This window comes from Manacus vitellinus, unplaced genomic scaffold, assembly GCF_001715985.3.
Source record: "Manacus vitellinus isolate BGI_N305 unplaced genomic scaffold, ASM171598v3 scaffold_9_pilon, whole genome shotgun sequence".
In the NCBI taxonomy this organism is placed as follows: Eukaryota; Metazoa; Chordata; class Aves; order Passeriformes; family Pipridae; genus Manacus; species Manacus vitellinus.
The window spans coordinates 9,610,021-9,754,199 of NW_021940917.1; the positions used below are offsets into that span (position 1 = coordinate 9,610,021).

Here is a 144,179-nt window from a genome sequence, read left to right on the forward strand (position 1 = left end):
CAAGATAGGTGAAAAATAGCAGAGTAAGTTCCTGGTGAAAATGGAAAATGGCTGCAAGTCTGTGTACACATGAAAAATGAATATCTTCCTTTTTTCCTTCTCTGCCTCTTGCCTGAGGCCAAAATAACGCAATGATCCAACTGACAGGTGGATCCCTGCTCTGTCTTACAGTGGCAAAAAACAGATATCATTATCCAGATGGTCTGACTAAAATGATAAGACAACCAGGGACAGTTTTTGAAGACTGTGTTACAAAATAATCAAATTAATGTGTTAAACACCCTGAGAAAATTCAGAACTGGCCAACTTCACACAGGAACTTAGCACATGTTCTTCAGTGCAAAAAAAAAAAGAAAAAAAAAATAGAAAGAAATACACATACATACCCATGAAAGCCAGCACCTTTATTGCCATGTGTCTACATTGCCCCAAGTCATTATGGGAACGAGTCACAGCCACTGTTCTGCTCCTTCAGCTTTGCACTGGGCTTTCTCCTGCACAATGCAAGAATGAAACAAGAGAGGGAAAGAAAAATCCAGAGATAAAAGCAAAGAGAGGTGAGATATGGAAAATTAATGAAGCAAAAGATGCTGAAAGGCCAAATAGCAGGACTGTGCTATTCCACTGGGCAAATGGCTCAGGATCTCCATTATGTTATTACAAGCAGATCACATGCAAAGGTGGGATCATCCATCCTGGGCAGCCCACTGCTGCATACTCTTTGGCATTTTGTGTAAAGGGTTTTTTTTTACTCCTCATTAGGTTTCCTCCTTTTGCTGGCGTAGATCAGTTTCTGACTGCAAGAGGAAACATGCTAGTACAAGGCATTAACCATGGTGCGAGCTAGATCTCTGCCCAAAAGATTTAGAAAGTGGCTCGTTGGCAAAGTCCCAGCTTTCACAAGATGCAGGTCACACCAGGCAACAGGCTGAACCATTTGCCTGCTGATGCAGATACATTTGAATGGAGCAGCATATATTGGGAAAGAGGAGAGAGGAGAGAAGGCACTATTCCAAGTTCTCCAAGCCCTGAAAACCTATACTAAGAAAAATCTAACTGGCAAAAAAACTCCCCAAAAAAACCAAAAATAAAACCAAACCAAACCAATCCAAACCAAAATACAGCAAAACCCAACATGAAAGCTAATGGTCTCGTATATCCCATGATTTCCAGGTGCTGGTCCATTAAAAGCCCGTGGACTGAAGGGTGATGTGATCACTTGGGGCTGCAGGAATTGGACAGGGACAATGTGAAGCCAACATGTCAGAGGCTCAATTTTCAAGGTTGGGATGCACAAACTGCCCAGTTGTGGATCATGAGTGACACATAGTGGAGGGATTCATGAGCAGAGAGGGGATGAAAAGTAGGGTGCAGCTGAAAAAAACCAAAACAGTGCCATGCTGTATGCAGAACTTGAGAAAAGCCATGGTGTGCAGCTGTGGGACCACTCCACAGCAATGCCCCCACCCAGTGCTCCTGGGCTTTTATGAAAGGGACTATAAACAAAGCGGAAGTAAACAGAAGGAAAGAAAACTCAACACCTTTCTCAAGAGAAATTTAACTAAGAAAAAGCAATATGGCAAAACAGGAACTCCTCTCTTCAGCCTACAGCTGATCACAAGTTGGGGGAAAAGCCCTTCTTTTTCATGCTCCCCAAAAAGCAAGAACACTCCTCCCCCCAGTTTTCAACCCTCATACCAACATTTGCTGTTAACCCCTCCCTTGTCACAGTGAGTCTCTGAAGGTCATCCCTGTCCAGCTGCATCCTTGGTACTTTGCTGTGGTAGTTCAGGATGGTTAGTCCTTAAAAAATTGTAGTGCACCCAACTGTGTGGAGAAAAATTTGGAAACTAGTTTACTCCGAAACACCTCTTCATGAGGTTTCCACAGAGTGTTTTCTAATAATCTGAACTGATGTGCAGAAAATCTGACTTTCTAATTGTGTGATGGGGTTTTTCCTAACTTTGTGAGCCAAGTTATTAAAACTACCTTGTTGCCTTCTTTTATGTTCTTTCCTTCTGTAACAGCGAACAGGCTGCTTTTACTTTACTGCAGATCAGTAAGGGCAAGGCAGGGTAGGTTTAATGAGTTAGTCAGATGCATTTTCCAAGGTCAAGACAGGTGTTTTTGCCATCTGGAGGAGTGTATATCTGTTGCTGCCTATGTGCCTGGCAGGCACAGTGCCTCACCCATCCTGGCTCTGACTTCTGCATTGCAACTGTCTGAAAACGTCTCATACTTGCTATCTCCCCATGAATCTGCAGCCAATTTTCCCCTTCTTTATGAAAAAAATAATCCTTTTTTAAAGTAACAGGGGTTGTGAGATAGATTTTGCCTTCTTTCATCAGTGTAAGTTTTATTTTACTTGGAGAACAGCTCCTTTGAAATCAGTGAATCACACCATGAGCTCCAGATAAGTAGGGACAGCAACTATTTGTTGCAAAATCAGGTCTTTTGCAGATTAAGAAGGCTTAGAAATTAAATATTTGTCACAGTTTTCATGGAGGCTTTTACACAAATAACTGAAAAAAGTTTATTAATTGGTGCTTAAAGATTGCCTTAGTGACAGCTAACCAATTTTTAAGGAGCCCAAAGGGCAATCAGTTGTCTCTGGCCATAATTTATTTCTGAGTTACTTGAAATCCTACACACATTAAGCATGAAACATTTGAAATCTTGCATTAACCTGTAATGAATCTTTTCCAGCATAACTTCCATGCGAGTTATGAGTGAAATTGTTCTGCAGTGTATGGTGCCCTTCCTGTCTGGTTAGATATTTAGAGAGACCTGTAGAATGGATCTAACGCTATTAGGACAACATAGGATAAGGTGACTTGTCTTTCCAGTGGTCTTCTCCAGGATAGAACCTTGGGTTTCAGAAACTGAAGAGTGACTTTGATGGGGCTGTGCTGATTAATACTAATTGTGGTTGTAGCTCTGCAGCAGTTTTTCATTAAAAGTAATAGGGGTTATTACCAAACCTGCTAATGATTTCCTATAGTTTTAATTTCAAGGCATGTGAGTGTAAGGAGTGATTTGGTATGAGGTAATTTTACTCTTTCCCTTATTTAGAGTCACTTTGGGAAAGATTTTTCATCTTTGCATATGTTTGTACCACTGCAACGTGATAAAATTCCCATACCAGTTCTTTGCTCAGAAGATTTATTTCTGACTAAAGGGACTCTGTGACTAGCCAAAAATTCATCCCAGAACAGTTTCATGGAAAACAGTTACTAGCTCAAAGCATTTTGATTCATTAACCAGGCTGCTGATAGGAAGTGGGCTGGGAACAGTCTTGAATGAATTTTATGAAGTAATCCTCAGACTTTCCCTATTATTTGAACAGTCACTGTGTGCACACAGCCACTCTTCTGCCTTTGACTACAGGAGTGACTCCACCCCTACAACATGGACAAGCTGAGACTCCTTGCCCAGGTCACAGTTAGTTGTTCTTTCAGTTCCACTAAAACCAGTACAACTGGCTGTCACAGACAGTCAAATGAATCTGATAAATGGGGGATGTTTATATTACCATTTATGCAGCTATTTCTTCTGAGGCTGTAGCATCTTTGCTAGTAGCATGCAGCTACAGAAGAGGAAAGCTTAAGCAATACAAAAGGGAGAAATTCTAATGTGCAACAACAAAATGAACAGACTACTGTGGGGAAAAAATGGCCAGGAATTACACATCTATCATCTATCTTCCCAAACTCACATTACCTGCTCCCCACAGTCCTGACTTAGTTTTTCCAGCAAGAATATTTCAAGTTGTGGAATCCAGAGAACAGCAGAAAACATCTTGCCTTATTCATATATTCACTGTTCCAAAAGACAGTTTTATAATTGAATCAGAGTCCTTGGAGGAGTAACTGTCTATTTGTTCAAAAGCATTTTAAAGAGCTTAGCAACCTCACATGTGACACTCCAAACCACTGAGTACATAGCTCATGAGTTTAGCGTGCCATTTCTCTGACAGCAGGATTTTTGTCTCACTTTAACATGCAAGGACAGGCATACAAGAGGCTCCCAGATACTTCTTTCTGTGAGGTGAGCTTATTTAGGACAAAAAATAGCATAATTTTGCTATGATCATTACACATGTGCAAAACTCCAACCTTTTTTTCTTCCTGCTAGAACAAATCCTCAAAACATATCCTTTTACCCTAACTTAAGAGATACAAATTTGCTGCAAAAATCTCAGTGGTATTCAAGGGCTCTCTGTAAAGTTAGGACTTCATGGTACTAGATGTTGCAGAAGCATTCAGGAAACAGGATATTTTTGCCCTGTATCTATGACAACATGCAACAGATGGGGGAAACAGGAGGCCAGGGAGAGAGAGAAGAGAGTAAGATAGCAATATAAGCATGTTTTCAGATAGACAAGAGCAGCTAATTTGTTGAGAGCTGTCATGGGAAGTCAACCTTCTGCAGCTGTGTTTCTTCCTAGATGGTGTAAACTGCTTCTGCTCTTCTCACAACACTTGGACACAAAGAAATGCTGAGGTTGAATGTTCCTGAAGAACTGTGCTTGGAACATCCAGAGCTACAGCTGATTTTTTTTTTTTTTCACAAGACTAAGAGTTGAACTCAAAATGGAGAAATGTGTCCCTTAAGTGAAAGTTCTGAAAGCCAGAAATATTGAGTATTGCTTCATCTTCAGGTCCTGCTCTTGCAGATGGTATGACCCAGAAATAGAAGAAATTTGCTAGTGGAAAGTAACCTGAAGGAGCACTGGTCAAAGCAAGTAATGTAACAGGGAGTAGAACTGACAGACAGAGCAGAGTCAGGAAGCATCTGGAAAATGGGGAGTATGGTCAAAGAAAGATGAGGGGAAGGAGTGGTGGAGAGGGAAGAGCCCTGTTTTGTGGCAACAGAGCTGAAGCAATCAGCATCTCTAGCTGGTGGAAAATGAGGAATTCTCTGTTTTTAAGGAAGACAACTCTGCACCCTGGAGTTTTTCCACGCAGTTAGATTTTTCCAGATCACCTCTAGACTTTTATGAGAGAAAGGTCGCTTAATAACACTCCTTCTTGCAAGAATCCATCCCACAAGAATTTCCAATAATCCCTTGGCCATCACATTGCTGAAATATGTATTTTCCAGCTGCAGGAAGAGACTTGTTAATGTGAGAAGCCCCAAATACTAGGATAGTTTTTTACAGCACAGCTCACATGCCTATAATGCTTTGTGCAGTTTCCTCAGGAGCACATGTTTTGATTCACTTTAAGATAGTTTAGAAGATAGACTAGATGATTAATCTGCCTGTTCCGGACACAGAGCTAAGGTATGCAATGTCAGTGGATTTCCATATTCCTATTTCACCAGAGAGACAACAGCTGTGGATCCTCCTACACACAAGGCTTGGTCTGTTTCTCCAAGATCTGCAGTCATTACCATCCTGGGGGGTTGGCACTGAGGCAGATGGTTTTTAAGTGGTTTAGGGTCCTCTGGGGTCCAAAGATTTCTCAGTAGAAGATGATGACATTTTCTAGTTGCTGCATTGTTGTTTCTTTTTATCTCTCAGGTGCCTCAGGACAGATGCCTGCCTGCCTTTCCCCCTCTTAGGTCTGCTGGAAGCTCAGATTTCAGTTGGGTTCACAAGCATTTCCTGACCACTAGTGTTTGGGTTTTGTCAGCATAGGACTTAAAAGCTATTTCCATCCTAAAGCAGTGATGAATGATACTGTAAACAAACACACACAAATTCTTTTTGCTGGTTTTGCTGTTTTTCCTCTCTTGTAGTGGAATTTTAGCACCTATTTCAGAGACAAGGTAGTGCCAAGTCCTGTGGAGAAAGACACCTGTGAAATCATGGGAAGTTGTTTTAAACAACTGTATGAGAGAGATATTTGCCTGGGTGCAAACAGTGTGTGCACTGGATTGGAATATCCAAAGCAATAGTTCTCAAAACACTTTGTAGAGACACCATTGCCTGTATTAGAGAGAAAAATCCTCCATCTATGTGGGCTCTGCTTTCAGTTTCCATTTCTTCCTTACAGGCTCCTGCACTTCTTTTTCCCAAGAATTTCCCCTTCCTGCCGTTAACACCTCTCCATACTCCGAATGTTGTAATGACACACCTTGCCCACAGTCATCATTCAGTTCATTTCTACTCTTACCACATCAACTACTAGTGCTTATGCACGAAATAATAGAAAATGCAGTCAGCTCTCCTGATGCGTCTGCACTAATGTATGATGGATCATTTCTGAAAAGACCTCCAGCAGCCCACCCTCGTTCAACTGTGTTATTTCTGTTTAGTCTGTCAGAGTTTGCTGTTTTTTTGCTTCAGTTTGCTGCGGGCAAGTCATCACAGAGTAGGTTCATCTCCTCAGCCCTCCTGCTGCAGCTGGAGATGGGAGAGACACTTTCTGGGATTTTTAAGGGCTGGTGATATACTGGGACTTTCCTTCTAACTCCCCGAAATAATTCTTGGAGGTCAGAAATTCTAGGTATTTTCTGAAGACAGCTCATCTTCATGCCCTGAGCTGTGAGCATTCTTCATCTGATTAAGATCATCCCTTTGGCCAAAAGAGCACATGCCAAAAGCATCTTTCAGCCAGTCTCCTGTACATTCCCTAAGCTTTCCTCTCTCTGCACCATCCCATGACCTCTGTTTATAACAAACATCACAACCCGGTGAGGATTTTTGCACAAGGGAGTGAGTTGCCCTTCAGCAGATGTACAAACTTTGGAAACTCCTCCTGAGAACAACTCACCACATAGTCAAACTGGAGGTGAAGAAGGAACTCACATGCCAAACACTGCACTTGTATTTCTGGTAGTCCTTCTTTTCCCCTTACTTTTGAACACCAACTTATTTACTGAAAAATAAATACTCTAAAGAAAACCACTGTATACCAGCATAAAATTTATTGTAGCTGGATACCTGACCATGTAGCATGTGAAAAGGGTGAATATCAAACTAAATGTAAATTAGTGTTGTCCTCAGCTATTCTTTTGGTTTCTAGAAGAATAATGGATAGTGAAACACCTTTTAAAAATTGAAAAGTAAATGCATTTCAGTAGTTAGCTTCCAGGAACATGGATTTTTAAATGTCTGACGCTATTTAAAAACAATTGCAGCAAAAGCAGGTTGATCCACTCACTCTGAAACCTACCTTTGATAATATCAACAATATCTCTGTCTCTTGCCAAGGGTGCTACCATACTACTGGGTCTCCAAACATGCACGTTTGCTTTCTCAGACAGGATAATGTACCAGGGAACAGGCATTATCCCCACTGAATGTAGATCACTACCTGATTTCAGAGCTCTAATTTTTTGACAACCAGAACATTTGCTTACTTACTTACTTACTTACTTACTTACTTACTTACTTACTTTCTCCTGACTCTGAAAGTCTCATAAACATGTATGCTATGAATGGCCCACAATTTGCAGTGGCAGTTTTGTAGCAAATTGTGAAGTAGGGTGGGAATGTTTCTCTGAAACACATTTTCAGTGTTGGTTTAGGATTCTGACTGGTTGGGAACAAGTTAAATTTTTCCCCGTCATTAACACTAATTCTATCTAAAATAATGTGGAAAGCTTTTCTTTGGAAATCTCCGTCACTGTATCAGTATGATTTCAAACTACAGACTTCGTCTTTATGTTAAAAAAAAAAAAAAAGCAGATGTATTATGAGGCTAATGATTAGGACAGTAGGAAATTCAGGTTCCAGGCCAACACTCACCCAACTATTATCAGTGACCCACAGCCATGCTTGTAGCCTTCCATACCCTGATCACTAGCTCAGAGACTTAATACCAGTCCTTGGCACAGGAGACCTTTGCTGAATATTAGTATGGACTTTAGTCTTCATTTCTATTTTTATGAGTTTTCAGAGATTACATCAAAGACAGGTTTAACTCCCAGTTGAAAAAGAGTAGAAGCAGTGTCCAGGCTTTGATCTTGGTCTTACAGACACACATCTGGAGTTGGTTTTCTGATTGCAGTAGGATTGTCTGGCTTTTACAGAGAAATGAGACAAGATTGTAATTGTATGGAAGATACCAACACCACTTTCTGTATTTCATCTAGTATGGTTCTGTAAACAGTTTAGAGGATCTATTTTAGTAAGAATTTAAACCTGTGACAATTCATTTTTCCAGAGTATGCCATCTGCAAAACCGCACAAACAAGTAAATGATCCTATTACAGAAGTAGTTCCCACCAGTGCACCGAACATTGCAGCAAACCTGATGGAGACTTCATGAAAGAGAAATACTGCTTCCTTCCTAAGAATGGCCACTGGCCCCTCTGAAAAGCATTTGTTTGCTCTAATGGACAACTGCTCTTATAAAGTGGACAAAAATGGCTGGCATTGTGCATTCCAGTTAAACACCTGGTGTGGCACCTTGTTTTCTGCCTCCAAGGAGATGTCCAAGGACTGAGTGGGTATTGACATCCTGAACATCCTGAATGTCCCATCTGGAGGTATGGTGTTGGGCACTGTGGGAAACTCTGTACTGGCTTCAGCCCCTGGGACCATTGGTGAGACTCATGCTTCCCTCTACGGCAGGGATGCTCCCACCCAAAAGTCTCTGAAGTCAGCAGGACTTCCTTTCCATCACCTTTACTGGCCTGGGAAAAGGCAGCAGGCCCCTGAACTCAGTGATCCTGCAAAACAAATGAGAAGGCTTTCATGTGTCCTGAGACCATTAGAACTCCATAACTTCAGTTTTGCTGGAAGGCAACCCCTTCCAAAGGTACTAACCTTGTCTCTCTTGGATGCCCCATTCCCATTTCAGTTGTGTGCACTTTCAGGGGAAAATCCATTCTGTCTCAGAGACATGAGCACTCTTCTGTGAGGTCGATTTTGAGCAACTATACTACCTTCTTTCTGAACTTGACTGTTACAATAAAATTTGGCAGGAGAGTGTCAGGTTGAATGTTTCAGCAAAACATAGCTGTGGCCATGGCCTTGACTATGGTGAGGAAAGCAAGGAACACATTTCTATCTGTCACAAAGGGGAGGAAAGAAGTAAGTCCAGCTGAACTCAACACAACAGGAAACAGAGGGGCTGGCAGCTGGATGGCTTGGGCTCTACCCTGCACACAGTGTGATGGAAATCAGCCCCAGTGAGCTTGCAGCTGGCCCACAGAGGGTCAGTTCAACATGCTCACCAGAGCTCTTCTCTTCCTTGGATTAGACATTTCACCTTCATATTTTTGAATGAAAATTCTTAGTTGGCCCTGGAGAATTACTGTGCCTGAAAGGACCATAAACCCAGGAGAGAAAACCAGGGAAAATTCAGGTCCTGTTTTTCCACAGAGTGTTGCAGATTCATGCTGCCATCCAACAGCCATCTCACCCACTAGTGAGTTTGATGCTGTAGGTTCCAGCCAAGATCCTCCATAATGGATTGCTTGTTAACTAAGCCTGCTCCAACAAATGCTGATCTGTGTTTTAGTTATATTTGAAGCTGAATGGCTCTGCTCCCTGTTTTTCTGGCAAAGCCCATTCCCTCCTCTCTCCTCCAGAGCACCACAGGCTTCCCTTTAACAGCACTCCACATGACCACATGGTCCCACTGATTTTCCATAACCCTCCTCAGCAGCTGTAGGGGTCTGGATTTGTTTAAGTGATAAACCTGCTGACTAACTTAAGCCTTCCAGGTTTTCAGGAAACATAGCTGTTTCCTGATGGACGCTACTTCAGCATCCTACTTTTCAGCAGGTCCTTTGATCACTTCCTCATCTCCAGTCCTGCAGAGTTTTTCACCTTTACATCTAATCCTTTACTTTTACCTTTTTTTCTCAAATTCTCCTCTTAGTTTATAATCATTGAACATATATTTTGCTTTCTTCCTTCATTACTAGATTTTGTTCTCCAACTGCATTCCTATGTAATTCCCTCTTCCCTGTTTAAACTCTTCTAGAAGAATGAGGTAAATAGATTACTAACCAGTTCACGCCTGAGTTGACACCCACTCAGCTGGGTGACCGAGTTGTTTAACTGAGGGACTCTTAAGTCCTGATCCAGAAATGGTCTCATTTGCTGGTGTAAATGCTTTCCCATGAACATGTTCATTTATTGCTCTGGGTTCTGCAAAAACACATAACAAAGAGGTATTTCCCGTATCATGGTGGAAAGGAAGCAGAGGGCACAAACCCTTTACTGTAATGGAATCCTTAGATACCGAAGGCTAATTGCCTAGTTGTATACAACCTGCGGTAGAGCCAGACATAATTTCTCTCTCTGGAGTCTTTGCACAATATTTTATTCAGCTGGCTGTATTTCCTCTTTTTTTTCTTTTTCTTTGTATCATCATTCCTTGCGTTTGTTGACTGCATCCAGCGTCTCTGGGTTAGAAACAGGACCAGAAAGGAAGGCACAGGATGGTACGGTGACTGCACTGTATGATGTGATGGCCTTGTGCCCCCAGGAGAGGGGCACGCACCAGGACCACAACCACAGCCCTTCTCAGCACAGTGCTCCACTGCTGACTCTGGGGGCAAATCCAACTGTGAATCGGCTGGGCATGGTTAGGGAAGAAGGGGGAGGCAGAAGACCACCCAGACTGGCAGTGTGATTGCAAAGGTTCATGTAGATTTATTGATGAACAATTCTTTGATGAATGACTGTATCTGCTTTGTTTTTCATTGTATGCCTGACTTACACACAGTGTTAACTAATGAAATCATGGTTTTCTTTATTTAAATCACACGTATGTCACTGTTAGTTCATAGGAAACAACATGGCTTCATAGTAAATTTATATGCTGTGTAATTTTTTTCTACTTTTAATGGAAAACACACTGTTTTGTTTGGACCGTCTCCAGACTTTTCAGTTATGGAGTTACTCACTGAAGGTGAAGCACGTGGGAGGTTGCATTAAGGAACATTACTAGCAAAGCCACTTACTCCAAACATTGGCTGCTCTTTTACTTTATTTGGATGAAGAACAATATTTTCAAAAGTGTCTGAGCTACTTAGGAGTCCACGGCCTACATCAGAAAAATTTCACTGGTGCATGCTGGACTGGATGTGATGTTTTTCCTTCAATGGTTGCACCTTCATACAGTAATACAAGATACTGCAACAAAGGTGCCTTTTACTAGTGCAGTTTCTTTTAGTTCCTGAACCAGGTTTACCTGGACTAGCACAAGCAATGGTAGACTAGCACAGATATCTTGACACAAGCTGAGTTGTGTCTCTTACATCAGACTTAGCAAAATGAAAGCAGACACATTTGTCAGTGATTTAAGGCACTTGTGAAAAAAAGTCTTATTGACTTTCAGCCAAATTATTCTAACAAAACTTCATGCTTCTTCAGCTATGCAAGTGTTTTGGGGAAATGCTAGCCTTGCAAGTAAAGGAACAGAGCACTAACATCAAGAGAAAAAAATTCAACCACGTTACAAAGACTTCCTTTTATACCACTGTTCTCACTGGAACATGAGTAGAAAAAGCAAGAACTTGAATTTTGCACAGATGACTTAGATTTTTTTTTTAAACCACTGCCTGGTGTCTGCTCACTAATAAAACATCTAGCTTGGCTATAGCTGTGCTGCAAGAAACTTTCAAAATGCTATTCAAATGCTAGAGAGAAAGAAAATCCCACACTCTGCTTCTATGTGCAGGATACACACATCCTGATGCACAGCACCTGCTGTGGAATGGATTCTGCTGCCAGTCAACCTTCTGGCCAGGCAATGCAATCCAGACATGTCCACTGTTTGGGAGCTACTGGAGAGGCAACGGGGCCATCACGGTGCCATTTTTTCCACACTCTTGGGAAGACCCTCTCAATACTGTCAGAGCCATGTATGTTAATTGACACATCCTTTTTAGCTGAGTTATAATCACGGAGCATAATTTAAGGACAGTGCAGGGGAGCGCATCCTGAGTTCATTATGGAGCACCATGATGCCTCCTGACAAGAAGCCTCATTCCAGACAAAATTTATATCCTTGCTCTCTGGACCAGGTCTGCAATTCTTATAAACCTCTTTATGGGTCCATTATAGCCATATAATTCCTTCAACCACAATTTAGTGGTGTTCTGCTGTATCCCCACAGAGATTTCACCTCTTTGCAAAGTGCTAGAGGCAGGAAACAGTGTAGTCCAGCCTGGCTCTATTTCACAGAACTACTTGCAAACATTTTTTTGTCATGTTCCTCTTGCAACAAGGCCCTGTGGCTCACCTGTGGCTGCTCCTCCTGGTAAAGCTCCCTGGCACAGCTGCCCACCTGGGCTGACATCACATTCCAGAAAGACGAGAGCTCCTCTTCCCTTCTGTAGTCCCTTTGGTCCTTGCTGCCCTCTACACTGCCATAGCCATGGCAAGGCAGAGAATCGTGAGGGTGAACAAAACCTCCCTGATGTTCCCTTCCCTGAGCTCCCAGGGTGCAGGTCAGGTTCAGAAGCTGGCAGTTTTCAAGGACAGTAATCCTGTAGCAGCTAGGTTAACATGGTTGGTTCCAAAAAAGGAAGCTGTCATCTATGGATGGTGATAAAAAAAAATAAATTGTAATTTCTCCCTTTCTAGTTGCTTTTTGTGCTTTTTCAGGATTTTGGAACACTTACTTAGGTTCAGGGTATGTTCTACTTAGAAAAAAATAAAGTAATGCTGCCCAGTATTTCTCGGTATTATGCACAGAAATATAAAATAGAAACCAAAAATACCCCCTTTAAAGTGAAAGTCTTCTAATCCTGCAAGTTTTCATGGAGTTTGCCTAAGCAAAATCATTGCCTGTGTGGCAATCATGCTTTCTGTGTGCACTTAGAATAAGTCATTAAACATGTCTGATGTTCTCAGATCCAAAAACAGACATTGTAACACAGACTATGCATATGTCCAGCTGACAAGAAAGGAGGTCTAACAGTCAATGGCCCCAGTTCCTGCTTTACTTTCCTGTGCATTCCCTCTGGAAGACCAGGTGTGAATGGCTTGTGCTTTTAAGCATTTGGAATGAAAAACAGGTTTTCCACTGTACAGAAAACATGCAGGCTTTTTCTTTTTTCCCTACCCCCCATCTCCCACTCCCTAGCTATGTTTTTGAGAAATGAATCCACAAGAAAGACTTGTGCTTCTGAACCAGCAGCACCTGCCATTTCCAGCAAGCTCCCCCACTGCCATGGGTCTGTGCCAGCTTGATGTGGTCATGACCAGATGCCCCAGCCCTCCCCTGCCACAGGGCTGCCCTCCGTTCCTGAAGAGCTGTCAGCCCACCTGAAGCAGCCCTCTCACACTGCACCTGTGGTCTCAGAATGACTTTTCCTCCTCCAAAACATGAAAGATGTCTCTCTTTCTCTCCTGAACAAGGAAGGAAACAAGGCATGGGCATGCCACGTTGCTGTTTCCCAGACTGGCACCATCACCATCCCTGCTCATAAGCATAAGACGCTTTGACCAACAACATAAAAAATCTCAGTTTGCTGCTGGGCCCCTGTGTGCCAGGTACTTTTTATCCCTGGAGGGCTGTCCCCACCTGGACGTTTGAGGTAAAATAAGTGATGTAGGAAGAAAAAAAGAGTAACAAGTAAAAGTAATACCAAGAATCAGATGTCTGCAGCTGTCCACAGGAGCACAATTTCACCCTTCACTTCCTCAACCATGGGCTGGGAACTTCCTTCTCTTTCCCAGTGTGTTGGCCACCTCCAAAATGAGTGGTTGGCACTGTCGCACTTGGGGCTCAGGAGTCCAAAGGGCATTGCTGATAGCAGTAGGTTGGTACAAATCTTTGCTGGCCAGAGCTGGACCATAACTGAGCCTTTTGACAGACCTCTGCTCCTCCTGCCCCTGCATCTGTCCCATGCTGAGCACTTCTCATCCCAGCCCTGTTGCCACTGACAGTTCTGAGGGTATCAGGGTCACAGACGAGAAAGGATAGATGATCTAAAGACTGAACAACAGCTCACCCCTAAGCATGTTCATGTAAAGATGTAGAAATGATGTTTCAAAAACAAAACAAAGGTCAGTCACTTTTTCAAATCCTTAACCCAGTCCAGCTCAGGAAAATCTGTTTTTCTGATGTGTCTGTTGAAGAAACACTATAGAGGCAGCCAGCTTGCCTGCAGCATATTGAATTAGCTGTAGGGACAGATATACATTATTGACATTTCCCCTGAGATGAGAATTTCTAAACAAAATAATTGTCACTTGCTAGCATCTAGTTGTGGCTCAAAATCAGACCTCATTGTAAGCAAACAGGAGAGAGGTCTGGAAGGCTGCAGCAGCTGGACTAGCTCAAAACAGGCACATTTTTGAGTAACTCCCTAGAACTAAGGAGTGTTTACATATTTTGAAAAAGCATGATTGCAAAGAGACACTTGAGGACAAGAAGAATGTGCAGACTTCAAAATCTGTGGCAGAATAAGCTGTAAAATATCCAGACATCATGAACCTCGGAAAAACAGAGAAGTAAAAAAACCCCAACCTGTATAATTCCTTGAAGCACTCTTCAGTCTTTGAGTGGTAAAACACCATTTATATAAAAGCAGTTTTATTTTGTGCTGAGTGTGGGCGGTAAATGGGAAGGCTTTTCCTTGTTTCAACTGACCTTTTGATCTCTTAATAAATTAAATACACCTAAATCAACAATCAGACCAAAACAAACAAAAGTAATGCCGAGGAAGAGGCATTATTCTTTACTCTTGAAAAAAACACACAACCCAAAATTCTTTCCTGAACTTGCCAGAAAGCCTTTGAAAAGATTGTAAACCAAATTCTGCACAGAAGGTAGGGGAGTCTCTTCTCTGTGGTCCCTTCCTCTCACAATTATTCACTTCCTTGTTCTTCTCTATATATTGCATTTATTTATTTATTTCCCTTGCAATCGTCAAATTATTTGGGTTATAAAAGATCTTTAAGATCATCGAGTATAACCATTAACCTAGCACTAAGTCCACTAGTAATCTGTGTCCCTAAATGCCACATCTACACATCTTTTAAATATCTCCAAAGATAGTGACACCCAGACATTAAACTGAACTGGCTCCAACATCGTGCCCTTCGAACACCACTTGTGGCCAGCTGTCAACGGAATTTAACTCCATTCCTACCTCGTCCCCCAGAGGAGCTGTATCTGAGGTGTGAAGCACCTGGCATTTACCTTGCAGTTTGACACAAAGATGGCTTAGGATTCCTGGCGGAGGCATAGAGAAAGGCAAAAAACATGAGGAACTGGACAGACTCTTTGAGGGGTGACAAGAATTTTCAGCATGAGGTTGAGCACGCAAGGACTAGAGAAGGGAGAAGCAGATCCACAACTGTGTAAAGCCTAAGCAGCTAAGAGGAGAAAGGCTTTAGACTTGCATCTGCTTCTGCTGGGACCAGCTCACGTGCAGCAGGCCTGTCCATCCAGACACACCTGGCCTGAAGGGGCACAAAAAGGCACCAAGCAGAACGGGAGTGTTGGCCCATGCAATGCAGGGAACTGCACTGCTGGCTCTGAGCATTGTGATCTCAAACGTGCTGGCTCTCTGCTCTCAGAGCTCCTGCTCTGTGTGCTGCCTATTGCACGCTGAGGCTGCGGTTGTGTCGCTGCACGTGTTGTGTATTTAATGTTAACAGATTTGCCATATAAACAGTCTGACTTTCCCAGCAAATGGTGATCCAGGGCTTACACAGAAAATCCCAGAGGCACTGCAGTGCATTTTCATGAGGCATGATTTATTTAGCAATTGTGTATTTTGGCTTTCTGATCATTATGTCCAGCACTCAAGCTCTATGGGGCTGCTTTACATTGCACATGACATGCCATTGAAAGCCCAGCACCAGGGCATTAGTGATGAATCACCAGGATAGGGGAGATGAAAAAAATTGAACTCTCCTCTTTTTTTCATTTTTGTACTTAATAACGCCCCAAGTCATTAGGAACACCAATTTTATTTTCTTTCATTTTGCTGAAGCAGACATTTGGCTTCTATCAGTCCGTAAGTGATTGGCTTCTCTAACAAAAGGCAGGGGGTTAATGAACCCTTTATGTAACTCCTCTTGTCTTCAAAATGTGAAATAGGAGTTAGCATGTAAATAGTCTTAAATGAGCTATACTTTAGCAGCACTGAAATAATGCTTTTTATTTCATTTCTGCCTCCTTCCTTCCTATGGCTTTGCAGATCTGTGTGTGGACACATTCACTTCTATATATAAGCCAATCAGCTTTGGTTTAGACAATTAATGACCTCCTCTGGTTAAAACTGGGGACACATTGTAGGACAAACATGTCTATGCATAACAGAAAAGGAAAGTAAGGTAAAAGGTGAAAGGAAAAGGAAGAAAGCTAAAGGAGAAAAGAAAGAAGAGGAGGAGGGAAAAGAAGCAGCAGATTTGTTTTCTCTGTGCAGGAAAAATTTTCTATATAGCAACAAGAGGAGATCTGAGGTTAATTGGTGTAAATATGGTCTTGAAAGGAAGGTGGGGAGGTAAGAATCAGGAACAGAATGGATGATTAAGTGATTTACTGGAAATAACCTGTCCCTTCCTTGTCCCTGTGTTTCAGCCCTCTGCTGTCCCTGAAAGAGACCAGTCTGTATCTCAGTCATGTTTTTTTAATAACTCCCCTCCACATACCAGCTCTCCCGACAAAGGGTATTTCTTTCACACTCCATATTACACATGCCAGATACCTTATTGTACTAGATATAACCTCTAAACATTTACAGTAAGTGCACTTAATAATTTTTTTTGCCAAACGTTATTGGCTCTCCCTATGCTTTTGAGTTACAAACACATCTTTATTTAAGCAGGAAAACAAGTGAACAGATTCCTGAGTCTCCCACATACACTTCTGGTTTATCAGAAGTTATCAGAAGTTTATCACAGGCAAATGGGAACATTTTATGGAGGCTTTTGTTAAAATGTTGGCAGCTATCAGTGGGTTGGATTTCTATGTACCACAGGAGACAGCAGCATAGTTTAATATTGATGTATTCTGTGGTTTTTTGTTGTAGTTTTTAAAGTTTTTGTTTTGTAGGGTTTTTGTTTGTTGACACTTCTGTTTTATTTTGGTTTGGTTTGTTTTTTAGTATCAGCCCCCTTTTTTCTCCTTGATAAACTTAAGAAACAGAAGCTGGGTAAACAGCTTCTTGGAAAATCCTCTAAGACAGGAAAATGGGAGGAAAGACATGGGCACTTATTTCTTGAGGCACTGGACAAGTGTGGGAGTAAATACTCTTTAAGCTAAATGTCTTTTGGAAGTGGTCTTTCCAATCAAATGGCAAAACCCAAGCAATTTGTCTGAACATTAAGTTAAGTATGGTATCTGGTAGCATACTTCTAGGGAAACACAGATGTTCAGGAAAAGCTACAAAACCTGCTTTAAAAGCAGAGCCCACTTGAGTTCCCCCCAAAAAATTGCTCCTAGGATCCAGACTGGCCATGGCCAAACCCCTGACCATCACAGAGGAACAAACCAAAAACCATACTACATAAAGCGGCCTGGAAAGTTTAATTTCAGTGAAATCCCATACTGGGTGAAATTGATGCTGATATGGAAAAGTTACTCAGGAGGGGAAGCATAACCAACACGTTGGACATAAAAACATGTCCTTTCCTGTTTGACATCCAAGTTACCCAGACTTAATTTGCACCATGAAAATAGCATAGTTCCTTTTCACCAAGTAACCTACTATGAGCCTTTGTTGCCAGCTTGTTTAAACTGCCACAGCTGTGACTATTTAGGAAGGACAGAGTTAAGGAAACAATATTGGATCTTGTGGCAACTATTCAAAAAACCCCTGCTACTGGTGCACTATGGACAGACAGGTGTGCTTAGATTTAGGAACCACTGAAAAAGCCTTTATTTGGTCTGCCCTTTCCCCTATCTGCTGAGCTTTCAGTATCTCATTTAGGAGCCAGCCTGAACCTACCAGGATATCTCAGAACACACAGAACAAGAAAGGTGTTGACAAGAAAATCAATGTGTTGAACATACATAGAATATGCTTCCAAATTTTTATATAAAAGCTGTGCTTTTTTTGACCAATGAGTCACCCAGACTCTCTCTCTATAGCAACAGGGAATTAAAATTCTACTTAGTAATTCTCCATTCAAAGGCCATTTTTCAATTAGTTTTCAGACTTGTGCTGCCTCTAAAAAAACATGAAGTAGGAAAACACATTTTCCTTGACCTGCAAATGATTGCATCAACCATATTCTTTTTAAAACACAACTCCCCACCACTACAGTTGCTGACACAAACACCATTACATTTGAACTTCAAGAGGATTTACTTAGTCAAGAGGCAGCCAGCAACAGAAGAATTTTAATGACTGTGGGAGGATTGTTGGTATTTTAAGAAGTCTTCTAAAACCTTTTGAAGAATTTTAGATAAGTAAAAATAAGAGTTTCCCCTAAGTACTTTGTACCACGTTTTCACATAGCAGAAGTGAGTTCTATAACTGCACAATGAAGCTGGAAAGTCTGAACAGAGATGTAAAACTTAGAAAAATTCTGGGACGAAAACAAATGGCATGGGAACCATTCTAAAGAAGACAGCAAATGAATCCTTCTATTGCAGCTCTGGTTTTTATTCTCTTTGCTCACTGCAGCTTTAAGTTCACTAAGCTTGCAAAGAACCACTCAATTCATAGATCAGATTTCCCAAGGATATATAGACAACATGTCAACAACACAAAGCACTAACCAAATTTTTAAACAGCAGCCAAATGCTCAGTGAGTTCCTCTAGTGCAGTTGTACAATGTTTGCCTCCTGTAGCCTTTGATCTAAAGCATTGCACTTCACTGTTTAGAAGGAAACCACCTGCTGCCAGAAGTGCTCCTGGATTAATATACCTGACAAGTGAAATTTAGCTGCTGCTAAGGGTTCAAAGGGTCCAGCTTCTTGAATTGCCTAGTGCCTCCTTGGAGAGGGGCTGATCAATGTACCTGGACAGCAACTGCTGTTGCCATGACAATGACAACCGAAAAGCCTCCTTGGGCATTCATCCTCACAAGGGGCCTCTGCACCCACCCACACGTCTTGAACGATTGCACCCCTGGTTTGAAATTTTTCACCCATGGCTTCTCAAAACCCACTACACTTTGAGGAGGTCAACTAGGGTGAATGATTTGCTGCTATTTTGTAACACCATTCTCCCCATCAGTATAAAGGACACTTGGAAAGAGCAACAACGCCCACCAAAAAAAACCTCCACCCTAAAATAAAGTGTCTATGATCTATTTTTTTGTGGGGATGTTAGAGACAGGAAAAATTGCTCTCACTGGATCCAGGGAAGCAAGGAAGTTCAAGCACTCTTGAGAAAAAGAAATTGTTTTTCAGTCAGATGTCCCCTGTCTTTGGAGGCAGTCTTACCCTCTTCTTTCTTCTGCTTACCTGCACTAGTTCAACCATCAAGCAGGCACTAAGAAAAAATGATGAATGGATTAGCAAGCAGATGCTTTTTAAAGAAGAAATTCATACAGACTGTTCTTCACTTTCTCAGTATGGTTATGTGAATAAAACCAAATCAACCTGTTCATTCACTTGCTCTCAAATACAGTCAGAAAAATAAGAGCTGTTTTGCCAAAAGCAGGTGTTTATATTCAAAACCTTGGTCAACTGGCAGATAATGTTATGTTTATCCTCTCTGCCTACTCCACCTTGCACAGTGTCCACACAAAATTAGCTTGACAGTTCAGGTGAATTTCAGTTTTACTGAAAGCAATGTCAAAACTCTCACTTTATTCAGTGGAGGCAAGTTTTGCTCGCTTGTTTCTCTTCCCTCCCTCAGCAAGAAACTGCCTGTTCCAAGCAATTTTACTTGTCCTCAAAGCAAGAGATGCTAAAAACACTGGATTTTGCTGGGATGACTCTCTCCCCTCCATTTCTTCCCTGCCCAAATGGGAGAACATTGTTCCCTAAGTTACATTTCAGTAGGGTACACTGAAGGATATACATCTCTGATTTTATTTTGTGGGGTTTTTTTGGGGAGTGTTTATTTTTTTGTTTGGGTGTTGGGTTTTTTTTGGTATAGAGGCAAATGACGATGAGAAAAATGGCCCCAGGAATTTACTCTTGATATATTTTACATTGTTAGAAGATCATACAGTTTCACAGAGAAAGGTCCCAAGTTTTTTATCAGCAAGATCCCACCTTTGCTTACACTTAGCCCTGTTAAGGAGTCTTTTTTAATGTCAGTGATTCTGGGCAACCGATATTCACATGAGTGGCATTTCTCTTCCAAACAGTCTGGTATGAAAAAGTCCACCTGTTAGCTTAGCTGTTTATAACTATGTGCATGTGTGCCTATTATCTGTAGCATGGTCCAGTCATTTGCAATAGATGAATATGTAGTAAAGTCTTGACTTCACAAAATAAAATTGTACCTTGGTTCTTAATAGCTCACTGCTTTTGAAGTGAAGGGTATAGTAATTTAAAAGATACCCTACAAATATTTCTCAGTGCAAAAATGCAAAAGGTGTTTTGTTTTCAATTACAAGAAAAGTTCCATAAAAACTTACACTTTTTTCACATTAAAAATGTTTAAGTTTTTTGCCATGAGAAAAACATTTCAATGACATAAATACATTTTTTTTTAATTTACCAACTTGATTGTAGCCCTTTAAGAGCCCTAGGGATGTGGTCTATCTTAAGAACTTGTCCATAAAAAACTTGGTACCCCTCACATGTTACACATTTCATACTACACTTCAAAGAAGAACCTTATATACATTGTGACTAAAGTACTGTTTATTTCGTAATCTAAACAAACATTGGAATACAGTCTATGCTTTTCTACTTTCCTGCAGACTTTACAAAGAGCTTTTTTTTTTTTCATAATTAAAACAATCTGCATACACACAGAACATGCATTCTCTAACGCCAGTAATGAAGGTAAGAAGAGTCAGTTTCCATCATCTTCCTGTTGCCTGTGTTAGAAAAAAATACTTTTGTTTTTACTGTAGTTATGGCAATGTGGCTAAGAATACAAAGACTAGAGCACAGTTTTACTCCCTGCACAGAAAACGTTCATCACAAGCATGCTGATGGTGATACATATTACATGTCTATTAAATGATAGGCATACTTTTATCCCCTTTACTCCCTTTTTAAAAATACTAAGTGGCTACGTGTAAATGCAGTGAAGCAGTTATAAGCTTTATTAATCAGAGTTGACTCAGACTGGCACCAAGATGCAGTGAAGTCCAACAAAGTCTCAGCGAAGCTTTCCACGGGCTATCGACGACCTCCGCCTCAAGGCATCTACCTTCTACTTTTTTAAAGCAGAAATCAAAGGCCTTGCATCCTGGCCAGTCCTGTGGACGGGGTGGTCTGCACTGGTGTGCCAGGCTCCCTGGAAAAGAGGCACTTGTAGTCCATTAGTGTTTAAGAAAACGTTGTGAGTGGGTTACCTTCCCCAGGCCCATGCACCCACCCCGCTCTGTGGTGTAGCCTGCTGCTCTTTGTCGGTCACGTGGCTGGCTGTGGTTTTACACCACAGAGTGGTCGTTGCTGTGGACACCAGCCAAGATAGTGTGGTTGAGCGAGGACGCCGACCGATCTGAGCCTTCGGTGGGGCCATTGGCGCTCTCGCTGCGCTGGCAGCAGAGGATCTGCTTGAAGGTTGCGCTCATTTCCTTGTCCCGGTAGGAGTAGATGATGGGGTTCATGGCAGAGTTGAACTCTGCCAGGAGCAGGAAGAATTTTTCATAGGCCAGGACGTTGCACCGGGGACAGCAAACATCAAGGAGCAGCAAGACTAATCCTGGGGTCCAGCAGATTATGAAAGCACCTAGGAAGAGAAAGAGTGGACAAAACACAACAAACTCCACAAATATACTAATGCACCATTACTCATCAAAATACCACAAGAAGCACCCAGCTGGAAGTGGCAATGGTTAATTTTCTCTTTCAAGAGCATCGTTCCCACACTCTTTCTTCACTGACCTGATGAGCAGGATGCCTTTCAAAGATCTGTAAATGGTTATGGGAACACATCAAAAGAGCAAGGCAAACCCCCATGCCCCATCCCCGCCCTCCTCACCATCTGAAACTCTTCCTGGTGAATACATTTGCATTTAAATTTGATAATGAGGAACATTTTTTCCCTTCAGCTAGAGACCTCTGACGAATCAATCTCTTGATCAGGAGAAACAATGCTGCAATTTACTTCTCAAACTAATAACAACAAAGAAAACCTTTCTGTAAGTGCTGTGACTGAAGCATCATTAATAGAAAAAGAGCGCAGGCAGCAATTCTCAAGAAAAAGAAAGCCTGGGTCTTGTTAATCCATTTCAGCCTCATTATGTAATGGAAAGTCCTAAACACACATCCTTCTTGCACTGAAATGTAGTCCTTCAACAGATCTTTTCTTAGGGCTCTATTCAATCCAAATTCAGAGGCTCCTCAGGCTTCAATAGTGTCAAAGCCAAAGAGCCTTACCCCTCCTCCTTTCTCTGTTTTGCAAAGCTGAGGAGAACAAAGCCCAGAATAAAATTCAGAGTTCAATGCAGAAATAAAATCTAATGCCTGGTTACTTTATTGGGAACACTGAATTAAAGGAAGATGCTCACTCCTTCCAAGGTTAGAGGAGTTTTATGTATAAGCACTGCTGGGGAAGTCCTTACACACCAATCATGCCAGAACAAAGATGGGCCTCCTGAGATTTTCCTGGCTGAGATGGAAAGTGGAAATCAGTCTTACCACCAGTGAGCAGGATCAGTGCAGGCAGCAGCAATAAGGGCTTCCCAGCACTACCCACTGGGCACTGTTTTCAAACTGGTTCTCCAGTCATTTTGGTATTTATTTGTTAACATACTGCTCCTGTTTTTCATTCAGTGATGTTCTCTGCAGGTCTAGCAGCTAACTCAAGTCAGTTCCCACAGCATACAGACTTTTCGCCATGCCTGTCAAGAAGGTGCCAGCTATTTCCAGTTAAGGCAGTGATGACTGTAAGCTATGCAGACACCTTTATGTTTGGATAACAAAGGTACATAGATCAAATAGAAGAATGCTTTCTGAAGGGCTTTGCAAACATGAAGAGTGTGCCAGGTGACAGACACTGGCTTTTCCATACCAAAAAGCATCCCTAAACTGAGCTTTCTTGCAGCTATTGGTGCCATAGTGCCACTCTATGCCTATCACTTTGCTGACCAACAAAGCATGCCAAAGAAAAGAAGCTGGGAGGTGAACTACCAGCTTCCAGTGCAAAGCACTGAATCCTTTGATCAAGTGACTTTGTTAGGGTCTGGCAGCAACTTTACAGCATGGGGAGGATGAAATTCTCCCATGCCGAGGTGTCATTAAACACATGAATCCACTTCATAGCTTTTGTCACCAGCTCTTTTAGATTCCTGCAGTCCTAGAAAAGAGTACCTGAAACCCATGCAAATGACTACAGTCTTTTGTCCCTTCTTTGTACCTGTTCCCATAAGACTAGAAAACTGCATCTCCTTATTTTCAGGATTGTCTATGTTGATAATGAGTCCACCCTCTGCACGGAGAAGCTCTGCTGAGCTGGTTTCTGCAGAAACCAAGCCAATCATTCAAATTCAACTACTCACTGCTGAAACTGTACATGCTGTATTTGGCCTCCTAGCTAGTGAGGCAGCAGTGGACTTTGTTCTAGCTTGAGCATCTATTTTCTTCATTATAGGCTGCCTTGGGAAAACAACATCAGAGACGGGAACACTGCAAGTCATGCGATCTACATTCAAGGAAAAAAGACAATGACAGCATCCTCACCAGGCCTGCAGCAGAAAAGTCCAATGTGGGAACAATGGAGCTGACAGGAAAGCTCTCCTAGCGTTGTTCAAAGTTGCAATTGAAAGCTTCCAATTTTCCAACTTCTTTTTTTTTTTAAATCTGTTGTTGAGAAACAACAGAACATTCTGTTGACATAACTTCTGATGTATTAAAAACAGCAACAAGAAGCTGCATGGTTGAGGCAGGTAGGAATTTGCTCCTGAGAAAGCACCAAAGTTATAGAGAAAAGTCCACATGCAACCCACTGCACTGAACACTGGTCTCAAGTGGAGTTTCTGAGCCTCTCTGGAGTCCTTAGGTCTGATAACCTATGTGCTGAGGCTTGATCGGCTGCACTCAAGAAAAAGTGGACTGTAGTTGAGCAAGCAACTAAATGTGCAGCTCATGCTACACTGAAAAATGATAAAAACAAAGGGTTGCCTTCCCAGCCAGCTCTGGAAGGAAGTCACTGTTGTGCAAGTTGTCATCCTGCTGCTCATGCCTGGTCTGGAGCTGGGTCAAGAAGGCCATGCTGTCCAGCTCCAGACCTGCTTGGATAATGTGGGCTTTTCCACTGCCCTGGCCCCCAGCCTCAGACCAGGCTGACTTTCCAACCCACTTTCCTCCATGAGACAGCAGTGGATGGTAGGGGAGCACACAATACCCAGGAGCACAGCTTTGTGCAAGCAAGCCTTCCTTCAAGCTTCTGCACAGACTGCTCACTTGTTACAGGGAAGTAAAAGCCATTGAAGCCAGCCCCATTCAGTCTAGTGAGTTTTTTATTACTTTAGCCCCTGGGATTTTCCTAGCAAAACTTCCCATCATGCTAATGGCTCATTAAGTTATTAAGTGCTTGCAAATGGTGACACAAAAAATGCCTCAGGTTTGCTCACTTGTTATTTAACTGTTAATACCCTAGAAAATACTGGAAGGTGTCAGTCGTGATAAGGGCATGTTTGAGTCAGGTACAATGCAAGGAACACAATATTGCTAGGCTCCTATTACTTCAGATTTAGGAAAGTTCATCTGTTAACCATGGAAGGAAAACAAAGCTTGAAATTTTTTTTGTTTTTACTTGTTACTTGAAATATTTGTCAAAGCAAGCTAAAACTGAGGTTAAATTTTTCTCCTCCCAAAAATGTGTTGTGCATTGATTTCACCAAGAATGAAGATCTAAAAATATCACATCTAGTAAAACAGTGATATCCAAAAGCTTCCTGCCACCATACTCTGGAAAGCCTTAAGCATACACCAAAATCTTGATGTATTTTTCTGCTCAGGAACAGAAGTGAGAGCAGCCCAAAGAACAGTGTTAGTAATTTTCATGTGCATCTTAACTTTTTACAAACTCGGTTGAACCCAAGTTACAATTACATACAAAGTAGATCTGTTGCAGTCAGTGAACTGAATCTTTGTGGATATGCCACTGTCGTACCATGGCACTAGGAGAGCTCACATGCATGAATAAAAATGCAGATTGTATGTCCTTGGGTGGCTGAAAAACACTGTTGCCTGAAGATGGGATGTCATCTCCAACTCCAGCAGTCCTTAGGAGGCATTGGCACTGCATGAAGCTGAAGAAGCTGCTCACTTGCAGCTGCATCCTACGGCGCATGGCCAAGGTCTGTCCTGAGGGTCTGGCCCCAGAGGGCTGGGTGAGGAAGAAATGCCCATCAGTCTGAGAGTGAATGGCTAGCCATTAGTCAGGAAAGCTTGAGGGAACCAGAGAAATAGCACTTAAAAGATTTAAGGACACAAGATGAAAAGGGTCCCTTTGGGCTGAGAACCATGTTTTACAGCAGGAAATATGAGTTACAACAAAGCAGTTATCACACTAATATAATTTTCTGCTGCTGCGTTATATTTCTCACTCAGGACTGAGTGCATTATCTGTCTAGCAGAGCTCTGGTAGAAGAACACTGGGGGCTTTTCAGTGCCATGATATGACTACAACACATCTGTCTTGAACCCACATCTGGTGCATCAGTGCAGATTGTCTTTCCATGGTAGCTGGATGGTTAGAAACCCCTGGGTAAGAGTGACATGGCCTGACAGCAAGATTTGATTGCAAGAGAGTAAAAACTGTTGTAGGCAGTAGGCATATGAAACCAACCATGACAAATCACACAAAAACGAGTAAGTAGAAGAACAAATGAGAAAGCAACTCCAAAAAACAGCAGCAGAAAAGAAATCAGCTACACAAGAATAAACACTGATGAAACAGTCACTCATTACTAGGATACCAGACTGGATGGCTACTCACGAAACCTCTTGGGTTAGCAGGCGAAGTGTTTCCTAAGCAGAACATTTTTTCTTTCCTTTTTTTTTTTTTTTTTGTCTTTTGCCTCGGACAACCTAAGCCTGTGTTTATTCCGCAAACATTTATTTTCCTCTAACTCAAAACAGCAAAATAAAAGAAGCACTTCTGCTTCTGCCAAGTCACACACTGCTGTCCCTTGGAGGATCTGGAAGGATGCAGCTTTTTGTCAATACACACCTATTCTGAACCACCCTTTTTCTCCTGCTCAACCATATCGTGTCCCTTTCATGTGCCCTGTTCTATCTATCTTGTGTGTTAACCCTGGCATGGGCTCACACTCCTCTTGCAAATTCCTCAGTCTGCATGGAAGTGAAAAATATTGAAAAGGCCTCTTTTAGGGAGGGAGAGGAGAGAAAAAAAAAATCTCTCTTGTGTTTTCAGTTTTGTTAAGATTACAGAAATAGAATAAGGCACTATCATATCAAAGACAGAAAAGATCCATTCTAGCTGAAATGCAGGATCATTATAATCTGCTTCTTTTGCCCATCTGCTCTTGTCCACCCATTATCCTTTCCAAATCTCCTCCTGCCCTGAGAATGGCACTTGTGCAGGCAGCTGCACCACCACTACCTCTGGCGCAATGGTGACTGAGAGAGGAAAGGACACTGAGCATCACTGTTATCACTGCTACCAGCAGGGAGAAAGGTTTTTCTTTAGGCTGAAAGCAATGCTATGGGGGTATGATTTGTTTTATTTAACGAAACCATAGCCAAAAAGGGATACAGAAATGCCTGGCATTTTCCACATCCTGGTGCAATCCTACCCTCATCAGGGAAAGCCATTTGCTATGTTAGCTGAGGAGCAAGCTCATCAGCTGCAGCACAACTGCACTCCTTCATATCCTAGCCATCTGCAAGCTGTGTCAATGACCCTCCTTATCACACTGAGCATTATCCTGTGCATAGCATGAATAGAGAGAAGTACTGCATGTAATAGATGCAGTAGTGATTATTTACAACTATGTATTGTTTTCCCTTGACACAAATATTAGAGCATGAAATCTAAAATGAATGCTGAATTATTATATATGCAAATGATTATGAAGCTCATCTATCATGCTGTAAACATACAGATGTAGGAGTAGTTTTTCTAATTCTGGTCTGACAAAATTTTCCCCAATTTTGCCACAACATTAGTACAATATAGCTGATAGTTCTTGGTGGATGAAAACACATATGTTGCTGGGTTTTACAGTTTCTGCTGGAAATAATTAACATTGGCGTAATGTCTTCTTCCACCCATGGAATTTTCATGTGAATAAGTAAAATGTGACTACCACAATACGGACCAGATTAATAAATGTAAAATAATCATATGCTAAACTTGGCAAATTCTGCAGAATTTTATATATGAAAGGCTTGCCTCTCCATCCACAGATGGCAAAACACTTGAGGAGGATGACAGAAAGTCCTTGGAAAATACCCCAGGTGGGAGAGAGCAGCTTACAGGGTAGCAGTAAGAGTGGCCTTGTTGAAAATGGTGATATCAAAACAGCCTCATTTATTGAAGGTGTCTTTATTCAAGGAAACTGTATTAATTCTGAATGAGTGAGAGATTCATAGCACACTCCTTCTGCAGTTTTTAACTGAGTGCAAAACGTTGCCTTCTCTGACATATGTCTGGGAGACTTTAACACTATGGGCACCTTTGGGTTTCAAACCAAAAATTTCTCTGGAGGGACTGTGTGTGAAAGAAAGAGGGGATATCTCAGCAGTGTAAAACAGGAAATAGGAAACAAAAAAAGGTAAATAAAATTTACATTCTTATTCATGAAACACCATCTTACATGTACTTCTCTAAGATGATTTGAAGCAGGAGGTCATGAGCACATAAGGGAAAATACACAACTAGGGGGCATATGGGAGGAGCTGGGTGATATGAGCCACCAGCTTGTCTTTAATAACACTGTATGTGCCCCATCTTTGGGGATCCCTGTTCTAGTCTCCCATGAGTTGAGCAGCTCTGAATGTGCAGCTTATGGATAAAATCCCAACCTCAGCTTTACCAAGTATCTGAACTCCACATGAAAAGGTTTGCCAGATTTTTGAGTCTCCTGCACCCAGGGTTTGTAAAGGGATTTTAAAAGAAACTGTTTCTGCTAGTATTGCATCCCTGATTTCCTACCTTCTGCACAGCTATATGCACAAGTACACTCCAACCTCTTCCTGAATCCTGTTCTGAAAATCTGAGCTGTCGAGTTTGGTCAGACTTTGCACAAAATAATGGCTGGATCATGTAGGAACAGAGAAATCATGTCTTGCTAAAAAACATATTTCCTCTTCCCAGCAGGAACACAGAACGTGTCTGCTTCAAATATCTGTCTTCACCTGTCTGCACAGAATTTATTCGGTGTTTTAGGCATGGCTATCTTTGTCAACAAATCGCCCCCTCTCTGAGGAACCTGTCTGCTTCCATCTTGAAGCATTTATCTAGTTTAAAACACATAAATGACTGAACATGAAAGCAGCCTTGGGGCTCTGCCTGTGCTCTGGCTGGACTGGGAGGAGCAGCAAGCCTTGACCACAAAGAGTGATGCTCAGTGTATGCTAGCATCACCTCGTTCTGGGCCTTAATATTTAGTATTTCACTTGTATCTGTCCATCACTCCAATCCACATCAACTTTATTATTTTCAGAAAAAAATAAAATAAAATAAAAAACTCTTCCTAAATGGACATACAGTCTCGACCACAACTGATATTTCTGCCGGCACATAGACCAGGCTACAGGTCTGGCCTCTGCTCTACCTGTTCTTTTCCAATGCTCACATCACCACATTGCTCCTGACAGTTTATCATTTAAATACTCACAAATTCTTTGGTGAAATCTGTAGGTTTCTTTTAAACCAGACACACTTTGGCATCTACACCTGCTACACATACTACACATAGGGCCAATTGGAGAAACACCTGAGGCCATCGTGGTTTTTCACAGGGTGCTGACAACAACCATTAGCCAACAACTTGACTGGCACCACTTGTTGCATGACTACCATATCTGAGCATAGAGATTGTCAGACAGAAAATACTGTGGTCAGTGGGACTGCATCTGCAGCCATCATGCCTTCCCTAATCTCAGGGAGACCAATCCCTTTTGTCTTCTCTTTCTGCTTCAGTTTGTAAGTCCAGACCAGAGGTGATGAAGAGCAGGTTTTCCTCAGCAGGACTTGTAAATAGCTGCTGGGAGTGTCTTTGGTGAGCCCACTTGCAGCAGCACTTTGTGCTTATTGCCCTGAGTGCTTGCTGCCATGTGCTGGAGGCAGGGTATGCTGACACTTGGCCTCTGACTTTCCTTCTGGAGGTCCTATCTGCTGTGTGTCTTCGTAGCTGGATGCTAAGTGGCCTGTTTCTGGAGCTTGGCACCAGCTGTGGATGTTTCCAATACCACATGGGTCTCCAAGGACTTGCATATCCCCGTAGTATTTGAGGCTTCTGAAGTTCAAAACAGCAAATAGACAGAAAAGCCTGGGCAGGACTGAAAACAAAACAAGACAAACTGGAGAGAAAATGAGACTGGATAGTAGCAAGCTGCCAGAACTGACTGCTTATTTCATGGGTGCTCATCAAACACTAGCCCAGGTTAACAATCTCTTTATGTCATTCCTTGCTTGATGCTCACAGTCCTGCAAAATGAGTTTACTGGTCTCTGGCCAGCTGATCCAGCTGTCCCCATGTATTCCATGGCTGACATCTCTGAAGGAGAACTCAAGTGCTAATGCAAATGGAGGAGACCAGGACTGTTTTTCAACTGACACCGCAAATCAAAGGAGTTTGAATAGTCCTTGGTTTCACAAATACACTTGTAATGGTTTTAAAGAACACCCTGCCAAGACAGCATGTGCAAAACACTTTCCAAAAGTAAAAGCAAAAGCTTGACCCATGGCAATTTATCTGCATTCATCCGAATCCCTCAAATCAAGGAAAATGGAACTTGTCACTGACCTAGTGGACTGCAGCAGAGGGATGGTGCACCACCCCCCTGCAAAGAGAGAAACTAAGCCTTTTATCTATAAAAAGCACTTTAGACAAAACCAGGAAATCATTAAACGCCAATGGTCAGGATTCCAACTGATTTCTAAATTCATAAAGATACGTGAAGCTAATTTCTGAATAAAAGCTTGGCTGTTGCCAGAGAAATCTGAGTATTTATCTCCATGTAAAGACAGTGACCCCCGTGGAGTTTCTCTGTTGCCAAAAAACCTGATACACAGAGGAAATTTTGGTGTCTTTTTCAACTTTTGAGTGTTCTAGACAAGCCCTTATGCTCTGTTTTGAACACAAGTGCTTCTATAGTCCCAAATCAGTGCTGGAAGCTTGGCCGGAAAAAGAACACATCATAATAATAATAGTAGGGTCCAGTATTGGTCTTCCTGGGTCATGGTGACACAGGACAAAGAAAAGCCAGCAAGAGACACCTGGGGAAAACTAGAAACAAAAATCATAGAATTACAGAAAGACTGGGATTGAAAGGGACCTTAAACATTATCTAGTCCTAAACCCTCTGCCATGGGCAGGGATGCCAGAGATCAGGTTGCTCAGGGTCCTGGCCTTGAACACTTTCAGGGATGAGGTAGCCACAAATTTTCTGAGCAACCTGTGCCAGTGCCTCACCACTGTCACAGTAAAGATTTTCTTCCTAATATCTAATCTAAATGTGCTCTCTTTCCATTTAAAGCCATTCCCACTTTTCCTATCATTCCCTGCCCTTGTAAATAGTCCTTCTCCAGCATTCTTGTAGGCCCCCCTCAGGTGCTATAAATTCTGCCTAGAGCCTTCTCCAGGCTGAATAACTCCAATGCTCTCAGCCTCTGCTTCAGCCTTCTGATCATCTTTTTTCTCTGGATCTGCTCCAACAAGTCCCAAAAACTACCTTCAGTCCATACCTGGCAACCTGTCTTCATCCCCTAGTCCAAACTCAGCCAGGATATCTTTAGGGGCACTCATTGCTCATGGTCATGACTTGGGACTTCAGGGGGGGGACAGACCCATCCCCAAACAGCCAGAGGATCCTCTCTTGAGGGATCTGGGCAAGGCTTTCAGGTCCCAGAGGTGAGGCAGCTGGAGGTGACCAAGTCTGGTGGCAATGTGAACATTGCAAAGGTGAAGGCTCACTGCAAGAGGTCATATGAGGCAGGAGCAGGACAGCTGGCACCCCACAAGCAAGGGTCACCAACTGGTCTCTATTCTGCCTGCTTCTGCAAGGTATGTTTAGTGTGCTTGGGACTTTGGTGTCTTGCTGCTTCTCTAGTAGCTGCAGTTTCCAATCACAGAAAAATTATTCACAGCCATGTTGAAAAAGCCCTGTTTGGCCACTTTTCCAACAGAAATCCATATACCCCCCATGGCACTCTGGTACTTTCCCAGGCATGGTCACAATGCTATGCTCAAGCAATACAGTTTGTTTAGCAGATTTCAAACAACTTTGGTACACAAGATTGTTTAATTGTATTTTCTTTGTTGTTAAGGACATTAAGTGTTACTGGTATTATGTTTGGATAAGCTCCAGTTGCAACACAAGATTCCAAATGAACCATGGGTGGATGCAACTTAATATGTAAAGGATTGCTTTGATTCTTACATAAATGGAAATTAATAATATTAGAAAAAAAATATTAGTCTCTATCTGTTTCCTTAATAGGAATAAAATTTGTTTCTCCCATGCTAATACCAGACTGCAAGTAGGAGAAAGTCCTACTTGTCCTGCAAGTTACCAAAGGGTAGAGATACTGAAAATGACTGCATTATACACCAGCTCTGTCTCAACTGCAGGACAACTGTGTGTGCTTTTATCTTTACATAGCCATACTGATATTTATCTGATTATAGCTACCTGGTGAAGCTGCAGTAGACAACCCTTGACGGAACTGCATCAAGACCAGTTACACAAAATGGTTTTAAGGAGCAGAATCCACCACAATAGCTGTGCCTTTCTGGGAAAAGGAAGAGCACGAGCTCTAGAGTAAAGCAGACAATAGGGGAAAAGCCCTCATGGATAAGATGTCACTATAGGATAAATCTTGGAAAAATCTGCCTGTCTTAGACATGTTAGGACAGCCTTTTCCCCTAAAAGACTTTCTATTCTCATCTGAATGTTAACCAATGAAACTGCTGTCTTAGGCCAGAAGCAGCCTTGGACAGACTGTACATGAACAACAGCACTGTACTAAGCTGCCTGTACACCTCACCACCCAAGCAGTGTCAAGGTCATATGTCAGGCTACCAGACTACCAGTGAAGCATCTACAAACAGCAATGATAGAACCAAGGGATAGCAGAAAGACATTGCACTTCTCAAGAAAAGCACTGACTGAAGAACTACCCCTATTTTGATTGTGGTAAGTATATCCTTAAAGGTTATCAGAAGGGTAAAATCCAGGTTTTAGTACTTAATTCTATATGTGTTTGTTTAAAGCTATCTAGATGAGGCTGGAAGTGTATTTGGGCAGAAAATATAATTTTTGGTCTATATTTTCACACTGAAGATGAGACATGGTTTAAAGGGATGCAGCTACCTCTTGGCTCTCATAGGTGCCTCTGGATTCCCCTGGAACATCAGATTTTCCCTGTCTGGACAAGATGCCTTCATTCTGGAACTCTGATCTTAGATGTCAGGGAAAAGGATACTTCATTGTTTTATCAAATTCTATGACGCTAATCTCTGAGAGAGAAGCACTACAAAAGTGTATAATAGGTACTTTTCTCCCCATCAGAAGGGTGTTTGCTGTCCTGCAGCATATAATTTTACTGTGGTAGCAACAGTATTTCCCATATTTCAAATGGGAAATTCAGTGAACAGGACTGGAAATGTTTCATTGCTGGTGGTAGATAGACAGATTCCAGTGGCAGCTTCTCTGTGATTTCCTCTTTTTTTTTACCATTACAGAATCTATATTGGTTTAAAGTTTTCAGGCAAACACAGAAGGTAGCACTAAGAAAATTTAGCCTTTATTTCAACTCATACCATTAAGAATCACGTTCAGCTAGCTCTTTCTCTCACCAGTACACATCTGGATGGGCCCTGGGAATGCAGTTACATTCTCATCACTACAAATGAAGGAATCCCAGTCTCACCCACTTAGAGGATTAACCATTAAAACTGCTTCTGGGTTAGACAGTGATGTGTCCTCTCCCTGTGACTAAGCTTTCCCAAAATCACTGCATTTATTGGAGATGTGAGCTTGATTTGGCATACTGAACTGATCCTTGTGTTTCTGTTGGCTTACAGGAACAGCCCTCTACCCTTGGCAGTCTCCTCTCCTTTTCTAAATTTAACCCTGCTAAGAAAAGTATGGCACCTAAAAGCATCCAAGTATAGTCCTTGCACTGTGTTAGCACCACTGGCTTAAAGATTTCTACATAAATAGCCTCTGAAACCACAAAAAAGAGCACTATCATGCTATTTTGAAGCTTGCTCAGTCTGCATGTTTCTGAGTATGTGACACCTTTGACCTCTAGCAGACAGTTCGCTCCAGTGTCCCTATAAAAGACTGTAGATTTTGGCTATGATAACAAGGAACAACAATGATGAAGTGAAAAAAAAAGGCACTGAGTCTTCTCTTTCACTTCCTACCATCTACACATGAAGGAGCAACTGTATAGCAGCAGAATACTGAAATAACTGCCATGCCAAAATTGGGCTGATTCCCAGCCACCTTCATCTCCTTTAGGGGTGTTCATGAGAAGTGCCAGACAAAGGTCATTTAAATCCAGCCCCTATCTACCATGCAAAGAAGGAAGAGGTGTTAACACTGCTGCTTTCTCTGGAGCAGGTCTTGCCTGCAGCTCAGCTTTGTCCTGGGTCCTCTGCTGCTGGGCATGAGTGAGGTGTCTCTGTTCCCACTGAACTCTTGGCCTCCCTAATGAGACTGTCAAAGATGACAGTAACGATTTTCTTCTGTCACCTGTCTTCAGACTAAGGGCTTGTCTCTCACAGTGACATGGAGAAAGCAAGCTGCTGCCAGGGCAGAGCTTGTGGCTGTGCTCATGGAAGGGCTCCCCATGGACCTGCTAGTGAACATGCTGCTTCTGGAGGGCAAGAGCTTGAAAATTCTTCCCTTTTAGCACTCTCCACTTGCCAGGGACTTCAGTCCTCAAGGGATAAGGGATTTAAATGCCATCCAATGTAAAATCTTTGCCAGACAAAAATGAAACCATCTAGTACTTTTCAAAATACACTAAGACACAGATTGAGATGATCTGGTAAAAACGCACATCACCATTATGTAAAGCGGGACAGAACTTTTAAAAAAACATTAGTAACAGTTCCATCAGATGTGGTAGATCAGCTACATACAGTGCAATCACACCAAGGGTTGCCAGAGACAGAAGACACCTGTGAAAGCATTTACTTTACACTTGGAATGCCTGAGACTAAAAGCAGACAATGACAAAGCGGTGGCATCCAAGACGCAGGCCTAATTTGTGCTGTGTAGTCTGATGGCCCTTACAGTTATCCAGTCCTGTCTGACTGATTCCACATGCTACGCCCTCCCTCAGCGAAATCTGGGCACACCTGATTGCTTTGCGGGAAGAGGTTCCAGGTGCAGGGCTGGGATGTCTGCTCCAAGAGAGGTGACAGAATACAAGCAAGGAGACAGCCATGAAAGAAACTGTAACTCCACTGACTCTCACAAGCAGTTGTAAAAACAAACAGTTGCAAATGGTACAGCTGCACTGAAAGCCAGCCTCTAAAAGGAAAACAAAAGGCTTTTCCATACTCTGTGGAAAACAAGAAGGTCTGGCAACGTTTATCAGTCCTCAAAAAATAGTCTTGGTATGTCTAGGTCATCTACTGTATTGCATCTTTTCACTTTAAACAATACAGGGTTGTGACCATGGATGCAGGGTTGTGAAACAGAAAACCAAACAACATCAGTTGTCCCCGAACAGATGAGAGTTGTCACCCAAAGGACCAAGACTGATACCAAACCACAAAGGCAACTTCCAGTTGCATTACCTTCAGCAGCTGCACGTCTGCAGCTCAGCTACGGGGCTGAGGAGGCAGTAAATTGACAGACTGGCAGAAGGGGTGAAACAGGGCCAAGAGGATCAAAAAACCCAAGCTCCTCAAATTCCTGCTGCCAGCTTTTGTACTGCTCCATGTTAAAAAAGCATACAGAACCGAGCAGACAAGCAGACAGGCTGTGATCACTAGCAGTGCTCAATAGTACCAGCACACGTCCAGGAGGAAGAACCTGGGGACACTGGGAATATGTTTTATTGAATACCAGCTAATCAAAGCACCTACACTGATTACTCCTCCTCCAACATACACCCCAAATAGTACCTGTGGGATCATTCTAATTGATTTAATTCAGCATTGCTCAAATATTAAGTTAGATTACTTTGGAACACACAAGCTGATGCATGAATCTGGAAGACTTCTGCATGACTGTGTTTTTTTGGTTTTTTTTTAGCAGATACTTGAGGACTTGCACCTAAAGCAAACACGAAGCTACATGAGATAATCTGAGACCTTCCAGGAAAAAAGTCTTTCCACTGAGGAATTTTTGGGTTTTAAAAAAAAAAGAGATAAAAAAGCTATTAGTACATTGTAAGAAAATTGCTTGCAAATCCTTCTAGTCAGCAAATTAATTGCTTCTAAGAAGTCCTTCTGATGTTCTAAATGAGATACACAGCTTTTTCTTCCTTCTTCAGAAAAGAATAAAATCTCCCTAATTATTCCGCAATGCACTGAAGGTGCCAATCAGAGGTGACCTTATTTTTTTTTAAAATGTTTTAACAATGGAAAGAATATTGAAGCAACGCTGAGGTAAACTTCAACACAGCACCAGTGCATAGGGGAGATGCACAAAGGAAAAGCCCTGATGCAAACTCATATCAGTCTTTGCTGGACTTCATTTGAAGCTCCTGATGATACTTGTTGGCTTCTCCTCATTTTTATACAGAGCTCAGAGCAGTGGCCATAACAAAGTCAAGCTAGCAAAATTAGGGATGAGTGCAGCAAGGCAGAGGGGCCATTTCAGTGCTGTAGGAAAAGCCCATGCCTCCAGCTGCTTGTCTTTAACAGGCAGGCTTTGTAGCCTGGAGAATGATCACAGCTGTGCCTCAAATAATAAGGAGCCAAACCAACCAGCACCGCAAGCTTCAGTTCTGCTACACTCTTACTAGCTGTTCTGCAAACTATGAAGGGAGAAGAACATAGATTTTTCTGTTTCTGGTATCTTCTAGGAGAGGCAAGCATCAAGGGATGTGTCTGCTTACTTGCCCTTCAAAATTAATCAACATTCAGCTTCCTTAGCCATCCAGTGACACCACAAGAATCCTTACTGGCATCAGTGTTCTTGCTCTTGTCCTGCCATCCAAACCCCTATATTGTAACTGTATTCATTAATACTCTATCCATGTGCATGAGAATACAGGGCAGTGAGCAGGGAACATCAAGCAGAATTTTCAGAGTCATACTGTACATTTGGTCATTTCATGGTATTTTCAGCACATATTTTTCTGAAAACAAGCATTAGCAAAATAAGCACTTGTTTATTTTTATCATTGTCTACCCTCTTGTCTTAAACTGTGACTCTGGGGGATGGTCCTATGTAGGGCTAAGAGCTGGACTTGATGATCCTTGTGGGTCCCTTCCAACTCCACATTTCTGTGATTCTGTGATCTCCTCACCCATGGGGAAGCCTATTGGGTAAGACTTGAATACTCAGGTATCAGCTAAACCAAGTGCTTCTTTGGGAAATTCAGAAAGCTGACTTGTGTCTGTCATCCTACTTTTAGCATGGTATACTCATCTCGCAATTTAACGCATTTGTCGCCCTCTGTATTATTCATATTTTAAGTACACATGTGTGCTTCCACAGAGAGTGTATTTATCACGAGTAAGTCAACAAGAACCTGCATCTCTTGCTGTTTTGCACCTGGCTGTGAGAGCTATTGAATGCCACCAGACTTCTAGCCTCGCCATGAGGACTCACTGGGAGTGACCAGGCTTATAGTGTGTCACATAGTATCGTACTCCTTGTGAGTCTGTAATTGTGGTAGTTCTTATTGAAAATGACTGGACTCAAGAGTGCTGCATTGGCTCTGTATTTCTGTTGCTTAGTGTTGAATTGGCTAAGATCCAGAAACTAAGCCCAGCCACCCCCATCCCCTTTGATATCTGAGGACCAGCTGGAACACAAGGGGGTTTATTTTCTGTTAAATTTCCTTAGTCTTGACGTGTCAGAAAAATTTGCCTTACTCTTAACATGACAGCATCACTTAGTTGTCATGAACTCTAAGCAAGTCTTGGAGACAGAAGACACTTCCAAAAAGAGGGCAGCTGTGCTCACAACAATGAGGGATCGCCTGGAAAAACCTCACTCCGAGGACACAAACTGCAATATTCATACTCACCTTTTAATCAAAAAGGATGAAAATATTCTAATACAATTTCTCCACTTAAAGAACAATGCATACATGAAGTGAGCTACCAAATCATTAAATATTTCCAGCTAATTTTGTTCCTGATATCTCTCATGTTGGTTCATGAAGTGTCCAAACCTATCACTAGCCTAGAAAATCTTTTCTCACAGCTCTTTAAAATGCTGGCAATGTGTTTGTTGTTTCCAAGCACTTTTTTATTTTCCTGGGGCATGAAAGATAGAGGTGTTTAAACAAAGAAAATATACTTCCAAGCACGTGGACTTTTCTGGTCTTTTTTTGAAAGTGGTCAGTTTGTGTCACAGAAGTGGAGGAGATGGTTTCAAGATGTGGCAACATCCGTCTCACATTATCACAGATTTCAGCACACACAGAACTGCACTATATCACACTACTGCAAAATGGTGCCTGCAAAATTGCACGCCTTTAGCTTTACAGGCAATTCTATCAGGATACTAGTGCCTTTTCTATGCATTGTACTAACACTACTTTTGATTAAAAAAACCCAATTTAACTCTTTATAACACTACCAGAAGCCTTCTGCTTGGGCTGACTTTTTTTGTTTGTTGTCCTTTCTGCTTTCTAACATACACTTGAAGAGATGTTCAATGAAATGTCTAATGCTGCATCCATTAGACATTTCACTCTTCTGCTTGAAAGTATTCACAGCAAAAAGAGGCAGTGAACTTAAACTTCAAATGGAAAGAAGGATATCAAACTTCTCTAGTAAAAGCCTCTGGCAAGTATAATATTTTCTTTTGTAATTTTTGTTATTTTTGGGGAAATCTGCATTCAACAGTCTAATGTACCATGGAGATACCCCACAACTGACACTTTACAAGATTCCCTCTACTGTATGAGTTAAGGGTAACTCTTAATAGTCAGGCTGTGGATGCAGGAGACCACTCTGCAAACTCTGGGGGGAAAAACATATTGTTTCAAAGTGAAGTGCATAAAGTACAAAGCTTGTGAATGGATAACAGTCAGAGTTTTAGTACATTTCATCACTGTTTTTAAGGTCAAGGCCAGGTTTGAAAATCTGGTTCGTGTCCCTGCTAAGATTTCAACAATATTTGCAGTGAAATCCTTGTGTTTACACAGACAAATGCAGAACTTGTGCTTCTGCCAGCTCTCTCCACTCATTTTAAATGGAGGAGGTGTTAGAAATGTGAGACACTGTTGTATGCACTGTATCCTGGAAGGTTGCTATATCTGTGGCTGAGCATCCCTTCTGACAGTAAATACTCAAATAGGAGCAATTTCTTTACAGATCAAGCCTTAATGGGCCATTATTTCTGTGCAATCCACTTTTTCAATTATTGATGATCAATTGGGTCTTGAACTTAGGAACTGGAAGTGTGAGACAACTACATTAAAATAAAATAATGTTTAAAATTTTGGTGTTGAGTTTCCCAGAACACTGAGGAGAAGTTACAGTCTTCACAAAACAATGAAAATTTTGGGGAACTTTGAAAGACATGCAACATTAACCAGAGGATATGTCCCAGCCCTGGTTGATTTCTGTGGGCTCTGGTGGACCCAGAGGGAGCTACCCTAAGCAAGAAACCCAACCCTTAGCCCCCCGAAATCTCAGCAGTAACAGTAAATTGACCTGTGCGGGGCAGTGGCCAAGGGCAGCAGGCTCTTTTGCATCTTGGCTCCCCTCTCTCTTGGATCATCACAGGCAGGGAAGCTGGGAAGCAAATGCCTGCCTACCCAGCAGGCAAGGTACCCACTGCTCCTCCTGTTGAGGCACCTCTCTCCTTCAGTCAGAGAGATATATCAATGAGAGACATTAATGGTGAATAATTGTACTATTTTCTAAACTTTTCAAGGGAAAAAAAATTAAAGTTCCATATCTAAAATTAATGTGGAACTCCTACTGATTTTTTTTTTCCAATTCCTAGCACTTCAGTTTTTAAGGAATTCAGAATTTCTTCTAAATGTAATCAACTTGCAGAAGGGCTGCAGGGCATGAAACAGGTAATTTCAGCAAAACAAATGAAGAAACAAAAGCCTAAAGCACTTCAAAAGCTAGAAAAAACCTAAACAATTCAGCAAAAGCAGAATGAATTAAAAGCACCCTGTTAATTAAACCATGTTGGCTCGTAAAATCAACATCAGTCTCCATAAAAGAAATGTAAGAGGTCAAATCCTCAAAGCATATTTCCAGTAACAGTTTGATTAGATCTACTCTTATGGTTTAAATATGGCTATTTTTAATGCATGCTGGAAAAAACCCATGGTATTTCTATGGGCAGGTAAAAATGGAACAGATACTTGTGTCATTTCACAACCTGGTTCCAAAAGCTCAGGGAAAAAAAGATTTCTCTTGTTACAGGAGTAAATCTCTATATACTGGGTATTTATGCCTATGACAATGATTTGCAGGAAGGTGTCTACACTTTATTTTCTGGAAACAGGCCTGGAATTGCTTTTCTCTGCCAGGAGAATCTGGCAGCCTGATCCAGCTCAGAGGCACGCGAGATGGGGCCCCCAGTGCTGCAGGACAGGGCGGTCTCGACTGTGACGGCCCCACAATCCTCCCACAACTCAGGCTCCACGTCTTATCCTGGTGGTCGGGCTGGCTTTCAGAGGTGCTGATCTTGCCTGCCAGCTGTACCGGGGCAAGGCCATGGAGATAAAGTTATAAATAAAGAAAGAGAGTGGAGAGACAGGAACGGGGCAGGGGGAGAGGGAGGAGAGTGAAGAACCAAAAAAATTTAAATAAAAGGAAAATCTCACAGGAAACAGCATCAATCAGTACTGTGTTCTCTGGAATGCGTTTAAAAGCTCCTATTTCTGGAGTGCATACAGCTTCATCTGCACCTCTCGCACTACTTGGTGGGGCAAGCAAGGCCAATGTCGAGTACCTGAAAGCCTTCAGCTCTTTAACAGTACCACAGAGCACCACAAGGTGAATGAAGCAGTCAGGTATTTGATGGATGAATAGGCTGAAAGCTGAAATGTTCATCAAAAGAATGCTACATTACTTATTGCAAGTTAAGTACTTTGCTTTGCTTGTTTATTTAAATTGACCCCTCCTCCCTCTAGAGAGAACTAAGCCAATCTTTTCTGCTGGCAAGACAGAAACCCAAACAACTCATTTTGTGCAAAACACTGGCCAAATAGCCAAGGATCAAACGCAGATTACCCTCAGTGAAGGACCATTTTCAATCTCCATGTTCTGTAGAAGCCATATAGCCTAAATATGCATTCCCTTTACTTGTTTGTGTGTATGTGTGATGACAATAGGAAGGAAGTCAAGCTACCATGTACTCTGATATTACTCTCTCCCTGTTGAAGGAGAGTAAATCCAAAATGCAATTGGAAGGCCAACTGCATCAAGGCTCAGCATCAGGTAGGAAGCAAGCAGCAAAGAATTATCCCTCGGTACCCTACAGCCATGTCACAACATTGCTTCTATCCAGGGCAAGGGCTCTCTAGGAAAGAGGTTTCAAAATGCAAAAATGCATGAGGATATGCAGAACAATGTCAGGGGTCAAGCAGGAGAGGGATGTTATCCAGGTAGCTCTTTTCATGTACCTCCTGTCCCTGAGGCAGAGAGGTGAGCACCCTCCCTGGTGATGAAATTGGTGCAGGTAGGAGGCCCTGTAGAAACCTATGGAGGACGGAGCAGAGATAGCTGTGGGATTGCCAGCTATCTTGGGGATTTCTATCTTCTCTCTTCACCAGGGGCAGACAGATTTTTCAACACAGATCTCATTAATCCCTTAGTGTACCTGAGAAAGGAAAAGGAAGAAAGCCCTAGATCTTCATGACTTCGGAGCTAAATCCTGGAGACCAGAAGAAATGCAGAGCAAGCAAAAAGCCAATTTGATTCTATTTCACTACATAACAAGTATGTTTATTGAAATAGGAATAAAAATCCAACTGTGATCTCTTCGAGGAACAATGAATACATTCCAGTGCTATACACCACAAAAGATACTTCCAAAAGATGCGCTGTGGAAATAAATTTTTCTGTCTTCATGGAGCACTCAAATTCCAGAAACGAACAGAAATGTCAATTTCTTCCATTTTCACCACGTATACACACAGCTTCAGTGACCATGGTACTGCATCTCTTCTACTCTCACCTCACACACAGTTGTCTCTTTTTCTCAAATAGTAATTATTGAGTCATCAGCTTCAAAACAAGAACTTTAGTGAGCCCATTTTCTTGGTAAATGATTCTTTGGTTTCCTAAAGGTCACTTTGAATGAACTGACACACAGGGGGCAGGGTGGGGTAGGGAGAGGAATATAAGTTTTTTGTTCCTGTCACTGTCAACCTTAATGACTTTTTTTTTTTTTGCCTTTCAAGCTTGTGCACCACCCTACCATGTCCATCCTGCACACTAAGATGGCAAATCCTTTCAGTAACTCAGTGGCATCTCTGTGGCTTCTGGCAGCACAACCCACCATTCAAGTGATTTCTGTCAAGTCAGGTTGAAGACCTTCTTCAAAAAGTATCTTCCTTGGTCCTGAAAGGTGAATCCATGTCAGTGCAAACCTCTTTTGTTTTCAATGCTGACACCTGCAAGTGAGGTAACTTTAAAGTCTCATTTGTAGCTAGTGCATTTACTAAATGGAGGTTGTGCCTTTAATATGGTATGTGCTTGAGAGGCTAAAACAGAAGAGCAGTTGACCAAGCAAGACTTTTGCTATACAGAAATTATACAAACCCCCTCCAAAGCCAGCTGACAAACCATATGCTTGAAGTGAAGCAGCAGATAGAAAAATCGGAGGCTTAACTCTGAACTATCTAAATTGCAGATCATGACCTCTCCATCTCCTTCACAAATGGAAAACATAGAAATTTCTTAGTCTCACATGAAGGATGACACTGAAACACCTGAGGATGTCGCAGGATCACAAGACGTTGCATTCACTTCTTGCCTTGAGGTAGAATAGTTTGGGTCTCCTCAGGTGCACTCTACCTCTCCTCCAGGGAGCAGGAAGGACAAACTACTAATAGATGTTTGGAGAGCTCAAAAGCTGGTTGAAATGAGAATTCCAAGAAATACACAGCAGTTGCTTCTGTGCAGCAGCAGTAAATGAGGCATTGGGGAGGGAATGGATGACATCAGAAGGAAACCCAGACAAAGCAAAGGTTTTGGACTCAGAAATTAAAGAGCCAAGTACCTCTCTGCTTTGACATTACTTTGGAAATCATCCATTGGAAATAAAATATGCTACTTTCTATAGGGTAGGGCTTTCATATTCTTTACTCTTTTTTTTTTTCATGGCAAAGACAAGGGATCTCCTGGAAGACAAAGTGGTCAGCACTGAATGCCATTTCTCCATTTTTCTATTTGCCTTCAGAGGCTGAACCAGAACTTGGTATGCCCTGCTGATATAACTTTGAACATCAAACACTAGGCAGACAAGCTTTGCAGGTCTGCCAGCTCAAGAAAAACAAATTTGCTGTCACAAAACTCTGTTTTGATCTGTACAGGCAGGAGTCAGAAATACCCACACAGCATTCCCACCCTGCTTCCTACAGCATGGTACAAACCGATGGGAGTTGTTATGCTTTTCTATTTGCAGAGAAGATGTTTACTAAAAGTAAAGAGGACTTTACTCCTTCGGCTGGTGCCTTTCCCCATTGTCATTGTTTAGGAACAGTACTCCCCAATTCTATGCTGACATGAGGTGGCACTAAATACCCTCTAGGTTGTAGCCATACTCCCTCCTGGCTACTACAAAAATTAACCCTGTGCTGGCTGGAACCAGGATGCCCAACCATGAGGCTCTTCACAGCTTGGAGTTAAGTTACTCTTTGTAGCCCCTTTGCCAACTAACTGAGTGCAAGTGGCCATCTTACATATCACATAAAGTCGACAGTTTCTTATGAAAGACATATATTTCCCCATTAAATGGTTGTAACCTGAAGGTAGAAACCTCATAGCTTAAAGTTCATACCCAAGCTCATGTCTGTGCTAGTAAATGTTTAAATGTAACCTGCCTCTACCAAAAGTAGACCTTGTAGCTTCGACAGATACTCGGTCTTTTTAATACTGTTATTCACTAAACTGGTCACTCGCTCTACCTGCCAGCTGAAGAGAATAAAAAAAAGCCAGCTCCTCATATACTCAAGGTGAGACGTTATAGATTGGGTTTTTTTTTTATTATGCAGAATTTTTTCCTCCCAGTTCATGGAAGCTAGCAGCAATGCACGTGCTATAGCACCAGCACCAAAGAAGGCAGAATGGGAGGAGCAGCATGTCTCATGGGAGAATGGCAGGCAACATCAGGTCCCTGGTGTGGTGGCCTGGTCTGTTTTGAGATGTTAGCACAACTGTTCTAAGTTGAGAAAAGTGAGTACAGTTTCAGGTGCATCCTTTTCTCTTATATAAGCAGGACACAGTTATAATAGAAAAGATGTCATTAAATATGTTTATTTTGATACTCACTGAAGGTAACCAACTTTGTAAAAAATCCAGCACATCATCAAGGAAATCCTTGATTTAAAAACCATCTAATGTATTTTAAAAATTTTCCTTGAGCTTTCCTTTTCTGAAGTACAGTTTTCAATTTTAGTCTGTTTAAAAGAAGAAATTGGCAGCCATTCTACAAATGTGCAGTAGTTTTACACAGTTTTTTTTAACTCTCTAAACACTCAGATTTTGCTTAGAAAACTCTTCTCTAAGTTACTCCTTGTACTTCCCTAGAAAAGTAAAAAGTGGGCACCTTAAAACAACTTCAAACAAGGGAATATGAGAATTATCAATGCCATATGTCAGAACAAGTTCTTTCTGAGGTTATATCAATACCAGAAGATGGGAAATAGCTCCCTCAAAACTGCTTTTAGAAGAACAAGGAAGGTACTGAGTCCAGGGGAGCTTGGCAGCTTTTCCTCAGTGTAACAGCTAAATTCCTCCATCTTCTTTAGGAGACGATGACTTCTTTCATGAAGGAAGATATTTCAAAAATCTTAACTGTTCTTGCTTATCTATGGTTATATTAACAAACTTGCAATCAGATACCAAGTACTTTATTAAAACAGAATGACCCAAGCAGATAGCTCTTACTCCAATACAAAGATATGTAACAGACTTGCACCCTGTCTCTCCCCTAAAACTTGTCCGAACCTTTTTTTTTTTTAAAGTAACCTCTAGGCTTTTAATGCTAACATCAAGGAATTACTGTTTCAGCCTCTGCAACACACAGAAGCTGCTCTTCTAACATCAGCCCACAGCAGCAGATGGCCACCCCCATGGTAGGTATGTCTGGGACGGTTTTAAAGACCAAGTTCTCACTTTCCCAGCTGCAGAACTTAAGGTCGCCCTGTCCACAAACTTCAAAGCACTCATCCCTGGGTGTTCGAACACCTTCTGTTCACTAGTGGGTCTGGAAACCAAGGATTTTCACTTACAGCAGTCCTTCCTTCTCCAGTACATCATTAAACAGTACAAAGTGATGGATAACACTAGAGCATGGAAATCAAATGCCTCTAATTTACAAACTATCTCATAGTTTCTCAAGTGTCATGGCCTTTCATACAAGCTCTGAGCCCTTTTAGCTGTTCTCTAGGCACTGATGGGAAAGGATATGTGTCCTCCTATGGACCTGCCACATTACACTAGAAGCACACTTGGACATAATATCAGTATTTCTCCATATGGATACAGGAAAATCAACTTCAGAGACTTTTTTTTTAGGTTGAGCAAAGTTGAAGGGTGACACAAAGTTTTCCCAAATGAGAACTACAGAAGGCATGGGGATTTTCTGCTGTTGTTGTTGCTTCCAGCTTTAAAGAAGGGCATCAAAGTGTAAGTGTGTGAGAGAAACAAACTTGCAGAAGGACTGAAAAAAAAAATTAAAAAAAAAAAAAAAGAAAGTATCTTTGTCTAACAGAAAAAAAAAAGGGAAGAAAAAGCAGTCCACCTGTGAGCTCAGTGACAGCATCCCCATCAATATGAAACAGGAAAATAGGAAGCTGTTCTGCCAGCACTAGAAGAGCTCAGAATCATATTTCCCTTTTACATTCAGATTCAAAATACATTTATTAAAAAAATGCACAAACTAGGCCTTTTCACTGAATATTCTTTTCATGCTGAGACTAGAAGGAGGGAGGCACAAAGGCTGTTATCTAAAAGCTGTCATTCACTGCCAACCATTTCCCACCTCACTGACTGGCTGCTGCACCTCAGATGTCTCAGCAAGCTTTTCCATCTGTAGTAACTTCATATTTTGATGTTAAAAGCCACAGTTTTACTGAAACTATAAAGGTAAAAATAATTTGATATTTAAAATTGTTATTCTTCTATTTTCATGGATTATCCTAGAAAAAAACAAACAACCCAGAATGCTTGTTCACACTGCTCATGTGCAATGATGCAACGCAGAAGGAGCACGACTACTCCTCTTCCACAAAACAGTCTCTTATTGTCAGTGTTTTCCACTGGTGGAAACAAATAACAGTTCAGTGCCTCACTGAATGCAGTTTTACAGTGCAACTAGCTAACAGCTGGCATTTTTGTTCACATAATTTCTCAAGCTGAGGTCTAGCTATAAGTTTGGCTTCGCATTTGAACAGTTTTGGCTGAAACACAGGAAAAACAAATGGTATCACAAAAGTGAAAACAGAAGTGGCTGGACATGGACCTTATACCCCATATCTTCCAGACTGCAAATGCTTTGCTTTAGCAATTACCAAGGATGTCTCAGTTTTACTGAGGGTGCAAGAAATGTAACCATGAAAGTCAATGAAGAAAATAACCAAAACATTTAGAACCGACTCCCCATGTAACTATGTGCTTTCTGAAGGACAAAAATGTTATCTTGCGAGCAGCCACTTTGTAAATGCATCATTGTTGCCTCTTCTAAAGGTGGATATCCATCTTCTGTTCCAAAAAATTCAGCTCAAAACCTCTGAGATCAGTAAGACTTGGGCATGTGCTGGCATTTTACATGCAAGTCTTCCTGTAAATGCTGATTTTCAAAATTGCTGTTTAATAACAATTTCTGCCCTGAGTCATCAACTTTTCTCCAAGTTTACCAAGACCTCTGCTTCAGAGTAAATGTTCCATAATCATCCCTACCTCCACTGCTTAGGAGAAGCCCAGTTTGATGAGTACTCCCTTGTGGATGTAGCACTGCTAAGTGGAGTGTGATGGCAGAGCAAGATATGTTACTAATTAACTTTGATTTGGTGTGTATTTTCAGTAGGTGAATATCATTCCTTCATCAGCAGTTTGTTATTCTACCTGGATTCAACACAAAATGTTGAATTCTATTGTTTAGGGTGAAGCTATGATTTCCAAATCCTATTATTATTAAAGGAAAAAAAAAAATCAACTCCCTAGGCCTGTTGAGAAAATACCTACTTTTACCATTGTAATTAATTTTAGAAGCTTCTTGGAAACAAGACAAAACTTATGTGAGCAATTAGAATTTATTTTTTGTTTATAATATTTTATTAATCAAAAGGTGAACACAAGTGCAAGAACTACTTAAGGTTTACCCTTTCTGACCATTCTCGGGAAAATGAAGAGAGCTTTCATTTGCCCTTTAAATTTATTTCTTCCCTGAAAAGGTAATAAATTACAGTGAAGTCAGGGGAAAGACTTTTATTAAACAAGGCCTCATTTTCATCATACTTAAAGGAGTGTATTTACTAGAGGGATTTTTCCCCCCTCAAAAATAAAATAAAATAAAACCACATTCCTGCCTTGGGAAATGATGGAAGTTCCTCTGAGCACGGTTTCAAAAGGATCCTAAATGAAAACAAATAATTCTTATTCCTAACTGAAGGGGGAAACTTCCACATGGTTTCCCCAGGGTGAAGCAATGAATTCCACTGGGATACCTGTAATACTTTAGAAAAAAGACAGTTAACCAGGGTTGTATCAGCTTTAGCTGCGGATGCAATAAATTTAATTGAGAGAGTCAGTGAAGAAATTAAACAAAACATTTAGAACGAGACTCTCTCCACACTCAACCATGCTCTGCATTCAGAGAAAGAGCTACCCCAATGCAAGGCACCAATAACTTCTGCTTTATCCAGTGGAGCTTGCACAGGCTTGTTTTGAAAAAAAAAAAAGCTACTTATGAAACAAACTGACCACAGTGTCAGTGCTTCCTTATTCTTTTTCTTTTCAGTATCCTCAACAGCCAAGCACTAATGGGAAGAGATTTGGTTTGGGGCTACCAGACGAAATTCAAAACGACTCACCAGAATTCATTTGCAGGACAATAAATGAAAATCAGTGAGTGAGATTTAGAGAGACAGATTAAGTATCAGAGAGCACACATAGTACTCCTTTTACTAGCAGCATGAAAAAAATCAAGCAATCAAGAAACATCCGATGAAAGTCCAACGGGTCCTAAATTTAAGACACATTACTATCACTGCATAATTATGTAGAGATTACAGCTTAGATCCTTGGTAAGTTTTCCTGCCTCCATTATTTTAACTGAAAGCAGAAAACCTAATTGATATTTAACAGTTCTTTGTGAAAATTTGCCTTCCTTTTACCAAACAGTGCTAGACCCATCTAATATAGCAATCAAGCTGTATTTAGCAAGAAAAAGAAATACAGACATCTACATTTATAAACATAAAAATGTTAGTCCACTTGTTATGAATCACTGACTAAAAATCCTATTTTTTGTTGTTAAATCAGAATGATTTCATAATGTAACTTTCTAAGAAATACATGTAATAATATAAAGACTTCCATTCCACTTCATCTACTTGCAAGCTGAAAGTACATCGGTTTTTTAAGTCAATACCAAAATGTTATTAGGATGCACAGGGGAAAAAAACTCCAACAAAAAAACCAAAAACATAATACCTAATACATCAAAAGTAGAAACAGCAAACCCTGGAAACCACCCCCCCAAAAACTGTATGTGTTATTTTCCTCCAAGGAAGCTTCTGAGGAGCAATCAGAACTACTCTTAAGGCCTTCCACTAAAAGAAGAGAAAGAAATCCAAGTCATCAAAAATCCCATAGAATAGATAACATGTGCTATTAAAAAAATAATTTTAATTAAGATTTCACTTTTTCATGCAAATGTTAGATGATACAGCTTGAAAGTATTGCTGTTACACTGCAGTTCTAAAAGCACTATGACAAACCTTCCCTCTCCATACAATAGTAATAAGAATTTATTTTGTAAACTCTATGAGCTCTCCATTTAGACTACAGCCATCAGCAACATTTCTCAGTTTATTCGACTGTGGGGTTAAATTTACAGTTTATGCACTTTTAAAATATACTTATCTAAAAACACTGGGACTGCACATAACTGCACCCTGTGTGCTAGAACAGAAAATCATTGATGCTCAGACTTGTATTGCCTGCACCAGTTCCAGAGTTTATTGCCTTGTTTTTCCGCCAGGACTAAATCAATACACAAAGTGACGTTACTATGATGCAGGGGTCAGACAGGGTTGGTGACTCTGAACTGGCTCCCCTGTGCTGACCACAGGGTAACACGGTATTTATGGCTTCACACTGCTTCACTTCCAGAGAAGAAGCTGTGAAAAATGCTGCTCACGTATGAACTCCTGCCTGATCTCACTGCCCAGCATGGCTTTCTAACGAAAAGGTAATAAAGTCAAGGAAAAAAGCCCAACTGGATGCTGCTTTTATCCCCCATGGGGCCACTGCAACCTGACAGAAGGACATCTCCAAGCTAAGATGACATCCTTAGTTTCAGACATCTCAGGAAAAATGCCGCTGGAGGGCTCATCTCTCTCGACACCAGAAGGACTCCTCAAGGAGGAGGTGAATAGCTGATCTTCTTCCAGTCACTGGGCTCACAGTTAAACCTTGGCTTCTCCAAAAGATCCTCTCATAAGCTGCATTGTGCTACCAGGGCTGATGCTTGCTCTGGCCTACAAGAATAACTTTCCATGCATAGGGAAGGTCTGTCAAATTTTGAGTGACACCATAACCAAACTCTGTCTAGACAAGATCATCTCCATTCCAGTCCAGGACCACATACCAGGTAACCGGTGAAATATATTTCATAAGGCTCAGGTAGGTCAAAGGCCTGTGATTCAGAGGACAACAAAGATAAACCATTCCAGTTAACCAGTGGGCACTGCATTAGGGGTATGGAAATAAAGACATCAGACATGCCTTTGTCAAGACATGATGTGCTGTTGATCAGGCTGTAGACCTATTTCATGGTCTTTTTATTTTCTACTGATAATCAAGTGATTTTTCTGCATGAGGGGGAAAGTAAGTAAAGATCCAGACCTCATGTCAAAAGAGACAGTGCAGACATTGAAAATGTCTTTTTAAAAATGTGCTTTCACAGAACTTCCATTTTTTTTGATCCTGAAAAGAAATGTTGCATATGAGTCAATCATTCAGAAAGGTCAAAGTTATCAAAAATGCACTTTATTTGCTTTAACTGTCTAGCTACAGCATACGTGAACATTCACATGCATTAATGTAGTTATTTGCTGCTTTCCAATCCCATTTGGTACCTAGATGTGAAAGAAAAGCTACAAAAATAAGTCTTGTGCAATTCAAAACTGCAGCAGAGAGGGCAAGAAAAAAGCTGTTGCAGAGCAGTTCTACTCGTCCAGATGTTTATACTGAACTTCCAGATGTTTTTCTTGCATTTATTCCTTCATTATAATAAGTAAGGAACTGCCTTCAAACACAGTAAGACTCCTTTAAATCAAAAGAGTTTATACAAAAAGAACCTTCATTTTTCATGTGTGCCCACATTAGTTTCCCAATCTTACAGAGTAAACCTCATTCCTGCAAACAAAGAGGATGATCTTACAGGCGGGAAGTCTTAAGTGTCTTTTTACTTCCCAGGAACATAAAGGGTGTTTTGTAAAGAAATCACGAATCTACTGTTTGCTCTCCCTACATCCTGGGGGTTAGCTGTGGTGCTTGGCTCAACAGGCATGCCTAATTTTGCCCAAACACCCTTGGGAACTCACATAACACAGAAGGCTAATAGTCAGGATTGGTAAAATACACACAAGAAGGGTTGTTGCTATCATCGTTATTTAAAATTCAGTTACAAAACCTCAGTATGGCAATCTTACAGACTCAATTCTAAACAGAGAAGAATGCTCAAAGATGCATATGGAGGAACATGGTAGAGTTATCCACATTGTAACAACATGAGGTGAAAAACTAAGGTTGGATGGTTCATTAGCATTTAGGCAGGAGAAATATAGGCTAGCTTTTCAGCAGTAACATTCTAAGCTGGTAATTCTCTACAAATGCAGGTATATAGGAACACTTGAAAGACCCTAGCCTTTCCTGCCTTATTCCAGGCCACAGAAATCCAGACCAGAGCTAGTTTTTCCAGGCCTGAGCTCTGAAATCCTTCATTTGCTGCTTTCACTGCTTCTTAAAAAAGCCAAACCTGCATCTGGCCCAGCCAAATCCATTCAGTGTCTCACTATGACCTTCACCAGAAAAACAGTTTAGCTTTGTCTTTAAATGTAACGTGAGAAAACGTGGAGAACGGAAGAGAGAATGCCAAGTTTCAGCTGATGTATCAGCTCAGTTTCTGCCTGTTCCCTGATTGCTCATTTAAAGGGAACACTTGGTGGTGGTGAAAGGCAAAGTGTCATTAAGCTGCAAGCCAGACCAGACGTGATTTTATGGCTATGTGGAGTACACAGATCAGTCCCTCCTTAGTCCCAATGCAAAGGAAAGACATGGTCTAGAGAAAGAGCTTTATGTTTTTTGTTACTTTTGAAAGATTTCAAAAGCAGCCTTGTTAGAAGAAAAAAGGGCTCAGCTATGAAATCACTTCCTTCTGTTTAAAATCTTTTACTCAAGGAAAAAAAACACAAAAGAGCATGAAGAAAAAAATCTGTTCTCTGCTTTTGACTTGTTCCTAGGATTCAGCATGCCACCCGCTCTGTGGGATGACACAGTGTGCCAGATTCCGACCGCTCCAGCCAGCGCGTCAAGCGGCCACAGCCCTCCCCACACAATCACCCTCTTGTCAGAGGCAGCTGGCATCCTCCCCGCACATGCTGACAGCATCACCGCCTGGAGGACTGCACCCCCTTTAGGGTAGCTCTTCCCCTTTCGGACAAGGCAGCAAGGCGTGAGGAGGGCAGGCCATGCTAGGCAGCTAATGAACAAGAAACTCTTGTGTTAATTCCCTCCCCCTCCTGTCCCCAAAACACAGCGAGGATGGGGACAGGGGAAAAGATGCTCTTCTGCGTGCAGGAGCAGCGTGGCTTGGGAGTACAGCCAGGAGGATAACTCCAGGACACCCGTTTATGGAAGTTTAAAAGTCAAATGAACAGTTCATTGCTGCCCAATTCACAAGGGGGTTAGTTATGGCTGAGCAGCATTTCAACAAAGATTCTAACATGAGGAATGGTTTGTCTCCCTCTGCCAATGCTCATACGTTTACCCAGACTCCCAGTTCTGTTTTCTCTTGGATGCCTGGGCACCATCTCTCTCCTCCAAAATGAATTGTCTTCTCCTGTGTAAAGCAGGGTGACACACACCAGCTCCCTTCCCCACTCAGCTATGGGGCAAAAGAGGAGGGAGAAGGATCTTCAGAATAAACTGAAACACTTCCTTTCCCATCTTCACCTCCTGCAAAAAGTTGGTCTCTGCCCTAAACAGCAATGTATTATTACCCTAATCTGCACCATTAAGAAAGGCAGGGGTTCTTTTCCTCTGTGTTATTGAAGTTCGCTGATGCAGAAAAAGCCATACTGCATGAGGTGAGTGTTCAGCAAGTTTCTCCATGCAGCCTAAGACACACACTTTTTCTGCCCTTCCCAAGATAAACTTGCAGCACTACCTTTTGAAGAAAGTGTTCAGAAAATATGACACCTGAAACAAAATCTTCTGTTTATGAAAACTTTAGGCCAGACTTATAGGGAGACTGCAAGTAGTGACAGAGCAGCACACCCACCTGATCAACAGGCTGACCACACCGCCTACTCCACTCTGAGATATGTCACCTACGCAGCTCTTTGAAGTGATGCTTAGCTTTTTTCTTTAGAATCAGAAAACAATCCTCCATTGGAAATGCAAATTCAGCAATATGGGATGGCACTCCTTAACTAATGGCAATTAATGAACATTTCTTAACACCTTGATGCACAAACATTTAACTCCCCAAAAGTCTCTGTGGCTGCCCCAAAGCCTAATTCTTGGTTTCAGTCTATTATTTATTTATTAAATTAAAAAAAAACCAAACACAACCCTACACTAAAATCCCACAGTTGTTTCCCAGCCATCTTTATCTTGTAACAGTGTCTTACAGGTGGTTAGGATGTGGAAGCGTTGCTGCTTCTTTATACTATAGCTCTGAGACTGACCTCCTCCGGCCAAAGAAACCATACTGCTGAAGAAAAAACCCCAAACCAAACCAAATTAAAACCCAATCCCCTTGTAAAATAATACCAAGGTGGGAGCTGCAAGTACAAGGTGAAGAGTGTCACAGCCTAGGAGTGCCTCGCTTCCGTCAAACAGATTTAATAAAATAGTATGTTATCACTCTTTGTAAACAGTGTTTTATGCAGATTAGAAGAGGTGCTAAAGTACAGTGTGTGCAAAGCACTGAATGAAGTGCAGCAGTAACAAGAAATAAGTTCCTGTTTGAATTTTGAAGAAAGCTTCAACACTTGCTACCTGCAGTCCTGAAAAGTCTTGCCTCTTTGAGGAATCAGAGGTATTACTGAACTACATCTACAGTTAAACTGGAGTGACATTCAGTTTAGTTAATGTCACTTAACCCCAGGAATTGTTCCACTGTTTCCAGAACAATACCTGAAAAACATATGGTACTTATTAAGGAAAAAAAGGGTCACCTTATGTTCCTTGTGCACCTGTACTGTTGTAGTCACAGTGAGCAGCCTGTACATCTTCCCTCTGACCTCTGCTCAGAAGGAGAATAAAAGACAGTGCAACAATGCACCTTTCCAGCTGCATACATACCTCTAGTCCCATACATGCTTGGGATTAGCTGACATCTGATATTTATTCAGTGACTATTTACTTCTGCATTGTGTTGGTGTAAGTGCTCACTATTTTCCACACACTTTTTTTTTTTATTTTTTTTTTCCAAGTCTGAGCCAGTCTGTCACCTCACAGGAAATACTCCACTGCTGTATGAACAGTAATTCCTTCAGGAAGGAAAACAAGGATCTATTTCCCCAAAAAAAGACCGCAAAACCTGAATTTTCCTTATGTTCTTAACCTCATCTTGCCTTCTGCCAGGAGGATCATGGAGGTGGGGAGGGAGAGACTTCCAAACCACCAGGAAGTCGAGATTTTACCCATCACTACAGCCTCCCTTGCAAAACTCATAGATATTCTTTCCCTGAAGAGAAAGACATGTAGGAATACATCTTATCAATGGCTGAATAGGTTAGTTAAATGCACAATTCACATTCTGGTTACAAAGCTAATCACTAGATCAAAGGGCAACACGTAAATTCTTACACTAACATGTGCGTTGACACAGTGACTCACACCAAACCTCTGCAACTATTCTGTCATGTTTGTGGTAGAAAGCACAAGTCATGGTGTAAAGCTATGGGAATCATGATGTCACAGTGAGAAACGGGGCTAAATTTTGGGGCTTTCTGGACCGAATACTGTTGCATTTATGGACTACTAGGGCAACCTTTTGATGCAACCGGGTACTGGAATCTCAGGAGGCCCATGTACTGTGCTGGAAGACCTAACAGGTGGGAACATATGCTGGGACAAGGAGACAACCTGCACCATCCCTGCCACCTTCAGCTCACTGTCATCTGCAGCAACAAAGAACAAACTGCAAAGAACATCACCAGGCAATGATACTCAGTAGTCGGGCTGTGCTCCTGCATAAGCAAACAGAGCCCAAGACAAAACCCAAATAAAGTCATTCACAAAATGACAGGAACCTCCTGGGTCCAAAGTGTGTTACAGTATTTTCCTCACATTTCCCTTTTTTCCAAGACCTAATGCTTAGGTACCTCCTCAGCAGTGTGCTGGAGAACATCAGTGCTCCACGTTACAGATACTGAGATGTGCCAAACATTATAGACCTAAGTGAATGGTATATGCAGTCCTGCTTAACACACAATCTTTTCATGAATAGCCTGTAGTTCCTCATTGTTCTCCAGATATCAGAGTTTTGCATGAATACACACACCACCTTTTGGGTAGCAAAAAAGAAGACAAGAGGTACTTCAGTGGAAGATTGAGATTTCTTGTACTATTTTAAGTTTTCAGCTATTTGGCATCTTCAAAGGCGAAAGGGCAAACTTTGCATGTGATAGGCTGCTACAATAGGTTTTAAACATGCATTGCTGCAAACCCCCACCACATTACATCTTGGGGTTCTGGATTTTCACCAGTTTCATACTACAGGGCTGAGTGACTAAGTTTCTTCTATCAAATTCCACAAATATGCTTGCTAGTGCCAACGCAGTAATGAACTCTGGGCATTCTTATTGTCTGTGCCTCTTCTAGAGTCTTCTAAATGCTGCTGACCCTCCCAGAAGCCAGACATGCATTACTGAAATTACCTGATAAGAAACAGAGAGGAGAGAACAGAGTGGGAAAGTAAGCACTTACCAAGCACAATGACCACAGTCTTCAGGAGGCTCATCATGGTGTCCCGATTTCTGCGGGGTCCAGAACTGTGTCTGGACATTCTCATAGTCCTTTGGCGAACGTACCCAAAGATATGAGCATATAGGACCACCATGACCACAAAAGTGACCAGGTTGAAAATAGCCCAGAAGACCAGGTAGGAGTCACTATAGAGCGGTGCCATGTTGGAGCAGTGAGTGATATCACAAATACAGTTCCATCCGACACTGGGTATGGCACCCATGACGATGGCCATAGTCCAGATAACAACAATTACGACGACCACTCGCCGGTTGCTCATCCGAGTGTGCAGCTGCATTCGGAAAACTGTAATATGCCGCTCAATAGCAATGGCCAACAAATTGGCTACAGAGGCTGTCAGACTAGTATCAATGAGACCCTGACGGAGAAGCCAGGTGCTTACAGTCAATCTTCTAGTGTTGGGTCCTGTGTTGAACATTAAGTAAAAGTAGGCCAGCCCTGCAAAAAAGTCCGCAGCGGCTAAGTTTGCCATTAAGTAATAAATAGGAAAGTGGAATCGGCGGTTGACATAAATAGCCACCATTACCAAGAGGTTGGCCAGCATTATGAAGATGCAGACGGTAATCCCCAGTCCCATTACAAGCTTGCTGACAGTGTTCCATTCAGTGGCTAGATATTTTCCACTTCGGTTATAAAAGAAGGCAATGGTTTCATTGTAGTAGCACTGTGGTTCGCTCATGGCTGTGGACTAAAAGAAGAGGGGAAAAAAGAGAAAAAAAAAACAAAAAGAGAATGACATCAGAACTGAAAACATATGACTGCCTCCATGGATGAGACATGCATGAAGAACAGGGAGGGGGACAGGAAGGGAACACGCTTCAGAACAAATTTATTTTTTCAGACCAAATGGCATTCCACAACTCGCAAACAATTGCTCTGAGGAGTCTAGTAACAGCAACCAGATTAGAAGCAACCAGAAGTGCTTCCATCTGCTCTGGGAGCCAGCAGGACTTCTGATGTAGCCGTAAATTGCATAGAAAACGAGCTTCTGGCCAAGCAGACCAGCTCAAATATTCACTTAAAGGAAAAAGCATGCAATTTGTAAGTAAGAAAAGTTAACTCTGCTACAGGACACCTTGTTTATGTTATCAGTGCATAAAACTGTTGTTTGAGAGTAGTGATGTTAAAAGAAGAGCTTCTCAAAGAGGAGAAAAAGTGGATCACATTTACGAGCAGGTTTTAACTCTTTCAGTTTTCCATCGGGGCATTCCTTCTTGTCCTGTCTTAAGAAGTAGAAAGAACACCCTAAATATTAAGATTGCCAGTATGCTCCGAGACTGTGAATTATCAAGGGCTGTGTTTGTCCATAGAACATGAAAGGCTTGTATGAACAATAAAGAAACCTTGACACTGCATTTGTATGAGCATCAGCCCTGTTTCTAAGCAGGGTTTGAAATACAGAATGCTTTTAAATATAACATATCAGAACTGACTTATTCCAATTTGAAGTAGGAGTGAGCCAAGACATAAGAAAAGTAATATTTGGCTTAACTAGTGTTAAAAGCATCTAACCTTATTTCCGGCATTAAATATTGTTATGGCTATGTCAGGGAACACAGGATTAATTTTTCTTGCAGAGTACTCTGCCAAGAACAGCTATGGGTGCAACAAACAAGCCCCATACCTCACCAGAATGTGGAAGTTTTGCATAAAACCGTTGGCTCACAAGAAAATGTTTAATGAATTTCCTTTCTCAGTTACAATCAATTACTTGAGGTGTGATTCCCAAAAGGCAAAGCTTAGGAAAAGAAACTCCTCTGAATAACAACCTGGTTCCTTGTTTAGCACATGTATACAATGAGGATGTAAAAATAAGAATTTAAAAAAAAAGACTCAGAAGACCTGCCTGTGCCGCTTTTATGGATCTGAGACTCAATTGACTAAACTTGAATTTTTACAAAAGAAGGACCAGTTTTAGCAAAAAAACCAGGTAACAAGCCCAATCAAAGAACAGATGAACAATACTAAAAGATGATAATTTCTTCCCACTAAAACATACGAACTAAATCATATGTTTTGGACAGTTCCAGTCATTTTGCAGGAAGTGCTACAGCTAAACTAACTCTCACATTGAAATCAAAAATGTACAGAACTGGGAAACAGAATTAGTAACTGGACTCATGAGTCCCAAATGCACTGCATGACATTTAAATTTATGATAAAGAAAAAGGTCTTTTTAGAAAGATTTTACTTCCAACCTCAACATCGATCAGAAACATTTGAAGGTCCAGGATAAAAAAAAAGCTAGAGTAAACACTATTTCTCAGCACAGTGAGTATAAAACTTTTACTGTTCCTTTAGGATACATTATATCTTAGGTTTGAAGCCTTTTGGCCTTAATTATTTAAGAATTTTTAAAAGTTCTCAAGTAGGATCTTTCTGTTGCATAGAAAAAAAATTATTTACAAGGGATATTTAACAAAAGGAGACCTAGCTACGAGACATCTGGCTTTAATTCTTTGGTTAAAGACCTTGTAGTAATAACAGGTCAAATATAAGAACCCTTGAGGGAGAGAGGAAGTCATATGAATGAATTAGTGGCCCTTATAAAAGCTTGCCAACATCTGCAATAATTATGTGAATACATGGGGTTTTTGCTTTCTGTAGGAATATCTGGATGCAGGATCTAGTGGATTTTTGCAGTCCTGAATAAATTCTCTTTCCCTATATATTTGTTGATCTAATTTTTTCTTTCAGATGCCTGCTGCCCATATATAATGATTCCTGCTCCACTGTTGCTCCTTTGGAAAGAGGCCTGCTACACCTGGAAGAACACATATTTTTAGTTCAGAAATTTAAAATGTGGTAGATATCATGTTTTTACTTTTTTTTTCTTCTTTTTTCTTTTGTGTCTTTATTTTGCACACAGGTTTAGAGTGTGAATTATTCCTTGATTTTGTAATATCCCCCCTAACATTTGCATATGAAATCTGAAACAAGATAAAAAAAATTTGACTTATTCATAAAATGCCAAGCCAGGGCTGCATGTATGCAACACTCATAAGAGCATGTAAAATGCTACAGAGTCAGACTTGTTAAATTTAAAGACATGACAGCACTTGAGTAATCTCGGGGAAGTTAGCACGAGGCTTACTTGCTGCTTCTCTCATTTTGAAGATAGAAAAACAAAACACTGTTCACATAAGGGATTTTGGAGAAGCTTTGTTTTTAGGGCATTCTAATCCAAAACCTGAGATCTCCTTTAAAAGTAATCTTTTCACTCCCAAGGGAAAGAAGAGCACAAGAAGAGACAGCTTTCTGGCAAAAGTTCAAAAAGGGGACTTCCAGATGATCAGCTTTCTCGGATGCCAGCATATATCATAACGGAAGGTTTTGACCTCCCAGGTCACAAACATAAAAATCCCAAGGCATCACATTTAGCCATGATGCTGACTGGAAAGGCTCCAACAAGAGGCAAATGCAATGTATCTCTCAGTACTGAAAGTGTTAACATACCAAAAAGACATATGCAAGCAGGCAGCTCCATCCCCTCTCCTGCCCCTGCAGGAAAAGGGGCAGGAAAGTTTATATTTTAATTTCCTGAAGTTTCACTTAGTGTGTTTCATTGCCTGGGTAAGCCAGATGTGTGGTGCCCCGAGATTTACCTCATCCATTCAGTGTATCTCAACAGAAGTTTAAAACAAACTAAGCTGCAAATTGCCCATGTTAACTAAAGCCTCTAGAACACAACGTGTAGAAAAAGAAAACGTCTGAGTTATAAACCAACAAGACATATAAAGTGAGATGGAGTAAAAGCAGGCTAAAATCAAAATCCCCTCTCACCATATGCAGCTGACTCAGGACCCAGTTGTCCCAAAACACAGAACAAGAAAATTCCAAGAGTACATGGAGTTAAATCTCTCAGTATCATGAGAGGTAGTTATAACCTCAACACAGTACATACAGACCAGGAAAATTGGCACCAGGACTTAATAAGCAAAACTCACTCTTGTTCTACAGTCAGCAAGTAGCCATCCAATGGCTAGAACCTCACCTTAGCCTTTTCAGCCATTATTTGCTATACTTGTCTGGTTTTCTCCTTACCTCCGGTTATATGGGATAACACCACTGGGGTAGCAGTGGGGAGACTGGGAAGAACAGCCATTGTAAGCAACTTTCCCACGTTTTGTGTTTGATTCATCTTACTGCTGCTCCACCTCTCCATCACAGCCTAAAGAACAGAGTGAGGATTTGAATCCACAGCACGGGGCAGTTTGACAGTGGGATGACCTTGGGTGACTAGCCCGTTACTCCCTGCCCCTCCTGGGGAAGAGACCAGACTGAAGAAGGCACTGGCTGCCTGGAGCAGGAAGGTGGGAGGAGATCTCTGGATCCTGCCAGCTCAGTTGTGAGTGACAGCCCATTGGGTGAGGGCTGTGTATGGAGAGATACTTAGGGTGGAAAACAAGCGCCAAAAAGTTTACAACCACTACTGATTGATACTGCCTAAATGAAGCATTAGTTAGCACAGGGTGCCTAAGGGGCAAATGATCAGTTTAAAACCTCTCTGCAATCTGAGAGTTTGGAGAGTTCCTCAGTCCCAACAGGGAAGGGGAAAAAAAAAAAAAGAAAAGAAGGGCCCCTATCTCCCCACCCTCTGTATGCCTAGGTGCAGTTATTTCTTGCAGAGAGAAACAGACCTGAACATTCTTTGAATACTAAGGTCTGACTTTTACAGAGGTTTTCAAACTTATAAGCCACAAAAATGAATCCATATTCAGGAAAACTCTTAAAAATATCTTAACCCTAAGCTCTCCAAACACAGCCTGCTCCTCTCTTTTTTTTTCCTTTACTGAATTAACCTCGACATGCTACTATTTTCTTACCCAGAACACAGAGGAGATGAGAAACAATTTATTTGGCTAATATGGGAATGGCAAACTAAGACTAGAGATAACTGTCTTACATCTTTACATTTAGTGCAGCAGCAAATGGAAAATCAGTAGCACTGCTTTCAGCTTTGGTAAATACTCTTAAGCTTACCAACATACCAGAAGGGCTAGAGCTGAAAAACTTCAGGAAACTGCCAGCTTCAAAATCCCCAAAGAAGGGTATAAATTAATATCTTTAAAATAAGGATAAGCAAGTAAGTATAGGAATAATTGAACCAATATGTAAATACTTTCTCAACCCACAACTGCTAAACATGGCCTTTATGAAAGTAAAGTTGTAACAGATGAGGAAAAAAAATCCAATTTGCAAAAAAATTTTTCTACTACCTAATGAAAAGCATAAACTATTTTTCAAACTGCAGAACACAAAAGAAGCAAAAGCTTTAAAATAAAGAGAAAAGCAGTGTTTCCTTTAAAGATAAAAGTAGAAGTTAAAAAACCTTATGTACAGATACATTTTCATCTGCACAATGAAAGCATAAAACTCTACCACCAACATCCAAGAGCTCCTCCTCTTCAAAATTGCATCTTCCAAAGTAATTCACTCAACGGACTTTAAGAAAAACCTGTATGATAAGATATGGTGGTTTGGTCCCAGCAGGTTACTTCATTTCACTAGGCTCATTTTGCCCTTCACATAGCTGAAAAGACAGGAGGAAATTAATCTCTCTGTAAGGGGATCTCTTTAACTCTGTTACAACATGATAAAGCATGAAGTTACTTAAGGATCGTGTGGCAACAGCTAGCATCTCCAGTAATTTTTAGGATGCTTTTATAGCAGGCTTTATTACTTCAGAGTCTTAGAGCTGACAAAGATACCAACTACTAGAAAATGAACTGAGAATTTCTCTGTATCCTACAGTTTATATGTGGAAATGGCAGCTCAGCATATGTAGGCATTCAGTGTAGCAAAGAGACCCAGGCATCAGCAACACTGGGAAAAGAGGCAATTTTATTGTTTAATTGACAAGTGACACAGATCCTGTTGGAAACTACAACCTCCACAGACTGGCTATAAAACCAGGGAAGCTGTTGACCTTCCATAGAGCTTATTCACTGCTGACTACTACAAAAGCAGGTTCAAAAAAGCTTCCGCGAGTTAAAAAAGGAATGTGTGAGTTCAGGAAGTCCAGCTAACTCTGAAAACGCCTTTCTTTTGGAAGATGACAGAGTCTCTAACTATCAGGTCTGAAATCAGCCCTACATCTTTTGAGGACAGACAAATTAGAAGCCATGAAACTCCCTGTTCAAACACAAGAGCATTAATGAAGAGCAGTAATGGTCAGAAGCACACTGAGCTGGCCCAAGAAGGCCCCAGATTTCGAGCTCTGTGGTTTCAACTTCTCTGTTTTCTACTGCTGCAGAAAGGAAGCGCACATGCACCTGCAAGCGTGTGCACACTTGCACACACACCCCTGCACATGAAGTTTCTTTCATTGCAGAATTCTGCAAGCAAAAGGAGATTTATGATATTGAAAGCTAGAAGAACTGAAAAAAAAAACCCAAAAAGATAGTAAACTCACCTGTTCGCAACTTACCCAGTACTTCAGACACTATTTTGTTGTTGCTCCTTTTACAAAGATTTCTGATGAGCTCTGTCCCTCACAAGTACTACCTATATCTTATGAATATTTTCTAGTTGAGGTGGAAATGAAGGTTGTTTGAATTAGGGCACAGTTCTACATCATCACATCCTCCCCCTGTATTGCTATGATGCCTTATATACTTCAATTAATAAGGATTTGTTTTTTCTCTGCCCTTCAGCTCTGCCTTCCAAGCTTCTCTCAAGGGAGATCACCACTGTAATGTGGAGGTATTGCAAAAATAAGCTAATTGGCTTTGCCACACGGAGAGCATATTGACCCCAGATTGGTTACTTGTACCCAAGTGTCCCTACAGAATACAGAAAGGGTTTCTGCAAAGCTCTTCAAGATTCGTTTACTTCTAGGGGAGCTTACATGACAAGGTGAGCTTCACAAACACTAGCCAAACACGGGTACAAGCTCAACCACCTGTGGCTTTGTGGGAGACAAGGAAGACAACTATATTCCCTCATCTCATTTAGTGACTTAAATATTCCACCTCTTATGTCTTCAAAAAAAGTCTTTGTCATGATGCTGACAGGGCTTCTCCACTATCTTGCCCAGTTCACTCCCCAGTTGCCTATCTGCCTTACCCTCAACCTGAACATCATAAAGAGATATCCAACCAGCTGTGAGTCCCTGAAAGCTGCTGTGAGGATGAGTGCAGTGCAGGACAGACCTTTGCCAAAGACCCCAGCCCTGGTAAGATTTTTCTGCACCAGAGAGGTGCAGAACACAGTCTCCTATCTGTGCATTCAGAAACCAGAGTGAAAATAACGAAAGGGCGAAAAAAAAACCACCTAAGACATCCCAAGGGAGCTTCCATGCATAATACTTTACAACATGCATCCTTCAGGCCAAGATAGGTGCTCAGTAAGCCAAGCTGGAAATTAATTATTGACTATAGCAGCTGAAAGACTGCCATTTTATGCTGAAAAAATGCTGTAGGCTATTGGGGTTGCTTCCATCTCCAGGGCACACCTTCCATCACTCCTCACCAAGCAAACCAGCAAAATGAGCACTTGGGAGAGTTTAGCCTAGAAGCAAAATGCTTATGTTAATAAACATAGCAAATTTCATTTTGGGGTTGGAAATTGAGATATAAAAATGAAAACAAGAAGACTGTCCCGTGTTTACCATAGCAAAAAAATTTTTTTATGAAACCACACATTAGACAATATGGGTTTCTTTGCTTTTATGTACTGAAATATTTGTGAAATACATGAACAGAATGTAGAAAAATCTTTCTCTCTCTGAGCTTTAGCAACAATGGTGTTTCTGTAAGTAACTCGTTCATACAGTACTGAGCAGCTGCCTATAAGGCAGTATTGGTCAGCTTAAACAAAACTGAGATGTGTTTTGAACCCCCAGTAATCTCACCTAGTATAAGAATCAAAAAACCCACAAAACATACTAGTATTTTAGTTTCCCCTATGATGTCTGTAACTAGGTGGATATACTTCTATTCTGATATATATACTTTTAATCTAATTCTAAATTCTGTCTCGTATTGGCCTCATAAGCCACCAGTGTGCCTGTAACAAATGTGGATAGAGCCTTCCCAAATCTTCATTTGCGAAGCCTGGCCATGATGATGAACTCTAAACTGTTTCTACCAGCCTCATCATTTCCTTTTGCTCTCCCATTTCCTTTATTCATCACCACCATAGATCTGTTTCGGTAAAGAGGCTTATTTATTTACTCAGCTCAAAGAGGAGAAAGAAATCTACACATTTGTTGACTGCAGAAATTTGGGCATCAGATCCAAAACACAAATCTTACTGGAACTTTGTTGGAGAAAATAACACAGCACAACAACTGTGCCATCCCACAGCAGTCTATTCCCAAGCATACTATAAAAAGAATGACCGTTCTGTGGCAATGATAGTTTAAATCTCTTCCACTCCAATTCAAACAAAGAGAGGAGAAAATAGAAAGTATTCAATGGTGCAGAGCAGGAGAAGTGTTTTCTGGCTCTGGCCATGAAAGGCCACTATAATGGAAAGTGCTCTGGATTTCTCTTTGGAACAGCTGCAAGGTATTTATTTAAATGTACTCATTTACTTCTAGTATTTGGCTGATAGGATCCACTGCTGGCAAAAGCAAAGAAAGAATGATGAATTTTTGTTATTTTCTTGTTTTAAGCATTTCTGAAGCACTGTTGGAAGTCCCTGATTCATTAAGCAACTGGAGCTCAAATCATTTCTTCTTCAAAGCTTTTACTGCAGAATTCATCTCATGCCATGCACAAAGAGAGAAGATGCTAATCACTTCACAGAGTACTTTCATCAGTTTAGATCACCACTTGTGATGTTTCTTTTTTGCAAACAGCAAAGCCCACTGGGATGCTAAATGCTTCTTAAAGAATGATTTAACTTTCTGATTACTGCATTATCAGACTAGTCAGGTTTCTATGAGATCATTTTGCTTATACATAGCTGAGGTATGAAGTCATAACATGTACCACAAAATATCTTCAACTTAAAAATCAAAAAGCTCTGTTAACGTTTTATTCCTCTCTCTTTAAGAACAAAATGGCTTATCTAATCAGAAATCTGTATAAATCACATATTGTGACTTATTGTGATTTATTTGAGATCATTTATTGTCCTGCAATAAAACACCATTGCCAAAAACTCAAAGCATATTTGAAAATTTTTTTGTTTCGTTTACTTCTTTGACATATGGGGAACACTGTCCCACACGCATCTTCTATTTCAGATCTCAGCGATGGACAGATAAACTACCCTGGAACTTTACTTATCCTTCACCTTTACACATGACCAAGATGCCTGTGCTCTTAGTCATCACTTGTGTCTGGTAACAAGATGTTGGGGGGCGGGGAAAGAAGATGAGAGCTTTGGATAGGTCACTGCATTGGGAGGGGATGAAGAGACATGACTGTGGCAAACGCTTTGCTTCAATACAGGGCTGTGGAGAGCATCAAAAGCAGTTCCTATATAAGAATATTTTAAGACAGTAATAACAATTTCACATCTGATATTGAGAAGTGACCTTCGAAAACTTTTTCAAAATGTGAATCTTTTGACACCCGACTCAGAAGACAAATCTTGGGAAAAGAACCATTTGCAGCTACACGATAGCAGGAACTTCCCTTATCGTGGTGCCACCACGAGCATCTGCAGGATGCTAGCTCAAGCAAAAACCTGTCAGGGTGGGCTCTGGATTGCAAAACCTCCTGCTGAGGTCTCTGGAAGTCTCTCCCATGGTAAATAAGCATCTGTTCTTGTTTGCTCAGTGCAGTAAAACGACTGATGATAGGCAGAGGAGTATTTATTAGTGCAATGTATACACACATGCACATGTACATATATGGGTATATAAAATACATAATATTTACTTCTGAGTCTAAACTGACTAAATGTGAAGAAAGCCAACTATGCTGGCAAAACTAAAGGAAAGTTTAAAGACAAAAGAATAAAAAAAAAGATTAAAAATAAAGACAGTTTAAAGTAAAGTAGCAAAACACTTCTTTTTGTAACTAAGATGCCATCTAGCTCATGCAAAAAGCATGCAAGGTTACTTCCAAGTCTAAAAAAAAAAAAAAAAGTCCTTCCTTAAAACGTTAGTCTCTAAATGTCTTCTGCAGCACACTGTGGCATTTGCTCAGTTTTAAAAGGCAAAATAATGTCCTCTGGGGAAAAAAAAAAAAGTATTTTAATCAATGCTGTTTTCTAAACTATATCCAAAAATTCATTTGTATGTCAACACAAATACGAAAGGCAAACCTGTAGTACTATTATGAAAAACACTTTACTTCAATACTTCCATCCAGTGATTATCTCTTTATATATGTCTCACTATGTCCTTGTCTGTTAAAAAGGTCTTCCTTATCCTCAGAAATATACACATGGTTCCCAGCTGATTCTTTGGAGATTTGACCCTTTTACATATATTTGAAGACTTATATCAACCATCAGATCCACAATGATTTACTGATATCTGTGGGAATTCATGCAAGCATGTAACTCTTCAATTACAGATATCAATTTTGAGCCTATTTTTACAACATAAGGTTGAGAGAATGATATTTTTTTCTGCCATAATTTCCCACACCGAGATACGAGTCTTTCCTTTGCTTCCTCTTGTAATTCCTTTTTGGCTCCCAAGACAAATCTCATTGAAACACAGTCTCTAAAATTCAAGCATGGACAGAGAGCTGTCTCGGTTACTAACTAATGATCAGAAACATCTATTTATTTCTAGTCTTTGGCCTAGTGACAAAAGTCCAGGCAGAATTTATTTGGCCAAAACTTCCCTGCAGACCCAGGACATGTGCATTTATTCAACACAACAGAAGGGTGACTGTGTTGATCATCATGTCTCTTACAAGTGATAGCTTTTCTTCCACCCGTTCTCACACACACCATAGCTGATCTTATTTTCCCTTTGAGAAGGCATTTGTCCTAAACAACAATCCTTAGATACACAAATTTCTCATACATAAAGAAGGCTCTGAAGAGATGACCAATGGAGACAGGGGTGCAAGTGTCTTGCAGACCACGTGCAGAGATGGTCAGGGAGAGCTTTTCCCCAGAAATGGAGAAGAGTCTGGCAGCAGCTAGGCAGCCTGGAACAGAAGCATTCAGCATCCACCTCCTACCAGGTATTCTGTTAATCAGTTGTGGGGCCCTTTTCAGAAAAATACACATCCTTAAAAGTTTTAAATTGTAACAGGTACTTGGGTCTCTATGAAGTCAAGAGGACTTTGAAAATACTTTTCTGAGATGAAATCTTCACTGTTATGAAAATCTCCTTTTCAGTTTGTAGTTTTTACTTCATCAGAATACACAAGTACTTGGTGTTCAGTACACAGAGCTAAAGAAATCTTTTAGGTATTTATAAATATGAAGTCTGAAAGACACACTTGGATTCGTGAAAGCAAGATTAGTGTGTTAGTAATTCTAAGTGTATTATCAATTTTATTGCTTCTTTTAGCTTAAAACCTTTCTGGTAAGAACACTAACCTGAATTTTCCTTTGGTATTATTCCAATTTATCCATATTATAGCCCTCTACTTTGTATTTATTAGGCACAGTAAAAAAAAAAAATCAAACTATAGCAGAGTGATCATCTCCATGGAGTCAATAAAGATCATATTTTGCCATATGTTTTCTTCTACAAATAGCAGTATAACACAGCAATGTCATGTGTCAAAGTATAACAACATCCTTAGTAAATGACCTGTGTCTTTAACACAATATTCCAGGAAAAATTCCCACGACACTCAGAAATGAGAGAGAGAAAAAGCTAGGATTCAATGAGGTTCAATCAGTTCACCTGTCAAAGTTCCACTGTGGCCTACTCACCTCGATCACCTCAGGCTGGGACATCATGGAGGACGGCACCAAATCGGTGGGGGTATCCATGGTAGCTTAAAATGTCCCTGCTGTGCTTGCACTGTTCCTCTGCACCCGCAAACTCCTGGTAGGAACAAAGAAGCCCTTCCTCAGACTCTAGTCATGCTGATATTTGCTCCTAATAGGAAGGAAAAAAAATTGTTGAGAGTAACAAGAGAACTGGGTGCACAGTCAACAAACAACCAAGCTCCTTGGCTGCTGCAATACCAGTGTGTGAGTTTGTACAGCCCCACTTGCTTACACGACCATTCGCAACAGACTTGGCAGAAGTTTCAAAGAGCACATCAGAATTTGATCCAGAACAACAACAACAACAACAACAAAAACCACTTGACCACACAAACTAGAATTCACACAAAGTGAGTTCAGCAGGAAGGCTAATGCATAGACCATGACCAGATTTGAAAGGAAATAGGGTCACCTACAGAGACATTGGAACTGCGTTAAATTTTTTCCACCAACAAAAGAAAAAAGAACCCTCCTCCCCAAAAAAAGAATACTTATAGAAACACCTATTAGAATTTAAGATACATTTATTCCCTCAACAACTATTGTTCTACAGTTCAGTGATCACATGAACTTTTCTTCCTTATTAAGAAAAACAACTTAAAACATTATGCTATCCTTTTTTCCAGGTAGTCACAAATTTGCAATACATGAATATATTGAATTGCCATGCAAAGTTTGATCAGCTGATCCAACAGAATGAAGGCATTTTCATAGGTATCATGTTTATAAAGGTCCATCCAGCTTCTGCACATATATTCTATTATTTTCTTTTTCTATTCTTTTGTGCAAAGAAAACCAACAAAAAACCCCAAATAAATAAGGTGTGGGGGTGGGCAGGAAACACTGTAAATCCCATTTAAAAATTCTGGACTAAAAAACTGCAGTAGTTTTTTTTCCCCCTAATCAGACTAGACATATACAACACAAGTTGCTAATTAGTCACCACAGAAAGGATTTAGGAGAGAGACCTATTGCTCTCCATATTTACCACTTCCTATTCTGTAAGTCATAGCAGAAATCTACTCATGCTAATTGTAATCAGCATCCAACAAACATTCCAGAAATTACTCCAAACTTAACTGCTATTTTTCAAACTGAGGCCACGGTGTAATTATACAGATAATCCCAGTAACTTCCTGGCAATCAGTTCATTTTTTCAAAGGCAACACTTACCAAGCCAAGGAAGTACAGATAAGTGCTGTAGAAAAGTTACGCTCTGCATGCTTTTCTGATTCAGTTATGCCTTTTTTTTTTTTTTTTTGATCTTGTTCATTTAAACTCAGCCTTTCCATGCCACTGTGGAAATTATTCCTACTTCTTAAAAAGCATCATCTTGAAATGCCTGCTTCACATTTCAACACATCCCCACATGCTTTACGTCACATGTAGCTGTCTCATCTTCCAAGCTCTAGGATCACTTTTTCCATCTTTATATAGCTTTCCAGTGACCCCTGTTCTTTCCTACTTAGTTCTGGCTAGTAACCTTTCATTCTTTCCACTCCTTGCCCCAAATTCCTACTACTATACTCACGGAGAGGACAGACAACGGAGACTTAGCCTCTCTCCAAGATAGCCTTCACAACGTCAAAGAAACAACAGAACCTCCAGGCTTCCTATTTCCTTCTAAAAATGAGAGTTTTGTCAATTTTCTATTTTTCCTCTATACCTGACAAATAAAGTGTACAGGCACCATCAACTCTAAATTCTGACTTAGGGGAGCTTTCGCTACTTGACAAAGAAAAGAGTGATTTTCAGTAAAACTCCATCAACAGCCTCAAAATCCTCAAGCAGCACATCTCATCAATGTCTTGTAAGCTGTTGCAATTGTAACATAAATAAGATCTCAAAAGACCTCGGTTTCTTTTCTTCTCAAAACATGCATAAGAGCAGCAGTTTCACTGCACCGACTTTACAACAGGTCATTGTTAGCTTCTTTTAAAATATTTTCTCTCTTCTTAATCCTGAAATGCTGCCACTTTTCCATAGTGAAGGTAGAGAAGAATTTACAGTTCATGGAGACTTTAAGGAATACTATCTAAACCAAAACCAGAGGTAGGTTTAGAATCCTGTTTGCCACACAAAAAGGAGAGAAAATGAACAATTTTACTATGAAGGATCATAAAGCAGAAGGAAAAAACTAAGAAACTCCCTCCCTGAAGTCTGTCCAGCCTTTAGCTAGCTCTGTGTACTCCAGGTAGAACACAAATGTCAGAAAAAGCTTAACCCACAAAATTCAATGAGCATTTAATACATAATGAGAGATGAGGGAGGAAATATGCCTGCAGTCATTTTTCATCAGTTCTCCAAGAAATAGAAAACAAACATTAGTAAAAAATTCCTAAGCCCATGGCCATTTCATATGTCCCCTTCTACACCTATCTGTATTTTCATTACTTGTATTTCACTGATCCCTCAATTTGGCTAGGAAAAGGACAGTTCTTAGGCAAACACCTTGCTTCTCTACCTCCCAAGCATGATGTTCACAATGATAAAGACTTTCTGCCAATGGTTAGGCTCATAAAAGCTCATCCCAGCTGAAAACAGGTTGTACTGTACAAAAGGACTGTCCCCCCACTCCCAACCTGCCGCCTCCTCTTCAGCAATAATAAAGTACAGAGGGAACTATGCTTTCACAGCAGTGCTAAAACAAGCAGACTCCATTCAAGAAAACAAAGGTGGCTCCTAACTTAATACCCGTGTGAGTTCAGGGTGCAGGCCTGTGTTTTCAAGATCTGCAAACAAAGGGAACAGGATCCTCAAATGAACTTCGCTAAAAGACATTACGACACAAAATGAAATGCCTTTTTAAACAGAAAGTCTGAAACACAAAAGCTCAAGATTTGCTTCTTACTAATGAGATTTTGATTGCTTGCTGCACTACAAAGCGTTGAAAAAAAATACAGAAATTTAGAAGCAGATTCACACATGTCATTCCTAACCACCGGAGCTACAGGTGGTGTAGGCAAATACTCTGTGTGGTACCTTCTCTTGACAGACACTGAATACATCCAGAGAACTGCAAACCAGGGAAACATGTTAGGTCAGTATCTAAAATTTGTAAAATGAAAATTATAAATTTTCTTGTCCTCTGTGAAGCAACACATCCTGACTATAAAACATACTGTTCTCTGAAATTCCATGATTAAGCATCATGCCTTGTCGATCAGCTGTCTGATACCACAGAAAAGAGGAACCATGCAGTTTTGTCATTACTTGGAGTACTTAGGAGAAATTTTTGTGTATCACAGAAACATCATCTTGAAGGAACTGCTTTCGGAAAATCCATTACAAATCCAGTGACAAAAATTGTTACCCTTATTCCTCCCTGTTTTTTTTTGCACAGTACACTGTGATCTACAAGTTTGCACTGATACAGCAATGCCAACAACTTCTGTATCACTGAGTATCTCATCTGGGTCCACAAATATGCAGTGCCTCTGCTACATTAAGGTTCTGGGAATGAAAGGCAATTGAGTTTTCACAAGCTCTGGCTGTCTCCTGGGTCAGACAATACCAGGTGTCCTGCACTGTTGCCTTCTTCCAGCTTTGCTTTCCTGTACAGTTACCAGAGCACCCTTTGGTACCACTTTGGCTTGACTTCACAGACTTCAAGTTTCTGGATTACATATTTCTGGTGGTGATACTGTATGACCTTAAGCTATTAAATGTGTTTTAGCTGAGTAAAGCTTAAGAACTACAGAGCTATAGCTTCTTGCCCACTTGGAAGCTCTTCATAAGAATGAATAAATTCACTGTGAAAATGGATTTGCGAGGTTTTACTGAGGGGTTGTGGAAGTCTGGAAGGGGAGTGCCAAAAACAAGTGACAAGCTCAGTGTTTCCTGTGCTGGTTGTATCATCACCCCCCCTGAAAACAGCTACTGCCAGTAAAGCCAGACATTTCTTGAGTTTAAAACTTCACTGTCTAGAAAAGCAGAGTGGAATTTGCTAACATATGAAACAGTTCAGACACAACAATAGGAAATCTCTACCTTACAAATATTGAAATAAAACCAAACCAAAACCAAAACCAAAATGCAGAGTAAAACATACTTGAGGTCTCTGCCCTTTCACACTAGCAAGAGTGAATATTGCAAAAGTTACAATCAGCCCTAAGAAAATGAACAGATTTTTCTGTTCAAGAATGAAGATCAAGGACAGACTGAAGGTGCAATGAAACTGAGCTACTCATTCACATCTGCAGAACAAACTGAGATCCTCATAGGAAACAAGATGAATTTTTCATTGTCACTGTTAAGCTAGCACACTATACAGAGGCAAATGATTTTTTGTATGCATCAAGACACGAAAGAGCTACTCAGAGTAAAAAGTGCTTATATAAACAATACCTCAACCCCAAAACACAGCACACATATGTGCCCAAATCTCAACTGGAAATCAAACCTTATCCAGAAACATTTTTGCATCAAATTCCTGTCCCTGGAGAGAAATTATCTAGTAATTTCTTTGCAGTAATCAATAGCTAGTTCACTTTGACGTAAAATGTCAATTCTTTGCAGATACTGTTTAAGAGATCAGGACTTTTCTTTCACAGACAGAGTAGGTTAATCCAATAGCATCGATTTCTATCCATGCCATTTCTGCTCTCATAACTTCCACTTTTGGTGAAGTACTGCACTGTTTGAGCACAAACATTTCCAGAGCAATTATTAAAATAAAAAAGGATCATTTTCCAGCCTGACACAATAGATGAACAATAAAGAAACCAGCAAAACAAAATATCATTATGGCTTAGAAAGGAGGGAGGAGAAAGTGAGAGAGACTTGCAAAAAGGATAACGCAGTTTTAAATGTTTCACTGTCACCAAAAAATGACTTAATAATAAATAAACTGGCAACTACAATGGGCAGTTGAGTTGGTTGGCCCAAAACCCAGAATCAGTTGGTACTAAGCACTCTCTCCTGCCATCACTGTTTGGCTGTACGGTAGCACAATGAGATTTTGTAGTGGAGCTGCAGAAGCACTGGCAGAGCTGCATTTACAGGATGTCCTGTGCGATGGGGAAGGCTCACAAAAGGGTTATCAGCGAGACAGGCTGAGACAGCCTCCTGCACAGGCACTGAGAGAGAGCAGGAGAACAGCCCCCAGCCAGACCACTGGACAGCAAGTGACATCATTACCTGCCATTTGGTCTCCAGTGTGCTGCCTGACCCACCTCAAAATCTCTGGGGAGAGCAGGATAAAAGAACATGGATACCCCAGCAGACTAGACTACATGAATGGCATTCCCCTCTACAGGCTGTTGAAAAATATCCTCTTTTTATCCTGAACACATCATCTGTTTTCTGGCTTTTCTTTTTTTTTTTTTTTTTTTTTTTGGTGTGTGTTTGTTTGTTTGAGGTTTTTGTGTGTTTTGTGGGCATTTTTTTCTTTGTTTTATTTGTTTGTAACAGTCTGAGCACTCATGACTTTGACAACCCAAAAAGCAGAAGGACAAAAAAACTTTCCCAAGTTCAGATCAAACTCAGTCACTGAACATGTCAAAACAGGTACTGTCTACTACTGCTGACCCTTCAGAGCACCAATGCCCTAAACAATTGTCTTGGAAATTATTCAGTGCCACAAAGATGCACAATAGACTCAAAGATTTTATTACTGCAATGATTCCACATAAGTTATAGACCTACTTCTACATTTGTATGATGCCTGCTTTGATTGCAAGTTGCCAGCCAAAGCATACGTTGGGAATAAAATATAGTGCAACCAACTCTTTAGCCACTAACAGCATCAAAAGCAAGACAGCAGCATGTTTAGCTGTGTATCAGCTTGCAAACTGCTTTACTGAAACAGCAGCAGCTGGCCAGAGCACTCAGCTTTTATTTAAGCCAAATCAAAACAAAATAACAAACACGACCTTAGGAAATTTATCCTCAACTTGCCCAGGCTCCCAAAAAGTATCTTACAAAAAAATAAAAAATCCGGAATAAGGAATGTCACTTAAAGATCAAATTAAAATGCAGAAGTCCCAAAGTATATTAGTAATGCAAAAAACCCCCCCCAAACCCCAAAAACAAACAAACAAACAAACCAAACAAGACCCAAAGCCCCCAAAAGAAGAGGAAAGGAACTCATCTTTTGTACTTTCCCATCTGCCTTCCATCAACTCACATCTGTACACCTCAAAGAGTTTTTAAAAACTGCTCCACAGAAGTCTGTAGCTTCCTGAAGCTAAAAGAGACTTATAGTTTCCACTTTCAGGAGCGTAATACAGCTGTTAGTCTATCTTATGTAAGTGTCATGGTTTGGACTTTGTTTTCCCCCAGAGGCTAAGAAAAGTGGTAGACCCCAAGGGGTGGAAACCCCTGGAAGTTTTGAAGTTCTGCCCAATGGGCGCTCCTGCAAAAATGTCAACATTCCACAAGCTCACCAGAAGAGATGAGTTGTAGTTTTGGTTGTTGAGGAGAGGTGGCCATGTTGTAGAGCCACGAGGAAGGGGCTCTGAGCCCCTTGGGCCCTCTGGGCCCTCCCAGCCCCTGGCTGGGGGGCTGCGGGGACCTGGAACAGCATAAAGCTGGGCTGGGTGCCTGTAGTTATGCCGGGAGATGTTTTCTCCATGGGCACAGAGCAGCAGCCGGCACTGACCAGAGAAACGGTGGCAGAGAGCCAGAGATAAGAACCTGAACTGAAGGAGCAGCAGAAGCAACATGCAGCACCAGAGAAAGGACTCCTAGAAGGAGAGCCGGGAAAAAAGAGAGCCAGCAGGCTGAGAGACAGAGTTCTGGGGGTAAGACTGTACCAGCCCCCCAAAACTCCTTTGAGATCCCTCTGAGAAAAGAGGGAGATGGACTCCTATTAAGGAGAAGAGTTTTAGACATGCAGCACCAGAGAGAGAGAGGAGCTAAGAAGCTCAAAAGACGTCCCGGAGCTGGACCGGGACGGCCAGATGGAATGCAGGGGGAGTTGACCTTGGCTCCCCCCCCTTGCACTGCTGCCACGGTGGCAGCCTGAGAGACAGGGCACAGAGGCCCTGCAAGAAGGAGCTGAGTCTCCTGGAGATACCAGACCGTCACGAAGACCCCCCTGTGTCTTCATGATATGACGTGGTGATACGACCTTGTCTGGGGTTACGAAGCCCACGGAAGACCCCTTTGCCTGCATCAAGGGGGTCGAGGGAGCCTGGATACCTCCCTCGTGAGTGCTGGCAGAAAGCCAGCTATCAGCTGCTGCATGTGGAGAAGACAGACAGACTGCTGCCTCAGAAGATGCTGCTGTTTAAAGACTGGAAGGGATCTGTCCTTCTTTCCCTCCTGGACTTTTATTTGGAGGGGAGAAGAGATCTGATCATTGTAAATACATATGCCATGGTAGAGATAGTTTGTGATCGTGTGTATAATGTGATATGGTATTTATTTGTACAGTCATTGTAATATATTCCCTTTCCCCCACTTTGAGTCTGGTGTGTTTTGTCTGGAAAAACCCATCTCACATTAGGTTGAGATGTGGGAGGGGGAATGGAGCTAGGGGATTGGATTTTGGGGCTATCTCAAACCATGACAGTAAGGAAAAAAAGATGAACCTTTCAGCAATGATCCGAGGCTAGAGAGAAATCTATTTCTATATATATATAAAAACTGCCTTTGAATTCAGTAGGACTCTTCCATGATACAATGGTCAACAGAGGACCTCAAATCTATGCCGTTTGCATTCACAATGTAGCCTGTGCTTCAAAAAAAAAAAATTACATCAGTCAAACATCTTTGAATAGGAGCTTTGTGGCTAATCTGGGAAAGATGATTGTTCCAGCCTCAATAATTAATACTATGAGTAGTACAAGACTGCTGCTAAAGCTTTCCTTGACAGAATATAGCCTGTAAAATGTTCAGCAAAGAAGTGTCAGGTGGAGCCTCTTTCCCCAAGCTAAATAGTTTCATGAACTCTGTGCAGAGGCAGCGTTGTGTGAAACTGTCCCCCTTCCTCACTCTGAGATTAAGGAGACATTTTATCACCTTAATCATTTACCATGAACTAATGTACAAAAATAAAATAGTATCGCTGTGCAGCTGCACTTCCTCAGAGAAATCATCTTTTGTCAGCAGTGATATCTTCCCAGTCATCCCATCAGGGCAAGGTTAGAGCCCCTGCCCACACCCCCACATAAAGTGAAAGATCAATCTGAACATATAAAAAAAAAAAACAAAACACCTCTCTTCAGAGATTTTCAAGGAAAGAAAAAAAAAAAGATCAGTAGGTAGTATAATATCCTATAGCATTTATCTTGCAGGGAAATCTTTTCCATATGCCACTCTAATTTGCTTGTCACCATGGCTCATACCCCTTCTGAGGATGACAAAAGCAGACTGACCACAGGTATGCTCTGGGTACCACCACAGGGCAGACAGTTGAAGAGCCTGTAACTAACCTACGCATGTCTGCTGTTCTCCTTTACCTGCTCCGATGTTCAGCCCCAGAAGGGACCTTCAAATGTTCAACTGTGACCACCACTAATGATCTTTAGTGAGTAGATTATCCCAAAATTACAAGCTGTTAATTCTTTCAGGAATTGTTTTTGTCTTGGAGTTGTGTATCTTGTTGTTTTGGGTTTTTTTAGGGGGAGAGAAAGATGTCAAATTTTACTACTAATAGACAGTAGACATATTTTGAAAGGACAAACCCATAGTATTTAGCATTGTAACACGTGAAATCATGAACACACTCAGTCTAAGTCACATCAATTATGATATAAATTGGACTTACATCAGCAGCATCCCCCAGGTTTCCCCAGCAGCACAACAGGTTTCTTTGCATACTGATAAAATGAAATTTATCGAAACAAAGAAAAAAAGAGACACACACGTAATTTTCTATTCATATCTCAACTTTTTTTGCCAGAAATGTCACCACTGTGCTCCCCACAACTGAATCATGCTTCTTTCCCCTGTTAAACACAGCATACTTTTTCTCTAATCCTCATTGAGGCACTTGAAATCTTATTTTCCATCAGACCAAACTTCAGTTTATTTTATGTAGTCATCCTTTTAAAGAATCCTTTCTGCACTTCCCCGACTTAGGTCAGTTTGCACCATCCAGTGCAATTCTCTCACTTGCTCAACCTCATTTCCTGATTATTTCCATATTGTGTCTATTCCACACCCATCTCTTGGGGAGCATTTTCTTGCTGTTTTTTAAATGCAGAGTGATACCTCATCTTTTGAAGCCTTCTACTTCTCCGAAAAGCTGCTTCTGAGCTTTGTTTGGAAAGTTGAAAAAATTCTGCGTGGTTTCTTCAGTATCTTAATTTTCCTGCAGTTCACTCTTTAAAGTCAACATATCAGGTTGCCTTCCCGTTACTATTCGGCACCTCTAGACTTATTTCAGTTATTATCTACCATTACCTCCTAATGACTTCCATTAATGTTTGCCTATTAAGAATTGCTTAGAGATGATAATTCCTTTGCCACTCATTAAGGCTGGAGAACCTCTTCCCACTCTAACTGGGGGAAAGAGTGAGCATCTGCCTTAATGCAAGAGATGCTGGCTGGTAGATGCGTCTCTCTTCAGATGTATTAGGAGCTTCTTCAACAGAAAGATCAGGTCAGTGGAAAATAACCAAACCATATAGACACAAAAAATTGCTTTAAAACATCTCTGCTAACCATAGCACCATCTTCAAAAAACAACTGCAGCAGCAGGTCCACTGAGATTTTTCAACTGCTGAGTACAGGAACAACAACTTATTCCTGAAAATGAATTTCTAATTTCCCCATTTCAAATAAAAGCAACATGAACCAGGAAGACTCCAGAGTAATAGCTCATGCAATCATGTAATTTCAACATTACGTCACTGCTTTAAACTTTAAGAAAGAATCACCAGAAATTAAAAAGGAAAAATACAGCTAGACACCAAGTGCTGGAAAATAACGCCAATCTGCTAAGGCTTATGTAAACAAATTACTACAAAGTGGATGATCTCCAACACCATGACCACAGTGAAGCTGCTGTCATATGGCTACGTATTTAAAATACACACTTCTGTGGTACTGACTTCTATAGTACCAAATACTTCTAAAAGAAGTAATTTCAAAACAGTTTCTGAAACTGTTTTAAAATTGTTTGTTTCTACTGACAGACATGAAATTTGAAGAAGTTAAGTAAAAGGCAGAAAAGTCCAAAGTCACCATGGAGAGCTCGTAATTCAAAATGCACCATTAACTGTTGCCAGCATTGTGTATGCATATGTACATAAAAGAAGCAAGTATGGTGCATGCTTTTGTCCTCTTGCATTATTTAAGAGAAAAAGAAAAAAAGAGAGCAAGAAGCTGCTCATTAAAATTATTCTGAACACTGGGATTGCAAGAAGCATTTTTCACAACAGTAAGCCAAGACAGAGGCATTGTGTTGCAGTGGTAGTTGACAGAATTTAACTCCTAGTACATTCTCATCACTATTTTGCTAACTAATCAATATCATTAAAGAAGACAACAGTGGGCAAAGCCTCTTGTCTCATTTTCATTAATGACATAGACGAAGGGATAAAGTGCACCCTCAGCAAATTTACTGATGACACCAAGCTGTCATGCAGTTGACACACCTGAAGGATGGGATGCCATCCAGAGAGACCTGGACAAGCTCAAGGAGTGGGCCCATGGGAATCCCATAAGATTTAAAAAGACCAAGTGCAAGGTGCTGTACCTAAGTCAGGGCAACCCCTGGTATCAATACAGGCTGGGGGACGAACAGATCAAGAGCGGCCCTGCCAAGAAGGACTTGGGGGTGTTGATGGATGAGAGGCTGGACATGAGCTGGCAATGTGCATTTGCAGTTCAGAAAGCCAATTCTATGCTGGGCTGCATCAAAAGCAGTGTGGTCAGCAGGCTGAGGTGATTCTGCCCCTCCACTCTGGTGAGACCCCACCTGTAGCATTGCATCCAGCTCTGGGGCTCCCAGCTCAGGAAGGACATTGACCTGTTGGAGCAAGACCAGAGGAGGGCCACCAAAATGATTAGTGGGATGGAGTACCTCTCCTATGGGGAAAGGTTAAGAGAATTGTTCAGTCTGGAAAAGAGAAAGCTTTGGGGTGACTTAATTGAGGCCTTCCAGTACTTGAAGGGAACCAACAAGAAAGATGGAGACGGACTTTTTACAAGAGCATATAGTGACAGAAAGTGGAATGGCTTCAAACTGAAAGAGCACAGGTTTAGATTAGATGTTAGGAAGAAATTCTTTACTGTGAGGGTGGTTGCCCAGAGAAGTTGTGGGTGCCCCATCCCTGGAAGCGTTTAAGGCTAGTTTGGATGGAGCTCTGAGCAACGTGGTCTAGGGAAAGGTGTCTCTGTCCATGGCAGGGGGCTTGGAACTAAATAAGCTTGAAGGTCTCTTCCAACCATTCTATGATTATGATTCTATCAAGGTATAAATCACCCCGTAAGGTATCAGGATGCTTTTCTCCAGCTATTACTTGTCAGCAGGAAAAGCAACAAGAACTTGTCTGTCAACAACTTACAAATAGACTTTTAATATTTGTTTCCAAGAAGAAATAACAAAGTGATACAATACTTCCATAACTCAGCAACACAGACTCCATTTTTCAACCCTACCTTTTGTTTAGAACTCAGAAAAGCAGTAGTATGCTGGCATTCTTCTGCGACAAGTTTGTATTTAAACATTCAGGCCATATCCTTTCACTAGATTTAAAGAAAAACATCTGGATGATAACAAAATGTCACAATTCTCTAAGCAGCATTGAGGGGGGGCAGCCCTAAAGCAAATACTTCCTTCTCCCTCCAGCATCCACAAAGCAGATGTTCATCTTCAGGCAGAATGAACCACCACAAAATACAATAATCTGGAAATGCTGAAGCCAAGGAGGTCCACAATTAAGCTTGCCAAACCCCAAATCACAAATGTACTACCCCAATATCTACATGCACCATGACCAATGGTGCACAAACAGGAGTTTAATTTAGTTTATTTGAAATAGAAATTTGCCAGCCATTCCCCCCACTCCTGCCAAAAATACACTAAAGACTGCAATGCAATAGCTTGACATGGTTCAGGCCAGCACCAGTGCAGACACAGTAATTGTTTATCAACCCCTCGAACCAGAAGTAACAGTCATGCTTCTTCAGAAATATTTATGGAACATCTGCATTGTTTCAACTGACTGTTCCCTGGGCAATTTCTGCAGTGCTGTATTTTGCATAGTTAACCTGAATGAAGTTTGAAAGAACTTAGAATTGACAATAAGAAAGAATTATCTTAACAACAGGGTTTAAATTCCCTATTCTCACATCACTGCTTTTTCCCAAGGCCACAAACAAACTTATCTGATGGACAGCAGTGACCCAGAAATAAGTTCTTACCTTTGATCTTGTCATGATTGAGGGGGAGCAAACCCAGTAGCTCAAGATAACAAAAATCCTAATGCTGACAAATGAAAGGGAATTACTTCTTGCCCATCATGCAAGTCTCTGGTGTGCTCAGAACAATACGGACAGAATTTCTTTGTGTGTGTGTGTGTGTGTGTGTGTGTGTCCATGCTGTAAAATCAGGGCTGGTTACTAGTTTCTTGGCAGAGGTTGATAGGGCTTCCTGCTCCTCACAGTCTGCATCATATTCCCCACTGCCTACAGCATCTCAACTCAACCAGTTGGACATTTTGTGGAACAGCTAGTATGGATGATCAGGAAGTAGCACACTCTCTGAAATATTCTGGAAATAGCTGAAGCTGTCAGGGATGCTTAGTAGAGAACTGCAGTAGATTACTGGGTTTTGGCCTCAGGTAGCTCATGCTGATCATTCCATGAATTCAAGATTTATAAACGCAAAGCAGTACTGAAATATGCCCTGAAAGGAGACAGATGAAGAAAACATCAAGACTTCATCACCTTTCCCTTTGACCCTTCCCCTTTCAATTATCAAGTGAAGTTTAAAGCAACTTAGGCTGCTGCCTATCTCAATAAGCAGGTAAACACAGAGGATTAGCACATAGCTTGACTAATTCACTTTAAGAATTGACTTGGATTAACTCTGAGTTGTGTTTAGCAGACTAGCTTTTAGTGCGTACAAGAAGTCACATGAATTAAGTAGGCTGTTGTAAATTCACACCATACTTCAGTGATTATTCAACTTCCCTGACTGAGTTCTCAACATATACAATGCTGAACAGAAACAACAAATATTTCAATCAGAATATTTGAAAGATGGTACAAATTCATGGGGAAAACAAAAAGCCAGGAGGCAGAATACAGTTGATCCAAAACCAGAACAAAATCAAAAGAAACTGTCTTCTAACACAAATGATGACAGAAAGTTTAGTGTCCAAGCACTATCTAGTCTGTCTCACCACTTTTCAGATGCACGTTTCTTGCACCTCTTTTAAAGAGTTAAGAAAGGAGAAAAAGCAGTCCTATCGGACAAAAGTGCAACTGGGATTTTCTTAAAGAAAAAAAGGAAAATCAAAACTAAATAGTAGTTTGCCTCAAGCTCTCCCCTTGGAACTTTGTGCACATTAGCATGGATACAAACATTAAACATACACACACTTCAAAGCCTCCTTAAGACAGTTTGTAACAAAAGCATAAGCCATAAAGCATTACTTGAGAACCACTAAGATCTTTCTTTGTGACCACACAAATAAACGAAAACCTTCAAGGGATCCAGGCCACAAAAAGAGAACGTACTGAAATCCACATACAAAACAGACTTTTTAGGCATCCCATAATTGCACACACCAGCTGTGTCCATGACACCAACGCTTGAGGTCCATGCACAGCTACTCTCATCCCTGACAAGGCCCACTTAGGCATGCTGGGTCTGATTTTCACTCTCCCACCAGTGAACAGCCTCTCTTAGGTCTGCTGACCTTATACTTCCCTTCTACTCTGCTCTTGGGAGATCCCAGCCAGAGTACTACGCCCAGCTCTGGAACCCCCAACATAAGAGAGATACAGACCGCTGGAGTAAGTCCAGAGGAGGGCTACAGAAATGAACAGAGGGCTGGAACACCTCTCCTGTGAAGACAGGCAGAGAGAGCTCGGGCTGTTCAGCCTGAAGAAGCGAAGGCTCTGGGAAGACCTTATAGCACCTTCCAGTACCTAAAGAGGGTGTTTAAAAAAGATAGAAAAGGACTTTGTAGAAGGGTATGTAGAGGCAGGTCAAGGGGTAATTGACCCTGAAAAAGGGTGCATTTAGATTACATAATAGGAATAAATTCTGTATTGTGAGGGTAGTGAGGCACTGGAACAGGCTGCCCAGAGAAGCTGTAGATGACCCATGCCTGGAATTGTTTAAGGTTATGTGGCATGGTGCTTTGAGCAACCTGGTCTAGTGGAAGGTGTTCCTGTCTGTGGCAGGGGTCTGGGAACTAGATGATCCTTAAGGTCCCTTCCAACCCATACCATTCTATGATTCCATACAAAAATGCATAATAGCAGACTGGCAGAACTGACAGTGTTTTGGAGAAACCCAATGCCTACTACTTGGTCAGCTGCTGCCTTGAGTCCTGCAGCAGCCTTCTTTCAAGGATATTCCACTCAAACCAACAGACAACAGTGACAGCCAGGAGGAAGAGTAAAGCATTAAAACTTATCAAATCCTCCAAGTTTCCCAGTACAGCTTTACTGGCGTCCCCCTCTAGTGGAGATACAACTTATATCAGCAGGAGACCCCACTTGCAGGGTCTTGAGGGGAAAAAGGTAATCAAACCACAAGAGGAACAGTCAGAGGGACATACAGGGCACAGAATGACTTCTGCATAATTGTGGGAGGCAGATGCACAGCAGCTTCACATTTGAATTTGTAACCAACCAAGAAACATCACCTTATCTTGGTAGCTCTGAGGAAAGTCAACATTTTCTCTCCCTCCTTTTCTACATGCCTGGCAATGATGAAACACAAAGGAGCAGGGTGCAGCTTCATTGTCAAAGCCTTTCCTGCAGTTCTGTGCTACTCTTCTGAAGGAAAAAGTGACTGTTTTCCCACAAAAATTATACTAAGGGTCTCTTCACAGAATCTTCATAGCATACTAAAAACAATTTAGAGAGAAGAACTGAAAAAGTTGTAAACAAGTCTCTCAAACAGAAATTTATCATTAAAATCTGGGCAACCAGCTTCTGTTTGTAAGAAATTTTGTGGAGGAGATGCTGAGGACGGAAATATGCAGGATCACAGCAGAAGTGTTTGTTCAGGCATATTAGTTTTAAGGCATTTATGCGTTCTACAATCATGTAATTCCCACCTGTCATCAGGTTGTCATCAGCTTGCACATCTACCCCTGAATTTTTTCCTTTAGGCTGAACCTCTTAGTATGCTTTTGCATGTGAAACTTAAGCAACCCATGGCAGGGAACAGAAAACACACTGTACTTCTTGGAGAACCAGGCACTAAGCTATACTATTTCTATCAACTATTTGCAAAATTGCAATAATTCTAGAGACCTATTTTAAGTCTATTCACTAAATACCAGAATTGTTTTGATCACAGCAATACCCTGAAGTTTCAGTCAGCTTCCAGTCCCACTTGCACTGGGTATTTGAAATAGGGCACTGTAAGTGCTATAAACAAGAAGCTAAAAGACTAGGGGAGCAAACAGATTAATTCAGAAAAATCTTCTCTAGCTTACAAAAAGTTTCTGTGCAGGGAAATACACTGCTTTGCGGTAAAGTTTCCAGTACTTTCCTCCAAAGCAAAATGATCCTGATGTGTTGTTAGCCATACTGGGACAGCTTTCAGAGCCCCATGCAGAAACCATGCTCAGGACATGTCAAAGGCACCCTGGCTCATTTGCACAGAATTGCTCTCCATGTCTGTCACATTTTGGGGAGCACAGAAAGGAAAAGGAAAGACATTTATTATGGTATCTTTCAAGTACAAGTCACATTCAGGACAATACTCCTTGAATGTTGGGTACCTATCCAGACATCCATTTTCCTGAAGTTGTTTGTTTGCCCCACTGCAAGATCTCAGGAAAACAATTGGTGAATCCCATTTCCTTGACAAGAGGAACAGGGAGAAGTGACCTGTTGAAGCATTGGACTTGTGTCTGCAAGAGACAAGTAAACAGACGGACGTGTGGATAGAAACCACTGAACATCCCAATGAATCCTTAAACTGAAGGCCAAGGCTTTGCTCCTTGACTGAATCTAATGATTATGTGGATGGCTAACATATGCTTAAATGTTACAATCCTAAACATTCACTGGTCAGATTACGTGACCAATACATCTGTTCTTGAACAAGCAGCAGTCACAAGTATCGAGGCCATGTTACTGAGAACACAGCTGTGCTGGGCAGGGCACGTCTCCAGGTTGAAGGACCACCACCTCCCTAAGATCCTGCTTTATGGTGAACTTGCCACCGGCTGCCACAAGAGAGGAGTCCCGAAGAGAAGATAAAAGGACTCCCTGAAACAACATCTCAGCCTTGGTCATATTGATCACCATAAATGGTCTACTCTGGCCTCCAATCGAAGGTCTGGAGACACACCATCTATAACGCTGCTGATGCCTTTGACAAAGCACGCAGGATCATTCTTGAGGAGAAAAGACAACACAGAAAGAATCGTGTCTTGCAGAATATACCACCTAAGGAGTCTTTCTGCTGTGCCTTTTGCAACCGGACGTGTCTATCTTGTATTGGCCTTTTCAGCCACCAACGCGCCTGTAACAAACGTGGGTAGAGCCCTTCCCAAATCTTCATTCGTGAAGCCTAGTCATGATGAAATATGACTCCTAGTACATGTTGGGTGTTACTGTAGCATATAGGACAACGCTGTCTTACTACCCTGGGTAGTTTGTCCTAACAAGACAGGAATGCCTGGGGACATTCTCAGCATGGACAAAGGGAACATTCAAGTTATTCTCCTGTACCAAAAATTTGCCAATTAGACACTTCAGCAGAGCTGTGTACTCATTTGCAAAGACTTTTTCCAAGTGCAATAGTCAATGACATGCAATATAGTATTAATACAAAATATACCATGCTTCACGCTCCTTTGGAATTGACAAGTTTATCATTATTAATCTGAATCTATTCTGGTCTATCTCACATTTCCCTACAATTTCCCAAATGGTTTTGTACTTCAATAATTAGTTTGCTACGTTTAAAACTAGAAAGCAATTATAGAAATGTACTACAAAGTTTAATCCTGTGAGCATGACCTGAGGCAAAGTAGCCAAATTTCCCCTTTATATCACACATTACAGCTTCACTACTACATGAAAGCAACACCTATCTACTGCAACTCATCTCACAACTATAAATATCTTGTAAAGCTACTGATCCAGTCTCTACAGGGAATCACTGAAAACACACCTGTCACAATAGGCATGGAAATAGCAACTAAATTATGCACAAAAAGTTCACATTTTCTTCTACTAGCAGAAAGAGCTCAGAAGTGTCCAGATAGAACAGGGAACACACATACACACCCACCAGCCTTTGCTACTACTTCATGTTCGGTTACAAGTAACTGTGAAAGTGGTTAATAACATAAAGACAAAACCTTGAAACCTCTAGGACCCAGGAAGTGAGGTCACTGCTGCAGTAAGAGATTGGAAAAAATACAGTAACCACAGGAAAACAGATTCCACCAAGAACATCAGTGAGCACCTGACGCAGGCACGCGATCCAGAAAAATGCTGTGTCTTGACCATGACAGTGACTACCACATTTCCTCCCAGTACAAAGCATTTTCTTTAAGGGGCAAGGTGACCTTCTACTGACAGAGCCACTGGTTTGAGGTACTAATCTACATCCCTCCACTAAGGTCTCCTGCCATCAGCTAGCCAGTCAAGGGTCAGCAGCTGCAGCTGCTGCCACTGCTTGACAATTTGCTTCTCCTTGCCCCAAAGCAGCTGGAGAGTGGAGGTGTTCACCACGTGCTGGGCCTCTGGTCTGTGGGCTGAAGGGACAGGGACTCTTGCACAGGTGGTGTCCCCAGGGCCAGGATCAGCCCTTCCACCTCACTTGGTGGATTTGGAAATGGGCAGCAAACAAACACGGGCTTTCTTCTGCACCAGCATCCTGGCTGTGGACACCCACAGCCTGGCTAGGGCAGGGATCGTGGAGGCACACCACCCTTCACACACTGCAGCTACATAATGCCATCCCAGTTCCCTCGCTCTGTCACCAGTGGCAGCTCAAGGCTTCAGGACACTGTCCTGCAGGTCTGACAACCACAACAGGTCAAAAGCAGACTGCATTATCAATGACTAAACATTTAGCGAAATCCAGTGGCTACAGACTCTTTATCAAAACCTCTTTGCACCAGACAAAACAACACTTGCCATACTTGCAAGTTGTGTAGCTGTTTCCTCCTGAGAGTTTATCAGTCTTTCTCCTTTCCTGCAAACACAATCCAAAGTATAACCACCTAACAAATAGGTGCGACCTGTACAGCATCTCCCTTGACTGCTCAGATACCAGTATGTCTTTGTTGGAGTTTATGTTAAGCCCACTTCTCTTAAATATCACTTTCCTATTCAAAGAAGATACAAATTTCTCTATGCAGTAAGCATTTAATACTCATCCAAGTTTTTTGTTTTTCAATAATTTAAGCTGCAGCTAACTTCTTCACAATAAAGTGATACTGCTCTAGTTATAAATATATCTTTCCATCCAGGTGAAAAAAAAATCATCAACAAGTGGCCAAAGACTGTCTAAGAAAAATTAATGCTCCCATAAGTAATGTACCAGCACCATTTCATATTTGACATACACATCCCAAAAAGAGGGGGGGAGGGAGGGAAAAGGGTCTTACAATGAAAAAGAGCATGCATTTCCTTTGCCAGACTTTTACCACTCAAAAGCTTCAGGATTTTGTGCAGAAAGATCTTGCCTTTGATGTCAATCCAACGTTTTTTTGCTTGCTCCTGCAAGCACTGCAGTATGCAATACATTTCCTAGTAGAAGACAAGAACCAATATACTGCATAGAGTGCCTCTGAAATTCACCCTACTCAGAAGGTCACTGTGGCATGTAAATTCCTACACAAAAGGCTAAATGGTCTGTAATACAACAGCATGAGGCTTACACAGAATTGAAATTCATCATATATGACTATCAAACTCACTGGAATTTTCTACAGTAGCTTCAACAATCCCCTTCAGGAGGCGTTCATCTCTTAGTCACAGTCAGAAGCAAAAGCAGAAAGATAATATTAGGTTCACATACTTGGCACATTTGTATTTTTAAAGAGAAAGGGAAAGCACCTCTAAATTGTATCTAGAGTATGCCACATGGAAGCCAAAAAAACGCCCTCAAAAAAACAAAGCAGTTCCAACCTCTCAAGTTACAACAATCTAAAGTAAAGATAATGCAGCTGGTACAGAAGTGTATATACAGTTGTCACCAATACAGTACCTGTGCTCCCAAAATACATTTCCTTCTAAAAGAGATCCAGCCTTCCCACTTTTGCAACTGAAGGCATTTCTCATGCCACCGATCCACGCTATTTACCACTATCTCGGCAGAGCCCACATTGCAATATGTGAGTGGGAAACAGCAAGGCACAACACTTTCCTCCTGTTTCCAGAGCAGGAACGACAGCCAGGTCTTAATCCACTCCAAAGTGCACCAGCACCGATCTTCAAGGCGTTTGGAAAGCAGAACACTCTCCACACACCCCAGCCCAGGACCCTTCCGGGCTATTCATCCTGGAAGTAGCTAGAGGAGGAGGGATGTGGTTCCCCTTCTCCGGCTGTGCTTCTGGCAAGGGTAGGCATGCCTTACCCACACCCCTTCAACCGCAGCAGCCACACAAGTTTGTGGCTGTTTTTGTCTGCCAAAAGCAGAGGGGGAAGATTTGCTTTCTTTTTAAGAAGAAATGCTTCTTTGCCCTGGGGTAAGAGCGCCAGTGTTCCCCTCCCTGTGTGCACTAACATAACTGCCTACAAGATTTGGGTCAAGAAGGAGGCAGATCCACTAGGATGTAGATAAAGAACTGAGAAAAACATGTTTAACAAATTCCTGCAGGTTGTCCCTGTCAGGAAATTCTGGACACCTTGCACTGATCCAAGCAAGGCTACTGCTCCTCTGTATAGAAATATAATGTCTTTACCACCTCAAAAGGTCTCTGTCAAAAGCTCATTAGAGAAACCCAATGATCATGGGGTTGCCATGTGGAACTGGGACACACATATACTATCCAAAACAGCACCAGCACATAGGCTCTTTTCCTTACTGGTGCTCAACATTGCACAAATAGAAACTATGTTTTCAAGAAGAAGAGATACTAGTCATTAAAAAATGAAATTTGATCCTAAAGTGCAACCTTCAGCCAAACAATGACCAAGATTTTGCAAGCCAAGTGTACTGTTAATCTGTCTGGAAATATGGGAACAGTGTCAGGCAGTCAATGGATGAGAGAAGGAAGGGTTTGGATGCACAAACATAGGTACTTATCAGAAATCTCATTTACCTTCAATAAAAATCAAAACAAGGTACCAGATGTTCAGATGTTCACTGCCATTTGTTTCAGTGTGTCAATGAAGGTGCAAGAACATACAGGTGATGCTTCTACTTGTTTTAAAGGAACTAAGCTTGAAATATAAATGAAGAAACCCAAAACTTAAATTCCCTGAAATGTAAGCAGAACAGCAGCTCTTATGCCTTTGATAGAGCTTTCCTCTGCCCTGGAAACAATTTTGTATTTCTGCAAAAGCAACACATCAGACTTGCACCTGATCCAAAGTCATTCAGTGCCAATACACATTTTACCATTGACATCTATAGGCCATGGATGAAACCCTAAGCTTCTGTGTTAGCTATGAAGAAAAGCACCTGAGAGGAAAACACGAGACGTGTAAGATCAGCCCTAATGGTGCACTACTGAGGACTAACCCCTTTCTACAGTAACACCTTGTGACAAATGGGAAAGAAAAGTCAAAACCACACACTGGATGCCAGTTTAAGCCACTGCTGGCTCAAGTCCCTCATGATCATGTATTTCTCTTCCTTCAAATTATCAAAAATCCTAAAGCCACAAATGAGGACCTTTTGTAAAGGGGGACACAGGAAGATGGAAAAGAAAAAAAAAAGGAAAAAAGAGTGTTTTCATAATGCCTTCATTTTTGTTTATTTTTTTTACAACCACATTGTTTACTTTCTTCAAAGTTTGTTTCCCTTTTTTCCCCACTACTAAACTGATAAAAAAATTAATAAAACCCATTGTGAAAGATGAAGCAGTGAAATGCATAACATATAAAGAACTAATCCACAAACTAAAGATGCTGATATTGATTGCTCTATCCTCCTTTCAGTAAAACAATTGTATGCATCTTTCCCCTAGCATTACTTGTAGCAGCTGCTGTTCAAATACACCATTTAGATGGATTTAAACTGAATTTAGACTGAATTTAAGTGTCTCTTAAATTGCATGCACTTTTCTTTCTGAAAGGGAGGAAATCCAACTAATGTAGCAAATTTCAATTTTGGGAGGCAAATGATAGTGGAAACGGTAACTGCCTCACAGTACAACCTCCTACCACTCTCAAATTCTTCCACATGTCCTTGGGCATCACCAAGACTATAAGCAATGGCTGTGAGAGAGTTCCCCATCCAGCCCTGTTGGCAAAAGAGCTGCACTCAGTTTTTTCTTGCATCCATATGATAAAAAAGCCAGATACACAGCAATTGGCACAGCAACAGTGCTCAGCAAGTGCTGGCAGGTCACCACATAGAGGTGCTCAAAGCCAGCTCTTCTGACATCTGGAGGAGGCAGCTCACCTCCAAGAGTTAGTGCTCAAACTGCTGGGTACTCAAAGAGAATATGGTGGTAGCATCCCAAAGGAATAAGCTGCTCAGAAGAAATACTTGCCTTTTGACTTAAACCTCTGAACATCAGAAGAAGCAAGCTCAGTATGGAGAGGCTACTGAGAAAGCACAAACTATTCATTAAGGTGTTATTAAGGGCTCGTCACAGTGATGTAAAAGTGAATCCCATTTAAGTACTACCTAAGTTTCTGCTCCAGAGCAAAACACTTTCTTCAACCCTCAGCTCTCTCCTGGATTCCCCACATAGTTTCACTGTGTGACAGTACAAGACCAAGTTGCAGATATTTTTCTTTTCTCTCATTTTTAAGCAGAGAAGGAATTATATTTTAGTTACAATCTGACAGAATTACTGATGAAAATCACAAGTATTTTTGTACACAGTGATAAGACTGGTACATGTGGAGTTCACATATTAAAGCTGCGTACACAGTGTAGCATCACTTTAATTTTGCATTTTCCATGTGTTTTGTCTCAAAAGCTTTTTAACCTTTCCACCCTCAATATTTGTTTTGAAGAGTGGAGGAATAGAAAGCAGACTCCAGCCAGTGTTTTCCTCTCTCCAACCAGCACTGTTCCTGCTAAGTTCTCAGAACAAGGCTTACAGCAGCCAACAGTCTAACTAGTGCAATCTGTATTAAGGAGTGATAAGGACAACACCGTACTGATCATGAAACAGTGCTTCTCAATATCCCTAAATTATTCCCTGGTTATTTGCACACAAAAGGGAAAACAACCACAGTTCATGTACAACTGCACAGGATGAGACAGTGTCAATCTATTCTGGAGCAAGACAGCTCCAATACAGCATTTGATTTTGTGTGGTTAATATTTAATAAAAAACAACAGTAAAACACAGGCCTATCAAGTTGCTTTGTAAGTCAGAGCACATATCAGTTAAGGAGAAACATGCAGCACGCCTATAGCCAGTAATAGTGAGCCGCAGGGCAAAGCTTCACTTATGCCTGGGCTCACACAATATCGCTTCAGTCCACTGCTGAAATTACCAGAAGTATTATTTTAGTGCTACAGTACACCCCATCCTTGCACGAGAGTAACAGGCTGCATGGCACACAGCCCTGGCTGCCAAACTGAAACATAACTCAGACCTGAGAGCGATTCCTTTTAGACAAAATGGTACACGCACCAAATCTGACTTAGCATGAAAAAGACTTTCTTTGAAAAGATAAGAGTTGCAGTAGTTTTTAGTGGTAAAAGGACTGCAGCTACCCCGATTCCTCCACAGTTTGGGAACACAATTTGCCTACATAGGCTCCCCCAGGTTATCCTATCTTGAAACTTGAAAAAAAAAAACCCAAACCAACGGAAACCTCCCCACTCCAAAAAAAACTCCCAAACCCACAACCCTCCCAACAGCCAAAAAAACCAACTAAAAAACCAACCCAAACCTACAGCAAATAAGGATAGGGAGAAAACAAAAGAAGAAAGAGAAGATTTGAGCAGCTTTTAACTTATTCATAGACAACTGAAATCATGAAGGTGTGAGCTTGTTCCAGAGAGAAATCCACAAGAAAATAAAATTTAAACATTCCAACATTTTTCTGATAACAAAAACTTTTCATATATTTCTTCAGGAAGTAGCTTTTTGAGATGGTTCCCGCTGTCTAGCTATTTAAAAAGAACATAGAGAAAGAAGCTAGAGGAAGAAACTTGGTCCCTCTGGTTCCACCTCTGTCTTCTCACTTCAGTTCGCTAACGGCTTTTGTCCTCTAGCTTCCCTCCTGCTCCCCACCCTCTCCGTCTTTCTCTAATACTCCATACCCTTGTGCTTGTCATTCATCTTCTCCCTGTCCTTTACCTTTGTAAACACCATGGACACATCAACACGGCTCCCATTAGACTTCAGCAGGCTCTTCGTCCGAAGGACTGAGGAAGTCAGGAGAAAGAGGTGGCAACCATTTTTTAACAAGGACTTTTTCCACCGCCTTAATCGGTATAAATCAATCCAAAGAGACTTCACAGAGGAGAGGGGGGAATAAATCAGGACAGACTCTAAGTAAGTACTGTTAGTGTCCCTTAATCAAACAAGCGCCCATCACTTAGTCCAGGCCAACCCCAGAGGCGTTAGTCCAGCAGCAATAGAAGCTTAACCCGACGCCAGCAGCTCACTCGAGCCCATCCCGAAGAAGCCCTTCGCTGGAGGGGCCCCAGCCAAGGCGCGCCGTCCCGCGCACCGCTGCGCGCCGCAGGAGTCGGACTGGGCTCAGGAACACGAAAGAAAAAAAAACCAAAGCGAGAGGAGGAGGAGGAGGAAGGAGGAAGAGGAGGGGGGAGAGCTCCGTGGGCGCGGAACCCTCGGGGAATGGGGGAGCGGGAACCTTTTCGCGGGCGGGGACGGCGGACCCCCCGCCCCCTCCGCTCCGCCCCCGGGCCCGCCGCGCCGCGCTTACCTGCGGGGTGCGCGGTTTGTATGGGGAAGCGACGCCGCCGCCGCGCCGGCGCGCCGGAACGGGCGGGACGGAGGAGGAGGAGGAAGAAGGGAAGGGTGCAGTGTGGGACGGGAGGGCGACAGAGCGGGGACGGGACGGGACGGGACGGGAGGGGACGGGCTCCCTCCGCCCCCCGCTCCGCCGCGCTCCTCGCCGGGCGGGAGGGCCCAGGTGGCCCGGCGTCCGCCCCGCCGAAACTTCCGCTCCCGGCTCCCGCAGGCGCCCCGGCCCCGCAGGCAGGGGGATCAGCGCCGGGAGGAGCGGAGGCGTCCCCGCTCTCCACCCACTCTCCGCGGCGGACCCTGAGCGTCGCGGAGGCTGCCTTGGGAGAGGGCCGTGGGGCTTCGGGGAGAGGCTGCGTGGCGGTGGCATGCAGGTGTTTCTGGAGCAGCCGCGTTTCTCGTCCCGTGAAAGTTTCGGATCCCTTTCCGATGTCGGCAAGAAACGTTTAGGAGCCCCAGTCATAGGAATAGTCAATGTGCAGGTTCACCAAACCCTTAACGTTGGAATCGGAGAGGGTTGTGCGACAGACAGTTTTCCAGATTTAGAAGAGGTTTTTTATATTTTTTATGCATTTTTATATTTTGTCATACAAAACCAGGTTCAAACTACTTCTTCCCCACCCTCCATCGTTTTTACTGTGAAATAGTCTGATTTCTTTGGATTGCAGGAGCATCTAGAGGTCACTTTGCATGTACTTGCATCAAGTGAAAAGACAACAAGCTGCACGGCACTTAACGCTCAGTGGCTGAAATGGCTAAGCTTTTCTAACCCCTGTAGAGAGATTTCTAGGGAGACTACCTACGGCTGTACAAGCCATCAATGCCTCCAGCAGCACAAAACCTGTAATGAAACACCAAGCCCACTTAAAGTACTCGTTGTGTTTCCCAGGAACCAGAAAGCGGCAGAGACAGTTTTCCTTAAGTCAGATCTTTGCCTGTGTACTGTCAACACAGTGATGACAGTGTTTTCTATAGCTACTGACAATATCTGCTGCATCACAGGTATTGTTACTAGAAAGATTTTCGGCATCGGTATGAGCAAATCTTTTGCTGCCATGCTGGTGAGGAGCTCTTTCTCTTTAGGAAGCTTTTTTTTTTTGTTGACCCCACACCACATCAGACCTTGTTTTTGTGCTCAGCACCGTAATTTAGCACTGAGACTACACTTCAACGTGCTGAAAAGACTTATAAGTATTCATCAGGCCATTAACTTTGGAAAATGCTTGATTTTATCTTCTACTTGTTCAAAACAAACTACCAAGTGTTTGCGAGAGGTGACCAAGAAGCCTGTTCTGTTAGAAGCTCTAATACCTGGTTTAGCATCCATACACTAAGTAAGGTGTCAGGTCTTAACATTTTTTCATCTATGCCTAGGCTACATCCAGATTGGACAACTGCAGGCTTGAAATAGTGTGCTCAAACTGCACGTGTCCTCCCCTGGTGGTAGAAATGGGATGACTTACATGAACCACCGAAAAGAGAGCAGGTCTTCAGAATGCAAAAATTATTCCTCCAGTGCTATGGAAACACTGCTTATGTAGCTTCATTATAAACCAGGTTTCATTCATCTTTGTGGGACAGAAACTCAGCCAAGTTGCCCAGATACCACTGCAAGTATCAAGATTAACTTAGCCATCAAAGCTTCAGACAAAGGGTGATCTGACAGGACTTACATCTCTGTGGTGAGACCTACAACCTCAAGCAAGTTCTTCAGGAGGAGAGTGCAGGTATGCAGATGCTTGATGGTAAGAGCTACTGCATCTGCAAATTGGAAATTGCCACTTTTTAGCATCCTTAAGGTTACTCAGAAATTGCTGCTTAGGGCCTTAGTAATTCTAGTTACTGACCCAAGAAGGAAAACAGCAAGGAAACAGCAAGAAAACAGCAAGGAAAGGCTGATTTGTGTATGAGATGGAATTATATGAAGGTAAAATGATGACACATATTTTAAAGAAAATATTTCTGAGTCAACTTTCAGTGAACAGAAGAAGGTAAAGCAGCAATGCTTCTTCAGTTCTTTTGTTTTCTGTTAGTGACTTTAGACATGCTTGCTCAGCCCTGAAACAGTGACTTATCATTTATTCAAGGGTACTGTGATTAATTCTCAGTGAACCACTCTTGCTCTAAATAAGAAAATATAGGGAATATGCAGTAAATCTTAGAAACAGGCAAATACCAAAGGTCCAGGGGAGATCACATGGTCTGACAAAGTTAAATGAATGTAACTGCTACAAGACCTGGCTGTGCTGCTCTGTGGTCTGAGACATGTTTATGTAATCACACACAGATGTACTGAATCGTATCAGATAGGGAAGTAGTTTTTACATCCTTCAGTGTGGAAAAAAGTCTGCTTCCAGAACAAACCATGTAAGTTCCATGTGCTCAATTTAGTGAATTGATTCAAATCATAAGTGTGTTTAATGTGTGCAGTCATTAATATATTTATATTTAATTCTCAGCATTCATACAGTTTCAATTGACTGTCTGAAATATTAGTCATACAAACCCAGAAAAGTTTGACATCTAACAGAAGGACTGCAAGGCCATGATTGAAGAAAAAATGGATGGCCATGGGTGCCAGAGCCTATTGAGGTTTAGGAATGTAGTCTCTGTGGCAAGATCTAGGTCAGATCAGGTTGTTTAGAAGACTCCAATGACAGCAATGACAGCAATATCTGTCCAAGAGACCAGTGCATCAGCTCTTTGTGAAAGGTTTGGGTTTGTCCTTGCACTTGTACCACCCATGTTACCCTGAGATGGCTGGACCAGGGTTTGTAAGATGCTTCAGGTAGTTATTGTCAGAGGTGCAAGGGAGTCCAGTGCACTAGTGACCAACCCAGTAATGACTCATATAGAACCATAAACCTCTGAGTTACTGTCAATAGTCTTACAAATCATGTAGTGTCAGATGCATCAACAAGAGCTGATGGCTGTGTGAAGCATATGGTCCTTGCTAGGGGTAGGCATGGGGGCAGAAGGCTGCCAGGAGGCTCCCAGACAGGAGGCCAGGAAGCTGACAGTTCTATCTTCACCATGGTAAGAGGGGTGAGACAGTGAGGGGAGCTATGGGAGGATGGCTGCAGGTTCCACGTAGGGAAGTCAGCGGGGGGAAGGCTGGGGACATGTATCTCCCGTGGGATGGCAGCGTTGAACACTCCCATGTGTCCTTCAGCTCCAAGGAGTTGGAGCCTGTGTCTGGGTCACCACTTCTGTTTCAGGGAAGCTGCCCATTTATGAAAAATGCATAGAAGACCAAGTAGCTGCCTGGACATTGTTACTCATTCAGCATTTTGTTTTCCAGGTTGTCTAGAAACAACACTTGTTTGTAGGGTGTTAAGGAAAGACTGGATGGTGAATGTTGTTCTGAGTCTTCATCAAGCATAATCTGCCATGAAATGACTGAAATCCTCCTTCTCCTGAGGACACGGGACAAAAAGGGAAAGCTTTACCTCAGCAAGTGCAGCAGATGCTGTTGGATGCACTGCTTCAGCACCTGCCCTTGTGGTTCTGGTGGTGAGGTCTAGTGAATATAAAATCCTGCACCAACAGATATCCTTAGTCAATAGACAGCATCTAAAATCCATGATTTATCCTCCCTTTCACCTGAAACTAAATGATATTTTCCCACCAATAAATTGAATGCCACACTGCTTCAAAAGATTAAAAAAATAAAATTACTCGGAAACAGTTGGATACCTCTGTACAGTACGTAACTTTGCACATCAGTTTGGTCTGTTTAAATGCCAGATCTTACATGGAGCTCCTGGAGTGGATCCAGCAGAGGACAACACAGATGATTAAGGGACTGGAACACCTCTCTTATGAGGAAATGCTGAAGGAGCTGGGCCTATTTAGCATTGATGAATGAGAGGAGATATCTTCAATGTGTATAAATATCTGAAGGGAAGGTGCCAGGAGAATGAAGCCAGGCTCTTTTCAGTGGTTCCAAGCAATAGAACAAGAGGCAATGGGCAGAAACTGATGCACAGGAAATTGCACCTGAATATAAGGAAGAACTTTACTGTGACCAAGCACTAGAACAGGTCGCCCAGAGAGGTTGGGAAGTTTCCCTCACTGGAAATGTTCAAGAACCCTCTGGACACAATTCTGTGCCATGTTCTGTAGGATAATCCTGCGAGAGCAGGGATTTTGGACCAGATGACTAGCTGTGGTTCTTTCCAATCTTACCCATTCTGTTATTCTGTGGTCTTAGAAAAACTGCTGGAGCTATCATTCGAAAAAATTAAATAATGGCAAGTAAAAAACTCAGTTCTACATTAGAATTGTGTTTCCTTCCGGAGACAGTATTTTTCAGTAGTGTCTAAGTGTTGTTATTTTTACTGAAATAATAATTAGCCCCTTCTCTCTCTTCTTGAGCTTCAGCACTACAAGTAACTAAAACTTTTCCCAGAAGGTGCTGTGTCCACAGTGGGATGGGAAATACACATATCCCCAAAGAAGAAGTACTGTGGGACTGAAGATTTAGCTGCCCAAAACTGAAAAAAAAAAAAGCTGCTTACAAAACATGGGATAGGGCCTGTAATATTAGCTGAACAATAAAAAATTTGGATATATTTAGTTAATGAAAGCTCTTGCTGGAAGGTAAGATTGGGTCATTTATATCTGCACAATAACAGCCCCAGTGCAGAACATATGAATACCAGATGGCTGGAACTGTTCCATTAATGAACTGATGCTTTCATTGTTCTGAATTTGATTTTGTAGCTTTTTGCTTATAATGATTTGATTGCACCATTAAAAACCTTCAATAACCTCAGAATTCCTCAGAATGCAAAAGAGGAGATGCCTCTGTCCCCACTTTCCACTGACCTTAAATAGGATCTGCAGCTGTGCAACACCTCTATAAGTCAAGCTGATGAATACATTTCATGGTGTTTTCTTAGTTTTCCATTTAAATAATGTATGCAGGATCCATGAACAATATATTCTTCTAAGGCATAGGGAAATTCATTCCAGGTGTTCAGGTGACACTCTGTTAGAGTCAATGGGGTTATCCAGTGATGAATATTTAGAGCAAAAGAAAATCATAGTTGTGTGTACATAGAGAGAAATTCCTTCCAGATATGTGCAAATACAGGAACAATATCAGGTAGTAGGACATACACTACTCCTCCAGAGCAGATGCCTCCTTCGTTGAACATAATTCCTATTGCAATAATCTTCCCAGTCTCCAGGCTTCATTAATGAACAGTCTAGGAATTCACTTATTGTATATGCTACACAGCCAGATTCATTTTTCTGGCTTACACACCTCCTGCATAAACTTGACTCCAACACTGACGGTGTCTTCACTGTGGCCCTGCAGACATCCTTTGTCACAATAGACCTAGTGCAGTTAGGTGACAAACATATCTCTGTCCTTTGTGGCTTATCTCTGATATTCAGATCTGAACAGACCTTATGGACAGGGAAAAAGAAAAATCAAATCCTAAATATTGATTAGCAGTGAGCAAACCCTTTCTACCAGACCTGGGCTTCTGCTACATACCTATCTTTGAAGTGCCCTGAGATGCTTTGAAAGACTCCAATCTTTGGTGTCAGAAGTGACACCAAGTCTCTTATTTCTTATTTTACTTCCATTTCTGTTCTTTTGAGGTTGCACTAGTTAGGAAAGCTAAAAATAAAGTAAAAACAAAACAAAACAAAAAAACAGGAGGGAAGAAAAGGGAAGTAGATGAATGTGGATGCAGACAGCTCACAAGAGCCTTGGAGGCAAGGTCTACTTTCTTCTGTTCCAGGGGGCTCCTTTTTCTCCTAGCTTCACTAAACCTCTGCTGGTGTTGGTAGTGATTAGCTGTCTCTGATACAGCTTTTTGAGCAGGGTCACACTAAGAAAGAAGCAGAGGTCAGGTGGCAGGGGAAGATTTTCATATCCACCCTCCGTAGCATGAAGGCAGGAGACATGGATACCAGGTAATAGAGTTGACAGTCCATGTTTCTAGGCACTCTATTTCCCTAAGAAGAACACAGGTTTTTCCTGGGGTGCTCTGTGAGATTTGTTCCTCCTGTACTTCAGCATCATATCTCATGGACATTAAAGACAGTGAGAGATCTGCAGTGAGGACAATCCATGATAGGATTCACACCACTGTCTCATTGTGATATATATTTGTTCCACAGACACTGTAGGGTATATAACACCCACCCCAGAGGTGTTGGGTACACAGGGAAGCTGCAGAAAGCCTGGAATATTGGGAGAGGATACTCTAAGGCACCTCAGACAGAAAGAGATGTGTAAATTTGGATTCAGTTCCCCATTCAGAGAGAGCAAGCCAGGATGACAGAGACACCTCAAGGCTTTGCTCAGCTACACAGGAGCAAAGCCCATGTAAACCAGAAACACAGTTGCCACACCCTTAGGAGCGCTCTGCTGGCTGGCTGCCACAGCACTGCTTTTCCGATCAGGCTGATGCTGTGCACTCAGTGAAATCCCCCTGCTCTCTCTCACATGCATGGAGAAAAACCTTGGGGTCAGCCCAACCTTTTTAGTTAATAATTGAAGGCCTGATTGCCTGCTACTCCTTGCTGCCATTTAGGGTTGAATCACTGCTTGTGTTTATAAACCCACAAGCAGTTTACCGCATTTGTTTGCAAATGTTCTCCTAGTTCCTTTGTGCTGTGTTCACAGGGCAGGCACGGTAAGGGCTATGATGGAAAACAAGTAGAAAGCTATTTGTTTAATGCCAGTGCAGTGGGGTGACAGACTCCTAGACTTCATCAACTAAAGCCACTTTAAACCTGATAAAAGTCTAACCCCATATTTTTTAACAGATCAGCACACCTTCCCTGATGGCACATCTGATTTATTGAGCAGCTGCCAGAAGTTGGCTGGCTCTGATTGTAGTTTTCCAAGATTTCTAGATGGCCAGTTCTCCTTTCTTTAAGTAGGAATAAGGTGTCCAAAGTGCTGAGGGAGGTCTGGTAATTTCCATGGTAACCCTTTCAAGACACACTTGCCCTGATGGTGACCCCCTCAGCACTGAAAGAAACAAAAAATAGCTCCGGCTCTGGCTTTTGAGCCATGCCATAAAACAAACCTGGGGCCCCATCAGATTTTGGATTTAACTTTTGCTTTCAGGACCCTCTCAGGCAGCATAGAACAAAGAGTCACCCAGTGAGGGCAGGGAGGAGGCCTAGGAGGGCATACTCTGAGGGGACACCAGCCTGTGGAGGACCTGGTGCTGAGACAGAGAAACATCAGAAATGAGAAAAGCAAAAGTAAAGGAACAACAATGCATCAACCAAGTCCTCTGTGTCACCAGGCACATCTATGAAGGTGCTGAATGCAGTAAAGACAGCAAAAAGGGAGGAGGAGAGGTTTCAGGAGCAAATCTGAGATGTTTATGTATTTGTTTACCTGTTTTATTTCTCAATACAAAATCAGTAACTAGCAGCTTGTATATTGGCAATAGATTAAATTGGCTGAAATTTTCTGTCACAAAACTAGGGCTTTCAGCTCGTGACAGAAAGAAGTTGTCTGGTAGGAAAAGAATATATGTTACTGATTCCTATAGTTTTGTTGATGGAAGTAATGGATATGAGGTTGTTCAGGACTAGAAATACTTGAATTCAAGTCCTTGCTCTCCCGTGGCTTAAGATCTTCAAGCCAAGGGTATGTATATGTTTCTAAGGAAAACATGCTTTATCAGTCATCAATTTTGCACATAAAGGATAAGTAGCCAAGGCAATGTCTGTGGCAGCTATTACACTCATGGTCAGGCTTAAATACTTTTCCCTGAGCCTTCAAATACATAAGTTGAATGAAAAGGGCCAGCCTGATTCTGCATGAGTCTAAGCAAGAGACATCCTGCCTTCCAGAAAGTAATAACTGTGTTAAATGGAAGGGAAAAAAGTGTGCTGCATTACAGGAACAAGGCATTGACCTTTTCAGAGGTTAACAGGCAATGCATGAAATAGAGATTTTTTTGTTCATTAGGAGGAAACATGAGAGTGTAATTAGAAACAGGCCATGCTGTATAGTTTTGTCCACTACTACTATTCAACACAGTAGAATAGAGGAAGGTACTCACTAGTTTGCAGGTTGAATTAACAATTGGAAATTTAACAGTGAATGTTTAAAATAGGCATTTTTTTTCTCCATAGGCATTAGAGATGAACCTGCAATTGAGTGCTTGAGCTTAAAATCTGAAGAATAATGGTAATTTTTTAAAAACATGATTTTAAAAATTATTTTGTAGTATAGTTAATAAAGGGAAACATACGTCATGTATCATTAGACGGATGCAACAATAAGAGGCAATAAGAAAACAATAAGCACCACCTGAGACAAATCTCTTCAAATTGTTCTGGAACCTATTCACAGAAGATCCTGAGCCAAAATACAGTCTCTAGCTCATGAGCTGTGCATGAAGTCTGAAAACAAAGACTTTTTCTTTCTTTGAGGTAGGTCCATATGCCCTGTGAAAGTTAATGGGAACTGCAGAAGTGTTTGTCCTACAGGAAGGTGGAGTCAAAAACTGACATTATTAAATTGCTTGACCAGAAATTTGATCTTTAGCACCTACACATATATATTGAGACTATTTGATTTTTTCCCTTGTCAGCAAAAACTTTCATGAAAGTTGCAAAATGTTGAGGTTGAAGAGGAAGAAGTAGGTCAGGGTGCAAGGCTGTTCAACTTTTATACTGGGAGCCTTACCACCAAATTGCACACATTTGTGGCCACATACTTAAAATACATAACATAAAGGCTTTACAATCTGCACTGTTTGGGCTGTTTTCTGTTGAAGGTTATGGATTTGTTCTAGCTGAGAAGAACTTCTTAAGCCAGGGATTTGACCCAATCTCTTGGTCATAGAAAGGATTCCTGACTCAGGTGGAGCAACATTTGAATCACTGGAAACAATATCACTGTGCCTTTTTCCATTTAGCTGACTTCTGCAGAACAAGATTCGTAGCCTGAAAAAGACCAGAGATCCACTCCTTTTCAGACAAAATCCTCCAGATACATTTTGAGGCACTGGTTTCATGGTCACTGATCCATCATCCCAGCAGTATATCTTACTTTTTAACACACATGAAAAAATATGTGTTTGAAAACACCAGATTGCAAGGACAAGAAAGAAGGATTCCCTTTAAGTGAATACAAAGAATCTACCTTTCTTTTTCAAGGCATGTCTGAGGACTATGAGCAGCTGGATGAGTGAAGTGAAATCCACTCCTCAGTCTTGGTTCTTCCCAGACAAGGGTAAATGGTACTGAATCTTCTTGCAACTCAGATGAGGTGGGTTTATGTGGCCCTGTAAGCACTGAATAAATGAAGTAACCTGTTGCGTGAGAAATCTGGAAAATCCTGATGCAAAATGATTTAAAATATATTTATGAGAGAACTGGCATTGTGTATAGTCTTTACATTTTAAATTACAATCTGTATTAAGTTCTGAGTAAGCCTTTCAAATACCATGTTATATATTCCACCTTTATAAACTTTGCTAGAATAGCTTTTAAATTTGTTTGATTAAAGGATATATTCTCAACCAAACTCTTCTGGACCCTGTTATTCTCTTTTGCCTTTTGAACTGTGACCCATTCTTTGTGCCTAGTGGCATTCAGCTAAGATTTTACCTGCTGCAGTAAGTGAAAGACTACACTTTGAGGAGACGTAGTACCTAACAAGAAGAAGACCACGAAGTCATTCACACATCAACATGTGTAACTTGTGCAAACTCCAGAAATAAGTTACTGCCACAAAATAATAGGTCGTATAATCAATGATGAGTCCATGGTTGAAGTTAAAATCAAGTTCTCAGTGCCAGTAAGGGAGTAAGGTAACTTGAGTGGCTTTATATGTCGGGGTCCACACCAATGTCTGCACTCCTAAGTAGCTTGACCTGTGACTCCCATTAGTACTTGAAAGGAGTGCAAAAAACCAATATCCCTCATCTTCAAAATAGGAATACTGCCTTGTATTTTAGCATATCCCTGGGAAGCCTGGAGCAATGCACTCCTTGTGACTCAGGATGACTGGTTTCCAGATGCTCTTTTGGTCAGCCAGTCAAGCAAGGACTGTACGCAGTGCCACTCCTCAAATTGCAAACCTCCTCATGCTGCTCATTCAGGAGAACAAATACCTGTTCTCCCTGGCATGAAGTCTAAGAATAAAAGGCAGCAGGACTTCCATATTCTGCTTCCCACTGAGTCAGGAGCTTGGACTTTGTTACGCTGAAGATTTATTTGCTTTACATTGCTGGAAGTACAAAATACTCTGGGTATAAGAAACAGCACATATCTCTTGGAGTAAGTACACTACCTGTGCAGAGCAGGAAGAGCTCCTTTCATTATCCTCAGCATGATAAGAATATGCCTCTCTGTGTACCATCCCATTCTAGTTTCCACTCTGCCTCCAAGGGCCTACCAGAAGCAATAAATCCACTTCTCTTCTACTCACACGAGGATTTTATCTGAAAGAGGATTATCTTCAAGCAGATAATAAATGGTCACCTACAAAAAAAAAGCAGCTGTCTTCTAGGAAGTCGCTATCCTTAGAAACTCCCATCAACATGGAGTGGTGGAAATCAGACTGGAGGGAGGAGAAGTGGAGGAGGAGCAAGACGTGCAGCTCTGTGGTCCTCCTCTGCTGCAATCCAGAACAGCTCCCAGGATTTCTGGAGCATGCCATGTTTGAAGAAGAGTGAAACTGAGAACAGAGTCCCTCAGGGTATGGGGTGTAGTGAGGAGCCTTGAAAACTGCAATTAATAGCTGCAGTCAAAAAAAATATAATGCCTTTTATTCTCATTTCAAATGCTCCATTTAAGTGCATTAATGCAAAACTTGGTCAAAGCGACAGCAGGGATCGTAAACTTTTGGGGGCAGAGTCTAGGTTTTGACAGTCTCCAGCAGAGTGAAACACCGAGTTTGAGTGGAACCCTCAAGTGCTATACTTTAAAAATAATAACAAAAATGCAGTTGATACATGGCCACCCCATACATCTTTGGCTGTTGGAAACATGTGACTCCTGGCTTTGAGTTTCAAATGACATAAAAGGTACATTGGCATAGAATATCATTAATAGTAGTCACATGCCTTGCTACCCACCTCTACTGATTCCGACTTTGTCCTGGTTTCGCCTTGTGCTTCACACTTTCAACTCTGTGTAAACTAGAATTTCACTGTCATAATAACACAGACATGAACTAGAGGTCCTTGGTGACATCACAGACATGAGACTTGCCTCACTTTGCTAACTGGCAGTGGAAATGTCATACCTGACTCTCAGCAATGCAAGAAACAGTATGTGAAGTGCAGAGGCACAGAACATGGAGGTGAAATAGGGGCCTCTGTGACAAAAGGAGGCCAATCTCCAAAGTAAAATGAAGCCTGTGCTGGGATTTTTAAATGATCATGTCACAGCTTAGAGCTGCTCTGTAAAAGTTCCATCCACCACTGTGCGATGGCAGACTTGATGGCTTACGGGTGGCAGAACTGTAAAAAGCCAGGAAACCATCAGATAAGCATAGTTCTGACACATAAAGCTGCTCTTCTACACTGCAGCAAATCTGAAAACCGGCTAAGTCTAAACATTCCTCCTTCTCTTATCCACAAAACATGTGAGATATGGATAGCTCGGGTCTCAGGGACACCACCAGTGATGCAAACCCAGCTATGAAAACCTCTTCCTTCTCCACACCATCAGTTTGACTACTGCCATTCAGAAAAACTCTGCCAAGGAGACACATTTGATTGAATCACACAGAGTGAAACAATTGGGCACAGAGCAGAAATCTTGGAAGGCTGTATAATGTTCCAGGGTTATAAAGCAGAGATTAATTAAAAAGACAGGAAGACTGAATTTGGCAAAACCAAATGTCTGGCATAATGAAATAATAATAAAATGCCATTTGTCTTCAATATCACCCCATGGGTTTCATTGTTTCCTCTTGCAAAAAATATTATCTGGAGAACAGACAAAATTTCTGTTTAGTCCAAGGACTGTGGCTGTCTCCAGTCATCTATACGCTACAGCAGTAAGGCAGAAGCACAAATGAATTGTGCTTTTTTTTTAGAAAAAAAATTTGACCATACCTGAATACATCACCAAAGATGAACATTTTAAAAGCAAGCATATTTCTCTTTCAATTTTCTTAAGACTAGAGTCATCAGTGATGTCATAAATTTGTAAAAGAACCTCCCATCTCTCCTGCCAGCAATAAAAGACATGTTTTGTCCTATAGGCATGACTGATTTTAAATTTCATTTTAAGATTTGATCAACACATTGTTAATGTATCTGAACATTTCAGGCAAAAAAGGCTGGCGTTCAAAGACTGAGGCATCTGCTTGAAGCAGAAATGCACATGTCAAAGAACACATACTCCTTCTCATTCATGTCTCTTCTTTTCAAAGTACATATAGTCACTGACCTCCTTCGTCTCTTCATCTGTATCTACTTTAAAATGCCAGTCAGTTCACTCTGTGTAAAAGACTTCTAGGCTAAGTCTGATAAACATCTCTGTCTTACTGAACATCTCCTGTAATAAGTTATTCAGGGCTGTTTTCAGACAAGACCACCTTGTTTTTCTGTGAGCTGTGTTCTGACAGAAGCAACTACTACTGACCTTGGTAGAGGGATCATTATTAGCATGAGTGGGAAAGTCATCCTTCCCTTACAACTAATAAATGTATAAATAAAACCAAGCCATACCAGTGTTAAAAGGCTTATGTCTACATTAGAAAAAAAACCCAACCAAACCCAACCCCACCAGGAAGTAATTACACATCTCTGCTCTTTTTTTTAATCTAAAACTGTATAGCACTTGCCTTGTGCTGAAGTAAGTGATAGATTGCATGAAAGCTCTTGTGACTCAGGGCTACTAAAGTGCTTGTTTCTTGCTCAGCTGCTTGCTTATCCTTCACTGCATCTTACTCCTTTGCTGGTGGATCTGGAAACTGTTTCTACTACAGTACCACCTCTCCTGACCCTGAGGCTCCACCCGTGGGGATCAGGACTGTACTGTGCCAGATATAAACAGCAATTCATACTTTCTATAGCTTTCATTCTAAATAAGCAAGATATACAGACAGCATGAGACAAGGAAGAGTTATATTCTCTATTAAGAAATGAGGGATTTAGTGATTTGCTCAAAGCTCTGCATGTAATTGCTGTCAGAGCTAGCAATTGAAAACACGACTCTGGAGCTCCCAAGTGCTAGAATGAAGAAACTGGACTTGTGTAAAATTTGGTCAGCTCTGATTAAAAAAAATAAAAATATACCTTAAAGAATAAACCTAAAGATTTTACGTTTGATACTTATCAAATCATGCACAAATAAAATCCCTTCTTTCTCAAACCTAGATTCTGTGTACAGAAACATATGATGATGAAGTCAGTTTAAGAGGGTGAAGTTTGGTTTATTCCTCTGGAGCTATGCCTGTTTACATATGGCTGAACTAGAGGTATTATGTTTTTGACAATGTATTCCATTAATATTTTTGTACATAGGCATATGCACATGCACCACAATCTCCAACTGCTGCCTGTTACTCTGTTTTTCAATTGTTTAAACTTTTCACCTTCCTGCTGAGTTCCTAATGGAACAGATTCCTAATGCCCTGGTTTCTGGCGTAGTGTTTTTGTTGTTGTTGTTGTTATTGGTGGTTTTTTTTGTTTGTTTGGGTTTTTTTTAAAGGTTTGCAAATGTTGTCCAGCACTTTAAGCAAAAGCTTTAGTAATAAATATATAACACTGGGACCAATCCTTTTGCCCTTCCTCATACTGAGGTTCCTCTTTTGGTTTGAAGAGCAGAATCTGCTGAGCAAGACACTACTCAGCACAAATAACATTGGCAGGAGGTCCCACTAAGCAGAAACAGAACTTTGTCCTTCAGCCAGAAAGCATTATAATTTCTGTGATGAAGAAGATCATGTTGCACTTTTGTTCCTACAGTCATAAGAGGAACAGTCAGTTCTCAGAAATACATGATTTTATTTTAAGCAGTTTTGCGTAGTAGAGGGAGCTGAGCTAACATTGCAGCTAAGAAAAATCAGAAAAAACCCCTTGAGTGTCAGATCCTCTTGCCCCTTTTGGTCTTTAAAAACACAGCTAGAAGGGTCTGGGAGTAATACACCAGCCAGGTGTGTCTGCATGAGGGTTGCACATGCACAGAGTAGTCTGAAATTAACGTCCAAAAATGTCTCCACAGGACACAGCCATTGAAAATGCTTGATCAGATGCTTCTAGTATCAACATTCAGATTTATTCTAAGTTACACCTTCTTCTTCCTACAACATAAAGGGCCCTAACTTAACCTGTTTGGTACAGTGACATAGCAGGTACTCACAGATCTCTGCTGTGCTAACCACCTCCTTATGACTGCAACTTTTTTCTCAGAAGCAGGGTCTGTACTTTTAAAGGCCACAGGAAAAGACCATGGAAAATATAGACTAGATGCAGTAACATAAAGCATGTACTGGAAAAGAAAGACAATGTTGCAAGAAGCTCCTACTTTACTGAGGAATGGATTTGAGAGAAAGGAGAAAAGGCATACTGGAAGAATAAATTACATTGTCCAGGGACAGCATAAATGAAGCTGCATGTGGAACAGCTGGATATCATTCCAGTGAGCAAGAACTGGAGAAGCTGAGAGACGTGGACTACTTCTCAGGAAAGAAAAAAAACATACAATGAAAACTCTTGCAAAGCTCACTGAAAATCTGCAGTCTGGGGAGTAAAGTGCCCAAAGAAGCAGACAGAGCAAGGAAAAACAATGCAAAAAAAGTAAGTGAAAACCTAATGATTGAAGCAGAGACTACAGTGAAGCGGGGAAATGCAGGACCTTGTCCCAGTGACAATCTGCAAAAGAAAAAAGGGACCAGTTGAAAACAAACATGATAAACATCTTCAGATTTGGGTAAAGCAACACAGAAAAGACAAAAAAAGTAATTAAGAGACACAGAACTTCCAGTGTTAGTTCCACCTTAATAAAACATCCAATGAAATATGGGAACTTAGCCAAGATATCATTAATATCACTTCAATAGAAATGTCAGCAATACAAGCTGCAGTTGAGAAGATGAAAAACAACAGAGCAGCAGTCAAAAAAGTCCTAGAAGTAATGCTAAGGATGTGTGACATCTGCAACTTAAAAGAAACCATGGCAGAGCTTGGCAGCAATGCCTGAGAAAGAAAAGAGATCCCTCCAGCACACTGAAAATACAAGATTACTGTTAAAATGCTCCAGAATGGGATTGAAAGAACCATGGTGTCTGGAAACGAGTTTTGAACTGTATCTAATCAGGAAAGTTTTCTGCAAGTGCATGAGGTAAAAGGAGCAGTGAATGGAAAATTTTCGGAACAGTTAGGATATAGGCTCAGCCTTGTACAGACCAGATACATCCACTTAGCCCATTGTAGATATATGAAAAATGAATCACAGGCTTTCAAAGCTCCCAAAAAATCTTGAAGAAATCTTTGCTATTGAGTGCCTTTTGGTTCCAGTGAAGTTTGCCTTATTGTTATTCATAAATGGCTGAGTTTCCCTTTCACTGATATTAGTATTTGTAATGGATGGACTGTGTCAGTGTGCACTGACAATACAAATTCTGTGTAAGTTTGGACACTGCCTCTATAGTTTTGATAGCACAAATGTCCCTAGGTACAATTCATCGCCACAATGTGTCATAGTGTCCAAGTTCTCAGGAGTGGTCAAAAAGAAAGAAAGGCTAGATTATGGAATTATAGAATCATAGGGCTGGAAGATCATCAAGTCTCATTGTCAGTGTAGCACTACAACCATTTTCACCACTAAACCACATCTTCAAGTGCCATAACCACACATTTTTTAAACATTTCTGGGTGGTGACTCCATCACTTTCCTGGGCAATGTTTTCCAATGCTTTAAAACCTTTTAAACCCTTCACTTAAAAGAAATGTCCACAGTATCTAATCTAAACCTGGTGCAACTTGAGATCATTTCCTCTCTCCCTGTCACTTGTTACCTGGGAGGTGAGACTGACCCTCCTCTCACTACAGCCTCCTTTCAGGTAGTTGTAGAGAGCGATAAAGTCACTCCTGAGCCTCCTGTTTTCCAGGATAAGCAATCTCAGCTCCCGCAGCTGAGATTGAGATTGAGCATACTGAGTAAGTACAATTTACTCTCCAGACCGTTAACCAACTTTGTTGACCTTCTCTGGACACACTCCAGCACCTCAAGGTCCTTCTTGTAGGGAGGGGCCCAGAACTGAACCCAGGACTCAAGGTGTGGCCTCGACAGTGCCACAGGAGGACAGTCACTGTCCTGCTCCTGCTGGACAAACCATTGCTGTCCTTTTTCCTCAGGCAGATTCACAGCCACTCTTCCCCCAGCCTGTAGGGCTGCCTGGAGTTGTTGTGACACAAATGGAGGACGTAGCACTTGGCCTTGTTGAACCTCATACAAGTGGTCTCAGCCCATACATACAGACTGTGTTTGCATGGCTGCTTAAGAGTGAGTACATGCACTCCAAATAGATTGTTCTTCAGAATGATATACACAAAATGATATACACCATCCTAAAATTTCCAATGTTTCTGGTCAAGTGATTGGAGGCAGTTATGCCATGGCTGTGACCTGTGATCACACACACATTTTATGTGCTCAACACATCTAGTTGTTCCTTGAAGGCTGTGAATCACTGTGCAGACTCAAGTTGTCTGCACTGCACATTTGCAGAGGTAAGTTCCTGAATGCTTTCAAAGGCCTCTGGGAAAAGCTAAGGGGCAGACAACCACAAGAATAACACGTGCAAGTTACTCCTTGTTGTCGTCTTCTTCTCTGTGCACCTGATAGTTGGCTGGATGTATTTGTCTTGCAGCAGCAGCACACTTTAAGTTGCTACCTCTGCAGAGAGTCCTGTAACTCCTCCTTATTGACATTACAGACTCATCTTCTGGTTATAAAATATTACCAGATCCAAATAAGACTTAAATTGCAGCTATTGTTAGTTGAGTGTGTTGTTTGCCTTACTCTACCAGAAACAGCAGGAGTCTGCTGATTCTCCTGGAACACCCTCTCATAAATACACCTCCCAATTTCTTTGCCTCAAGCCATTGGCAGCTGAGCTGCCATAGCTTCACAGTGGCTCTTCAGCCTCTCCTTCGCTGCCTTTTAGCCAGTTAGGCTACAGAGCACTGTTGTCCTGGGTGCACTTCCTTTGCAACCTTGCCACTCCTTTTCCCATTCCTTTTGCAAGGTGTCATTTCTGAGTAATTGTTTGGTAAATTCACGGAACAGGTTTGGGATGTGATAGTAAACTTTCATATTTATTTTGGGATCACTTCAGTACAGCAGGTTAGGTAACTCCTTAACACACTAGCATTTGTAACAAGCTCCATAGTTTTAGGGAAAGTTTATCTCAGCCCTTCTGCTGGTGCTGCATACTACTGGAGGTCTAAGTCGGTAGCAGGTTGAGATTCTTGCAGAGTTTGCAGGGTTTGACTCAAGGATGTGAGAATTCACTGCCTCCTCCAATATGGACAGGAAACATTTACAGATGCTCCCAGCAGAGTCTTCAAAGGGTGAAGCAGGAAAACATGTGGTGAACATGTGGACTTCAGGGGGAGGTGGTTCTGCTTGATGGATACTTTTCCTCTGTCAGCTTGTTTTGATACAGACAGCAGACCCTGAGGGAATAGTAGGGTCAAGCTTAGGACTCAAAGGTCTGCTTGTGCTGAAGCAACAGGCAGAGCTGCCATTGCAACCAGTCTTGTCACCAGCTATAAAGCACAGACTGGGTTTAGTGAGACAAACATGGTATTGCAAGGAAAGGTGAGCACGTTTTGTAACAGATGTTTCCTTGACCTTGAGTTTTCTCACTTTGTGGAAACTTATGTAGCAGAAGGAGAAAGAAAGGAAACTCCTTCTGCTTTCCTTCATTGCTTTTTACTAAGGCTAATTATCACTTATATACTATAACATAACAGTTGTATAACTGATTATCCAAAAGTTAATTCAATCCTTCCAATCCTTGAACCCTAAACTGTTGGATTGCTGTATTTAGCCATTGTATTTATTCAGTCAGTAGTGGAAGGAAACTCTTGTTTAGAACAGAAAATTCTCTGAATTGTTCAGACTCTCCTTGTATCTTCCAAAACTCAGTTTCTTAAAGGAAAAATCTCAATTTGCAAGCTGAAGAGTATAAAGACACCCTCTGCTTGTCCTTCATGCAAACAACACCACGAGAGTCCACACTATTCACCACTCATGACCCTGCACTGAACATAATGTGTACACAGGATAATTCTATGTCTCGGGCTCTTCTCGTGCTTGAAGTAGCAAGCCATTCTTTCTGGTTTTTCCTTAATCTTCAGCTCAAAGAGCAAAGCTTTGCCTGTTGCATGCATGCAGAACTATTTCTAATGTACTGGCATGACCTCAGTTGCTTCTGCACAACACAGTTTTGCAAGGAAACTGTACCACCACTGAATTCAAACAGGATTCCACGACACCGGGAAAAATGTGAAAACTGCTCAAGTGACTTAGCAGTATTTTCTATACTTGATCAAAAACTGAGAAGGTTGGGAAAAAGCTGTCACTTGTTAGCATGAAGAACTGTCACTTTTTAGCACAAAGAAGTGTTGTACCCAGTGGAGTGTTGTACGTCCTTCTTTATGATGTGTGTCATTTTCCTCCAGCAAAGAGGCCATCATTTTTTCTTCCTTTCATCAGCTAAAATCCGTAGTATTTTAAAGAGCATGTGCATTAGCCAAAATTGTCTCAGTATTCTCAGAAGTGAGAAGAGGAAAACAAGCCCAATTGTTTTCACACACAAAGTTAGAAGTGTGTTTCACTGAATACTGTTTGTCTCAATGATGCAGCCACTTTGGTATGAATCTGATTGATTTAATGAACAAAGTAACAAAATGTTGGCTAATGTACACTACTTCTATCCTGCAGCAAAATACATAAAATAGCTGAAGATGGCTCCTTCTCAGTTACCATGGGTGTCTCTTGAGTGCTGGCTAGAATGAAAGCCAATGAAAAATAAGAATTTTATCACCAAACATGCCAACATGACTCTAAGTCCAAGCCAAGGACAGAACAGGGAGGAATGGAGGTGACACGTTTTTCATGCTCCAGAGTAAAGTCACACTTGAAAAAAAGAAAGGTTGGGATAATCTTCAAATTCAGATTCCTCCATAAAGGAATGAGATATCTTGTAGGAACTGTGATGTTCCAATATTTTGCAACTGATCAACAATATTTTTGAAGTACTGGGAAATTCAGAGATGCATGCACATAAAACAGGGCAAGACTCTTGCCACATGGAAGGGTCATGAGTAAGAGTGAGTTGTATGCCTTCAGCACCAAATTATGAGCAGGTCAGAGATAATGAGTGTAACAGATCACAGTTCCATAAATGCTTTTCGTGCCATTTAGCATCCTGCTGCTGCAAAGTTCCATCAGGATATGGAAAAATTGCACAACAGGTGAATGCAGCAGTTTCCCTCTGACTTCAGCAAGAATTTATATATGTCCTGATGTAATCTGCAGCCTCAATACATTCGAGTTTGAAAAAGCAGTAAAACATCCAGATGCCTAATGGAATCTCAGTCTGTGAAACTGGGATAAAGGTGATGCAAACAAATCCTTCCTTGTTGGGCTTTTCTCTAAGACTAATTTGTCTGGAATCACAAATTGCTTCTATCTAATGGAAACAATTCCTTTCTCTATTTTTATATCCCCATCTTGAAGTTATTCAAAAGATTAAGAAAACCTTGCAGGAATTCTAGAATGTTAGCATGGGAGGTTTCTGAATTTAGTTTCTTCTTCCTCTTAGAAGTCTAAATCCCTCTACGTCCTTGAGTCCTCTTCCTCCAAAATTAATTTAAAGTCTTTCAGAACCTGAGGAATGGTAGGAGGATGCAAGTGCAGCCTCTATCTAAGAAATGCCTCAGAGAAAGAGTGCTGAGAAAACCTTTAGTATGAAAATAACAATATCAGCAGTCCTCAGAATCCACAACTGCGTGGCTTAATGACTAATACATTCTAGACTCTCCTTTACTTCCCATTTAGCCTTAAAAGTTCATAGCCAGAGTTCCAGTCACATGAGATGCTTTTGAAAAAACAATGGTGACTTTTTTTCAGAAAATAAAAATCTATTCCATCCAAATTCTCTTGCCCTGTATGTATGGCATGAACCTTTTCAACAGAAGTAGTTCCTACAACAGCAAACCCCCTTTGGACTTGTCTGAACTCAAGTGGATTCAACATGCAAGCTTTTAGGGGAACTGCATTAAATTGGAGATACAGCCCCTCCATCCTAATCTCTAGATGAAAATTTTCCCTCAATACAAAGAAAAAATTACTCTGCAGATCCAATTCACATTCCCCATGTCAAGAGGAGAATAAACAATGAGAAAAAACTCCATTGTGCTTAATAAGGGCATTAGTTAAATAGAAAGCGTCAGTTTCACAATGCTGATGTTGATAAGGTGTCAAATTTTTTGCTTTTGTTGGAGTGAAATCGCGAGAGAAAAAAATGGGCTTCAGGAGTTAAAAAAAGTAGGCTTTTAAACTGCTGTGTCACATGGTAAAGACCGTGATTGTTTGCAGAGCTGTTGAGAGTGTGTAAATCCCAGTGCAATGGAGCTTCCACGTCTCAGCTAAATATAAAGATAAGGTAACATTTTGAAGTCACAGATTGGCAGAGAGGCAACTAAGAACAGTTTTCTCTGCAAATTGCATGCATACACATCATAACCATCTTAATCATGTTTGCTTTGGAATCAGAAGACAGCTTCAGGAAATATGAAGCAAATACTAGAGCCAGCTCTTTTGGGAATTTCAACATTTTTTTCCGTTAGGAAGCTGTGTAGCTTTTTCAGCTACTGAGGTTATATTTCACTAAGACCAAGTTTTGTCCTTGTTGAGACTGACATTGCCATCCATCTGGCTACACTCTAAAATTACTGCTTTAAGTCCTAGAGAAGTAGTGTGGGAGTTCTTTATGGGGAGTACACAGTCTGTCCATGTGGTGCTCCAGAGTAATTCATGGGAATAATCCATATGTCCCAGATGTGTTTTTAAAAAGAGAATTTTGCCACTTTGTGAGTTTTTACTTTCCTGGATGTCTCATGGCAAATAGCTCATTGTCAGTCATAAATGCAGTATCCTGGAAGATGCCACAGCTTAACCTTTGTGGCCTTCTTAGAATTTCTTATTTAATTTTTTATAACTCCAAAGGAAATGCAGATTTAAACATATGATACCAAGAAACAACTTACTCTAAATGTAGTTTGAGAACTAGTCAACCAAATGAGTTTGACATAGTCTTCTCTACAGATGACTTTTATCTCTCATCCCAAACCCTCAACCTAAGGTTCTGCCATTCCATGACATCCTCACTGTTGTTCTTCTGATTCTTCTTTAATGTACCTGGACTAACCCAAGAATTAGACTTGGCTCATTGATACCTAATGGAATTTGTGTTTCTGTCTCTTGGAAGCTGAAATCTGCTGTCCTGAGTATACTGCTGCCATTCACTGACTGGCATTCATTCATGAATTCATTGCTGCCATTGTTCTTTAAATACCCACAGATCAAAGTGAGAGAACTTACCTATGCCTTGTAGAGCTGCTGACAGACCTTTCATCTGTGAATTTGCCCCAATCCCTTTTCAAAACTTTTTTGTTGTTAATATTTTAAATGCTATGTTTTCCTTTTCAAAACTCCTACAGTCTGTGAACTATGAAGGGTTTGGTTTGCTTTGTTTTCTTTTTGAGCTGTGGTACACAATTTACTTTGGCTTCTAGCACAGTATTTTTTAAAAACTCCCTGGCTGCTTGTAGATTTCTTTTTTTTTTTTTTCTTTATTTTTTTCTTCTTTTTCTTTTTTTTCCCCTTTTTCTTTCTGCCTTAAATGTTTTCATTTGCTTTACAGCTTGATTCATTTTCTGCAGTTCCTTTCTTAAAATTATGCAGCTTTGTACTACATTTATTTGGCATCTCTCTTCTTCTATAAACTTAATGTTGAACCATTCAAATGGAGTTCCTACTCTAGTTCCTAATTTTATTACTGTAAAAACTAAGATCTCATTCTATGAAGTCTACTGTCTGACATACTAGTTGCTGCTTCCTGATCTCTGTTTCTAAATTTATGCTTGTTTTGTTGACAGAGACACAAAAGCTTTAATTTTTTCATTGCAAAATCTAGTGTTTGCTCTCATAAACCTAATGTAGATCTGCTTTGCAATGGCACGATTTATGTTGCTCTACAGCCATGACCTTCATGAATTGCAAACTAGTCTTAATTCCAGCCATGTCTTAAGTAGTGATGCCCTCATTATTTCACTGATAAACCCAATTTTCCTTGTCCCAAAAATACTCTATCATCAATTTCTAAAGAATTGACTTTGAAAGATCTTTACTGAAAAATATAATTGGGTAACACAACAGAATGATTACAGCTGTTGAATACTGGTATTTAATGAAAAAATAGCCAGGAAATATAATTTTATATACAAAAGGAAATGAATCTTAGTAATTAAACTCCTAGAAGCTTTTAAATATGAAGAAAGATGACTATTCTACTCATAGTTTCATCTTTCTCTTTTTCTGAAAGGAAACAGGGGTCTCAGTGTACCTGCTGGTGAGAAGCTCAGCATGCATTGAGCCTGAGGTCAGGGGAATATTTTTCCAGATGAGAGGAGGTTTTCCCCTGTCTAATCACTGTTACTGATTTGTGTTAGCATAAATAGCAACACTTAATTTGTTACTCCTTTTTTTCCCCTAGGAAGGATCTAAGTGTGTTTACCCCCATTTTTGTGTTTTGTTGTAATCCTCACAAACATAATTTTGTTCTGTGGTCAGTTGTAGCTGGGTAACTCCTCCTCTGTCACCAAGCCTCAGCCTCCTGCATGCTATCTGCATATCCAGTGGAACAATAATTCTCATTTTCTCCCTAAGAAACCTCATGCATACATTTCTCAGTACATCTGAGGTCCATTATCCAATTGCAGTCCAATTCTCACTGTATAGCTTTTACCTCACTAAGCTGTAAACATATTGTTTTATTCATAAACACTGCTCTTGTGGAGATAACACCTTAGGCAGATTTTATAAATGTTTTTGTTAACATCTTCAGGCATTACTATATCTAAAACTCCATTGGGATCTGCTGCTACCCCCTTACTTTTACCCAGACCTGCCATACTTTGATGGCATTGTTCTCATGGGTCATTCCTGTTGCAACTCCATTTCTACTGCTTGAGCACCTAAGTATCCGATGAATTTATTTTCCTACACTCTTATGAGATACTACACCGTTGTGTTGTGTCTTGAGTCACTTTCACATGGTTACAAGAGAGATTTTTGCCAGTGCAAGTAATTATTTGTTCCCCGTCTTCTAGATCGAGACACCCTGTCTTGGACAAATGAACTCCTTTGAGTGACTTCCAGGGATAACCATCAGAAAGGACCATGGTTGTACTACGCTCTGCAGCTTTGTGACCAGGCATGGAGGAAGCAACTTCTTCATATAACTTTGTTGCTCTTTATCCAGTGCTTTCCTCTGGCAATCCACCCATTAATTGCGACATGACCCTGTTCTGCGCTCAGCTCCTTGCACCCAGTGATCATGAACACTGCAAAAGGTATTCTCTGTATATCTTGATGATTGTGCCTTCGTTTCATGGTCTCCTTTTTATGGAACTGCTATGGATAAAGCCAACACTTTTGAGTGGTGAAAGCTTGAAGCGAATTTGTCTTTGGGGTTTTTAGCAGTGGTTGGTGTTCAGGTAACAAAGTAATATAACTGTTGAGATACAACATTATCTTGACTGAAGCATTACCAACGTGGCAAATAGAAAACTGTATTCAGTTAACCTCAGTTACCTTTTCCTGTTCAATATTCAGTACTGTTTGGCTCAGAGAGGCAACTACCTGCTTGGTTCTATGCTTTGCCAGATAATCCTTTGGAAGAGCATAAGCTAACACAACTCCTAACATTCTGTTGACTTTTCCAGAAGGACTCCAGGAAGGTAAATCTCACTAAATGTGAAGTAAAAGTAACTCAGTACTTCCAGGAAACAAATCCTCTGGTATCACTGCTATACTTACATGTTGCCTGCTGACTGGGGTTACTGGAGGTAGGCTGGGACTCCCCAGATCTGCTGCACAATTCACAGCATTCCTGGGAACACAAGTATGTACATGCACAAACTCCACATTCAAACAAAACAAAACCATAACCAAACCTCACACAGTGATCTCCCATGGAGTTACAACTCTGAGCTAAGAAGTGACATCACACACTAAAGAGTATTTTGTTGTTTTGTTCCCTGCTTTGTAGTACAGATATGACACTAGGCACTGCTTGTATCTAAGTAAATTGCAGCCACTGATGTATTTATCCCTATTAGTTTCTATAAGGCAAGATTTCCCCTAAGATTTTCAGCTCAGGTGACCTGTCTGAAGCACTATGACCTCTCACCACAGGGCCTGAGTGCTGCTATGCCTGTAATGTCACTTGACTCACAACCCCTCATGTACTGGAGCAGTACCACTGCCCCTCCTGCAGAGGTGAGAATGGGAGTGTTGGAGGGTGAGAGCCCTGCCTGACAAGTTATCAAAGGAAGGGAGGACCTTGCCCATGTACAGTCTTCACGCTATCTTCTCTAGGTACTGTATATGGAGACTCAGGACCTCCACAGCAGAACGCAGTAACCATCAGCACCAGGTCAAGTTTTGCTGCAGGGGCCAAGCCTGGGATGGGATGGTACTTTGTTGAAAAAGTATCAAAGGGTTGATAGATATTTCTTTTACTCTTGCCAGGTATAGGTGTGAGGAAAGAAAGAAAGAACTGTATGCTGGCAAGGCTGGTTTGGGGGATGTAAGAGGAGAATTTTGCAGTTCAAGACCAATAAAATCCCCTTATCCCTGTTTTCTTGTTTTGTTTTTTTGTTTTATTTTTTCAAAATTTTAGACTACTTGAAGGATGTATGAAGCAAATTTTCTCCTGCAGTGTTCTTTTTCTCCCATCACAGTTTGAAGACAATCTTCACAATAAAATGCTTAAGGACAATCAAAACCTCTTTCCAAAGAAGACAGCAGCCAGAGGCAAAATTTTGTATTTTCCAGTTCCAGTGTGATCTTTCACACTGGAGAAGTCTCCTCTTCTCCCTGAAGCTTTGAGTTCCTCCAGTGTTGGATTTGGAACATCCAGAATTTATTTTTTTTTCCACGGGAGTGTTTAGTCCCTAAAAAGCAAGCCATACCATATCTAGACAGTGAGATGTAACAGCCCTATAGTGAGGGACCTGACCAGTGCTTTCAACACATTATTTACAAGCGATCTTTGTTGGTTTTGTAGCTTTTGACTATGTAGACAAAACAGAGCCAGTTAAAAAAATAAAATTAAATAAAATCCTAAAAATGTCTGATATGGTTTAGGGACTTTCCCTTCCATACCTTATTTCTGGCTAACAGGACTAACTCACAAAGCATATGTTATCATTTCTGCTCTGGACACCACGAGATATACCAGTGACAAACTATCCCTGGGGGTTTTCTAGAGCTCCAAACACATCACCGCAGTTGTTCTGCAGTAAACCTAATTTGTTCCAAAAAGCGATCCTACTCTTAATCCTACTGTTTTACTTTCTTTTACTTTCTGCTTCTCTTCTGTCGTTACTGTACTCTGAAACCTTCAGGTTTATAACAGTAGGGCCACTTTCCTCAACAGATCCTATGATTTCTCTGGCCACATGAAATGTTAATGGTATTTCATCCGTCTCCTTCAGTATAACAAATGGCGTTCAAATTCCATAGCAACCCTATGAGAACACCTGTTCAAACAGAAAAATATAATTAAACCCACCAAGGAACCAACAAACAAATAAATGAAATAAAATATCTGTTATAGGATCCCACAGATAATTAGAGGAAAAGCAACTTCTGTGGTTTATTTTAAATAAAAACCTGCTGGTGCACAGTCCAGCAGTTTTCTTCCATTGGCTATTCAGTGGAGAGGCACAAATGCATTCACACAGCCAGGAAAAAAACCCATGAAATCACATGTGTTATGCATGAAACTTTTCTGTTGTTGTTTTCGTATATTCCATCAGGTGCTACTTGGTAGGTTCTAAAATGTGGCATTTGGCATATTTTTATGCTCTGAGGTACTTCAACGAGCTGTTCTGCAGAGCTGTTCTGTCAGTTTATACTCTTGGAAATATCTCTCTGAAATGGTGGAAAGCTAAAATGAAAATCATGTGTCTTTCCAGTTGTAGTCAGTAGATGAGGATAAAAGCATCACTGTATCCCATTAGAGGATCCCTGAGGTATTTCAGACATCTTGAGGTTGCTGTCATCAATCCTGTCCCTACTAAAGATCACTCTAGCCCTATAAGAAGCTCACCATTATGACTGTAGGAGGTGGGCAGTCACAATGAAAGCACTCTCTCTTCTTGCTCTTGCAACCATGGAACAAAGGCTGCTCTCCTGTAAATAACCTGTTCTGGAAGACTCCTCGAGGTGGTTAGACAGTCCTACTTGAGTGGAGGCTGTGATGGACTCAGTCCTGTGTTCAGAAGAAATCTCCAAAGATGGGTAAAATACATCAGTGGGGACAGAGAAGAAGAGGAGCAGGCGTTTGGACAGACCAGTTTACACATGGTGTGAACAAGGCAAGTAAGTATGCACAGGATATTAAGCATATATAACCTTGTATATTAACAGTCATCACAAGAGACATGGGGGGAAGGAAGGAAGGAAGGAAGGAAGGAAGGAAGGAAAGGAGGGAGGGAGGGGGGAGGAAGAGAGGAAGGAAGGAAAAGAGGAAAGAAGGGAGGGGAGGGAGGCTTTGAGTGCAGTAGATAAAGGTGCATAGTGTCATACAACTCCCTCCCTTAGCCCCATTCCATAAAATTTGTAAATTTTCTCGGACTTTATAAGCTATTTCAAGTTTCCAAATGTGCTAGCATCATCTGCTAAATCCCCTGCCATCTCATTTTCTTACTGACACCAGGGAACAAAAATGGTTTTCATTTGCAAATGAGGTATGACCAAGCAATTGCTTAGGGTTATTACAAGACCACTCTGGACTTCCCATACAGAGAACTATGTTGCAGCACCACAAAAGGTGGTTTAGTGTATCTGAGACCTCAACAGCTTGAGTCACGTTAGCTACCAGTTCCTCTACCAGTCTTGCTTCTGTGGCCCTCATTCTCGGGGCATGAATGGTTGCAGCTTCCTCTGTATTTTATCTGAGGAGTCCAGTATATATTTAAAAAAAAATAAATTGTAATATACATTACAGTTTTTTGGTGGTGTGGGGTTTTTTTTTGTTTGTTTGTTTTGTTTTGTTTTGTTTTGTTTTGTTTTTCTTCCTGTCTGAAGGCATTTTCTTCCCTCAGCTATTAAAATTATTCAGCTATCGATTTTTTTTCATTAGCCATGTTACTACAGATAAACAGATATTATTAGGACTTTCATGAAATTAAAGTTGCAAAGCAAATGCATATGTTCACCTATCATCCCATATTTTGACAAGCCTAAGCAAGAGAGTGCTCTTGTGAAAGGAAACCTGAAAGTTGAGGTCACAGAAGAGGCAAAACCAAGGGTCACAGGGACTCCAGATTACTCACAATATTAAGGACAACAACTGAACTTTTAGGAAATTATGATAATCCTTAAGAATATAGTTTACTTACAGACTCATTCTTTTTGAGGTGATACAAGTTACTTGTTACCCTTTCTGCATATTTTTCAACTACATTATAGAAGAAATGTTTTTCAGGGAAAAGGGTGAGAGAATTTGTAACGATGAGGATCTTGGCCCTCCCCGAGGTCATCACTAATTCTCAGAGGTAGAAATAACACCTTCTCTGGGTTTTTTTTATCTTTATGGTGCAAGGCTGACAGGGCCACCATCAGTAGGCAGGAGATGATGGCAAAGATACATGGGAAAAAGATCTCACGGGAAAAGGAGAGGAAAAAGAGGGGTTTCAAAATACAACTCATTCCCAAACTGGAGTTTCTCAAATATGCATTGGAACTTTGCTTTCTGGCTGATGTTTGCATGAAAAATATTTGTGCCCCTCTGTCACTTGCTTTACACAGAGACTATTTCCCAAAGCATAATTCCTCCTTTGTTTTCTGACTCCTGCTATGATCTAGGTGCTACAAGTACCATATTCCTCAAAGGTGGCATTGGACAGTATTCTGTGCAGACCATATAATGGCATTATGTCTAAGAACCTAAAAGTACATTAAATACAATGTGCTTTAAAAAATAATTGCTCTTCACATCTCCGAAAACAAGGAACTGTACAGCTGAGAGAGACTTGGATGACAGGGATCAAGTTCAAACTGAGACTGCAATATCCCCAAAGGCTGGTGGTGTTTGGATGAAGAATTTTTCATTAGAACATTGCTAACGCAGTGAACATTGAATTTAGTTCCATATACAACACTGAACTTTCTCAAATCTCCTTTGTATGCAAAATCTTACTCTGGAGCCACTTCTATTGATCATCCCTTGCAAAACCTAAGGATATGAAATTTGTGCTTGGTGAACCTCGTATTGATTTCTGCCCTCTACTGGAAGGGAACCCAGAGGCACTCACACAGTGACAGCAAACTGGAAATGTGGTTGCTGACAGAAAAATATTTCCTTGTACACACACATGGGTGATGCCACTTGTTTTCTGCTTTTCTGACAGCTGAACAGTTTCCCCTGTTGAACTGCTATTTTGGGTACTGATATAGGAACTGAAATACTTGTGAAATTGTGGGTCTGAAGCACTCTTGCAGATACAGTGAGGATCTTAAGACTATGGGTAAAGAATAAAGAGCAACCCATCACACTGGACCATTTTTACATTCTGTAGTGCAGTGTAAATTTGTTCCTTCTGGCCCTAGATAAGTGGTGTGGCAGTCACACATGGGTCAGAGAAACAAGTAGCTGTCCTTTTTTGCTGGATTGGCATTCAGGGGACAGCTTGCCAGTGATTGCCAGATTTCTCCTAAGTTATGATTATCTTTATATGGTTGTACTGGCTTGTGAGTATGTTGTTCTGCTTGTGAATGGAAGACAGTGGTTTTTTGAGAGCTCTGGGAAAAAGGGAAGTAAATATGTTCAGGAATAAATAACTGTGAGACTGTAAATGCAGTTGCGACTGACATAAAGTTTGACATGAGTGAATGAAGCTGTTACAAAGAAGAAATGTAGCAAAGGACAAGAAAGCATAGTATGGTCCAATATGTTTTCATAGTCTAGTCAACTCAAGTGAGAATCTCGGTCCCTTTCAAGATGTCACTGATGATCCCTCTTCTTTGACCATTAAAGGATTTTGTACTGTAGTATATGTATTTAAAAACTATTATTTGCATCTTTTGTTCTTCCTCCCTCCTTTTTGTAGATTTAGTCTACATGGAAACCTGTGTCAGTGTTGCTTGGTGGGTGTTTTTAAGTAAACAATGTTTAATCAATATAGATATTTTGTGAATGCCTAAATAAAAAAGATGGACAGTCTTTGCTTCTAAGGATTCTAATTCTCCCTTCGCTGCTTGGAATACCCCGAACAAGAGAGAAGGGGCAAAACCCAGCTCTTCGAGACTGAGCTTTGTGTTTGACTCTTGCTTATACTCTGCTCTTTTGTCTTTCTTTTTTTGTTGTGCCATTCCCCCACAAAAGCCTACTCAGAAAAGAGTGTATGATCCAAGAACAAGTATTCACTGTGAGGAAAATTGTTCCAGCATAAAGAGCTGCTGAAAGAACAAAGAGCTGTGATACAGTCTACTATTTAGCTTCTAAATCGCCATTATGGCTTTTTACATACATGATACTTTTCGTCCTGATAAGAATGTAATGTGCTGTCAACAGAAGAAAGCAGCATGATTTTGCATCTGAAAGTTTGAGACGGTATTTTTGGGGCTTTATGTAACTTAAAGGAACTCCTGCTAATTATCATATCCTGCCTTGCACAAGGCACGGGTTTTTCCCATTTTATTGTTTAAAATGGAACTCAGCCTGCCTTTCATTCTTTGTGGCTCCTCACACTTCTTTCTATCAGCCCCTGCAGAGGTGAATTCTCTTGCAGGGAGGATGTCGAATTTCAAAGCAATTAGGATGTGGGTGGTTAGTCTTCGTGAGTCTTCACAACTGGTGTCACTTAACATTACTCTAAACTGCTTCAGCTTAATTAAGCCAGTCCTTCTGTCTTTCTGGATTGGCTTTTGCCGCAGGTTTAAAATCTTTGTTGGAAGCTTTATGTTTCCTGATCCAGTAGCAGAATATGTATTCAAGCTGATGTCTGCAATGAGCAGGCTGGTGGAAGTAGGCTGCAGGGAAGCTGTTGAGATGGCTTGTGGAAAAAACTTCAAGCCTAACAGAAACCCACAGCATACTTTCCAAAAGCAAAACCCTAATAAAATATCACTGGATTCATGGTCTGATTTAATTTCTTCCCCTGGAAGCTTTATGAAACACAGGGGAGAAGGTGACTCAGTCTACCACTGCCTGCTGAGCTGTCCTGCAGCCCTAATGGTGGTGCTGGGGAGGAGACGTGTATGAGTCAGCTCTGAGCTACAGTATCAAGCTGTGTTTCAGGAGGAACCTTGCGTATCTCAGCTTCATTTCAGATGATGTGCTCTCATCATTTGCAGTTGTAGGAGCTGTAATTTCTACCCTGTTCTCAGGGAGGGAGGGAAGTGAGTGCATTACTACACCCAAACACAGCTTCACCACCTCTAGTAAATGCAAACAAAGGGTCAGTCATGGTTTATGTGAAACACCAGGGTATTTCTCTCTGTTCCCCCTACTTAGTGCAAGGAGGGCATGTGTGCATTTTACAGACCTGTGCCCAAACCTTTGGTCAGCAGTCAACTCCCTTCTCACCAAACTGCTGAACACTTCTGGCTTATGCTCCCTACACTTCAGCTGCTGTTCCACTAGTCCAGTATTGACGCAAGTGTCAACTTATCCCTGAAGAGTGACACTGCCTTGTTTAACTTCATCTTATTTCACTTCATCTAGAATAAGCACTTTCCTTGCCAGTTTTTTTTTCTCTCTCTCCACTCTTCACCCCATCCCCAAGACGATTGGAGAGGGATTAATTTCCAGCAGGGCAGGAAAAGGAAAGAGAGCAAAACAATTCACAGTGCAGCCAAATTTCAACTGAAAGACTACATTGCATTTACTGAGCTGTAAATGCAGATGACATGCTGCTCTTTTACAAAGGAATGGAGAAAGAAAAAGCTGAATTCCATCAATATGAGTAAAGATATCTGCAATATCATGAATTTAACTGCCTTTTACATTATACTATGGAAACTGCTTAGCCCAAGATTTAGAAGATGAAAAGGCTGAAGGAAATTGCCTCCACATCTAAAAAAATCACTACATTCTTGACAGACTCTTAGGCAAAAGCTCTTTTGCATTGGGGTTGCAAGAAATCCAGTCTTGCAAAGATAGGATTCACAGACAGGGACCCAGGAAACAGACTGTCAAAACGAAAGGGAGCTAATGCTTGTCAACAAGATGTGAGGCAACACTGTGGAGAATTGCTCTGCATTTACAACTATAATTTGTTCCTGAATAAATGTAGAGCCTATTAATTCTGATTTACACTGAGCTCTGCCTGACATAAAACTGGTGCCTTTTTCTCTTTTTCTAAGTTTTAAATCATGAAAACCTCAGGAAAGTCAGAGGACATACGGCCTTCATTTCGGGCAGGCATTTCTCTCCACTCCTTGATTAGGATCTACCCTAACAGAGAGGATAGGACTTACATACCAAGTGGGGATTTGACCATCACTTGAAGCTCAAGTTCCCAGTCTGTTATTCAAGTCTACATGCAGGACTTGGAGTGATATCATTTCAGTCAAAGCCTTTCCATCCTGTCCCTAAACTGGGACAGTGATTTCTCACCTTCTTACTTTTTGCTACTCTCATCCTATTGCTCCATATGCTTTTTAGAAACACTCCATACTGCTCAGGTATGGAGACTTCTCCATAACTCTGATGCAAGAATTATTCATAATTTTTTATGCCAAGATCAGTGTGCAAATGCAGGCAGGCCCAAATGGCCATGGCTTGACTGAGTGCGTGGAAGCCAGTGCATGACTGTGCCACACCAGCTCTGAGGGCCACTCTGCCTTTGGTCAGGAATCCTGCCTATCTACGGGATGGATCTACATCTCTGCTTGCAGACCCACTTCCTTGTCTATAAGACAGCACCCGTTGCCAGAAAACTGCATGTGACCGTGTCTGAAATGCCAGGACTGTGATTCTGTCTCAGGGACTTGCTGCCTTCACACTGCGCTCCAGCTGTGCTTTCGTGGCAGATGACATCAGCAGCGCTCTCAAGCCCAGCATATAAAATTCTCAAAGCAATGCAGAAACTAATTAATTCCAAGTGTGCCCTTAATCTCCTAACACAGCTTGTATCTGCCTTTACTTTTTGCACATACAGGCACCAAGCCTTCTTCTTTCTCCTTATCCATAGTGGTCTTGAAGTAAGTAACATTAAATGAACATGCAAGGCTGTATATATTCCCTATAGACTGCATGGTGTTTTTGTAATATTGGTCTCATAAAGATCAAATGGGATAAGAGAATAGCAAACCTGGCACTGAGTAATAAAACAATCATGATAGTCCTTGTTAAAGCCAAAGCTTTCAGTGAAATTTACCACCAAATTCAGCATTTCAAAAAGTGTCCTTTATTTTCCCATGTACAACTACAGCACTCCATTGATTCACAGTCTGGCTATCTCGCACTGAATACAAACAAATACAGGCACCAGAAAATTAGGAGACATCAGTCTCATGTCAGTCTTGCAACTTTTTGATCAAAACTCAACAGAGTCAATAAAAAGTATTTTCAGAAAATTCAGCAGTTCCCAGATCACATCATTAAAAAGAACCCCAACTACATCTCTTTTAGGGCTCATTTTAGATCCAAATCCATTTGAACCACTCTCAAGAAAAGTTAAATATCTCACAAAGATGTTATACCTGTTTTGGCAAAATAAGAAACGGATTTGATTTAATTTATGTAATTTCACCAGAAGCACTCTGTGGCACTCTGACCCTGAGTTGATTGCCCAGGATCACGAAAAGTGAGTTGCCACCTTTTCTACAGCACAGTACATAGTTCTGAACCCGTCTCTGCCCATTAATTTGTTTCCTGAACTTCATAGGCAGCTGTAGCATAAGACTATGTATTGCTGCTGCCATTGCAGCCTTCATAAAGATATGTATCAGTGGGCAAAAGTGGTTAATAAATGTACTCCAAAATTCAAATTGGAAATGAAAAGTAAAAGTTTGACACTGGTTTTTTTTTCCCTCCTGTGTTTTTTCTACCAAATATTTGTATTTCTCTTGTTCATCCTGTGTCTCATGCAGCTGTTTGCTTGAGGCTACACTGAATGAATGAACATGAATGAAGCTCCAGGAAATGTATTTTCACAAAGTTTCTACTATTCACTGTGGTGAAGAAAAGCTTAAAAATGTGAGCAAAGTGATTACTACAGGGCTAGCAACTGTAAAATAAAGAGAAGGAATGTTACTGCATACTACCAGAAGTTGTTGAGGGTGTGTATTTTCTCCTAACCTAATTGTCCTGAAGCTCTTGCTCAGGGTTTTGTGGTGATTTGGAATGATGTCTACTGCAGGAGGTTGGATGTGGTGACACTTGAAAAATCTGGGGAGACCAAAGGAACACATCAACTAATACCTGCTTTACCTGCCTTCTAGTGTCCCTGATTGTAGTCATTCATAATTCAGAGGGTCCTCTCCATGAGGCCACAACACGCTCCTATACAGATCAATCTTCAGAAAATACATTTTGTGGGGTAAATCTGCAAAAATGCTTAAATTTACGTCACCCAGCCTGGAACCTGCAGTTTTTTTCCTGCAGTTTTGAGGGATTTCTGATCTCATTATCTGGATTCCTTTGTAGCTTTTGGGTTCAAACGTGAATCCTCCAGTCCCCACAATCATAATACCTCCAGGCCAGCTGTGAATTAGGTGAATTACCTCAAGCTACTAGCTGTAGCATGTAATTAACAAGGAGGAGGGAAGCAATGTTTTCCAGACCCCTGGTGTGAGGTAACAATTGACTCCTCTCCTTTTTGGTGCAGAAATGGCCAGAGAGGTACCTGCCCACGGGAGCCTTGGTTAAGTGATGGGAGTTGTGGGGTCTTGGCCTGTTGCACAAATTTACCCCATGCCACTTGAGCACTAAGGAAAGAAAAGGAGCAGGGCGTAGGTGGTCATAGTAGTGGTGTGAGACTGAGACCATGCTGCCACCAGGAAAGACAATATGCCTTGATGGTAGTCAGTGACTTTTGCAAGAAAAGGTATGTGATTGACAACCTCCTCATCCAGCAATGGTATGCAGTAATGAGGCACAGCTTCTAGGAAACTGTTGCGACTCTTAATTGCATGTTTGTTGTTGGTTTATTTTTAATTCTCGAGTTTTGTCATGATGGACAACATAATTTGCCAAGGACTTGTTCCATGTCCGTATTGGGTTGCAAGTACACTTGGACTGGGATTTTCCTCTGATTACAGCGCCAAAAATGCTTTTGCTCGAGTGGGAAACTATCATCAAGCACAGTTAGGTCTGACCCCACAATTGGAACCATTCTTCGCTAGAAAGATAAACAGTAACCCCAGGCACACCAAAGGTTTCTGTGTGAGGTGGTGAAGAAAGCCTCTCTCCCTTCCACTGGATTTACCAATATCCTTGCAAAGAAAACACTGGTAGATATCTTAACGACACAGACGCAGCCCAAAATCGCCTCTCTCATACCCAGGTAGGTGGTGTAACATCTGTTGGCTTTGGAAAGTTCATGATGGATTTGGAAGTGACCTCCCTGCCAGTCACAAGGAAGTCAACATCTGGTGGACACAAAACACAAAACGTAGCAGACATTAAGCTCGGTAATTATGTGGAAAATATGTCAAATATTTCATGTTTGATGGGTTCCAAATTTGATAAAGAATTTATTGTATTCAGCAATTCAATGCAGAGCTTAGTGATCTCCGAGGGTTTATTCAGCTGGGCTTACTCCTTCCTCCCTATATATTTTTTTTCCCTGATGCTATTAGTTTTGGTTTTCTTTCCCTGGAATCTTATTATTTTTAATTAAAATAAATAGTTTCAAAATATTCTTTCTCAAATAATGTAGGCTATCTAAAAATGATAGAGTAGTTATTTTCATTCACTTTCTTCTAAAACTTCTACTGTAATTGGAGTGTGCTTTGAATAACTTCTGACATTCCTGTCTGGTGCTTTCTCATTTGAATATTTTGCAATATTTGTTTCGTTGTTTCCTTCCTCAAGTGCTATCAAGTAGACTTTTTGAGTTAGAAGTTACTGTAGATAAAATGTTTTGGTGTGTCTCTCAAGGAAGGACTGCGTGTTATCATGGTTGTTCTGCCCTTGTGTTTGGAGCACACCTGCAATATCAGTAAGTACCCAAAGGATCTGCTATGGTGGGACATGTCATAGAGCTGAGATCAGGCTGAAGACTCTTCCTCTCATTAACATACACATACAGTATCAAAATGTTGCTGGCATAGATATTTTAGGTCAACAGATAACCCATATATTTTTCCTCAAAGACACACCTACAAGGCACCACAGAAAATATACTGATGCTGCCTACATTAGTCAGCCTGACAGACACTTTAAGTGATTTCTTTGGGCGTTACTCATGTTCAGTCTTTCATTTTCTGGTAGTACCATTAACTCATAAGTTCCATTTCAGCATCTCTTGGCACACTGACCATTGTTTTCAGTAACCCCCTACTGGCTCTAAGCTCGTTGCAAACTCCTATACTTCAGTTCAATGTCATTGCCTACAGTTTCATGATCTGTTTCAGGGCAACTGTGGACAAACCCCGATGCTATTTGGGCCATCTAGAAACTGTAATAATTCCTTTGATTCACTCTGTGCTTAGATTGCAGACACTATTAGCAGACTTCTTCCATTCTGTACCAGAATAATCTTCTGCCTTTTCCACAAGTATGAATTATTATATCCAAGGCATGCATAGTTCTCGTCTTTGCTAACCAACTCCCATGCAAAACACGCAAAAGCAACAGAGGAGTTCTAAAACATTGCACAGTTCATTTTTGCAGAGTGATATAAAAAGGTGAAACTTGGGTAAGCAAGAACTGCTTAAGGGAAAAACCAGAGAAGATAACCAAAATATCCTGACTTCAGGCTGACACAGAATCTGAAATTGATGAATGCTTTCACTGAAGTACAGAAACAGCTTCTGAATTGCATCAAACCCAGGCCTGTTGGGGGAGGCATAGCTCATACTCTTTCCAAAGCACAGATTCTTGCTTGAGTTGCTGAGATGAAAATAAAAGAGGTATGGCTTTGTGTTTACAAAACTTTCCTATATTTTGTGTTTGTCTGAAGCTGAATTTGACGTGAAACTCATAGAAACCCTGGACAGTTAAGGATCATAAGGCTGAAGTAGTTGCAACTTGCTGCAAATGCCAAGGAGAGAGGTTTTTGAAGTTTCTAGCAGCATTCAATTACTTTATAATTCCACATGACTGAAAATTTTATTCAGGAGTTTCCTGAAGATTTCTGAACAGATGTCAGAACATTAAGAACTTGGATTATGCCATATAATTTTAAAGTAATCTGCACGCTAGTGATCCTTCTTCATTAGAACGTGGAATTGCTTGTAGGGACACAAGGTGAGCTGCTTAAAAAAAAGGAGGCCACCATGTTGAGCTACCAACTGAAGTGACCAGTCCCTTTCACAGAGTGCCTGGCAGGATGCAACCCATCAACAACTCAACTCTGGAAAACATCGTTGTTTATACTGTGGGCATCTGCAAGCATTTCATAATGCTAACCAAAGCTTCATGGCCTCTGAGGCAGTCAGGCACCACTTCCAGCTCTTAGACAGTCTACAGGTTCCTAGTCCAGTCCTGACCAACAGTGGCACAACCCTGTGTTCAAGGGCTGCATGAGGTGCAGTGTGCTCCCCTCTGTAAAGGCAAGGCAATGTTGGCTACCTCTCTCTCTTCTCCAGCTTTGCCATGGCAGCTCAGTTTGCATCCACCCTCAGGCGTTTCCTCCCTCCTCCCTCAGATTCTGGGACTCTCCCCAGCTTTCTGAGATATGGATTTTCAGCCCAACCAACTGTACCTTTTCTCACTCTAAACATCCTGGCCTTTGTGACACTCTCTGCAAGTCCCAAGAAGTCACTGCTGAAAATGGCATTGCAGTTCCTTTCCTATGAAGCACTGAAACCACAGTTTCCTTCCTACTGCCTCTGAAAGTCCATCCATCAGCTTTGCTAGATATGCATTCTGTCTCCCAGGCGGGCTTCACCTCTCAAGTTTTTGGATGCAAACGAAAATTATTTCCTCCCATCTCCTTAACACGTGCACAAAATAACTGATGGTGGTACTATTTGTAACCTCTTTGAAGGTTTATGGCCTATTGCACCTTCTCTAAACTAAGCCCTCTTACTTGTCTGCAGGAGAAACTAGGTAATATTTTCTAATTATCTTGTGGCTTTTGCTAGGCTCCATCTTTCACAAAGTGAAGAAGCAAATGTACATTCCTACCAAGGCTTCCCTAGCTTCCAGTTGGAAATTTGAGGGATTTGTCCCCCAACTGAATGTTTAGTTCAAAGTGTCTTCTTTCACTATTAATTCCACCTTCAACCTTTCCCAAAAAAGCTTGCATTTAAACTCAGGCCTCTGAGAGTGCGGTTAAAGTGGTTTGCTTTTCTGGAGGGGAAAAAAAGTCATTGCTGTTTGCCAAAGAGGGTTTAAATGCACTCACAGAAATAGGGCCGCTAGACCTTGTAGCTGTCCAGGAAAAGAAAATAATACAGTAGTTTTAATGACAAATAGGAGTTAAATATCACTGTCAAAACCATCTCTATCTCTAAAGGCATGTCGCCTCTGGTTGCAAAAATTCAACTTTCATGACCTCTTCCTTCTGTCCTTTTTTGTAGACAAACAGCTGGTTCTGATTAGTCTGTAGGAATGCTGTCACTGGGATGGTGCAGAAGTGGATGTGTCATGTGAAACCTGCAGCCTTGATGAAGGAGGGAAAGGAGTATCCTGCAAAGATCATTGAATAATGATGACTAATGATTCATTTCCTACCCAATGATCTATCCGGAGACATTATCTGATTGAGTTATATTTTTTCAGCTTCCCTTCTAAAACCAATGTGTTTTAGAGCACAGAAAGCACTGGACTGACTCAGGGAGGATGTATGCTATGCTGGTTTTTCTTCTTAAGTCTCTATTAAAATTGTCAACAAAATACAGTCTTCCCCACTTCAGAAATTAATGTCTAGAGGCAAAAATGAAGCTCTTCTCCTTCTGTGCCCCCTCCTAGGCATTAAGACTCTTATAACCTTGATGACACTGTCCTCTGCCACAGACACAAAATGTCTTTAATTATGGAAAGGGAATTATTAAAATAGTTTCCACACACATTTAGCTTCTAACCTGTTGTTCCTATTTCAGACATACAGAAAAAGCTTGTGTACCTATCACCTGATCTGGTTATTGGTCAGTACTGGATGAGTTTGTCTTATAAAAGGTATCACCCCCCCCCCATTAAATCTTGCAATATTAATTATCAGCAAAGTCACACTGAGGTAATACATACTTAACAGCAGCGGCTCCAAACACACACAGTTTTGTGAAAGAGAGCTAATGTGGGACTTGGCACACATTTGTTTAGTATATATAGGAATGTACCGAACAGTCAAAAGGAAAAATGCTAATTTTCATTTGTCTTACATACAAAAATTAAGATATTTCAGACATAAGCTGCATTATGAATGGTTAGCTTGAATTTGTCATCAGAGGGGAAGAGCCAGAAGAGGATAAGAGAATCCTTTTTCAAAACTGAGTTAAAAAATTTCCTTAATCCTTGTTTGAAAAATGAAAAAATGTAATGGCTATTTTATGTCTACATGTTCATTTTCCCTGTATTATTTCTCATGTTTGAAACAGGTAGTTTTCAGAATAGTGTGTGTGTATATATATATATATATAAATTGTCTGCAGGCATAAAACCTGCCAAGTCTAAGACTGAAAAGGTAACACAAAAGAAAAAAATACCAGGAGAATTTATAAGCAAGAAAAATAAGACAAAAGGAAGGTTTCTGTCCTTGTAGATGGTAAATAAGCTAAAGATGGTAAATTAGCTACACAACAGCTGGAAAATCCTTTCTTCTGTTTTCAGAAAGTGTTGATATTTCCCTTCTGGAAGGCCTAGATGCCTTGGGAGGCTCCTGATAGCCCTTCCCAAAGCATGGATTGATTGTGGTGAAGTGTCTGAGCTCTTCAAATGCGCCAGCATCCAGCTATCCCTTGTAAGGAACTTTAGCAGGATATCACAGATCACATACAAGCTTAAAAATATACAGGCATATTTGACGCATCATCATTAATCTACAGCTTCAGGAAAGATGGCTTGGAAAGTCATGCTGAATCTCTCCAAAGACAGTTTTTCCGGTTTTGTAACTGTCCTACTAAGGGTAGTATAATCTAGACATGGGCCAGAGTCCTAAATGTACACCTGCTCTAGGAGAGGTACACAGCTCAACAAATTAGTTTCAGTGAGTTTCTCCGTGGTTACCATGGACCACCCCATAAAAGAAGTTAAGGGGAACAGAACATCTCATTGGACTGCTTGAGTTCCATTTTGAGCCGTGACATTTTGTCAGCTGCCCAAGAATCTATGCAATGTCAGACAAATGCTATCAGATCCAAACAACTGATGATCAACCTTTCTCCACTCCAGTTTTGGAAGAAAACCCTAAAGCTCATAACCATTCTCAGAATCATCCTCTGCTGACCAGAGGACAAATTCAGACAAAACCATTTCCTCCTCTCTTCTCCTAAAAAGGCTGCATTTTGTCATGCAGTGACAGTCCCTGACCAGTGTTTGCATTTTTGAAGTCCAGATTCACAGCAGTAAGGAAGAGATATTTTTTTTCAGACACTGTACATTGTAAATCTCAAAATACTAAAACATCACTCTCTGATCCTGTTCCAGTTCATATTAAGAGAACTTTCATCACTGTTCTCTGTGACAGCAAAATCTGCCTGGAAACGTGCATATTTCAGACACACCTGGACATACAGGATTTATTCCTAAATGGAAATGATAGACACTTTTAGAGTGGCACAGAGCTCAGTACCTCAGACATCACACTCAGAAACAAACAAAGTGAGAAGTGAAACAAACAAGCACATTTTACTCTTTCTACATGTAAAGCATTTTCTCTTCCCAATGGAAGGTTTGATCATCCCCTGTGGAGAACAATAGCATGTTTTCTGTTATTTAAAGATGAAATGGCATTAAATGTTTGTGTGCGTGTATGTGTGTGCATGGGTGTAGTCAGGCTTTTGCTCTGAGCAGCAACAACAAAAAGATGTATACAATAGTAAAACATTCAGATGCTGATCTTTGGCTTTGTTAAGATATTCTAGCTATGTTCATGAGACAGTTTGTGTCCTATAAGTTTTTTTTCTCCAAAAATCTATTGCTATATTTTTGTTATACATCCAGACTTTCAATACACAACACAGGAACTACAAGGCAACCTGCACAACCATTCCCAAGAAAGGTCATGCCCCATATGTAACCCTTAGAATACTTACACACTGGGGTCAGCAGTTGTGCTTAATATCTGTGAGATATTCCACAATGATATTTATGTGTTCATTATGTATGACATTATGATATGTATTTTCATGCTTGGAGGATAATTCTGTTATCAGATTTCTAAGAAATATATTAAGACTTCCTCCAGGCTCCTCCATTCTCAGAAAACAAGTTATTGTTGTCTATTATTTGAATCAGGGGAAGATCCCTTTCATAGATACTGGAAATAAGGAAGTAAGGGAAAGGTTCTCTTGCAAGACAGAGTAGCTGCAGAAGGGTCCATCCAACCAGAAGAGTCTTTAAACATGTTCAGTAATGAATGCCAAGTCTATCCAAAGCCCAGTTTTGCAAAACAGGAATTAAATAGTGACACCAAGGAGTGTGTGATTCTCCCATGGTTGCACACATCTATGGCAGAGCCAGAGGAGCAGTCTGACAAATCAGGACTATAGCAGAGATATTGCATACATGCTGTGGCATTGCCTAGCTCCTTGCTCCTCCCTCCAAAGTCATAGAATCATAGAAGGGTGGGCAGAGACACCTTCCACTAGTTCAGGTTGCTCAAAGCCCCATCCAACCTGACCTCGAACACTTCCAGGGCTGGGGCACCCACAGCTTCTCTGGCCAGTTTGTGACAGTGACTCATCCTTCTCAGAAAAACGAATTTCTTCTTGATATCTAATCTAAACCTACCCTATTTCAGCTTACAGCCTTTACCCCTTATCCTATCACGACATGACCTTCTCAAAAGTCCTACTCCAGCTTTTTTGTAGGCTTCCTTCAGGCACTGGAAGGTGCTATAAGCTTTAAAGTCTTTCTATAGACTTCTCTCCAGGCTGAACAGCCCCAAGTCTCTCAGTATGTCTTCATATGGCTCCAGCCATAATCTTTATGGTCCTCCTCTGGGCCCCCTCCAACAGGTCCATGTTCTTCTCATGCTGGGGGCTTCAGAGATGGATGCATCACTCCAGGTGGAATCTTGTAAGGCAGAGAAGAGGAACAGAATGACCTCCCTCACCCTCCTGGCCACGCTGCTTTTAATGTAGGATGCAGTTGGCTTTCTAGGCTGCAAGTGCACATTGCTGGATCAGGTTTAACTTCTCATTCACCAACATATCCAAGTGCTTCTCCTCAGGGCTGCTCTCAATCCAGGGAGAGCTAGAAGTCAGGGTAACCCCAGCCCTGCCAGAGGTTTTTCCCATAGACTTCTGCCTAGCAAAAGAAAGCTATGAAATAATAACCAATGAAAAAATGAAATATCTTGTATTATCCCTCCAGCCTCAGCAATCAAATAGAACAGGAATATCAGCGGTATTGCTAAGAACACCAAATGAATTTCATTCCTGGTGTAACTTCATCACAAGAGATGGAGGCAGAACTGCAGTAGCTGAAACTAACTGCTTATGTCCAAAACCCAGAGCTGAAAATGTATACAAAGTGTCCTAATATATAGATCTCTCAGAGCTCATGTGCTTACCTCATAAAAGAAAAAATATGTCTGATAGATAGAACGAAGACCAAAAACATTAATGCTAATTAAAATGACACTCAGAGCAGATCATTACTGCACTATTCAGGCTGAAACACCTGCTCAACAGCAGCTTCACCTCGCTGGCAAGAGCACTGACCCCCATGCTTCTCTGGCAGAAGCAAAACTGAATTGATGCTGCTGTTTTGTCTCTTTATTGGATAATGTCAATGCAGGTCTTCATGTACACCCTTTGGACCCAAGCAAGACCTTCAGTTTTTCTGAACCTGAATCTCTCATCAAAGTTATGCAAAACATCTTCTCAATTTTCAGATGAATTCTGCCCGTGGTTGTGATCCAGCCCAGGTTCATGTGAAACAGCCAGCTTAGGCTCTCCAGGACATGCTAACAATGCTGGTCCCAGAAGCCTGGGCGTAGTGCCACAGAACTGAAGGATAAATCACTTGTGTGTTGGCCTCACCTGTTCCTATCTGGTGTTCCTGTTCCATTCGTGCTGCAGAAGAGACAACAGACAAGCAGAAAACAGGAAGGACTTCAGTGCTACGCAACAGGCACAGATCTGTCAATGCTAAGGTTTTGGACTGTTGCTCTTAAAAGTAATTTTGAGGTATTATTCACAGTCAGCATCAAAACTATACATAACCATTCGGTGAAAAGCAGACTGAGAGTTTTACTACCTTTTCCTTAGGTGAGAAAAAGATCACTGGTCCTGCTGCCCAGACCCAATGCTCCCATAACACCTTTAGTCTCACAGTCTCTTGGTGCAGGATGACAGCAATCCAGAGGGGAAAGCAAAAGTTTTTCCTTTTTTTTAAAAGCTCTTCTATTTGGTTAACAGATGAATTCCCCACAAATTCTAGTGAAATACAGACCTATACACAGGGGTGGCAAGGCTGCTCCTGTCTTGAGAGTCTTCCTCTACCCTGAAGTGAAATTCCCAGCTGTGGCTCAGAACAACCTCTGACTTGTCCCACTTCTCCTCTTCTCCCTGTTCGAGGCACTTCTCTACTGTCCCAGCAGTGCTCGCAGCTAAGTTGCCTGGCTTTGCCTTTGGGATTGGGGTGTAAACTTTTACTTTTTAACAGAAATATTTCAACAACATCCTTTTACAAGCTCTCATTCCCTGGTTTCCCTGTAAAGATTATCCTGCCACAGGGAATGCATCATTCCATAACCCTGCTTACCCCACTGAACCTGACATGTTTTTCCCAAAAGCCAGCCAGATCTCTGAGCTCAGGAAGGATGTGCAGTTCATGGAAAGGAAGAGGTGCTGGATGTTCTGAGCCTGAAGTCCTGGGTGAATGTTAGCAGTTAGTTAGTTTGACATCTGAGTAAATGCTTATTTACTCTCTGATCACAGGGCTCAGTTCATGTTCAGTCCAGAAGATGAAAAGGAGAGACACTGGTGCACAAAACCGATATTCTATATAAAATGAAATTCACATGCAGCTTAGCTAAAAGAGAGTTAAGTGTAGTAAGAAACATAGGCTTGTGTTGGAAATTAAATGTTACATTGAAGGACAGTACTTCAGGATTTCACAGAAGTGTCACTTCATCTTTATTATCTTTATTTCTTGGTACCACAAGTTTTGGAATGGGGGGATGGGTTAAGGTTTTTATTTATTTTTTTTTCCCTTCCCCCCCCCTTTTTTTTTTGGTGTTTTGTTTATTTTTCTTTGTTTTGGTTGGACGTTTTTTTGTTTTGTTAATTTTGTAATGGATGGAGATTTAAAAACTCCATTGTGATGGCAGGAAAATCCTGGTTTTGGCAAGCCCAATAGCTTGACAGGGCAACACACGTGATTCAGCTTTACAGACAGCTTTGTGTGTCTTGTTTAATGGCTTGCAAATGAGTGCACATGAAGAAAAACTGAAGCCAGTGGAGTATGAGTAATCCAGCTGGGAATGCGCTTTGTTATGGGGGTGCAGGGGGATGCAGAGAATGCCTGCTCACAGTATGCATCACCCATGGTGGCAGCCAAAAATGTGGGACTCCCCTGCCTAGGGGAGGACGTGAGATGGTGGTCACATGGGCCCCAGTGGTGGACTCACTGGTTTTGTTGGACAGAAATGAGAGCAAGGAACATAAGGGCCGAACAACCTGCTACTGCCAGGTTCTCCTCCTTCCCCTCATCTCCTGCACATCTTCTTGGGATGCACCTCAGGGGCTTGGCTTTTTGAGTTGTTTTTTTCCCCCCTTGAGGACTTATTGCCTTTCCTTCCCTTGAGGACTTGGAAGATTTCTTCCAAGTTTACCGAAACAATAATGGAATTTCATTAATCTTGGTTCTCAGGCATCCACCCTCAGCTGATCCTCCCCTTACATCACTAGTGATGAAAAGAAATCTCACTCTATACGGCCTTTCTGCAATAGGAGAAGATTCCTTTCATGATGTCAGTCCTAGCCTTGTCTCTCCTGCTTTCTATGATCATACAAGCACATTCTCCTAGATAGGCTTGGTCCTAGGATCCAACTTTTCATCTCAATAACAATAAATATTGGACTAAGAACTTTTAGGAAGCAGCCCCAGACTAATGAAGAAATGAGGTAAATACAGAAATGCAGCATTATAGGAAGAGAATAACCAAGAATACTCCAAAACTGCTCTGCAGTATCTTGACAGTAGCAGTCCCTTAGTACAATCTTTTTTGAGTGCCACACAGAGGACATGAGTAAAGAGAGATATTTCAATATATTTTTAGAGTGAACCTCTTAGAAATTAATGCCAGATAGTGTTATTAGTCCCTGTCACCAAAGACACTGACTAGTCTTCTGCTGTGAGGATGCAACAACTCATGAAGGGATATGTGTACTAATCTATTTTGCTCTCAAATCCAGCCTCATGTCTGCTCTCAGTCACCCTGATCCTCTGCAGGACCTGCATGATTCCTGCAGAAGCTCAGAGCTCTCCAGGACATGGAGGAGATTTTTCTCCAGCTGTGGGCTGGCTGTGGGCCCTACATCACTCCTGCATGTTCTCATAGGTGCTCTTCCAGAGAGAGGAATGAGGCCTAATCTTTTGTAAAGTCTTATCAATGTGCCTTGAAAAATACCATTTTTCTACTTCATTATTTTCTGATACAGATTTGTTCCCTAACAACTTTGCAACTGTTGTCGCAGAAATGGTAATTTAGCATGGCCACAGGAATCCCACGTACCTTTTTCTCATCTTTCAGTCTCTGTCCATGTTGGACACCTCAAGCAGCTGTGGCAACCATGTGGGTAATATTTAACACCTCACTATCCTATTAGGAAAGGTGTCTGTTTGACTACAGCAAGGCACACTGGCCCCCTGATACTTGGTAAGGTGGTTATGTTGCTGCTTATTAGGTAGTCTGCTGTGTTGGCTGGTGTTCTCAGGGCAGTAGGCTGATGCTTAGGAGTTGTCTTGGTGTTTTGGAGGCTAAACTTCATATTGGATCTAGGATTCATGCTACAAGAAGTTGGAGTTCGTGCTGGATAAAAAAAGATGAATTAGGGATCTTGCACATGCATGGACTTTGGTACATGTTAACTTTTTCAAGCTCCCAGGTTTCATGTCTAAATGTAGGCTGAGAAAGAAGTCTTCCTTACTAGAAGTCCCCAAATTTGGTGACCTGTACAGTACAACACCCATCTTATAAAAAAAATATTTTGCAAAACAGGTATATGTATTAATTTTTAAACCTAGAGTTTCTAGATATTATTATAATGTGAAAGAAATAAAAAACCCCTTAGATTTGTGTTCTGTTTTTCAGAAGTCATTATAATGCAAAGAAATACTAATAATATCCTGGAGGCTGTTTCAAACCAGAGTGCTTGCAATAGTTTAACCTTTCTGATATCTCATGTTATGAGACCCAGATAGGGGCTAATGTTTCGATAAAGTATGAAGATGTTTAGAAGGAAATCTGTGACTGATCACATCATGGAACTCAGTTTTAAACTTGTCATTTGTTGGCAAAGCTTAGGTCTCTAACCAGCATTCAATTTCAAGTACATTTCAGATTAGAGGAAATGGGGTGCACGGTGGGGTGTTTTTCAGAGCATTTGTTTAAAATCTTTTTTACATATGGAATTTTTTGTTTATGTTAATTCAACTCTGATTTTCAGAATGTTGTTCTGCTTATTAAAGAGTTCTGGCAACGAAAAGGTTGTAAGTGGTCTGCAATGAGAATTTGAGGACCAATGTCCAAATGGCTCTGTGTTGTATTTTTAGGCTTAAAATTCCCAGCTGCCTTATGACTAAAGCTGACTCTAGGGGTATTATTAGAGTTATGTGTTGGTTTAAGACTGTGATAAACAAAAATCCTAAGTGTCATCAGTATGACACTTAAAGGCTATTTAATTACAATGAAAGCTCCCTCAGCACTTGTCTTTTGGTGTTTTTACATATCTTTGAATTAATGCTGGGCTAGGATTTACAGTTAGGATCAAAAATCAAAATAAAATGTTGAACTGGAATTAGAAGTGGAGAATATGTAATCAGGCAGACTTAAGGAATAGTGCAAGAGCTCATCCCTTTACTACTTTTAATCCATAAATATTTAGGGAACAAGAGACTCATTTAGCAGTTGGGTTATGGTTAAGTCTATACGGCTATGGAAAAGAGTCAACTACAAAGAGACAACTACAAAGTACATGCACTATCTAGAAGATACCATGGTGCAAGACCAGCTCTCTGGATTCCCAAGGGTCTCCAAGCACAGCAGTGCAGAGCTAAAATGAAGATTAGGAGGGGCTTACAGTCACGGCCAAGGGAGATCCATAAGCAGATCAACACAAGTGATCAAGTTCAACACAGGTGCCATCCTACCCTGTTGATAACTTCTAATGTGTGTTCCTTATTGCCTTTAGGCCTAATGCTTATAGTGGTAACTCGTTTTTATTTAACACCCAGGGCTAGGAACAGAATTCAGATTTGAGGAGTGCACTGTTTAGGAGCATGTTCAGGGCAGACATCCTAAAAGCACAGCCAGTCCCAGCATTCACCACTGGATTGTTTTTAGTCGTTGGAGTCAGTGGGTGCTACTGAAGCTAGAATTAAAGTATGGCTAGGATTTGGACTGGAATAAACTGAAGCTCTGGAGAAGCCATAGGAGGAGACATTACAGAACTTCAGGAGAGAAGAGGCCCATCTCAAAGACTGCTTTGAGCTGTGGTTGATAGTGACCACAGACTCATCCCTACTCTTCAGAGGGCAGTGACCCCAACACAATTCCCTTTCCCCATCTCTCTTACATCTGCTACTCAGAAGAGCCCAGAGTCATCCTTGCCTGGGTTACTAGCACTGAGGAGTTGAGAAGAGCCGTGGGACTATGGGGAGGGTGGGGGTACTCAGGGTTAGGCTTCAGAGCAGGAGAATGCAGCAAGAAGAAAACATTAGCCCAGGCTCAAGCACTGTCCACAAGCTGCTTGATCTTGTCTCTTTGTGTTTTCTGATTTTGCTTTTTCTGTCATCCTTCACTGTCTCACTTTTCTTAACAGAATATCACCAACAATCTAGGATACAGCCTCACCCAGCCCACAAACCTAAGAGAAAAAAAATATGCAGCAAGCCACACAAGGTCCTAACTTAGACTACTAGACTATTCTTGGCCCTTTTTTTATTCCCATGTTTTTTCTCCTAGCCTGAACTTCAACCTTAATCACAGCCCTTGTTTTAGCTACAGTTTTAGATTTGGTCTGGTGACCACTGTGAAACCCAAACCTCAACAACATCCAGTGCTGAGGATTTTTAGAAACTAAAACTCTAGTTCAGTGGCATTAAAGCAGAACCTAGCACTTCCTCGATGGTTTCTTCCTTCAGACACCACGACATTGCTAATTCCAACACCAGAAGTAGTCTAAATGTGAGCCCTGTGTCATTGATACGTATGAACTTCGGGTCAAAATATCTTGGGTGTAATGGTAATACTAACTTTTGACATATCTAGTGACCTATTTTAAATTTCTTTCTCTATCCAATTATCTATCTGAACCAACACCTTAGTTCTCAATCCAAGTCATACAATGCACATGAAACCCAGAATTAAAAGTAATTGTGGGACCAAGTGGACTACTACCAGTTTTAAAAAGGATTATCTGGCAATTTTATATGTCTTTTTTGCTTTAACTTTTTAGTGCCCTTTTCTTGACAATAATACCTTATAGATATGAAAAAAAAAAAAGTAACTGTAAGATTGCTCTAAACACCCCTATCTTCTCAGTTGTTCAACTTTTTGAAGTCTACATTCTAATTATAAACACCAGACTTAGCTTATGGACCACTAAAAATGGAAGACCTAAAAGCATCCCTGTAACTGATGCCTGTTTCCTTTCAGCTCCATTTGGAAACTTGTTCTGAATGTCCTCATCGGAGGTGACCATTCCACTCCAGCTGTCTAAATCACATTAAGATACTTGGTTGTTGTACTGTAATGCCAGTGATTTTTTAGAAAATGTGGACCCAGCCTGATGGAAACTCTCAGCACAGCACAGCTGATCCCTCCTGAAGTCCCCATTTCACTCTACCTCTAGTTTTTTTTCGATTCCTTGACTCCTAAAAGTAGCTCCAGGAACCTATGACAGTACGAAACTCAAAATGTTAATGTATTCCAATCTGCTCTCATGTCCTTCCTCCCTCTATATCCCATCAATATTTCCCATATTGATCCCTCACCAGAGTTACAACACGTCCTAGTTTTATTCTTAATGCTGTATTTCTGAAGCTTGTGAAACTATCAGCTTAACATTCCCACTTTGCACAAACAAAAGCAAAAATTAGGACCCCTGTGAACATTATGTGTTGTTTCTTCAACCATTTGCCTCCTTTATATCCTAATACTGATTCCAAATTCTACCCTGAAAATAATCAGTCTGACTACCGGTAAATGTAAGACAGGTCTATTTCCCTGAGAAAGATGACTAAATCAGTTAGTCTCATAATTAATCTTGTAACATTTGAGAGCCCCATATCTAAAAGAGCTCAGCAGTGTGTTTTTGGTCAATTATTTGGTGTTGGAATCAATTGTTCTCCCACACTTGTACCTTCAGTTCTCTAATTCAATGTCTTTTTTTCATGCAGCTGAGGCTGTATACAATATTGTTTGTGTCACCTCTAAAACACTTATATAAACCATGACACTCTCTATGGGTTCTTCCTTACAGTACAGGAGCTTGCACAAAAGGGAAAGGGGTAGAGAATACTGAGATATTAAGATCTTATTAGTCCATGTAGAACAAAAAGAAAGCTCTGATGCACATCAGGAAGGCCTTCTGTTAAGAAACGCAGAAACATAAATTGCCCTTAAGTGGATACCACTAGAAAGAGAAATCTGGAGACTTCCAGCACTGATTTCTGGCTTGCTGGTTGTAATGTACTGCTCCCTGAGAACCCATGACTTTGAGAACAAAGAGATTGAGATATGGCCTTAACACAATTAAACAGGTCACAACTCAAAAAGACTGGAAGTACACAGGAAGTGTTATTTCTGTGATGCATTTGACAACTTAAAATGACAAAAATTGAGGTTCTAAGTATATTTTAAAACACATTATAGGACAAAAAAGGCATCCTCGTCTCAAATTTTCAATAAAATACTTAAAGAAGGATAGGGTATTGAACTGTATTGATTGAGCCTTCCAGTCCCTTGCAAGAGAAAGATGGAAAATAGTTTAAAATTTAAGGAGATCAGAAGGATTGACTTTGGAACAATTATTCCAGTAAGACATTTTGCTCCTCTGAAACACTGAAATATTTTGACCCATCCTGTCCAGCCACATGCTGTACTCACCTAAAACTTTTGTGAATTTGACATGGTACTTCATGGAGAAAAAGTGAATAAACCTTTGTGATGGATGCTAAGAAAAGGTGGTCTTTCAGTTTCCCATCAGGCAATAGGGAGATGATGTAGACCAGTCACAGGAAATCTCTTTCAAATGTTCTTTCCCTAAGGACAGAAGAAAAATTACTTCCTTTTCCTATGCCCTTGTCATCCAGAGGTCAGGGAGAAAGTCTAATGAAAGGAAAGCACCTCTGGTTTACTTACTCTTAGATTGGGTATGTTTGGATTTCGGCTATGCTGTATGTCTTCTATAAGGTCAGTGCTAGAAAGTTCTCAGCATTTCCTGGACAATAACACAAGCTTTTGCTTAGATAGACTGCTCATTGTGAAGAATAATTTACAAAATATTTATACAGTCTCATTTATTTCATCAGTGAGGTACAATTCCCTGGCTGTTTTTAACCAAAGCGAAAAGTTTGTGGTGTTGCCTTATAGCTGTTAAGAAATGTGATTTTTTTTTTTTAATGGTAACATTGCTGAAAGAAATAGTTTCAATTAAAATCAATTTCTTTTTCATTCATTTCCATTTGGAGGCTCTCTTGTAAATCAAGTCCAAGAAAAAGTATTGTTTGAATTTTACATTTTGAAAAGATAAACTGAGAGTGACAAGGAGAATTTACCAAACCTATAGTGTTTCGAGAAGAGATACATAGAAAATTTCATTCTGGATCAGAGTGAAAGATTTTCTTTTGTCAGCTTCTACTACAAGGCTTGTTTGGTAGAATGAAACAAAATTTTCTTCAGCTCATTTGTTAATGAGGGAAAGAGTTGATCTCGTCTTTCTGTTTGCAATGACAATAAAATCCTTCACTGTTAGAGTCTTCTCCTTTTGCCATAGCTTGTGGGAAAATGTACCTCCATTCTGGGTAAGACTTTAAATAAGGATCATTGCAATTCCACATGTTTCTGTGAAATGGAGATTCAGGATCCTGTGCAGCCCTGGAACAGGCGCCCCATTGCATATATTCAGGAGACATCTCCCCTCTAGGTTGGCAGTGGGTCTGCTGCAAGCATGACCTTCTGCGTTTGGTCTCATATCCATCAAGTCAACCTCAATGTTCAGCTCCTAAAGTTTTAATGAGAGACAGAGAAAGAAGCACATCTGTGGTTTTGGACTTCAGTTTTGACCCCAGTTTATCAAAGTCTAAGCTATTCCTTTGGGAAACTTTTTCCTTCCACTCCTGGTCAACTCTATGACATCGCTGCACCTACTCAGCCATTTCAGGCAGATGAAGAGAGAAGACAAGAGGCATGGCATTTCCATTGTACACCTCAGTGCATCAGCTCCTGTGTCACAGCTGTGTTGGTTTTAGTTCAGCCGATCAGATATCTTCGGATCCATTTGTAAAAGTCAAACCTGGATGAAGACTGGATTTTAAATAATTCTGCTGTTAGGGAGAACTGTAATACGAAATATTTATTCAAGCCTTATTTATCTTCTTTTGTGCTGTGTTTATACACATGCACTGCGAGAAGTTTCAGATGCCCAATAGCACAAAAGGCTTATTTCAAAAGCGGTTGGATTTTTTTCCTCCTTCCTTGTAACATTGTGTTTGTTCTACACTATTGGGTGCAGCCAATAGATGTGCCAGTACTACAAAAAGATGCTGTTCTTCCAGCTTTAAAAGGAAATGTAGTCATTGCTAGCTTGGAGATATACACATAGAGATAGCACATTTGCTAAAAGAAGCATCCAGCAAACTCATATATTGCTGTCATTTTCATTAAATACTTTATGAGTCACATATCTGGTCTTCACTGGATGCCTCTGCTTAAACTCTTTGTTCAAGGGTATGAAATGATCCCAAGGCTGTTTGTAAAGACTGTGCAGAACAAGCCCTGTCTTCTCCATCTTGAATAAGAAAAGTATGCACTAGCTGAGGTTCTATTCCCTATTGTAGTACAATAAAACCTATAGGAGGTTTCTCTGAGATAATCTGTACATATCTTTCTTGTTTTGATTACTATCTTCTCCAAGTAATATCATGCAAAAAAACCCAAAAAAACCAAAACAGGAAAAACCTACTGCCAAGGGTTTCTCTCAGGAATGGAAATGGAAACTATTTTTTTTTCTAGTGATCCCCAGAGTAGATTCAATATGAGTGAAATTTCAGTGTTTTTAAGACAGAAACTAACAATCATAAGGACGACAGACATACCCCTCCAAATTTACTGAAAGAACTGTTTTGATTCAAAACACTTAGGCTGCATTAATAAACCACTTACTGGGGCCTAGTTTCCGCTGCTTTGATGTCAATCTGCTTAGTTTGAAACTCAGTGTAAATCAAGTCCTCTTTCAGCCCCAGGAAACAATGGTGAAAGCACCAACAGTGAGAAGATGCTTGTAGGGTCCTTAGGCAGAGCAACTGCTAGACCAGGACATGTAGAGACCTGACCTTTGCACCTCTGGGTGGCTGGATATGATATTGATAAGAGAGTCTCAGTGTGATTCAGCTTTCAGTATCTGAGCTTAGAATCTCAGAAGAAAGCTGAAACACCAAAACTTGACCTTGAGAAAACTGTTGTGTCTTGGTAATTGAACCTCACTTTTCTCAACAAAAAAGGCGTATCCTAACTCCAGTCCTGCCTTATCCACCTCTATGAACCCTCCTCATAACCAGATTAACTTTCTCAACACCTGTCTGTGGAGGGTTGACCTTGGCTGGATGCCAGGTACCCACCTAGCCGCTCTATCACTCCCCTTCCCAGCTGTACAGGAGAGAGAGTAAGATGGAAAACAGCTTGTGGGTTGGGATAAGGCAGTTTATTTAAAGTAAAGCAAAGTGAAAGCTTGTGCACATGAAAGCAAAGTGAAGCGAAAGATAACACAGTTTGTTCTCTACTTCCCGTGAGCAGCAACGCCCGGGCACGCCTGAGAAGCAGGGCTTCAGCATGTGTGATGGTTCTTCAGCAGGCAGCCATCAGGCAATGAATGCCCACCTTCCTGCTCCTTGCCTTGGCTTTTATATCTGAGCTGATGTCACATGGTGTGGAATATCCCTTTGGTGTCAGTTTGAGTCAACTGGCCTGGTTGTGTCCCCTCCCACAATCCTGCCCTTGACCGAGGAAGGAATGTTACAGTGCTGATGTTGTGCTCAGCAGGAGCCAAAACACCGGTGTGTTATCAACACCCTTCTAGCTACCAATGCAGAGCACAGCACTGTGAGGGCTACTATGATAAAATGAACACCATCCTAGCCAGACCCAAAATAAACCTCCTGCCAATCTCTAATGAGGTGGTCTTCCCCGGGATGACAG

At 41.2% G+C, this 144,179-nt stretch overlaps 1 protein-coding gene across 1 annotated transcript; it reads right to left on the minus strand.

Annotated features, from left to right (window-relative positions):
• Nucleotides 1–19,879: 19,879 nt before the first annotated feature.
• On the minus strand, nt 19,880–90,753 carry LPAR1 (lysophosphatidic acid receptor 1). The gene is made up of 4 exons (XM_008923264.2): nt 90,352–90,753; nt 66,746–66,914; nt 54,881–55,628; nt 19,880–21,684 (listed from the first exon to the last, which is right to left on the minus strand). Exons 2-4 carry the CDS (start codon nt 66,803–66,805, stop codon nt 21,383–21,385), a joined length of 1,110 nt encoding a protein of 369 aa, XP_008921512.1. The 5' UTR covers nt 66,806–66,914; nt 90,352–90,753; the 3' UTR covers nt 19,880–21,382.
• Nucleotides 90,754–144,179: the final 53,426 nt, after the last annotated feature.

Bases quoted from the DNA above. Each gene is read 5' to 3' on its own strand.
- LPAR1 (XM_008923264.2), bottom strand. From the start codon at position 66,805: ATGGATACCCCCACCGATTTGGTGCCGTCCTCCATGATGTCCCAGCCT. The intron at 55,629-66,745 runs GTGAGTAGGCCA...CTCTTCTTTTAG, and splicing joins CCCAGCCTGAGGTGATCGAG to TCCACAGCCATGAGCGAACC. The intron at 21,685-54,880 runs GTAAGTGCTTAC...TTCTCTTCCTAG, and splicing joins GACTGTGGTCATTGTGCTTG to GTGCTTTCATAATCTGCTGG.